Here is a 144,179-nt window from a genome sequence, read left to right as displayed (position 1 = left end):
ATAGATTGACSTGCCAGCCAAATTCTCATACAAAGAGAAATAACTTTGAATGCTTACAGAAATGAGACAACAAAAATCAAAATTAAAGCAGGAGGGGAAAAAATAGCATTCCAGTTAGATTATGAGCTTTTAAATATATAAAAAACATTATTCTAGAACACAGCAAATAGTGCTCCCAAATGACAGCATCAAAACTGCTGTTTCATGAATTTGGCTGATTTTTTTTCCATAGTCAGTATTGTGCAGCCTGGCCTCAGGGTGACTGACACTCAGGATATTTTTGGTTCAACATACCTGGGCTGCTTGAGAGAGGGAAATCTTTCCCAGTTTGCTGATTTAAGAACAACAGGACAAAGTTTAATATAAATACGTCTGCCCTGCAAGTGCATGTCACTGATAAACTTGTTAAATGATTTCCTGTTGTCATCTGGCTTAGCAGCACCCTTCTTCTAGTCTAATCCTTCCAGTTACACTGAATGGCATATATTAAAGCCACCAAAACTTTTAAAGATGTTGTTGAAAGGATGCTTTAGAAGTAGGAAGTTAACACAATTTACATGGTCACAGAATGTTTCCTTCTGAATGAAATTAGATTTTCCTCTCTTGTCCTCAAGTAGTGTCTGAACATTTCTTTGAACCTGGTAAAGAAAGGTAGGAAGGAGAAGAGGCTAAAGAAGCTAATTCAAAAATCACGCTTTCCTAACTATCCTGTACTTAAGCATAATTCTACAATTACCTGCTGAATTAGGAGAACCATGGGAGCAGGATCCTTCCCTTATCGGAGATGCGTATGAGCAAGAGGAGGGATCAGTCTTTGAGAAGTTCATCTTAAGAACTGTCAGTTATTTGACTATAGGTTTTGACTTGATGGTATTGTTTTCTCCTTTTTTCTAGCCTGGAATAGACAAACAAATTTGAGAAAGATTCATGTTGCTTGAAAGAATGAGATGTATATGGAAATTGTGCTGTTGGGCTCTTTAATAGGAATTTTAATAGAAAATGGATGACTCACTTTGCCAAATGTGTTTTTCTGATGCACTGCACCCATGGTACAGTGGCGTTTATACACTTTTCCCTGCCCTTCTTCAGAGCAGCGCTGCAAAGAAGAGGAAATACGAAAGGCCAAATATCTATCTGGTGATTGTTTTTAGGCTGTCATTATAAGCCTGCCTAAACTGGTACTGCTGCCAGAAGATCAGCTCCCGTTCTCTTCTTTCCCCTAGCCATACAGCCATACTTCCATGTCGCCTGCTTTTTTTTGTAGCTGCGGCACAGAATCTGAGTGGGAAACTGATCCACCTAAAAACTAAGTCATGAGAAATTTTTACAAGGCCAGTCAGGAACTCATCAATATATTATCYGTATCCACCAAGAAGTGAAATGAAAACAAACTTGTATGCTCTCCCCCTTCCTGCTTCTTTGTGTATATTGGCTGTTTCATGACTTTATAAGTATAATTGCTTTCGTTTTCCTTTGTTTTATTCTCATTGATCTGTAAGCAAAGGAATGCATTCTTCACTCCCACTCAGGAAAACCCTGTACCTGCTTGACAGAGTTTGTGAGAACAAGGGTGACAGTATCTGGTGTTTGATCTTGTATGCTCAAGCTTCGAGGAGGTTCTCGTCAGACTGAGGAGAATTTTAGTACTAAGACAAGTCAGTATTTCATCAGTGCTTGCCCGTTCTTATTACGGGAAACTAATACTTCTCTCCTAAATCAGTATAAATTAGGAAAATTTGAGGAAGATTTGCCTATATAATGGCTCTAGATTGTTTTGTTGAATGTTTAAAAAGCTCACCAGTATATCTAATGAGGATTATAAAATTTTATAGTGGTCATCCCTGAGGATATGTAATCCCTATTACAGGAAAATAGCAAGAGTTGATGACTATGAAAATCTAGGTTGATATTGAAATATAATATTTTATTTAAAATGATCATTATCMTTCCTCTTAGTGAAGTCTCCCTGTGGCTCTGAGAAGTTCCTTCACCAATGCAGCCCAAAGCTGTTTCCTGCTAAATTAAGAGGGAAAAAAATTTTGCAAAGGCACTTACATGACTTTATCACTTGGCAGTGAGTTCTGCTGTGGATCCATCCCRCCACCTGAATGGTCCTGCGAGGGATGACCTTGGAAATGCTGATGCAGTGGCACCAGAGCTCACAGCCCACCCTTGCCAGGGCCCGACATGTGAAAGAGAAATGGAATTGTGTCTGTTAAGCAGAGTATTTCATCAGCTGGACCTGGTAAGGCATGTAGTTGTTATAATTATTCTCATATTCACAAAACTTAACCAAACRATTGCCTCTGTTCCTTGTTCTAAACTGCCTAAACATTTAAAAAATCCGAAGGTTTATTTTCAAGCACCTAGAACTAAAAGCAAAACGTTAAGTAATTCTTCTACATTATATATCTGTTTTTAAATCCATCCTCCACACTCTATGGTTCATTATGTCGCATTAAATCTAGATTTATGCCTTTGCAAATACTTATTTTTTACTGCTTTGAGGCATGTGTATGGGTGCTTCTTCCATTTGTACAATCCTGTTTCACGTAGAAGAATTGTTGCAATGGGTAAGAAATATGATGAAATAAACTGTGGTTCTGTTATCCAAAGTCAAAAGAAGAAGAACAGATACAAACTAAATACAGAAAGATCTTACTGAAGTTAAAGAGAATGAGGATAGACAACTAGAAAATAGGGCACAGAAATCATTTTCTAACATGAATGAACTGTTTCTTTAAATGTATACCAGGTGTTTGTTCAAAGTACGGAGTTTCTGGATGAGTGTAACCTGGTGAAACTGAAGATCGTTTTTCAGTGTTTTTGTCACTGCCTATGCATATAAACATACTTTCCTTTGGAAAGCTACTCTGATTATAGTCTTAAGGGTTTGAAAAATTTGCTGACCTTCAGACAGCTGCAGAGATCAGAAGAGCAGCAGCAATGCCATTCATGATTAGATAAAAAATTTTAATCTATGGAGCTATCTGTTGTTCTAGAGGATTACAGATATCTGAGAAGTGTAATTTGTCTGCTTGTATACTGCGTTCTTCAAATTCTGTGGTTAGYTATATAAGATAAAATTCCTAATGTTGCAAAAGATAAAATTTTCATGTGAGTGATATCTCATCCTGGATTGCAGTGAATTTACTGTTCACRTTAGAAACCTTGCCAATGAAAGAACTGTAAGCAAAAATGAGATACACACAATTTACAGAAAAAAAAAGATTCAAAATTTATCAGCAGTATAGTTTTACTTAGTGATTGCTGTAACTTATTTTCTTGGGCAACATATTTCCATATTCRTATCAACTTACCATTTTGTATTTTTAGTGTGATAACAGTTGATAAGTTGATATGTGGTTTTAGGAAGAATGCTAGAATTATGTTTCAAACCCAGTGTTGTAGATTTGAACGTAAAGCTAATTTCTGGGGGGTTTTTTGCCTATGTGAAAAAAGCAGCTACAATGACCCACTCTGTTTGATTTAAGCACATTGTAAGGAAAGAGGGGCCCACCTAAACAAATCAAGAAATTAGTGCTCTCTTTTGTTATGGCTGCTTCCCCTCCTGCGGTCATTTCTTGYCAGCCCAGGAGATGTGCATAAATACAAGCATCTTGACTGTCTCTGTTTGCAAATGGATTTTGGCTATTCTTTTCAAAGCTTCCTAAGGATTTAGATACATACTCCCAGGTTCTCCCAAAGAACCCTCGTTAGTTTTAATTCACATAAATTTAGGGTAGTTTCAGTTAATGGAAAAACCCAAGCCGAACATCAGTGGAGCTTAGAATCTTAAGTATCTTAGACACCCTGGAAAATTTCAGTTTGGATGTCTATAGGGGAAGGGATGCAACACAGTTCTGTCATCAACCAGGTTGAGATCATGGCAGATGATGTTTCACCTTATGCTCTTTGATCCTTTTTTGTGCTTGGAAGATATCACTTCTCTTTTACCTGTATGAAAGTCTGTCAGAAGGGAGAACAGAGATGATAGTCTAGAGGACAGGCAAATGTGTGCCCCATATGAAGTGTCATACGATTCATCAAACAGTAGAGAAGAAAAGARCACACTGCAAAGAGTTGAAAAAAATCCTCATCTCAGAATTAAGGCTTGCTTTCTTATCATCTGTCTACATTTATCTTTCTCTTAAGTCTTTCAGTATTTCCTGGAGGGAAATTCTCCCTGGCACCACCCAATTACTGTAATTTATCTTGTGATAACAAGACTATTGAAGAGACATGCAATAAAAGAGAGTAGCTTAAGGGGCAGAGGCTTGAGCAGGAGCTCAAAGGCCACACACCACTCAGCTGTATTGCTGGGAGCATCCTCAAATCAATCACACTTCTAGCATCCAAATACCTGTGYTTTTCCCAGTATATAATCCTAGCCCCTGCCAAGCAGTACCTGCTTTCTTCTCCACCCAAAAGGYTTAATGGCACAAATGGATTCCCTGCTGCTTTGAAATACAATACGAATGCTCAGATATATGTTACTACTGGGAGGAACTTTGGACTGCCATTGCCTGTGAGGCCAGTGCAGTCTTCTAGTCTGCTTAGTGCCATCGAGGCTGTGTGAATGGTCCGTAACAGACCAAGGGATAGTTCAAAGGGCAGAGGCGGGAGGCCCAGCCCGCAGGCCTGGCCTTCTTCTTTCTTAGTCCTGGAAGCACAGGTCATTCATTCCAATTCCTCTCAGCATTTTCACAGCTCTGTCTCGATCCCAATTTCATAGCAAAACAAAGCTTTGAAGAAAGGATAGATATGAAACCAAGAACCATAAATATTCTTATTTCCCTGACTTTGTCTAAACTGTGGGTGGAGAGAAGGATGAAGTCCATGCCCCTACATATGGGAGAAGGCTACATTCTCAGTGATATCCTTATGTAATAAAAAGAAAAAAAAAGGCAATATGAACATTTCCAGAGTAGCTTTCTCAAGGTAAACAGAAGTGTTGAGTGTTTCAAGCTTTTACAATTTTATTGCCAGTTTATTTTTTATCAGGGCTATCTGAAGGCGTAATGAGGATAAGAATCTTTCTTGATATCTTTCTGATTCTCTTGTCTACTTTCAGTCTTGAAAATGTGACCTCAACAACTAAAATACAGGAGGAAAAAGAGAACTGTCCCCCTGGTCAATCTGTCTAAAGTCTCACGATTGAGACTTGGAAGTGTGCAATATTTATTTTTTAATAAAGGCAAGCTTAGACAGTAAACTTACTCGTTTGATCCTCTTATGAGCCATGGAGCTCATCTTTATTGCAGCAAATGGTTGCAAGGAAAAAGTCAGAAAAGATCAACCTCAGAGGCAGTAGTTTTCACTCAGTATGAGTGTTGCTTCAATATTTAAAAATTGGTTTTGAAATTCTGGCATATCGTGTTATCTGAGTCAGAAAAGATGCTTAACTCTCCTCATTCCACTGCCTTCTCTGGAAACTGAAGGCTCAGTGGAGGAAAGGTGATTAACTCAGTCCAGATATGCTCTCAGAACAAGCTACTTGTCTAACAAGCTTTTATTTCCACAATTTTTTAGGATGTATATCTATGAAAAATAGTGATCTGTGAAGGGAGAACATAATAGATTTTTCCCAGTTTCCTTGCCTTCTAATAGAGAATAGGAGAAACTGATAGACTGGTACTAGAGAAGCCAATGTGCCCTTTGAAGGGGAGGTCTTACTTCCCATATCCAGTAGAGGTGGAGATACAGACAAGTGGGATCTGGTCCATGTGGTATGCCTGTTTTTCCAAAAATGTGAAATGTTTCTCGTGAGTTTTAGCTCTTAATGGAATAAGATAGTTGGACCTGTCATAGCTTGATAATAAGTTCAAACAGAGGGAAATAACAGTACGAATAGATGGTAATTTTTGATGAAGATTGCCAACAAGGGGGTCTTCTCCTGGTCAACACATTCATAAACTATTTAGAAAATATGGTGCTTGTGAGATGACAACATTTGTTGAAGATACAAAATTATTCAGCATAGGTATATCAATGTCTGCCTGCAACGAGTGATAGAAAGATGTCACCATACTGCCTGTTTCATGAAAGGACAGGTGTAACTCAGTATCAGTAAGCCTAATTGTACCTGTAACCTGACTGTATACGCATAGGAGGATTTGTAAATTAGCCATTGCCACTGAAGGAGTAGGTCTCGGTGTCATTGGTTTGCTGTTTTTGGAGAACTGTGTACAATGGCAGTCAGCAAGGCCAGTAGTGTTTTAGGAATCTCAGAAAAAGAGAGAAAATATGATTATGCTAAACTTGCATCCGCTTCTTGGGAGTTGCCCACATATCCCATTTTTAAAGGCGTATAGTAAGTAGAACTAGAAAGCATACAGGGCACAGTGACAAGCATGCTCAGAGGTTTGCAACACAGTTTTGCCATGAGTAATTAAACAGACAAAGATTCATCATAGGAAAGGTGTGACTGAAAGAAAATACAATGAGATTTATAAAATCATGAATGTTATGTGAAATAAGAACAGAGAATGATTTTTCATAAGTCCTCGTACTCAGTGGGAGGTGGGTAACAAAAAATCCTGCATGTCATGCTCAAAGCAATTAATTGGGTGTACTTTTCCAACGAAGCGTGATTGAACTGTGGAATTCATTGTCACAAGATGCTGAGCAGGCCAAAAGTGTGGTGGGTTTGCAAAAGAAACATGGGTACAGTAGTGCATAAAAAGTACTGTAGGCATGTGGCTGTAATAGTACAGGCTTTCAACGTTTTTGTGGTGATCTTTAGATCAGACTAAAGAAAAGCAGCTTGTTCCTTTTGTTTAATTACACTTACATTCTAAGATTCTTCCACTCATAGTACCTTCCTCTCCAGAAATTCATAGAAATCTGTATGCTGACTTTCTAGTTAATATTAAAAATAAGTGCTCACAATGATTTTCAATAATAAACATCACAGGCTTACTGTGGCAAAAATCTTATTTTTTTCACTTTTGCACACTAAGCCAAAATGCTGATTTGCTGACTCAGAAATGTCCGTGGAATTTTTAGAGTCTCTATGATTTCAAAAGGATCCATTTCCTGTGAATCAGTCATAATACGCTATTATAAGCAAGAATAAATACAAAGCTTGGAACAAGTCTGCAATATCAAGCCAGCACTATATGTCATTTTCCCGGGGTTTTCCCATGTTGTGTGATAACATAAGAAAAGCAATCATTTCCAAAATGGGAAATAATGTGTAAAAAAAAAAAAGAAAGTAAAACAAGGATAAAGCATCGGTCACCTGATACATAGCCAGGATGTTTGTATTAGTTGACATTCACCACAAAAAGAAAAATGGGGGCCAGCAAACCACTGTTTGTATTCTCTGTGTTCTTTTAAGGAAGAGTTAAAAATATTTTCTAGGGACTTTCCAGTATTTCTTTCAATGTCTTCCTATATTTTTTCAGCATTTGCACATTAGAGAGCAATGTACTCTTGTTATTTTAAGAACAATGTAATTGAAACTCAGTGGAACAAATTACAGTTCACGGCTCGAAGAGCTCACAGTACAAGCACAGAACTGCAACAAGCAGCCCGAGGAGGGGGAGTTCGCAGATAAGGGAAATGACACGAAGTTACTGTTTTGCTGCTCTTTCGTTGTTGTTGCTGTCCTGTTGCCCCCAAACTGAACCTGTTGGCGAAAGAAGGAAGTGAGAGTGGTTTGAAAGGCAGATGAAATGAGGGACCAGGACAACAGCTGAGGACAGGAGGGCAATGCAGACCCCTGCGTTACATTTAATTACCAGGGCGGCAGTAGAGACCTGAATGGGGGGTGAATACAGGCGGCTGCTGTACCATGCAATGGCCTTCTGACAGGGTTGCAGTAGTACAATTTAGATGCAGAATGGGGGGCCAAGGGGAGAAGCAGCTTATATGCAACCAGGAAAATGAGAAGATGAACAAGAACATATAGGTATCTGTGGTGAAATCTGAGGGGTCTTTCTTTAATTATGGTGCAAATGTCCTGACTGTTCCTCAGCTTCTGGTCGGTTTTCCGATATATTTTACACACACGTGCACATATAAACACTTACTTAAATTGTCTACATGTTCTCAGAGGGAGCAGGTTTTTTCATATGGCTTCTGCATGACCTGGTATTTGGATGCTTGTGTGGCATATTGTACAGTTCAAGAGCTTAAGCGGCCAAACACCTCAAACTGAGGCAAAACTAATGTGGGTTGGGGACAGGGCTGAAATCAGTCTTACTGGATAGCRACTTTGGGAAGAAGCAAGCTGAAGACAGCTCTCGTGTTTTATGATCATGGAGTTACCTAGAAAAGATTGTTTTGCTGTTTTAAAAATATCTAGATCATAGGTAAGGTGACATAAAAGTGTGCATGTGTCAGATAAACAGGTAACGACTACTTTAAAACTGCTGGGACAGTGATGCAGCAGGCTTCCCCCCATATCTCCTGAGCCTTTGCCTTCTGCTCCACAAACAGTTTGGTCCTGCTAAGATATGCTGCTGTTTTGTCAAGCAGCTACTTATTTGTTAAGATGCCTTCAGCCAAACAGGCTGTACCATCTGATGAAATAAAATGATTTCTAACGGCTTCAGAAAGAGAGCATGTACATTGTCTGATTGGTAGGGATTCACCTCGGTTTTAACTGCTTTTATGCCTGGTACAGAGCAGGGACCTGACCTGCTTTTTCTGTATCATGTGTAAATACTTCATACTTGGGCCTATAGCATAGGCACTCTCTGCATATTCTGTTTTGCCATATGAATGTTTCATTTTTCATGAAAATGTTGATATTCGCAACAGGAGGAAGTACATGCAGAATAGCCTACTGGATCTCCCTCACATACAGATTTGAGTCCCTGTTCCAAATCAAACAGGGCAAGGCCCTGAACGGATACCTTTTAGATTTCAAATTTCCTAAACATTCAGTAATTCTCTTGCATTCCTCTTTCCTCCTAACCAGGAGGAAATCCCCCCAAATCTGAGGCCCTTTCCTCTCCCAAGAGAAGTAGTAGGTCTGTTGCTGTTACGGCATTCTGCCCTTGATTATGAAATGGGCAAACAGAGGTGGGCAGTGGCTCAGAAAAGAAGAGCATTTGCCCTGCACAGATGTTAACTCTGATGCCAACCCAACTGTGCTGCAGTGACATGAGGAGGGCTGTTTCTTCCGTAAGTTTCTGCTTCCTGCCTTTCACTCCAGCAAGTGACAATGAAGAAGAGAGAAAAACATGAACAATTTGTTTTCAAATCAACTAAACCTGATCTAATCCAAGTGCTGGATTTGCTAGAACACAGAACATACAAAATGCCCTATGGGCCGCTGCCACAGTCTGTCTGACCCGCCAATCTGTGGCCAGCAGGGCCAGTAGTCAACCACGCAACCCTGGCCTTTGTACTCCCTTATACCTACAGTACCACGGTGTGGCAGGTACTGGGGATGAGACAAGTACATCACTGGGTATTCCTTTGAGTAACTGATCCTATCTACCTCCTGCCAGCTGGTCACTGTGTACTGTGTAAAGAAGTACTTTCTCTTATCTGTTTTACACTGACCTGCATGTTTCATCAAGTGCCTCGTAGCTTTCATACCGTGAATTGATGAATCGCAGTTCTGTGTTCACTTTATCCATTGCCTTCCTGATTTTGTAAATCTTGCTCAGATTCCCTGCAGCCTTCTCCTCTGAAAAGGAGAAGGATCTTTCTCCTTCTCTCCTGTCCTTCTCCAAACTGAAATTCCTTTATAGTCTCTCCTTTAAGGCATTTGCTCCATCCCTTTCATCATTACCATTGCCCTCTCCTGTAACTTTTCTAACTCAGCTACCTGCTTCTTGAGATACAGACAKCAGGGCTGCACAGATCGCTCAAGATATGGGCACACTAAAGTTTTCTATACAGCAGCAAACCAATACCCTCTCTCTCTTATTTTCAGTTCCCTTCCTGATGCTGCTGAACGTTTTGTTGGCTTTTGTTTGGCTGTCGCTACACTTTGAGCTGACAATTTCAGAGAATTGTTAAGGATGGCTGGTTTGCGCTAGTGTCTCATGAACTGCACTAGGACTCTTTATGGGAAGGTACATTACGCCCATGGGGGCTGTAATCCCAACAGCCCCAGTGGGACAGAAGACGGGGGTGAGAACAGTTTGAAGCATCAGCAGTTTATCTGCCAGAATCCTTCCTCGGTATTGCTGTGTGAGATGAGTGCTTCTCTTCCAAAGGGGCTGAGCATCAGCCACTGTGTGCAAGAGGGAGGAATACCCTGGCCTTTTAAAAAAGGAAGCCGTACTGTACTCAGCACTCTCCATGTCAGGAAGCAGAATAGGAAGCAGTTGTTATGCAAGGGTACGTGCTTGATATTTGGGTACAGGCCACAAATTCCCATCTTGGCAGTCAGATAGTGGTCTTTTGATATAGTAAAGACTTAGAACTCTGGGGCTGGTCTGGAAACTTGCAGTGTTTAGGCATCTGAGGGTAAAACCCTCTTCTATTTAGGAAACTTAAATAAGCAGCCTTGCATGACAGCCCAACAGAGAGAAAGGCTGAGGACTGGGAATAGCCTGGAGATACGAGAGTGAGCATTTTACCCTATGCTCTGCCCAGAACTCAGAGTTCACAATTGCATTTGGTAATGTCAGGTTACCATAACAGGGTGAGTTATTAACTCCATGTACTACAAATCAGCATTTCAGCTGCAGAAATTGGGCTTAGATTGCAAAAACGAAGCAAACTGTCTCCAAATAAAGCAAATAATAAAACATAAAATAGCAACCAGATAACAGAGATTTTATGTAGAAAAGTTTATTAGTATATTGGTAGGAATAACAACATTTTCACAAGCAAATTCTGGGTGGGTACATAAGCCTCAATTTTTTCCATTAGCTGAATAACTAACTAGACATACAACTAACTCCTTATACAGAGCAATCAGACTGTGAAATATTATACATTCTTAAGAAATTAATGTTAGGAATGGAAAAAAATCCAGTAGAAATGAAATAAATTATCAGCTTTTTTCTTTCTTGTATAGAAATTATTAAATAAATGTCATGGTAGATCACAATAAATAAATACCAAAAGCACTGTCTTACAGATTCTGTAGGCTATATTTCTGAAATCATAAAGTCACAGTTAACAGCCTAACCACAGGCTGGCTGTGACTGAGGAAACTGTTGTTGACACAACATACGAGTGCACTCCGGGGAGCAGGAGGAATTTTCATTTCGCTAATGTAGTAGCAAAGTAGTTTTAGGCTTAGCATAAATAAGCTGTCCTGCAAGTGCATTGCACTTAACCAGCTGTGTTTGGCTGAAGTGGCTTCCAAAGGATCTTCATTTCCTTTAGCAAACCACTTTTCTTATCCAGTGTCTTCACTTTCAGGGAACAGCGTGTCCCACAGACAACTTTGAACGTTCTGAGAGACTTCCTTAAATAGAGGCAGTTAAATAAATAAATAAATAAATAAGTGGATCTAGTGATCTACAGTTCGCTTAGTAACAGCGAGGCAGGAGGTGGTAGGTGGTACACTGCCTGAGAGTTGATTGACGCTTTCCCCAAGATGTTTCTCTCTGCGGAGGACTGGAAGCAGTTCTGAGATTCTTCTTCTCTTAGAGTGGTGTATCAGTATTGGACTTAGCCCTGTTAAGAGTTGAGGGAAGAAGATAATTTAGAAGGTTCACAGAACAATTGTCATTGCTTAGCATTACAGGAGCAGTTAAGGACGGGTGGTCTGTTTCCAAATCTATTCGCTATTTTGAGGCATAGAGAAAATAAAGACAATGCTTCAGAAGTAATTCCTGAAATCCCAGGGTTTGTATATCTGGGTGCTGAGCTAGGAAACTTCTGTGGCCCGAGTTTCTCCATTTATTCACATCAAGAACTTCATTAACTTGGAAATATGAATTATTAACACACGGTACTGCAAGCAAGAGGAAGGTGAATTTTTTTAAAGCCTCATTTTTCGATTGGAGCCAAACGCTTCTGTGTGCCTTTGCCTCCAGATGGAGGTAGCTGGTACTCAGATCTTTACAAGTGACATATCAGCTGCAGGAACAGCTCTAGAACAAGGACTCCGCAGCAGAGGCAGAAAGGGAGCYTAGTCCTATAATTAAACAACAAGTCTCCCTGTTCTTTAAATCTGAGTAAGAGAAAATGGAAACTATGGCTAAGAAATCCTACAATTTGGCTTTCTGGGGGAGGTTTACAACTCAGCTGCCCTAACTGGGAGTGAATGGGACTTACTTGGCCAAAATTGACTTTATGATCAGCTGAACCCAGGGAGCGGTGGGCTCCAAACACACTTCTCTGCCGTCCTTCAGAGTAGCTCTGCAAAATAAAGAAAAAAGAAAAGTCAAGCACCTACTATGCAGATTTGTTTTATCCTCATAATGTAATGCTGCATTTTTAGATGTACTGACTTAGCATAAATTCACCTCACCCAGCTCTAGATTAGAACCTGGCCTAACAKTTTGTTGTATGTGTTCCATAGCTGAGAAAGTAAAATTATACAGAAGTTTTGTGAGTCTGTGTGCCTGCACTTGAATCACTGACACATTCCCAAAAATGTTTCTCCACATATATAGATACAATATCTTTTTTCTTTTGTTTTGTTTACATTTGTAAAGATCTTTTAAAGAAAGGTTGAAACCTCTGGTATAAAAAGGAGTTTTGATACCATAAATATTTTAGTCTCTATTCCATGCGCTTCAAGACCAGATTGGGCTCAGCATTTCTCTCAATCCACTCCTGAAGCATAAAAGTCCCTGCAGCAGCACAGCACAGAGTATAGTTATCTTGCAGGGATGCTTACATGACTTCCACGTTCTTGCAGTGAGGTCCGCTTTGCGTCAGCTTTACATCTTGAATGGATCTAGGGTTGATGAACTTCGAATGAGTGGCTATGCACTGGCACCGGAGCTCATTTCCCATCCTTGCCAGGGCCATACCTGTGAGCAGAAAAGGAGAATTGTAGTTTGAGAGGCATTCTTATCAGCAGTATATCTGACATAAAGCATGACTGCTCTATTTTAACATTGTTCTAGATTAAAACATTGCTGCCTAAATTCTCACAGTATTAAAATCAGTTGCTTATTTTTTAAGGGAAGCCAATGTACATTTAAAAATAAATTCACATGTCTTTAAAATGAAACCGTATATTCTATGGTTACTTCTGCTGATCACACTGTACAGTTAGTTGCATCATTCAATATCTGGATTGACAGACTGGCAACTCTAAAGAAGATCGAGTCCTTTATTGTTTTATTAATTTGAGGTGTGTCTATGCTTCTATGTTCACATTGTTTGCTCTCCCTTCCCAGCTGTATATTACTAGCTTGAGGCAATATAATCATGAATTAACAAATGTGAGATCATAAACTAGAAAATACCATCCATTGTGTAGGAAGGTGAAGAAATATTCAAACACTTTTAAGAAGCAGACGCTGCCTTTAGCCAAACATGCATAAAGTGAAATACAGTAACAATGCAGATTTGAAGTAGCATCCTTAAATTTTTTTCCACAAGATGTCAATAACTCTGCAGTACAAGGGCTACATGGTAAAGTTCTGACTAAAGAGAATTTGCTGAAAATATTTCAAAATAAAGTAACTTGCTGAAACAAGTATAAAAGTATCTCTCTGCAAGGATAAGCATCGCGGTAGATGCCTAGACAATACTACAGTCATGTGGGTCTGGGGAAGGATTTACTTACCATGAGACACAGCTGCTGAGATCAGGACAAGAGCCAGGACAGCCACAAGTCTGCCGTTCATGATTAGAAGAGAGTTTTCTCCTTGATTATTTAGCTTTGATTCTTTGGAGCAGTGAGCTCTCTTGTCTCAGAGGATTGCTGATGTCTGAACTGGGTAATCCATCTTGCTTATATACTGTTTTCAGCTTGAGACGTGTGCACTGTTAGCACTTAGATTGCGTTAGAGGAATTTCCCGCATGCAATAAAAATGAGTCACATGACTGTTGTGAAACACTTTCCTAGATGCCCAAGGAATTATGTATCCTGCAAATGAACTAATTCATTATTTTATTAAAGTATGCCACTAATATCTGTGCAGCTGAGTTTCTTTTGTAAACTTTTGTAAGTTTTGTGGGGTTTATAATGCATACTCTTATTTGGTAATAAAACTTTATGATGGTTTTGGTGACATTTATCTTATAACTTTTTGGTTTTTCTTTTCAGGGTAATACCTGGTTTTCATAGGGGTGCCAGATCTATGTTTGAGATATTTGATTTCGTTTCTCTGTATATGGTGATTGCTTCTACGTATAAGATTTTAAGCATTTAGAGTGAAAATCAGGCAGTGCTGAAGTCAGCAAAAACTTTGGCTTTTTCTTTGGGGTCAGGATTTTACCTCAGCATTATTTTGATGATACTGATTTTAATTTTTTGTTCTTTTCTTTTTTTCTGTTGAAGTAGCATCTTATGAAGTAAATTAATCTCTAAGGCGTTCTGTTCAGCAAAGAAATTGAGACTGCAGTATTCAAAGCTTCCTGGGGGATATAGATACTTAATTAAAAGCAGCTTTGGAAATTATTTCTGCATTTTTCATGTCACACATTTTGAGGAATGAAAAATAGAAGAAGCTTTGTATGCAAGCAAAATGCTATGACCTACTCAAAGCAGCTGCTTTTGTTTGCTTTATATATGTTAAATAATGTTTTTCTGTAATCTTTTTCAGTTACAGTAATCCTAGGTTTTAACAAAGGGAGATAGTATTAAATGTGGTATTTTCTGTTAAGGAGCCTGTTGCACGAATGCTGAGTGTTTATCTGCTAGTAGAAATACTATCTTTCAAGGGAAAAAATTTCAAGGGAAATCCTGGGATCAAATGCTGATCTGTTGCTTAAACAAAGATTTGTTTTGTAACCCATCTGTAGCGCATGGGATTAAGAGAAGCCATTCGGTTTCAGCGCTGTTAAATGTCTGTCCTTTTGACCATGATGACCTTTGCCGCTTGTCATCTCCAGCTTCAAAGCTTAATGTTTCTATGATCTGTGGGTTTATAGAGGTACTTCTCCCAAACTCTGAGGAGGTCGCAAAGGTGCACTCAAACCCAACTTATCTTTAGCTTGTAAAGTATGATAATGTACTCTGCACCATTTGTCATGAGTTTACCTGATAAAAGGGACTTTGTGGTGAAAATTCATGTCTCCCAGCACTGTATCAGCTGGTCCAAGAAAAGATATTATCAAGTTTGTTTCTTCTACCACTTACTCAGTGTCAAGAGTCAACAAAAGATACCAATTCTTACTCAAAATGGTGCTTCTCCTTAGGTCTATGTTATATAGAACATTACTGAAAAATACCTTTAATTCTTTGAAGGCATGAGAAAGGAGAGGATTTTACCAGATATTGAAGGTTATGATTTATTGTTTACAATTTTCTTTAAATTAACAGTGTGATTTCACTGGTGTCAAATTGTAGGTGTTGAACTTCTAATCAGCTTACTTTGAATGTGTTTGCTGGTTCTTTTATTTTAGGATCGCTCTCTCTCTCTGTGTCTATATACAGGTCTGCACACACACAGATATAGTAATTAAAATTTGATTAGAGATCCCACTTTTCTTTGCTATTATTTGCAGCTTTATTTTCTAATTTTGCTATGTGCTGAAATGTCATTAATGTCCGAAGCAAAAAAAGAAAAATCCCCCTCAAATCCCCGAGTAAAACCAATGACTCCTTAGTCTCCTTACCACTAGACTAAGCTACTTCCTGATTGTGGCAGTAACAGAAAGGCAGAAATCCCCAGGGTCAAAAGTGAAGCCAAGAGCCTGCTCCACCTACATGATTAACCCTGCCCTTGAGCTAAGAGTAAGTATCACTTTAAGAGAGCTGTGTATTTGTAATGAAATAAAAATCCAGTATGTCTTCTGAGAGCTAGAGTTTCTCCTTTATCTGCACTTTTTGTCCAATATGACACAGTTTCATTGGGACAATGTGAATGAGATATAATAGAAATGGTAGTAGCATAAAAAGGTTGAGACGTGAGCCCAAGCCCAAAGGCCAGGCACTCCGAAACTCTGTTCCGGGGAGTGAACAAGCTTCGCCCAAGTTCTCCCTGAATCCCTTCAACACGTACGCTTTGCCCAATATCTCATCCCAGCCCCTGCCTGTGGGAACTGCAAATCCATTATCTGATTTTGGCAACATGTGTTTTCCCGTTAGCCATGAAAGATGATTTATGCAGGCGGAATTGCTGCTCCTTCTGTAGGATAACGTCAGTGACTGAGCTGCTATTGTCATTAGCAGAGACCTTCCATGCTTACCCCTGTTAAAAGCATTCCTGTGTAATCAGCAAAACAAAAGTTATGCAATAACTGAAAGACTGCTGAAAAAAGGGAAGTAAATACTTCCCTTGCCTGGGTTTTGCTCTTAAGGTGTGGGATAGGATGTGTTCTCCGTGCTGCACGATGGAAGTTTTTCTTCCTTTTCATGACTCATTGCCTTGTCTAATTAGCACAAAGTCAAAGGGAATCATTTGTGATCTTGGCTGTGATCATTTAGAGTATTTTCAGGTATCAGGGACGACCAAAAACAAGTGACACAGTGAGGAGGGTCATGTGTTCTCTGGTGACCAGGACCACCGTGAGGGATGTGGGAGAGCTGGGGTCCAGTCTTTTCCTGGTTTAGGTTGCCCCTCTGCCAGATGAATGCTCTAACAACTGGGCTTATAAGGTCAGTCTATGTAATAAAACTAAGAATCCCTTTTTTTCTGACAAATTTGAACCTCTCGAATGAAAAGTTGTGCACAGAAGACCGTAAAGACCCAGGAGCCAAAGCTTTCACTGGAACATGAGTTCAGCCTACACAAGGTGAACTCTATCAATATCTCTTCTGTGCCCTTTCTACCAATTAATCATTTTTTTTCCCCCAGGGAAAAAATCCCACTCTGTCTTCTGAAGTCACTTCCTCTTCCCTGCAAAATGCTTGGCATTCTCCAGTGACTTCGCGTGACCCGCGGAGTGTGGAAGGGGCAAATACTGGCGGGTTGGGAAAGAATCTCTGCTTCTGGTCAAAAACGGGGCCTGTTGTTATGCAGGCTTTTGTGGAAGTTTCTGATGAGGCAATAGGTAGAGAGCAGAATGTCTCCTAAACGTCCGTCTTTTGACTTACTGTGTGAGGAAGTGGTAAAAAAGAAAGAACAAGCACTCAAGCCAGTCTGTTTTTTTTTTCAAACATAAGTGCCTAAATATAGATGCTTATGTACCCTTAGTCTGATTACTGCAAGTGCTGGACTTTCCTAAATCCCTCTGGAATCACAGAATAGAGCTGCTTCTTAATTTATTTGCCTTTTAATTTATATATTTATAAATACAGTATCACAAGTGTATATTTATATGACTGACTATATATTTTTCTGTGATAATTATTTCAGCTCTGCCTGAAAGCAGTCATTCTTTGTTGTGGTTTTCAGTTAAACAAAAAATTATTGTGAGCTAAATTAAATGTTTCATTTGATCTAATTTGATATGAACAGTCACTTACAATATTATTATTAAATATCTCTCAATATTAGTAAATAATATGCTAATATTAATAGACAATACTAGCAAATATTAACAGATGTTGATTTTAACAAATATGTTTGATATACCTGATATTTACAGACATTCTGAGTCCCACTAGAGATTTTGTAGGGACCAGCAAATACAGTTTTAACTGCTATATGAAAGCTGCATTCATTCCTTTAGTTGCATTTCCTCTTCTTGCATTTGGCAGGAAGCATTTTCTTCCCACCCAACAGACAGTGGGAATAACATAACGGAAATGATGGGAGGAAACACATGATAAATTTTAAGAAGTTTGGCTTGGGAGCTTCTGTTTAAATTAGAAGAACGTGGTTGTAGACCAAATATATGTCATATATTTATCTCTGGCTCTTAAAATATCACTGACTGTTACCTTACTGTTTGCTTAAACTACAACCGATGTAGCTTTGTAGAAGTTAGCCTGAATACTTCCCAGCAGTGGATGCATGGCAGGTCCCTTCAGGCTGAACCCCCCCACAAGAAACTGCCGAGGGCTGGGTGTGCTGGGCTTTGTAATGTTCTAGCTGCACTGCCCTCAGTTCTTCAGCTAGCCGTGTCTGAGAGCTGCCATCACAGCAGCAATGGTAATGTAAGGATAGCCTGAACCAGGCAGTACTCACTAGGAATTGTCTGTGGAAACACTGTCCATATTTTCATGGATATAATCTGCACACTGAAGTGACCCATGTTAAATATGTGGCAGAGACCAGAGAGTAACAGGAGCAGATGGCTTCTTTGTGCAAACAGCTCTATATATCAGGTCTGTTTTTTAAACAGGGTGTGCACAGAGATGGAGAGTTGCTCCGTAGCACTCAATAGAAAGTAGTTAGATTGCCTGCCTGGGAAAGAAATGCAAAAATGTCCTGGATAAAAATATAGAGTAGTATTATAAATGAGATCTGGTTTGCATAGAAGCTGTTATATACAAATTTACTAATGCATTGAAACTCAAGCACCTGGATGGATGAAATCTTACTGTTCAGCAAAACTTGCAGTGTGAGAGTCAGGAATAAGGAGCAACCAATGTGTCTGCATGCAAATTCAGATCTGAATCCGGATTTACTTTGGTTGGGGGTTCCAGTGGGGATCAGTCCCTACTAAAAAACAAGACAGTCGTGAGAGTTTCTTACATGTCTTTTTGCAGTCTAATGTTCTGTCTAGCCTATAGCTATCCCCCAAACCTCAAACCCAACTCTCCCATCCTGGACCTGAGAAGATCGAACTCCGCAAGGAAGTCATGATATTTTTGCCTATGGTCCTCCATTGCTCTAATCACACAGCTCAGGTCTGGTGATTGCAGGTAAAATCTTCACTTTCTGTTATCAGAAACTAGACTTAAATTGCAAGGGATAAACTAGGTGTAGCAAATAGGTAAGAGAAAACATCTTTAACACCATTTTTAATTTAGAAAAAATTTAACAGTAAGTTCTATGGAAATTAAAACATTAAACCAATGTTTAGTCTCCTAAACAGTCTCCTGGCCATATGAGCATTAGTAATGATGCATAAGTAAGCTGCCAAGCTAGCTAAATCATTTTGCAAAACTGTAAAAACTTGATCTATTATAGCATCAGGTAGAACTAACATGAAAACATTGTGTCTTCCTATCTATATATAGAAACTACAGCACAATAGGTATCACTTCAAAAATAACACATGTAATTGAGTATCACTAATTTTAGCAGCTTATTTCTGGAAGCCATTATTTTACAGTCATTCACCTGCCTGAGGCCACCAATGACTTAGGAACTGCTGATGAGACATAACAAAGCACCTCATGGGAGGCAGGTTAGTTGCCAGTTTTCTGACAGTAGTAAAGAGTCAATGCTTATTTGCTTGCAGCTGTACTGCAAGTGCATCACACTCAAATGCTGTTTAGCTGAAGTCACTTCCAAACGCTCTTCATTTCCTTCAGTCAATCACATTTTACGTAGTATTTTCCATGTCAGTGAATGGCATGTCTCATAGACATTTAAATCTCCTCTTAATAGATTGTTTTAAAGATACGCTGTCAATAATATATTTTCTTTGTGCATACAAAAAATAGATAAAGCCAACTTTGGTCTTTGTAGAATACATTACTACATCTGTCAGCAGTGGCTGTTGAAGGATCACTGCCATTTTCTGAAACATGGTTCTTTCATGGAGAAATGGGTGTGAATTCACTCTGTCATGCCCACCCACTTCCCGGCATCCCACTTCCAAACGGAAGAGTTCTGGGTGTGCCTAGCTACTTCTTGTATGGAGCCGCTCCATGCGTTGATACATCCTTGTTGCCCTTCTCTAAAACTTTCGCAACTCTACTCTGTCTTCTGCAAGATGGGAGAGCAGAGCTGCACACAGTGTTCCTAATGTGGGTGAATCACGCAGGTATACTGTGACGTAATGAGSTTCTGTGGTTTGTTCTTTATTCATGTCCTAGTAACTCTTACCATTCTAGGCTTTTTTGTTTTGGTTTTGAGCTCTGAGGGTTTTTGGACTGCTGAGTCCTGACTTGAAATTCCTACGGTACTACCTACCTTAATCCCGAGATCTCTCTTCTGTGTGCTAATAGTCAGCCTAGAATGCCTCATTTTTATACGAATCTAGGAGTATTTTTCCCTATGTGAATCCCTTCTGCAGTAAATTTCATCTGTTCTTTTACTACCCACTCTGTGAGTCTCATAAAGCCCTTCTGCAGTTTTTCATAGCTGACCCTAATCTTTACTACCCTTCGTTTAGTATCATCAGATTGCAGTTAATGTAGAACTCCATGGTTTCCCTTTACCATGAAAAATGACCTTTATTTTTCCTGCCCTCTATTTCTTATGTGTTAATCTGTTACTTATCCATTCCAAGACTTTCTTCTTAGTCCTGCTGTGTAGCTATCTCAGAAGTGTTTGGTGAGGGTTGTGAAAGGATTTCAGGAAGCCAATTCAACTATACCCATCGGATCTTCCACATCCACAAGCTTGTTGTCGCCTTCAAAGAAGTGTAACAAGTGCATGAAAGAAGACTTCCCTTTAATAAAGCTACATAGACGCTTCCTCAGTATATATTTATTTATGTTGATTGATTTTATTCTTTATATTCCTACTTTAAGTATGGCCATTTAAGTATAACTTAATTTCTTCTAATTGATTATGATCCTCATAGCTCTAATTAATACATCAGTTACATTTGAACTGCTTGATCTCTCTTGGATATGGTTTTGGAAACAGAGACAGCAAAGGAAATAGATAGAATTAGCAACAGTCTCAGAAAAAAAGCAAAGGTAGTAAAGTAGCAGGAGGGGATCTGTTGCCTGGCATTTTCCTCAGGAAGTTTTTCTTTCTTTTGATCCATGAAAAACTCCAAGGCATATTTTTCCTTGACCTTTGTTAGACTGGTGACTCAATATTGTCGCTGGCCCTGTACAGGGGGCAAGTACAAAGTGAATGGTTAAGAAACTTACTGATGGAACCSTGACCATTAGCAGGAGCTACAAGGAGATCAACAGTTAGAAATTTGTGCTCACTTGTGCAAGTCTGTTAATGACCTATTTTTACTGTATCATCCAACTGACATATGTAAAAAGCCAAAAAAATCCTGTGTTTACAGCTTTGCTCCAACAGAATGGACGTATGTGTATGTCCAACTTCAGGACAGTTGAGGTCTGACTTTCCCCATTTACACCAGTGAAAAATAATTAATTTAGAAATGCCAGCTGTAGCTCTAAATTATATGTGGAAAGAGAAAATGAGTCTTTGAGAGCTTGATTTTTAGAAGTGTCAAACACTTACAGATTCTGCTGTCTTCTTAACAGATGTGCTTGCGCATGGTACATATGGCCTTTCGGGTGGCTTAACTYACAGGGACTGTATTAGAGCCAGGAAATGATTTTAATCCCATGATTGATCCTCAGTCATTTAGCAATATTGATTAAGAGAGAGCTGTTGGAAAGAATTATGAATGCCTGCAGAGGGAGAGCATTTTTCATGTCAAGATGTTACACAGCTGGCCTTTTTAAATAGCTTTGCCTGAAGCTGGCCTAATAAAGAATACACAACTTACTTGGCCAAAATAGCCTTTACGGTCAGCCAGACCCACGAAGAGTGGGTTCCAGGCACACTTGTCTGCCATCTTTCAGAGTAGATCTGCAAAGAAAGAAACAAAAAAGGTCAAGGTAAATGGATCCCTCCCACTCTCCTAACATTTTTTATGTATCTTAGATATTTGGCAATAAAATAAATGAAGGAGCTGGTCCAAACTTTTGTTTATTTAAGATGCTTTATATTTTCTAATTAGTAGTTCTGTGAGTACTGGGGGAAAAATGGTTTCATGTGAGTCTGTCCTATAGTTTGATTATGAACGACAAACGGATTTTTTTCTGAACTTGGGCATTTATAATTTTTTTCTTCAATGTAAACTATGTAAAATAATGGAAGAGCTTATGATGCAACTTCTTCTGATGAATCTAGTGGAATTTTTATACAGTCCTCTCCTCTATCTGGCCATAGTTTAGCAAATCTTTTAGGAACTTTATTATCTTGGAGACATCTTTATTTTATCAAACCTGRCTGAAATTACTGATTACTGGTGAGACAGAAGTGGACAACATGCACGATTCTGCACGGAGGGTTTGATCCCACAAGTATTGTTTGCTTATGAAACCATAGTGAAAACAAAAAAAACCGTGAAAGCCCCCTTCCTCCATTTCTGTATGTGCATTCACTCAAGCAATTTGAATATTTCCTGCTATGATTTTATATGTATGCAAACTTACTTTGTACCCACATGGATTTTACAGTTTCAGTTTAAGTCCCACACCAACACATTTTCTCTCAAGAAAATGCTCAGTATGGAATTCTGTCATAAGGAATAACTTTCAGCATTTCAAAACTTCGTCACTTGTAGGTCAAGTTAATGGAAATTATTTGAATTCATATTAATGGGGTCAGCATTACATCTTTGATTGTTTATTGTACAGATTACTAATTATTCCCCTGATGTGTGTAGGAGGAGCTAATTCTGTCCTCTGACATTGGTCATAATTAAGATATTAGCATAGAGAGACTTTTAAAATTGCATCTGGAGGCGGCTTGTAACATTGTCAGGAAACTAGCTAGTTCCTTCAGATAAAAGGCTAATCTTATATTTAGCATGTATTGAGGCGTCACAGGGAATATGTAATTCCATCCAAACTACATAAGTGACAAAGGTATGAAATGCAAAGTCATTTTCTTCCAGTGAAAGAAAAGTGGTATTTTGCAAAAGTACTCACATGGTTTCCACCTTTTTGCAGTGAGGTCCACTTCGATTTAGTTTAGCATTCTGAATGGCCTTGGGAGGGATGAACTTGGAATGAGTGTTTATGCACAGGCATTGGAAGTCATTTTTCCCTGTCTTTGCCAAGGCCTTAGCTGTGAAAGAAAAATGCAATTATGGCTGGTTAAATGGATCAAATCAATTTTTTGAACCTATGACGCAAAGAACATTACTTTCTGTCAATCCTGTTTTTATTAATCATAGACAATATGATTTTCTTAAGACTTTTAGATTAAAAAAATTACCTGAATCTGCACAGCAACAAAAGTTTAATTTTCAGAGCTGCTGGTATGTAGATGCATTTAAAATTAAATTTACATCTCTTCTTTAAGTGAAAATGCGTACATGTTTTCATAGTGCACTTGTGCCTGGCCAGATTCTGTACCTAAATAAAATCACTTTAAAATCTAGATCATCAGCTGTGTCCACATATTCTTTACTAGTTTCTGCCATGATCATCTGTTATATTGTTTATTCTCTCCTCCAAACTGCCTAGTTCTTGCTTTTAGGATGCACGGTCCTTGGCCTGCCTACCAAGAATAAAAGCACAAATAGGAAAAAGTTGTCATTCAGAAAGGAAGAGATACATGGACACATTTAGAAAAAGGGTCCTGTCCTTGGCCAAACATTTCTTCTTAGGTCTAGGCATACATTAAATATCACTTTCCTGACAGAAGTGGATTTTCCCCCCAGAAATTGCCACGGCGTCCCAACACATGCTAATACAAACACTGCTTTTTACTTACGAATGACAAAGCTTATTGAAAATTCAGATCACTTGCAAAAAATAATAATGATCAGCCAGAGAAAAGTATTCTTGATGGAACCATTCTCCAAAACTCTTAAGAGTTAATTAAGCACAGTTATACTCAGAGCTGTCCAGGATGTAATCATGTCAAAGCTAGTTTGTACCATTTGCCCAGAGCTTTGAGCAATAAGTGTTGCAGAGTTGCTGAGACAGGAAGAGAGAGAATGTCTTTGCTGCTGAAAGAGAATTTTTCATACAGTTATGGAGCAAACCTTCAGAGTTCACTGCCCTTCAGATCTCTTTCTTTAGCCCTTTCATCTGATTTCCCATGACATTTTCTTTCACAACTCTCTATCTTTGTGATAACATGACTTCATAAATTGATTCTCCAGATTTTTGCTATATATGTTCGGTGCTATGGTTTCTTTGCAATACAGGAATTTATGCTAGAATAGGCTATCAGTAGTCTTATTACACAGACTTCTTTTGGGATGAAGGTAAAAGTTTTCTGTTTAACAAACAAGTTGCTATTTCCAAGGGATGTGAGGGAAGGATATACGAACTACACACTTATGTGTGTAAATATCCCTTCTAAGACCTAAGTTCTCACAGAGGTGATGCCACTGATCTGCCATTCCCAGAAATCTGCAAAAGCCGGAGGAGGGAAATATTTTGCATGGTGAGTTACAGCTCAAAAATATCTCACCTGATATAATGGCAGGTGATTTCAAACACTGAGATGCTACTGGTCTGTAAAATCGTCTTAATGCACAGTCATTTTTACCCTGATAATGCAGTGACAAGACAGCTATATACCATCTGTACCTTTTGAAGACCTAAACATTTAGATGCTTAGCAGAAGCCCAGCATAGGATTTGGATGGACACAAGCTGTAGCAATAAGCAGAGGAAAAAACTGAGCTGCATTTAGTGAGAAGGAAGGTGGCTGGACAGAAATACTGTGCATGCACTAGATTTTGTCGTCTAGTACAGATACAGTTCTATTTCCCTTCACCACATACTGGCTTGAATTTGGCTGCACATGTTTCATGTTATCTCTTTTATATTGCTTAGAGGAAGGAGGTAGTTAAAGCCAACTGGTTGACTTCTAAGTGTCTCAACTTAAAAATATTTTGCCCAGAGAGTTACTCATTTCATAGATTTCAAGTTCAACTTTGAAGAGAAAGAAGTGGCAAAAGAAGAGGCAACACAGAAGTTCATCCCACATTTGACAAAGGTATTCATCAAGTCAGAAAAGGTGCAGTGCTTCTCTTAGTTTGTGCTGGGTGTCTGAGAGCACTGAAACGTGTTTTTGGAAGCGTGAGGATTGTTAGTTTTTTCCTAAGAAAAGCATCCTGTGAGTGCATGTAGAATAGAAATACAGTATTTAATTATTTCTAGCCAACCTCTGAATCATTTCACTCTGGTGAGTGAAAACCTGTGGAGAAAAGAAGAGACATGATTCAGCTGCTGCGCAGGCAGATGTCCTGGCTGGGGTCCTGGGAGCACAGCCATTACAGACATTTTGGACAGAAGCATTTGTGACAAGAGCCCTTGACCCTGATTCAGCTCCCAGTAACATGACTGGGATGCTACTGGTGAAAAAGGTTATGCACTTAATGTATACATCCATATAGCACTGATATTGGTGCCAATCCTGTAAGATGATACACACAYGCTCTTATGGGTGTGTGTGTAAAGTGGGTCTGTCTGTGGTTCTTTCCCACCTCTCCCCGTTCTTGACTGGTATTTCTGACATGCTTGCCTCTGAATTAGATTTCTGAATGAAGCCAGCTTGTAAAAATCAGTCAGAAACTGGCAAGTCCTCCTATTTTAAGACAAGTCCAAACAACACATGGCCTCTCGAGATATTTTGCCCTCTACATTCTGAGGATGAGATCTAGCAGTCTGCCTAATGCAATGCTATGGGACAGGGGCAGAGGTGGGGCTGAGGGGCAAAGTGTGGTTGGCATAGTTATCATATTGCACAAAAGATTGCTCAAGCAATAGCAGAAACTCCCTCTTTATCTTCTTGCACCATGAGTAAACATACCTGCTTGTGCAGAATACGGAGTAGCTCCTTACTGGAAGAAAAACAAGTATCAGAAGATTTGCTCAACTTTCTCATTTTCTCTGGCGTTTGCTGCTTGCATTTCAACTATTTCTTTGCATCACTGTGTCACAGACACATGGCTGTACAATCTGAACCCTATTTCTTAGGATTTCCTCCTGATGTAGTCCTCCCTCCCCTCTGGAATTAGGGAGGATGGTTAATGACTTCCTTAATGTCTGTCAGGTATCCCTGAATACTTGATGTTAATAAAAAGGCTTGTTTAGTGCCAAATTCTCAGGTAATGTTCTGTCTGAGCCCCACCACTGCTATAGCCTGGGAATTTCTGTGACTAACCGTTATTTATTCATTACTTTGTGAATTTTATTGGCACTCAAGATTATTACCTGTGACAGTTCAAGAACAATCACCCAGACCACTGAAAACACTGAATCTGGCAGAAAAAGAGGAAGCAAGTCAATCACTTTCCTTTACATTACTTCCTATTGAAAATCATCTGTATTCTCTGGAGGCAAGCAGTTGCTGTGATAATGAGCTCTCCCCTCAGCTCAGCTGCCACTTGTCCTTGTAAGACCCATTCAAGAGATACAAAATGAGAAAAAATTCATCCTCTTTTTAATTCTTTATTTAAATAAGAAAATTAATAACATACAATATGGAAATAAAAACATTGCAACAAGCATTTCTTAGGCACATGAACATCAATGTTTTCCAAAAATAAATAAATAAATAAATAAATAAATCCAACTACATTCTTATGCAAAAGTATAAATTAAGTAATTAATATCAGAGAAACAATATTAAACATCTAATAGAATCCAAATAAATAAATAAAGTTGTGCTTTTTTAAAGCAAAGTATGGCATTAAAATATGTATTCAAACCTTCCCAACACTAGTTCATAATATCTTGAAAATGATGACACAAAAACTAATGCCTCATGAATTTTGGCCTTCTATTTCTGAGAACCGCTATCTTCTGGTCAGTAGCCCACCCTCCGAATGATGGTGACCTAGGCACAGTTGATGCTGCCTAGCTGTGCATACTAGGAGAGAAGTCATTCTCTCTCACCAAGTCACTGCTCTGTTGCTAATCTATTAGCAAAAAAAGGAGGGTGTCATTTAGCAAAAGCTGTGCTGAGAGTGCACTGCACTAATACAGCTATGTTTAGCAGAAATAACTTCAAAATCATCTCTCTCTCCTTTAATAAGTCATTTTTCTGTCTGTGTTTTCAAGTTTAAGTGGTTTCTCTCTCACACAATGAGAGCTCTTAAAAAAACTTGAAGTACTGCTTTCAAATAAGGATGCAAACAGGGAATGCATACTATCCAGATGCTGTTAAAAGTGTGAATGCAGGAGGTAGGAGGAGGTCAGTTGCCTGAAGCTTGATTGATATGTCTCCCATTTTGCCTTCATGGAGTAGTTAGGGCATTTTTCTTCTTTGCCTTAGGACACTGTCTCAGTGTTGCCATTTGCCCTGCAAAGAAAGAGACAGTTAAAACTTGCCGATGAAGCTGCTATCACTCACTGGAATCAGGTGAAATCAGCAGCTAAGGGTTTGTGATTCTGTGTCCAAGCCCCTTAAAAGCTTTTACTGAACCTGAGGGAAGCTGATACATACTCATCTTTCCACAAGTATTCAGTAACTCGGTGGGCTTCTGTGGTTTGATGCCTCACTTAATTACTGTTGGGCCTGATTTCTCCCTCACTCATCTAAGTGCTATTAATTTAGACTTATTCTTGTTTTAAACCACTGCAAGCAAGAGTAAAGCCAGTCAGTTAATGCCTGAATTTCCAAAGAGCTGAGCACCTGAGCTGTAGGTTTTCAATATGTTTCTGCCTTACCAGACCTGTAGCTAACATTTACAGGGAGTGTGTGGCCCAGTAAGGGATTGAACCTAATGCTATAATTAAAGCTCAAAACAATCACTATATGTGTCCCAGTTAAGAGATACAGTGAACAGAAAGGATAGCAACTGCCCTGAGGAGACATAATTTTTGAACAGTTTATGCTGTGCGTGTTTGCTACCTCTTTTATAGTATTATTTTTTTTTAGTAAGCAGTTCTCATTGAGAACAAAAGACTCACTTGTCCAGAATTGCCTTGATGATCAGCTTCACCCATGGAGCAGTGGGTTCCAGACACACTTCTCTGCCATCTTTCAGAGTAGCTCTGCACCAGAGAGAAGAAAGGAAGGCAAAAGATCAACTTGGTGAATTCCAAGGCAATTCTCCCTTTCTCTTAACGTCATCGCAGTTTTCTTAGTTTATGCCAGGATAGCAGGTGTGCCCTGACATGTTCTATTTTACTTTAAGCTGTGTCAACTGAAGCTGTAGCCTAATACGTAGTTTCTTAAATTATTTCATATCTTCTTGTGTCTGTTTGAATGTATTCAATCACTTGTAGGATTCTATATGGTTTCAAAATTGCTCGAATCTTCACATAGTTTTGTTTTTATTCATAATGGATTTTAACTGAGGGGTAAATTTTTCCGTTTTCACTCAGAAACCGTACTGGCTCTTCCATAGGAATTTTGTCACAGTAAGGCTTCAGGAATTGTGACTGGATTTTATGATTTGCAGGCTAGTGGAATTTTCTTCATTGACTTGGGTAAAAGTGTGTTCATTTTTTGGCCTAGTTCATTAAAATACATGTTTTATTCACTTCATCAGCACAGCTCAGTGTGTTTAATTCTCCTCTCTTATGCTGGTGGAATTCAGAATTTTGGAAAATTTAAGGTTTAAGTTGACATATTGCACTGAGTATTGAAAATGTAAACATGGAGATTGGCAAAAATGTCCTATAACAGGTAAAGAAACATTTGTAGGAGCAATGACTGTTACAGCTCTGGATTCTGAGTAGCYGGGCCTACTAGCTTGTAACACCTTTCGGAGAACAACCTCATCATCACTCATGTGAAAGCTGTTTCCTTCTTGTTAAGAAACAGAATGACTACCGCAGAAGTACTTACATGACTTCAACGTTCTGGCAGTGTGGTCCGCTTGGGATGAGGTTCACATTCTGAATGAACTTGGGATGGATGAATTTGGAATGGGTGCTTATGCACTGGCATCGAAGTTCAATCCCTGAACGTGCCAGGGCCTTACCTGTAAAACAGGAATAGGAAATAACAAAAAAACATGGTAGATACGTAGGCTATCTCACTATTGGCACAGGAAACACAGCATGTTCTTTTTCTTACAGTATTAGTAGTCATAATTCTCTTTCTTAGGAGTTGGAGGACTTGAAAAAATTGCCTTCACTCATTCTTTTAGGCTACCTAATAACAGTACCTATCCAAAAAATGACTGTTACAGCAGCTAGTGGTTTAGAGAAATGCAAAAACATAGCTACTGAATGCCAGCAATTGTAGAACTATGTTTTTATATGGCCAATCTCTGCTGCATCAGATTATATGTGGACTTACATCCTTTCACCTGAAAATAAGATCTGACCTCCAATTCTTTTAATATTTGAGGCACAAAATTATTTGCTGCACTTTTAAGAAAGCACAATATCTCTCCCTGTCAGCATTCACACTAGCAATTAGTCATGAAAGTTTTAGGAAGGACTTCTTTACCTTTTGTTCCAACCACGGAGATTAGGAGAAGAGTCAGAACAGCGGCAACAACCTTGCCCTTCATGATGGTGCAAGAATATTTCTCCCTTGCGTCTCCTGACTCTGGTTGTATGGAGAGGTGAACTCCTATAGCCCAGAGGGTGGCTTATGGCTGTGCTCTGGGACCTACCTTGTTTATATACCGGCTTGGCCTCCTGCCTGTACTCCAGCATTGCATGTGGGTAGTACCAGTGGAAACTCCTGAACGTGTAAGATGCTATCATAAAATGAGTCACACTCAAGTGGGTAAACCCCTCTCCCTCAATGACCATGATGACCATGCTTTTCATTAACAGAGAACTCATTATTAATTAAAGAAATATAAAAATGTAAAATACGTCTAATAGTGCCCTGCGGTTAGCTTCATGGAATGTATAGATTTTTGTAATACTCATTTTCTTGAGTATTGTGACTATTGTGATTATTTTCTTCTGTACCTTCATACTTGTTTCTATTATTATTATGTTATGTTGTATGACTTTCCAGTTCTGGTGGAAGGCATATGATCTGTGACATTCCATCTGTGTTTCGTTGTGTTTTTTTTTCTCTTTTATTTTTTAAGAACTGGTAGAACTATGAACTAATATCATTTCTAGAACTGCTAGATGTCTAGGAATGTGTAAGAAAAGGTCAAGTGTATATGATACTTATCTCTAGTATTCTCCCACTCTGAGCCTAGTTTCATTTGATACCCCCTAGTTCTTTTATGGGGAAAGAGCGAGCAATCAGTCATTATCCCTCATCTCCATCCCCTCCATAATTTTATAGACCTCTATCACATCTTCTCCGGATTACCTGTTTTTACAAAATGTTGTCCTGTTGCCTGGTAGGAGCATGGTTTGATTGTTCATTCTTATCTCTGGATTTGTTTTTCCTGCAAACTATTACCGTGAACAGCAAACATTTTACAGAAATGTAAATGAGTGTATCAATGGAAATGCATACATACAGAAAGAAAGTGGAAGTGTGAATTCCCATTGCCCCTGGAGTGTAGAACTCTCTTTTCCAAATAAACAAAAGAAACTATTCTTTCCTGTTAATTTCAGCGGTATAATGATTGCTTCTGTACTATACGTGCAATGAAGGTGATACGGTGTTCTTTGTGTAAAACTTGCTGCCTGTTGTGTTTTAAGGAAACATTATTTCTGCCTTCTTGATCCAGACAGATAAGTTTGTGGCTATTGTACCTTGTTACTACTCAAATACAAAAGAGAGGGCTTATATATCTTACTTCTGTCATGTATGATATAATGATTACGGTATAACAAATGTTGATACAGTAATATATGGAGCATATATGGAGCATATATGGAGTAGTATATGGAGTATATGGAACAACTGAGGAGAGAGAGTGCTGGAGCTGGTGTTGGAACAATCAGCTTTCAGAAAACCCACATCAGGAAATGCAAAGTTCCTTTCATGGTTACAGAGAGAAGTCAGAAAAGACGAACCATAAATGAAAAGAGCATATGTATTGTTGTTAAACTCTCGTAATTTGGGGGAAAGAAAGGAATTGTTTGGATTCATTTACAAGGACCCAGTTTTGGAAAAGTGAGGCAGGTAATACCAAGAATTAAAAGCTGCTGAATTTTTAATACATACAGTCTCTTACTGAAAGGAACAATTCATAAGCCTTAAATGTGAGTATCATAAACTGTATCTGGCAGCCTCCAGTTGAATAAGCATTTTCTTTGTCCTAAGTGTCATAAATATGGCTTTTGAAAAGCTTGAACTCTCTTGTCATAAGAGCGCGTAACCTGGAGCTTTACATGTCTGTATACTCCTGGGGCTGCTGGGGTATTTCTTTCCCCTGGAGACCCCTTTCACTGCTTTGTCCTCATCTCCCTCAGTGATTGCTCACTGATGTCTGTAGAAATTCCACCTCTCTGCCTAAGATTTTAGATCCAAACATTTAAATATCATTTAGAAATAGCTGAATAGCTGAGTCAGTGAAAATGACAATTTTTTTTTTTTTTAACATGAGGCTCAGCAAGAAAGGGTAGTCCAGCTTGAGCTTTAGGTTTTCTTCTGACAAACTCCTGCTCTTATTTTCTTACCCTTCTGTGACCCTGTATGCAAAATCTGTGCGTACTTGTGACCTGCAAAGGGGAAAATGTTTCAGATTCTTTGCTTCCTTGCCTGGCAGCCTGGACCTTTAGTTTCATCTGTATTTTCTCTTGGCTGTGAGACAGCCTCTACTGTGAGCCATACCTAAGACAACTTGACTGACTTGAGATGGCCAAATAGAGCATTCATCTGACAGTTACAAATACAAAAAGATACCCTTAATTATTTCTTAATCTAAAAGCAACAGAAAAGTCAAGATTTTAAGTTTGCAAGCTGTGACATTGAAAGATTTTTGTATGAAAGATATGGAATAAACTTCTGTAAATTAATATGCTAGATATGTGTTTGACATGTTAGATATATGTTTAGTACCTGATCTTCCTGATGTGCTTCAGTAGTGTTTGGATCGGCCCTCTACATGTGTGCCCAACTAATTTGTTTTCTTTTGTTAGCTGTTTAATTAATATGCGATTCTGAAAGCCTAACTCATTCTGATGAGCCCTTTCCAGGAAGAGCTCACTGAAATTCTTGTAGTTTCCTGTGCCCCTCTTCCTGAAGCTGTTTATATGCTTGACATTCAAAACCATTAACAGGAGTGGAAATTGCATTCATTTGTCTCTAAAAATGCTGGAAATAGAATGTAGTGTATTTCCTAGAGCCGTCTTCTATTTGGGCAGGTGTTACAAAGGTCAGTGTGGAAGTGACTTAACAAGTTGGTCATGAAGTTGCACAAAGTGTTCTGAGAACAAGGAACAGAGGCAGAACTGTGCTGTCCCACAGCAATACTTCCGCACGCTGCAGGAGGTAATGTTCCCTACTCCTGTATTTTCTGTGTGGCCCCGTGATTCTTGCTGCAGAGAAATAGACTTTCAACACCTAGGCTGGTGAGTAGTTTTTTCCACTTACACTGATGTTGAAATCTCTGCTTTGAAGGCAGGAAAAGTGCCTCTCAGTTCTCTCAAGAGAGGATGTGGAATGTGGATCTTCCCCCTGCACAAGCAAATGTTCCCGCAATAGACAATTATATAATACCTCTGAAACCAACACTATCACTTCTTGCTGTGCACTTTTTGTTAGTCAGCTGAAGTTCCCCTTGTTCATGTTGCTGGTTGTTCTGGATCTCAGTCTAATGCATTTAATACTCCCCATTCCCTGTATAGGAATTTTTTTCCACCCTTTTAGCTGGGCACCTAAAATTTATTGATGATGAGGTTGAGCATTGCTTCAGCAGTCCCTGAGCCTCAGTCGGAAGATTTATTGCTGACTCAGAACTTTATTTGCAGTTTTCAGCAGTCGAAAGGAGTCCAAAATTACACTCCTTATTGTGCCCTATGACCTATTCACAATACAATCAAATCTCATTTACAGATCAGTTTTGATGGAAAATATCTGTCTTTGTATATTCCTGGGATTTCCCTGTGTATGTAGTTACTGTGTAGGAAATGAGGTCATCTCCATAAAGGGAAGTAGTATTAAGAAAAAAACGTGGACAGGATGCTGCCTGAAGTGTGATCAAGATATTCATGCTGATCAACATGCAGCTACTTCTTCAGAGAAAAAGTGCCCACTGTGGTTTAATTGCATTAGTTGCATTATTAAGAGAAAAATTTACAGTAAGATTACTCAGGGACTTTCCAGTGTTTCAGGCAGTGTCATCATACGTTGTCTTGCAAGTTGTTTGTATTAAATAATGCTTTTTATTAATCATCTTAAGTAACAGAAAACCAATTACAATATATGGACCAAAGAGCTTCTCAAACAAATATTTTATTTAGCTTGACAAAGCAAAGACTTCCAGTAATCACAGAATCACAGAATGGCTGAGGTTGGAAGGAACCTTGAGATCATCTACTCCAAAGCCCAACTCAAGCAGGGTCAGCTAGAGCAGGTTGCCCAGGCCCAGGTCCAGACGGCTTTTGAATATATCCAAGGATGGAGACTCCACAACCTCTCTGGGCATCCAGTGCTTAGTCACCCTCACAGTAAAAAAGGTTTTCCTTAGATTCAGACAGAACTTTCTGTGTTTCAGTTTGTGCCCATTGCCTATCATCCTGTCACTGGACACCACTGACAAGAGTCTGGATCTGTCTTCTTTACACCCTCCCTTCAGATATTTATACACGCTGATCAGCTCCCAGCTGAACCTTCTCTTCTCCAGGCTGAACAATCCCAGCTCTCTCAGCCTTTCCTCATAAGTCAGACGCTTCATTCCCTTAATCATCTTAGTAGCCCTGCACTGGGCTTGCTCCAGAAGGTTCATATCTATCTTGTACTGTGAACTCAGGACTGAGCAGAAACAGTCGTTGAGTCTAAGTAAAAAGACCAGAGAACATTTAGGAGCAGACCTTGCTCCTGTCCTCACACTCAGTCACTTATTTCCTCTCCTCTCCTTTGAAAGTTTATGCCCCCTTAGTTGTGCCCAAACCAGAAATCTGTTTTCTTGGTATCCCTCATCTACTTGAGAGAGGAGGCTGAAATAATGATAGTTTTTCTCAAGCTACTGTATTTTCAAATCTACTGCTAGTGATGCTTGCAAAGCAAAGCAGAATTAACAACCCTGTGATACATGGTTATTGCAGTTCTAGTCGTCTGCCTACTGGTRTAGAAGGGAATGAATTAAAATCAATGGAGTCATACTTCTACACTGGACCTAATTATGAACAAAAAGAGGTCCTAAACTTGGATGTAGTAAGAAGATACAAGGCATAAGAGCTAGTCGGAGACAGAAGAGGGTGTGTTGACCTCAAATTGCTGTGGGTGAATCATCAAGGCATTTTTTGTTTCCAAAGTTTCAGTTGTATGGAGGAAAATCAGTTTGAACAGGAAGTAGAGGGCTTATGTATATCCTTCTTGTCTGCACCTAAGGGAACAAAGGGTGAAGACAGAAACTTGGAGAGGAAGGGAATGGTAGTCTTCACTGCATTTCATCCATGAGGGCCCTCTCTTTGCAACGTGTTGGATTCTGGCTCCTCGTGAAACTGATCTGCATTAAGCAGACTGTTTGTATGTATGTTTACATCATATGAACCCAAGACAGAGTTTTTAGCTCCTTAAACAAAGACCTCTGACCTTGGAGCTGAAGGAAAACACTCCTGTGTTCCAAGTAAGTACCAAACAAATGCTGACCAAGCATAGAAGCTTTCTGTCTTATCAAAATGCCTTCTAGGAACGAAAGTAAGAGGTGGAGAAGGCAGAGATTCCCATTCATCTCTGTTAGCATCATAGCTGCTTTCAAAACCACAATTCAGCACATGCAAAGCACAAAATGCACCTAAATCTTGTAGGCAGGTTTGGGAACGTGTGAGTACTAATATACGGGAAGTGCTTGGAGCTTTAGACCTGACCACAGAAACGTCTCTGGCAGGTGGGGCACAGGCTTTGTGTTTGCTCAGAGCACGCTGACAATGTTACTTGTGTGAGCCTGTATCCGGAGAGATTGCTACAGACCACTGGTCTGTAAACACAGAATGAAAACACAGTATAAAAGCATCAGAGAGTGTGTATGGAGTCACATGCTATTCAAGAGGACTTTCCCAAGTTATGTAGGGGACTTGGGCATTAAATCCCTGCTTTGCCAGATATGGAGGAGCAATGTGAATCAAGGTGTCCTGTAAGACTGACCATGCAGCTACTCAGCTACAGAGCCAATCTCCATCGCACGTTACCCCTGGCTAAGTCATGATTTAAATTTCACCTGGAATGTTCAAAGTGGAACATCTCCAGCAGGAGGGAAGTGCTTGCCAGAAGAGCCCGTTCGTCAGAGCTCACACTCACCTGATAGCAAATGTTTCTGCCCCAATTTGGAGCTTCACGGTTTAGATGTTAGGTTTTATAATCACTAAGCTTATCTTTCATTTTTTCCTCCCTTTTTCCCGGAACCCGCCTAGCTGATCTCTGAAACCTCTTGCTTTCTCATGACAGGTGTTAAGCACACTGCAAACACTCCGTCTCCTCTGAGATTATGAAAGAGCAAACACTGGGAGGTAAGAAGTTGAGAAGTATAGAACTGACTTCACTCAAATACACAAAAGTGTATTTAGAAGTTTTGAAAAGATGGCACTTTAAGGAAGGAATGTTTCTTCCTCAAGTCCCTACTTCCTCCCTTTGTGTTAGGGAGAACTGGAATAGGAAAAAGGAATGAAGCCAATATTTTGAAATCTGAGAATAGAACAGCTTGAAAATTCACCTACCCCTGATTTCTCATTTGCTGAACTCTGCAGAATCCAGTGAGAACAGCATATGTGTGACACCAAGGCCATGTGAATAACTCTGTTTGTATTTGTGCCAAAGTGGAACAAACATATCATAAGGAGTCTGCTCCTGTTGGAGTCCTCTTGGTAGGACGCTGCAGAAACATTGTTATTGTTATGGACACTAGACGGAAGTCAGGAAAGTCAGCTGAGATGGGAACAGAACCTAGGTCCTGTCTATTCCCACCCAGTCCCACTTGTTAAGAAGAGCAATGACAGCACCTCCAGCATATGCCTTTTCTGATTACTAACACTGTGCTAGGAAGTCACTTTTTCAGGGGAACCAAACTCATCTTTCTTGCCACTGGTTTCCCCTCTTCTTTCCTTCACTTAATGCTGTAATTTTATTCCTATAGGAAATTGAAAACCCCAGGGAATAATTCACATTTTTCTGACTTCTTGGCAGCTTCTGCTATAGAGAACTTCCTTTAACTCCAATAGATTTTGTAACACTGATAATTCAACACTGCCTTTACTGCCTATTACTTCAAAATTTATAAAGGATGAGTAACAGGTCAGTAATCTTAATGGCAGACCAAAGATGTGAAACAAGATAGAAACAATATGTTTCAGCAGTAGGTGAAACACAAATACTTTACGTATGACCTGTTTTGCCTTCTCCCACTCCTCATAGGTGTATAATAGCAAATCAGAACACTTGTGTGATGGGAGAATTTGTGAATTTGTATCTTGTTTTTTTCAGGCGTTCGCAAGTAGCTCTCTAGTTTTTTAAAGGCCCAGTGATATAAAGACAGAATTCACATTTTAAGCCTCTGTGGGCTACCTGCAGTATTCTAACATTTTTGTGCTATAAATACCATTTGTGTGCACAGTTTCTCAGATTTTGTGAGCTTGAAATTAAGAAGACTATTGTTTAACAGTGTAAATACATATCTAACCATCCTGGCTTAATAGTCCTCTGAATCATATCTTCTCGCATCCTGTGTTTCTAACGCATTTGCAATTCACAATGGTGCTGTGGGGGAAGTGATGAAGCTATTCCTTAATTCTTGAAAAGAAAGTGACTTGACAATTGAAAGTAGTTATTTCACAATCTGATCTAAACACTGAGGTAGATCTTACTTCTGCATGACTGATTTGCGTGCAGTATGACTGTGGGTCTGATGTTTTATCAAACCATCATCAACCAAGATCTGACCTAGCATAAACTGTCATGATTAGGACTGCAGATGGCTTTATGCTTTTGTCAGTTGCTAAGGTGTTTCTTGAAGTTCTGAAAGCCYTAATCTCCCTCCACCATTCCCACACTACCCTCTCTTCAGTATTATCCTTCAGCATTTGCCCTTTCCAGGCTTGGATTCTCATGTGCTCTAAGGTGCAACAGACCTGCTCTTAGAAACTGCCCACAGGACCAGAGCAATAGTTCTTCATCACTGAAATTTCAAGAACTCCCTTGAATTATGTAGTAATGCCTTTCCTTCACTAACTGTAGCAAAGCAGTCTAGCATCAATATGAGAAAACAGCCCTTTGCAAAAGATAGTGATAGCTGCTCTTGTCATCAGGATCCAGCTTCTAACCATGGCTGTTATTGAAAAAGATCTTTGAACAAAAGACATCTTCACCCATTTATTGTAAGAAAAATATTTATCATTGGGATTCAATGTAAGATATGAAAATTACTGTTTTATAGCACTCTTTCTTTTACTTCTATCTCAGAGCTAATTTACTCTCATATAAAGTAATGCGATCAGAATACAGGAATCTACTCACTTCTAATTTAGTATAAACAACTGTGTTGCCAGTAGTGGTCTGTGCCAAACCCAAACCAGGAAAAAAAAAGTGAACCTTAAATGTAAATCAAGGATATAATCTTACGCTCAGGAATTAGATTTTGGCTAGCACTTTTTTCCTGAAGGTCTTCCAATACCTGTTTGTTAAGTCCAACTTGTTGAGATATCTGATCCTAATACAGTTAACCAGGAAATCATCCATTATGGGCATAAGGTATGCACTTGGGATAGTCACTGAGCTGAATGTTTTACCACCTACACAAAACCATATCCCTCCCCATTCTTCTTGAAGTATAGTAACTGCTGGAAACTGTTAGAGTCTTTATAAGCTTTGATCCCAGCATGTCTTTTATCACTTCATTTGTAAAGTGGTGTGCTTCACTGCACACTGCCTGACAGTCTTTTGTAAGGTTCATCCTGTCAATCACACAGTTTTTCAGAAAACATTTTCCATTGCTTCTGCAAAATCTCCATGAATGCTGCAGTTTTGGAGGATAGTGACTCCTTGGGTAGAATGATGTCTTCCAGGAGAGTTTCTCGTTGATTGTCAGAGAGTAAATGAGAAAAGCAAGAGACCTAGGACCTCTTTTTCCTGGTTAGACATTATGTTTACATCTACTTTTTGGCTTTGGTGAGGTTTTAAAGGTGAGGAATTAAGTTTTTCTCCTGCAAAGATTACTCTCATGTATTCGAATTATTCCACTCTAGTTGAGGCATTTGGCCAAGTTCTGTTACACCAAATCCAATACAAATTTGCCAGTCTTATAGGACTTCAGGTACATTGAGATGTTCTGTGTTTCTCCTCTGTGTTCAGTGTCTCCTTCCTAGGAATCCTTGAGATGATCTAAAAGTACTCTGACTTTCCCACCACTCAGGAAGTCTGACGGAACAAATCTTGTAGATGGGGGATCCCTCACAATTGGTAAAAAATAAAATGCAGCAACATTATATGCTCACCACTCACCACCTCATTTGTAACATAGCCCTGAAAGACAGAACTTCCCCGCTTCACCATTTCCTGATGCCAGTACTAAATCTATCACCACAGCTAAAAATGTTTTCCCTTTCTCTGAAGCTGACATGGGAACAAAAACATGTTACTTTGATGTTCGCTGTCATCTGTCTCAAAATCTAGCTCTTAAATGCTTCATTTTATTTTGGAGAAAGATCCCTACTTTCCTTTATCCTCCAAATCCATCTTTCAGGATTATTCAGATTCAAGTATCCTGTGCCTGACTTTAGAGATTTCTCCTTAATTCAGACAGCCTCCTCAACAAATTGTCACATGCACTCTCTGGGTTGGAAATACTGCTGTCCAATGTCATGACAATTATCATCTAACCAGACATCTTCCAGAGCCAGAATACTTCTGCCTACCAGTCTGAGCATTGTTCAAATCCCAGAGTGAAGTTTTTTCACATTACAAATCCTATATATATTTATATTTATATGTTTATTTGTAATATCTTCATGTATTTATATGTATATATGAATATATACATGTAAATATGTATATAAAGATATGATTTGTTAATTGTTCCTTGCCTAATCATCTCATTGGGATTAAATATACAGTATATTTGGTCCCATTTCAGACCAGATATAGAATCACGGGATCACAGAATAGCTGGGGTTGGAAGGTACCTCTGGAAATCATTTAGCTCAACCACCCCTGCTCAAAGCAGGATCAACTAGAGCAGGTTGTTCAGGACCTTGTCCAGTTGAGTTTTTAATATCTGCAAGGACAGAGACTTCATAACCTCTCCGGGCATCTTATTCCAGTGTCCGATTACTCTTATAGTAAAATAGCCTTTTCTTATGTTTCAATGGAATTTCTGTGTTTCAATTTGTGCCCATTGTCTCTTTTCCTTTCACAGGATACCACAGAGCCTGGCTCTGTCTTCTTTACTCTCCCCATCAGGTACTTATACACACTGATAAGCTCCCTCCTGAGCCTTCTCTTCTCCAGGCTAAATAATCCCAGCTCTCTCAGCCTTTTCTCATGTGGCAGACAATCCAACCCTTTCATCATCTTCACGGCCCTTTGCTGGACTCACTCCAATAGGTTCATGTCTCTCTTGCACTGTGGAGCCCAGAACTGGACACAGCACTCCAGGTGTGGCCTCACCAGGGCTGAGTAGAAGGGAAGGATCAGTTCCCTTGACCTGTGGTGATGATCTTCCTAACACAGCCCAGGATACCCTTGGCCTCGTTTGCCACAAGGGCACATTGCTGGCTCATGGTCAGCTTGTTCATCAGCACCCCCGGGTTCTTCTCCGCAGAGCTGCTTTCCGACAGGTCAGCCCCCAGCCTGTACTGGTGCATGAGGTTATTCCTTCCCAGGTGCAGGACTTCACACTTCCTTTTCTTGAACTTCATGAGATTCCCATGGGCCCATGTCTCCAGCCTGTCAAGGTCTCTCTGAATGACAGCACAACCATCTGGTGTATCAGCTACTGCTCCCAGTTTTGTGTCATTGTAAACTTGCTGAGGGTGCTTTCTGTCCCATCGTCTGGGTCATTAATGAAGACACTAAAAGTTAATTGGTCCCAATATTGACCCCTGGAGTGCACCACTAGTGACTGGTATCCAGCTCGACATAATGTTGCTGATCACAACCTGTTGAACCCGGCAAATCAGCCAGCTTTCAGTCCACCTCACCATCTACTTATCTAGCCTTACTTCATTAGTTTGTCTGTGAGGATGTTACGGAGACATTGCAGAAAGCCTTACTAAAGGCTAAAGGCTCAAGATAAACAACATATACTGCTCTCCCCTAATCCACCAAGGCAGTCTTCGCATCATAGAAGGCTATYGGTTGGTTAAGCACGATTTTCCTGTCATAAATCCATGCTGACTGCTCCCAGTCACTTTCTTGTCTTTAACGTGTCTGGAAGTTGTTTCCAGGATTATTTTCTTCATCAGCTTCCCAGGGATTGAGGTGAGGCTGACCAGCCTTCTGTTCCCTAGATCCTCCTTCTGGCCCTTCTTGAAGATAGGAGTGACCTTTGCTTTCTTCCAGTTCTCAGTAACCTCTCCCGATCACCATGACCTTTCAAAAATAATCAAGAGTGGCCTCGCAATGACATCAGCTAGCTCCTCCAGCACTTGTGGGTGCCTCCCATGAGGTTAGATGGAGTTGCATATGTCCAATTTATTTAAATGTTCCCTGACCCAATCCTGTTCCACCACAGCTGTCTTCTTTGCTCCAGTCTTTCCCACTGGTCTAAGGCGAAAGGGATTCCTGAAGGCCAGTCTTACCAGTAAAGACTGAGGTGAAGAAGGCCTTGAGTACCTCTGCCCTTTCTGTGTTCTCTGCCACAATTCTTCTCCATTTAGCAGCAGGCCTGCATTTTCCTTAGTCTTCCTTTTACTGCTGATATACCTGTTTGAAGCCTTTCTTGTTGCCTTTCATGTCCCTTGCCAGATTGAACTCCAGGTGTGTTTTGCCCTTCCTAACCTATCCCTGCATGCTGCATGCTCAGCCAGTGTCTCTGTAGTCCTTCCAGGTCACCTGACCCTGGTGACCCCTCTTCTCTCCAGAATGATCTCCCATGAGATTCTTCCAAGCAGGAAGATTCCCATGGGATTCTGAAGATGAAGCTCACCTGAAGTCCAGGGCTGTGATCCTGCTTTTTGCCATGCTCCCTGCTCTCATGATCCTGAACTCCACCATCTCATGATTGCTGCAGTCAAGGTTGCCCCAGTATGATATATGATGATAGCATAATCTTTCTGGTGTGATAACAGGATCACCTCAGAATGACATCTCCCAGGCCAGCAAGGAGCACCATTGTAAATATTCTATTCAAGTTTTTGCCAAAACCTGGCTCCGTGACTCAGTTTCACCTGTAACAACTGGTGCTTCATTAAAGCTGGCAAAGCAATAAGTGATGACGGTTACTTCAGCAATTCACGACATTCAGAGCTTGAACCTGCTAGTATGTTATAAGATCAGGATCTTATAGCACACTTAACATGGCTGCTCTAACACTCCTCCTGTTGCACACAAGCTCTATTGTTGCTTTTATATTCAACGCAAATTCGGTATTGATCAGAGGTGGACCACGGTGAGTGTTTCAAGAGTGACATCCTTCATGAGCATTGAGCTAATATAGTTAGGGCATAAACATTTGTCAAGTAACTTCATCTAAAGAGTAAGTGCCTAGTGTTATATTCAAATCCCTTTGACTGTGCAGCCTAAATAAGCAGGTACTTATTTATAATTGTGTTAACTTGGAGCAGCCTTTGGTGAAAGCCTCAGCTTACACTTCTGGACCTGTAAAGGTACAGCAACCACACTGCATCTCTCAGAATTTTAAAATACAGGTTTTCTCTGTGAAATGAAAGTCACTTTGGAAAGTACTGTAGATAATAAAATTATCCAGTTCTGTGTACTAGGAGCAGTGACAGTAGTTCAAGTGCTTTATCTCATTCCATACAGCTACTGGATACTACTAAACCCTATGCAATTATTGGTTCAATATTAAGCATTTGTTTGCTCTTTAGTGAGGGAGATGTAATAATTTAGTTGTATTTTTGATCAGTGAATTGTTACTAAACCTGAATTTGAAAACAATTTCCTTCCAGCTAATATTGCAAAATGAGCAGGATGTGTATCTGCTGACTTGCATGTCACTCTTCACCTTTCACATCAGTTTTTGAAATACTCTGTAAAAGTGTGAGAAAGGGGGATAGCTACAGATTACACTTGGACTCATAGTCTTTGTTATTACAGTCAATAAGTAATAGGTCTTGAACTTCAAGGTATGGAATTGGACAGGAAGGGGAAAAAACTGAGTTGTAGAGTGCACTAGTGAAGCCTCATTGCAATCTTTAGTGTTTTATGCCTAGTTTCAAGATGGAGCTCAATTTATCCTTGAGCTTTGAAGCACTATTTACTGAAATATATATTCAAAATGAAAAAGCTGATGTGTTCTGTGCTCCTTTGGCATTAACACTTCTCCCATGAGAGACAGTAGTTCTTATCCCAGTAGTTCTTATTTTTTCGTGAGTTCTGTGAAACTTGTGTAAGAATTTACTAATTAACAATTGTGTGTCATGCTTAAGCTCACACAGTACGTTCTAAAAGGAATGCATGTAATGCCATATAAGCCAGTGCATGTCCTACTCTTTTCGCAGCCCAGGCTTAAAGGAAATGCCAAAGACTTTGGTAATCATTCACAAGAAGAAATTCCAGATGAAAAACATGTCTGTTGCAAAGCAAATCAAAGCACCTAAGTTTGTCTTTCATACTGATTTTTAAAGTACTCATGTGATTTGTCAACAGCGGAGATGTGAACCAGATGGCCTTCCCTTCTGAAGACAATAAAAACTACATTTCGGTGTTTAGGCTGAACATTAAGGCAAGTAGTCCTGTACCATGGTGAGTTCCTCTGAGTTCTCCTTTATTGGACTCTCCTTACTCATTCTTAGAATCAAAGATATTCCCCAATAATCAACAGTTACTATGCTATTGTACTACATTTTGGACAGATTAATCCAGAAAGGAATACTGTTTTTAAGTAACGTGCAGTCAAATCAGAGTTTCCATGAAGGGATTTGAGGACTTATTTTGAGATCTGGGAATAGGAATGGGCTGAAATTTCTGAGGTGCTCATTATTACAGACAGGTTTTTTTCCAGTGCAGTGTTTGTCATTTTATTTTTAGGGTAATCCTTTTCTATTTTTTGAAGGGGGTCCGTTTTATACTGTGGTTGCATGATAGTGGTTGTGAAATAACTGAGGAGATGGTGGAAAAACTGCAGTGTAGGGGTGGGAAAAAGTGGCCAGGGCTGAGGAAGGTGTAGGAACTTTTTAAGCTGACTTCCTCAAAGCTGTATTCCTCAAGCAACATCCTTACTTAGCCTAGAAAATTACATACTGGAATGCACTGTTTGAAGCATCAGACATGTTTTATTAGCTGATAGGTAATAGCTGATGGATTAGCCATGATTGTTCTAAGGCAGTAAAGACCTGAGGCACCATCAAATAAATTATAAGGCTTTGCTTAAAAAGATAAGCCTTAATGACATTTTTATAACAGAAGGAAAGCTGTATTGCTGAAGCTTTACTAGTACATAGGTCACTTCATTTCTTGGCAAGTTCAGTCACGTTGACTCTTCCCGCTAGCAGGAAAGGGTGTGAATTAAGGAAGCATTGGACATCTCTGACAATATGCTGAATCCCTTAACCTCAACAGAAACCAGTGAGCCTATCAGGTGCTCAGTACTGCTTAGGAAGCAGTCAGAGCAATCTGTTGTTATAACGAGTTTACATCCACTATCAACTATATTTTACAACTAGAGCTTTATGTTGCATGCAGCTGCTCTAATATAAAGAGAAAACAAGCAGGTTGGAGGCAGAAGAGCAGTTGTTGCCTGAGCTGAGCAACAGCTGCTGACAGACATGCCTGTTTCTTTTGGACTCTGAATATTTTTCCTGGTGATGCATATCTGCAAAAGGCAGAACAGTGACATTGCTTCTTTGCTGCTTTTTGGGGCCCCATTCTCAAACAGATGTGCCAACCATCACTCATTTCAAAGTGAATCATTCATTGTGGGGACATGCAAAGGCCATTTTCATGTCACCCTTTTTTTTTCAAGGCCGGAATTTTGTAATGGGTTCCAGCAAGACAATAAAATCATACTCCCATCATGTTGCAATTTCATTTTGTTACACAGGGTCAGCCTGAGAGTTTTGTGTAAGAAGTTACTCCTGCACTGATGGCACGCAAGCAAGGACACTGTCATTTTGAAACAGAGAGTGGCAGTGGTCCTTCTTTAAGGACAGTAGAGCAGCTTCCTGCCTAGAAGCCACAGTCAGCACTGTAACGTTTCCAGTGTGAGAGTGCTTCTGCTTTGAGCAGACAGCATTTCACCACCTTTCAGCTTAAGGTCCTACTGTAGCCCTACTGAGTTCAGAATAATCATCTGTCCCTATAAGAGGATCAGTAAGTGGATGTATTAGATCCTCTCTTCCAGCATAAAGTCAGCAAGTAGCAAGCACTGTAAAAGTCAGCAGTAATGGGGAGTGCATATGTACAGGGTTAGAAACCTAGCACTTGCTGGCTTACCTGACCACGTCTTAGAGCATTTGATGTGTGACTTAGCATGGCTTGTAAGACTCTGGCACATGATAGCAAGAATCTTGTTTTCCTGAACAGTGTCTGGAATAATGGGGTACTCATCTGAAGCAGAGCTTTTGCACACTGCCACAGCAAAAATGAATAACACTAGCAGTGACTCAGCCCAAAGGTGCTCTGCACACTGCACACTGCTGAGCCACAGCTCTTCGAAGTCAGATGTAGCCTTTCCACACCCTTCAGCGTTCTTGCACAACCAGCAACTACTTGCTGTTGTTCCAAGTAATAGAAAGCAGGCCTGAATCACAAAGCTGAGATCAGTCTCTCCTATTTCTGTGTGAGTATTTGAATACAGAAATTTTGCCTAAGGCTCTCTCCAAAGGCGTATAATGGCTTTACCAAAAGAATATATAGGCAAGTATATTTTCTACATAGTGTGTATCTGGTATGGGATGTAATCTCAAACACACCCTTTGGTATTTGAAGCTGTACACCTGAATCCATATGTGGATCCTTAAATGGCCTAATTTTCGGATCTGCTGTGTATTCATAACTCCTGTTGAAATTGTTGGATATTTGTGTGAGCGATAACCACGACAGTTTATTTAGGTATCTTACTTTAGAAGTGCCCACATGAAAACATGTCCCTATTAGCAATTTTCAACTTAAAGTGAGTCCCTTGTGAAGGAAAAATAAAAGAATAATCCAGGACAAAGCCAGAAAGTAAATTAGATTTATTGCATGTACAGAAAGTGGAAGATTGATGAACTCAAAGAAAAGATGATCATGCCTAAAGCATTAACCTAGAATTCAGGAGACCTCAGTCCAGTTCTTTGCTTTGCTGCAGACTTTTGTGACTCTGGGATAGTCACGCCAGGATCTGCAGAGATGATTGTCATCCTTAAAGGTGATTCCAGAGCAAATTAGGTACCTTTGAGGATTTAGGCTTTAACTCCTTTGTGTCCAACTTCTGTATTGTAAAATGGTGTAGCTGCCCAGATAGAAGCTGCCTGTCTCCTAGGAGATATATTTGAGTTACCATGCCAATAAGGAGTATCTTAGATAGATGAACCTCTTTTCTGGAGTTTTAGAAAAAGAAACACTCTGAAGTATATAGCATGGGGGAAAGTTAGGTTACAAAGCCATGAGAAATAGGCAATTAGTTGTTGGGGTTTTTTTAATGTATATGTGGTTTCTTAGAATAAAACAGGAGTAAAGGATTGCCACAGGCTATGTGATTAAATCAAGTATTGGCACAGCTTTTAGATGCAACAGGTACAGACCTCAGCCAATGTAAATGAAACTGGATTTTCTTTTTTGCAGAACTAGGATATGTGAGCTGGCAAGTAAACTTTAAAACTGTGATCCAGAACACCTCTGAAAGAAACATCACCTTCATTCTGCCTGTTCTGCTTGAAAATATGCAACTTACGGCTATGGGCTTATTATCTGCACATTTTAACATCTTAAAATGGAAAAAAAAAATCTATAATATGGAAGTACACTGACTAAATGGAAACAAAATCTATAATATAGAAATGCAAAAGCTTGCTTTCTTTGTGAAATAAATCTTCCCTATAGCCCTCTTAGAAGGAATCAAGCAATGTCTTTCACCCTCATTGCTTGTTGCAAACAATGAAACTAACACAGAAAACAATATTTATGTTAGATTATGGTTTTGCTCCATACCCTCGAGCCAGGAATTTCCACTACAGCAGTTTTTCATTTCCACCTATTTTGTTTTTACAGTAATGCTAGTTGTAGCATAGCTGAAAGCTGAATTTCCTGCCAGAAGCTGATGGAAGTCACATTTCTGATCTAGGACTTGAAGGACTTCTCTTTTGCATTACTTGATCTAATACACTGTTGGGGATTACAAGGGTCTTATTCATCCCACTGAAGTCATCGGGTGGTTTCCCTATCATACCTCTCTCTTGTGAAATCTAAGATTTTTTTCCTTGTCTCACGTGCCTTAACAAGAACTCTTAARTTAACACTACCAGGATTTTTTATGCCATGTAACACAGTGGAAATTTCAGACACCTAAGTGCCAAAGAATTATATGACTAGATTGTAGTTATGCCTAAAGTCTCACCGCTAGTGCCATTCCTACAACATCAAATTCCTTTTACATACATATGGTTCACCACTATTCCTGAGTTCAGAAGTTTAATTATCCTGTTTCAGAAGATGCAAGTCTGGTGAACTCATCTGATCCAGAAAACGTTAAAGTTCATTGGAGTCTTTTACTTCAAATGGCCTGAGATCAAGCATTATCTGAGTAGAAACTGGTAAGAAAGGGATGTTTTAGGAGGATACCAACTGAGAATTTTCTTCTGTACACTAGAAATAAATATACAGAATCAAAAATGAGTGATTCTCTAGCAGACTGCAAAGCGAAAAGACCTCCCCATTATTAGCGGAATCCCAACATTTAAACATTTTTATGTTATTTCCAATTAATATCAGCTTGATTTATTATATCTAGTGAGTTAACAGTGAAAAGGAGCTGTTAGGAATCAAAACTCGTATACATAGGAAGTGTGCAAATTAATAGCACATGGGTGTCAGGGCACGGCAAGGGCAAGCTGCTCCCTAAGGGACACAGGACCAAACACGRTAACACAGCCAGCGGGGCAGGGGCCTCTCCAGCTGGGGCCCGGTCCCACAGTACTCCAGTAAGGGAGCAGGGCAGACCCTGGCATCATGAGCCAAGAGTCCTGATCATCAGGCAAGATCGTGGTGGTGCAAGGTCAGGCAAGGAAATTAGTTTGGGGGTCTGGGTCAATAGAATCCAATGGCCAGGCATGGCTGTTGTAGAGCTGGAAATCAGCACATCTCTAGCATAGCCCAGAAAAAGGCTGAAGACCCAGGGCTGATCTTAAATGGGTTCCTGTGCCCACAGGCAAGGTGGTGTGGGTGGAGGCCCCAGCTGAAGCTGTCAGGRGCATTAAGGCCCATTAGTGCACTCCGGGCCCTGACAATGGGTAATCTCTGTTGCAGTGAGATCGCTATTTAATGTGGGAAATACTGTGTTTTGGCCTGTTTGTTCTTCCTAGAGGAGTTTGACATGGTCATTAAAGAATTCAGCTGGAAATACTAAAGGAGGAAAACTTTGTAAGACTCAACAGCCTTTCTTCCTTCACTGTCAGCTTCATGAGACCGTCTCAAAGGTCTGCCTTCTTACCCAATMTTACAAAAATCCTCTGCATAGAAATAAAATTGAATCTAAATCATTTCTAAACAGCAAAGGAAAAATACAGAAACTTTCTTCCAAATTCTGGCGCAGCAATAAAGAACAGCAATGCAGACCTTTCTGAATTTCTTGGCTTCCATCTTCAAATGGCAACCAGGCCGTAGAGAAGTACTGTTGTATTTGACCTGTATCCAAYACATACCTCTCAATGTAAACAGTCCTTTACTACTATGCTATGTGAAGTTATCTGTTCAGTGCCAGACACTGAAGGGATTTAAAGTCACATATGCTTGCCCTGGGCTTGATCCTGTGTCTCATCACCAGTGGCAAAATTTCCTAGTGACTTGAGTGATTTAGGATCAAGGTTTGTCCATTTTCTCATCTTCATTTATATGAGTAGAAATGAATCCTCTAAACGCTAGCATGAGTAATTGTTCACAGTCTTGACTGAAAAACTATGCTATTTTACTGCACCCATGTTAACTAGCATCCCCAGAGATGCCACTGAGCTCCTTTGAGTCAGGTATAGGTGTGGGCAATGAACAGTCTGCGTCACTTCAGGCAAGGCACAGAGGCCAAAGTTTTTCTTACCAGTTGCTGATTGTGAATGCCTTTGGTTTTGCTAAAAGCTTGAGAATGGTGTGATTTTCAGAGTGCAGTTTCCAATTCTTTCTCTAAGCCGGTATATTTAAATCTCAAAGCGYGTACCCTTATCCATTAATTGCACCATTCCTTGGGTTTTTAATGATAATACTTTTGTCACCAGTGCTGAGTTTTTAGAATATTTGTTCACATTCCCAAAAGAAAGGTGCTACGTAGAGGTAGCTTGTTACCATTAACAACCATTGCTCACTTTTCTGAATTGCCTTTACTGTTTTAGCAGAAAAAAAGAAAGAATGAAGAGATATGCCCCCCAGACATCATGCAYAATAAATTTAAGAAGTGTTTCCTGCCCTCCCATTTTGATTTGGTACCTATTTTTGAAGAAGATACAATAACACWTTAGCAAGGCACTTTGGTAGTGTCAGAAGTGTTGCCAATGATGTGCATGTGAGAAATGTAGAATATGACCGAGAATAAAAGGCTGGTTTCTCTGGCAGATTTTGAACTGCATGTTTAAAAGTTTTCCAATCTATTTTAAGGTCCTGCCCAAATACAATGTCCAAACATGAACATAAATTGTGTTCTTAAGTATTGCCTTGTTCAGTAAGTATTTTACTCAGTGAGTAAAATAATCATGTGATTATGTGATTTTCAGAACTGGTGACTTAGCACTGCTCATATTTTGTTTAATGAGAAGTAGCATCATTTATGATATTACATTAAAAGTAACATGTAGGAACAAGTTACTGCACACATAGACAAATCACCCAGGAAATAGCAAGTTATTTACTTGCTATTTGACCATTCTCTTTTCAATACATGTAAAGTCTGTTTTGGAATTTGTGCATGTAGTGTTTTACTGTAGCTGTTTGGGGTGCTTTTATCTGGTCTTGGATGTTATCAGATTATCCATATGGATAATGAGTGATAAGCAGCATGTATTTACTAATGAAGTGTCATRCAGCAGCAGCAGCAGTAACACTGGTGCATGATAGATAGTGGGGGTCTCAACCCAGTAAAAGTCCTCTCAATAGAATCCTTTTCTAGCACTTGTCCTAGCATCATTCCCTTATCTGTCACATAATGATTTTATTTGCTGTCCATTTGTTAATTTACTGAAGACAATGGCCAGGAGGAAAAATAAAATCTATACCTCATGCTYGTAGATGCAGGTGATCCAGTGCTGACATGCCTCCTAGGAACTGCAGTGCGCCATCATCCCAATCATTTTAGGTGCTGTTAGATCCAGCAGGTAAGAGCTCAGCCCTATATGTGTCATTATAGTGTTTGAGGGCAAGAGAGTATTTTATCTCCTCACAGTCCAGGAACTCATTCATTACAAAGTTAAAAAAGGGTATTTTTCCTATCTGCAACCATGGCAGAAGGAGCCTTTTGTGTCTATGAAAGTATGGGCTAGAATGGACATACCCATGTCTTGTTTTGTCCAGGAATCAGCATTTTGGGTCCAGGTTTAGGCTTTTTTTTTTTTTTTCTTCAATGTTTGGCTTTGCTAGGAGTTTTGGCATTTCTGTTTGTGAGTGCTTCACCAACAACTTCCAGCAAGCAGCAGACTGGTATCATTTCAGCATTAGTTACCTCCTCTGTCATTGAACCAAACTTTATGACTCAAACTGGACATCTTGTGCTCTTTCTTTGCTCTTATTATTTCCTGCCCAGGAAGATCTTCTTATATCCCTGAGGATGGCCTTATTTTCTATTTCACATCTACTCTCCCAGCSGCTAATTTAGAGCAGGCACCCCTTAGTTAGGGTAATGCTAAATATGGTTCTTCAGGTGCGGCCAGCTGTCTACCAATTTACTTTGGAGAATGTATCAAAGACATGCATCTAAGACCATCCCCACCCTCCCTACATTTTTCTTCTTCTTCCCTCCCTCTTTTCTGCCCCAGGATGCCAGAGTAAAATGCAGCATAATAGAATATAATTATAGTGCTTCATAAAATAGTCTAATTATGAAGTCAAGTTTTTTCCTCATGTGTCTTTTTTGGCCAGGAAGTATGTGGAAGACCAGTAACACAACAGTACCTATACATGAAACATCCTGCACGCAGGAACCCACTCTCTGAACTTTGTCCCCCTTCAGTTTTCTGTGAAAAATTAAAACAAGGTAAGAAATGCTCAGACCCGGTGTTAGTATATACTGATTGCAAGTATTTATAGAGGGAAAACAATGTCGGTAGCTCTCTGATTAATCCTTTTCCTTCTCTGTGGGCCCACGCAGGTCCACAGTTCCACCTTGAGGTGGATTCTGGCATAGCACCCTTTGGTCACTACAGAGTTCACATCTTGCTCTTCTCAAGGGTAAGATATAGTTCAAAACCAAGTCCAAAATCTGTTTGTCTAACTCTGAACTTTTCACTAGTTTGGAGTTCATTTCACCTAGACCATTATTTATTTGTAAGAATACTTCTCCTCTTACACTGGAACCTGCAGTTGTCCCATGACTGAAGTTTTCCCCAACACTTTCCTCCAGCTGTGATCACATATGAGTGCCCGTATCCTCAAGAGGTCACTGATGGGAGATTTGTTTGATATGTGTCGTACAGTACTTGTGTGGTATTTGCTGAGTTTTAGAGAACAAGACTTTTGCCTTTTAATATAACTCAGATTGTGGAGAGCAAAGTTTTCACCTTCCGATTGGCTACGTATCAAATAGCATAGGCCCCGATACATRTCTCTGGGGGATTTGGATCGACTCTCTCCAATATGACAAGTGACCATTTATTCCTACCTTCTGTTTTCAACCTTTTAATTATTATTCTTCTACATGAGAATCTTCTCTCCTCCCCCAGGTTTCTTGAACAGTCTTCAGTGATGGATGTTGCTCATTTCCTTCAGGGAACCCGAGTGCCTGTTCCACCTGGGTCACCAAGGTCTGCACGTTCACTGTTTCCTGCGGGGAATCAGTTGTCCTAGCTGCTATATTCCAGCCTGGTACCAAGACAAGTTTAAAAGAGATGTTTGGTGTCTGCCRTGTTGTGCCTTTACATTTAGTATGTCAGAGTTTGTATTCTTTTCTTCATTTCACCATTTGACCATTCCCTGAACCTATAAAGATACATTTTAAAATTCTAAGAGCCTCCTTTACACTGTTGTTGAATTATGTGGGCTTCTAAAACACCTCTCCAACRTAAGTTTTAACATAGTTGTGATTGCCTCTGGACTCCTGAGAGTCAGAGGACATTCTCATCAGTGCCTTGGTAACTGGTGCAAGGAGAAGCAGGCAGCTCTGTACTCACTGTCAGTGGGAATTTTATTCCAGCTTCGCAGAGTTACACGTAGCTTTGAGAAGATGAATTGTATCAGCCAAATAGCAGCATCCTTGAGGTTGCACCATCTTGTGGTAGTTGCACTTGACTGCATCTGTATTATTCTAGATCTACAGGGCAGGCACTCCTCACAGCAGAATTTGTAGGTTTTGTCCATTGTACTACTGTTGACTTAAATTAAACATTTATTAGTATTAGTGTTTATTTGTATTGCAATGGACACATTTTTCAGTTCTTTACAGACCATGTCAAAGGCWGAYGAGTAGTCAAAGCTGTTTATAATCTAAAGAGTCAAGAAAAGGTAAAGTAGTRGGAAGGAGCCCAGTGTAAGAGAACTGGTTAGCAGATCAAGTTATTCTCATTAGTGTATGATCTTTGCATAGACCATTTATAATGCAACATCATTTTCTGTAAGTTATTTAATGTACCAGGGAAGGTTGAAGCAGGATGTTTTTCTGAAAAGGGCCCTAGTGGAGAAAAGAATCAAAGAAAATCAGATGAGATCAGTATGGACAGCCTAAGTAAGAGCTGGCAGAAATTTTTTGTTTTTACATTCTCAAGGATTTTGGCAAAATCCAACAGCTGTTTTCTTCTTGTTTTGGCTGTTGAATTAAAAATAAATGTATGTATTTTTGCAAGATGAATAGCAAATTTTCAGTTTGGAAAATTTCAGTTAGAAATAAATGTTTGCACAGATATTTCATTCCATCAAAAGTCATTTCCCACCTGAAAAGACTTCCACAGCAAATGATTCAAATGATTTTACATAGAAGTGCAGAGGGTTCTAGTAGCTTGCAGAAATTAAGAATGTTGCAAAATGACATGTATAATTTGGTAGATTAGACCACATTTAAATACCTGGATACAGAAGACCTGAGGCACCTGCATTTGAACATCTTAGCTCAATACTCTTTTAATTACCTTCTCTGTTGTGTGTTTTTATTTTCTAGTGCAAAAGAAAAGCAAAAACCCACTATTAAAAATGAAGCCCTTTGAATAAACTCATCTTAGATGCAGGATGTTTGGCATTGCAGCCAGTCACTCTGGAAAAGGAAGCCRAGGGAGAGCAGCAGTCTCAAATACATCTCTGATGTGCGTTTTGCTGCAGAAGCCACGAGGGGCCACTGCAGCTCAGTGTGCCTGCCACCGAAGCCCCACTGGCTCTGGAGAACAACCTGGCCCACTGCTTCTGGCAACAGCTCAGCACACAGCTTGGTCAGGTCACCTGCAAAAACCTCGTCTGGTTTAAAAGAAGAAAAGTGAGGGGTTTTAAGTAGGGTTAGCATGCTGCACTGAAGGCTCAAAAGCTGCCAGTACAGGCACATGTGGGTTGCAGGGAGAGGCCTGCAGCAGCCAGCAGTTYGATCAGCTTAGGCTGCCATCAGACTGCAGTGCAAAAGGGCTACTGCTCATTTGCTGTGTGGTTCAAAAGCCCTGCCTCTTTCATTGTATATATTGTCTTGTTCCCACTTACCACTATTGCTTTTGTGTGAGCTGATCCTAATCAATGAATAGTGGTAGATAGGATTTCTTTGTTAGCTTTTTAAGGRTGAAGTGTAATTATTGATCCCCCAAATACCCAAAAGGAAAAGAGACTTTCCTAAGAATGAAACACCCACCCGCTCTGTCACACCACCCAGTTTTGCAGTATGCTGAATGTCCAGGCAAAACAATGACTAGCTGCTCCCTAAGGGACAGGTAACCAGAAATCAAGGGCCATACYGTGGCCAGCAAGGCAGGGGCCTCACCAGGCAGGGACCATCCTACGGTAGCTGGGCAAGGGAACAGGGCACACCCAGGGATTATGGCCAGTTTCAATCAGAGTCCAGATCATCAGGTAAGTTCATGACAATGAAGCCGATCCAAGATCAAGCCAAGGAGCCAGTCTACAGGTCAGAGACTAGACCARTAAGGTCCAGAACCAGGCACAGGGCTATCACTCCTGCAGTATAGCTCAGACAGAGACTTAATGCCCAAGGCTGAGCTTAAATGGGTTCCCGGGCCTATGGGCAGAGGGTGTGTGTGGAGGTCCCAGGTGAGGCTGGTCAGGGCCAAGACCAATGGGTGRACTCAAGCAGATGACACTGAAAGAGATCTTGCTCTTCGTTTTGCAGCATGCAGTTATGCATATGTTGTAACCATGTGAAGTCTGTTGTGCTGGGAGGAAGCATACCCTGGACTCAGCAGGACCTTGCCCACTGCTGTGGGGTGGAGGAAGCAGAAGGATCCAGCCCCAGAAGAATGTCACCTTTGCTGAAATTTCAGGTAACAAAGGCAGCTGACCATGAAAAGTAGAGACAAAAGGACTGTTAGTCTTTGAAAACATTGTTATTTAAGTGCAAATCCAAGACATGGGTGGCAAAACTCAAACTGAAGAAGGAAGTGTACAGAAGGTGGAAGCAGGGACAGACCACTTGGGAGGAATATAGGGACGCTGTCTGAGTATGCAGGGGTGGGACTAGGAAAGTCAAGGCCCATTTGGAGTTTAATCTGGCAGGGGATGTCAAGGACAGCAAGAAGGGCTTCTTCAAATACATCAGTGGCAAAAGRAAGACTAGGGAAAATGTGGGCCCWCTACTGAGTGGGGCAGAGGCCCTGGCGACAAAGGATACAGAGAAGGGAGAGATACTGAATGCCTTCTTTGCTTAGTCTTTACTGCTAAGACCAGCCCTCAGGAATCCCAGATCCTGGAGACTAGGGAGAAAGTCTGGAGAAAGGAAAACTTTCCCTTGGTCRAGGAGRATCAGGTTAGAAATCATTTAAGAAAACTTGATATCCACAAGTCCATGGGCCCCAATGGGATGCACCCATGAGTGCTGAGGGAGCTGGTGGACATCATTGCTARGCCACTCTCAATCATCTTTGAAAGGACATGGGGAACAGGAGAGGTGCCTGAGGACTGGAAGAAAGCCAATGTCACTCCAGTCTTCAAACAGGGCAAGAAGGAGGACCCAGGGAACTACAGGCCAGTCAGCCTTACCTCCATTCCTGGAAAGGTGRTGGAATGGCTCATCCTGGATGCCATCTCTAAGCATGTGAAGGATAAGAAGGTGATCAGGAGTGGTCAGCATGGATTCACCAAGGGAAAATCATGCTTAACCAATCTGATAGCCTTCTATGATGGAATGACTGGCTGAGTAGGTGAGGGGAGAGCAGTGGATGTTGTCTACCTTGACTCCAGTAAGGCCTTTGACACTGTCTCCCATAACGTCCTTGTAGGCAGGCTGATGAATTATGGGCTAGATGAGCAGACAGTGAGGTGCATTGGGCACTGACTGAATGGCAGAGCTCAGAGGGTTGTGCTCAGTGGCGCAAAGTCTAGTTGGAGGCCTGTACTAGCGGTGCTCCCCAGAGGTCAGTACTGGGTCCAGTCTTGTTCAACTTATTCGTCAATGACCTGGATGAAGGGACAGAGTGCACCCTCAGCAAGTTTCCTGATGATACAAAACTGGGAGGAGTGGCTGAGACACCAGAGGGCTGTGCTGCCATTCAGAGAGACCTGGACAGGCTGGAGAGGTGGGCGGAGAGGAACCTCATGAAGTTCAACAAAGGGAAGTGAAGGGTCCTTCACCTAGGGAGGAATAACTGTATGCATCAATATAGGCTTGGGGGTTGACCTGCTGGAAAGCAGCTCTGCAGAGAAGGATATGGGAGTCCTGGTGGACAAGCTGACCATGAGCCAGCACTGTGCCCTTGTGGCCAAGAAGGTCGATGGTATCCTGGGCTGCATTAGGAAGAGTGTTGCCGGAAGGTCAAGGGAGGTGATTCTCCCCCCTACTCAGCCCTGGTGARGTGAGGCCGCATCTGGAGGACTGTGTCCAGTTCTGGGCTCCCCAGTATAAGAGAGACATGGAGCTACCAGAGTGAGTCCAGCGGAGGGCTACTAAGATGATGAAGGGMCTGGAGCATCTCTCTTATGAGGAAAGGCTGAGAGAGCTGGGCCTGTTCAGCCTGGAGAAGAGAGGCCTGAGGGGGATCTTCTCAATGTGTATAAGTATCTGAAGGGAGGGTGTCAAGAGGATGGGGCCAGACTCTTGTCAGTGGTGCCCAGGGACGGGATGAGAGGTGAYRGGCACCAACTGAAACACAGGARGGTCYRTCTGAGCATGGGGAAAAACTTCTTTACTGAGARGGTGACTGAGCACTGGAACAGGTTGTCCAGAGAAGTTGTGGAGTCTCCTTCCTTGGAGATATTCAAAAGCCATCTGGACACAGTGCTGGGCAATGTGCTGTAGGTGATCGTGCTTGAGCAGAGGGGTTGGACTAGATGATCTGCAGAGGTCCCTTCCAACCTCAGTCATTCTGCGATTCTGTGTGACATCATATGTCAAGAGAGTGGTACCAGGATGATCATTCAGATCCATCTTGTAAAAATGGTCATTGATCTGTGAGACTTCAGTTTAAAGGTATTTCAGTAGATATTTCTTAGTTTTTACAAAGGTTTCTTTTCTGAAATTTAGTGTCAGAAATGAAAGCATATAAATTCAGTGGCAACTCTGGCAGCGCTACTTAAGTGACTGTTATGGAAGTGTGCAGGGGCCGGTGAGGAATTGTGCAGCTCTTAGGTGCTCTGGAAGAGGGCCATTTGGCTCCCCATTCACATGCCTCCAGTAACAGCAGGCCATTTATTGCTCAGATGCTGTTCCCCTTTCTGCAATATCTTTTGCACAAAATTTCAAGCCTGAAATTGCTTCCATTCCTGCACCTGTTAGAACCTGTGCTTTCCGCACAGACCTGGAGGAGCATACCATGCAACTGACGGGCCTAAAGACACTCCTGTTTCTCTACAGCTTCTCAGCTGATTGAATTTCCTCTTCCTTGAACACTGCTTTTGGTGTACAGCAGCCCACAGTTTCCCAAGGTGAGGGTTGCCTTCTGTGAGTGTGGTGGTACCTCTCCCTGCTGCCAAATGCTCTGTAGAAGCTGGGACAACACTGTCCCAGAGGCTGAATTCTCATTTCCAGTGGGCAGCTTGTTCAGATTCTTCACTTGTAGAGACATGCATGTTGGCTAGAAACAAGGTATCACCTGCAGGGCTGAGAATGACAGTTTCAGATGGATCAAATTCCAAACTTGCAGACACACCCTCTGAACAACTGTGCAGGGAAGAATCTTCCCAGAAATTCAGCATCTTCTAAACAGCTATTGGCTTGTTTATGTTGCTTTACACAGGAGCATTCTGAGTTCATAGTCTAAATCAGATAGTGATTTTATATACAACTGTGTTCCAGGTGCCTCCGTTCTTATCTGGATTTGTTTTTCCAAAGCACTTTTAGACCAGAAAGCTGTTCAGATATGTGCAATGATGAGATCAAATTTTATCCTCATTAATTCCCATGAAACCTAGCAGAAGTTGTGCATGTGTGACCAAGCACTGAGAGAGAATTTAGCCCTTCAGAGGTTAGAGAGATCATCGTTTCATCCAATGCCATTGAAATGACACCGCCTCTGCCGTGAAGCTGACATATAACTGCCATCCACAGTACACAGCACTCATTGTGCTCTAGGACTTCTGCTCGGAAGGGTTAGGGATTTGTTTGTCTGAATGAGAAGAAAAACAGTAGAATATGATCAGAAATGTGATCTATGAGAGCAAACACTCAGGATGAGAATGCTGTGAAACAGTGAGTATATAAATGTATTTACTCTTTGTAGAGGATGCTAGAGAGCTGAACTCCTCCCAAAGGGGTCGTTCAGTAGCTGAATATAAAAACAGCATTATGGAAGGACAGGAGGGATTCAGAACAAGCAGTTGCAGCGTCTGTGGGGTGAGCTTTAGCAAGAAGAGTCATTAGACCTGAGGAATGTCTGTGTCATATACATGATAGAGGCTGGACATTCACAGGGAGAACTGAGGAGTCAAGAAGCTCTTCAAACAGCCAGACACAAGGTAGAACCTCACTGAGTCAGCCCAATCGGTTTTGCTTTGCACTGTCCCCTTTGCACTGCCCTCTGTGCAATTTTCAAGAGCAGCTAAATAAATAAAAGCCACAGACACTTAAAGATCAGCTCTTTTGATGTCTGTTGAGGTATTTTATGCAGTATGAAAAGTAAAAAGTCAGTTCCCTATCTGGACAAGTTTTACAGTGTACTGCAGGGGTGGTACTTGCTTAAGCAGTCAATATTCATTATGGAAGTGTTTTCAAGTCTCCGGTTTTCCTCTTTTTATGCTAGCTTCAGGGCAGTTTGATGTACCACTCAAGTTACTTGTACACAGMAGCACACAATGAAGAACTGTACACTGTACAGAGCCGCTAGGAGACAATCTGAAGAATGTCTGCGCTGCACAGCAACTGTGGGCTAAGAAGTGTGGGCTAGTCAGACACAGAGGCAGGCTGCAATTGCCGTGCATTCCCTCCATTCCTACCAGCCTCTGATTCCTCACTTCATAATTACATAGCAAGAACTATAGAGTACTGTTTCTCATGCTATTCCTTTTCAACCTGAAAACTTGTATTCAACAGAGTGTTATATATCTAAGGCTGTCTGAAAATCATTTCAGTGTGCTTTGCTGCCRTGCCAGAATTATGGCCTTATCTGTATAGGAGACGCTCTGGTGTGTGACAGCTCTTTAACAAAGTCTGAAATTGGGTGCTTGAATAAATGAGGTGGAATAAGTGCCTTTATGCTCTTCATATTGTTTATCTGGGCACYGGATATGAGAAGACAGTACAGTAGCCGAGCTCTTTGCAGGCATGCGTAGACTTTATCTTTTCAGAAACTCCTGTGAAGGTCAGAAATGTTATTTCCATTCCACAAGTGAGGAACGAATACATGAGATAAGTTAACTGACTCGCCTAGTACTATCTGGTGACTTGTGATGGAATCTCTTAGGTCCCCTAGGTCCCCTAGTGATGTTTTGTTAACTAAAGATTTTTTTTTCCCCAGTGTTGGCCAAATTTCATCATTTTATACCATCAGGAAACTTGGCCCAAAAAATTACAGTCATGTAAAATATGGAAAAGAAGGTACCAAGTTTTGTGCCACACACTCTTCTTATTTATTAAAATGGTATTATAATCTCAATCTCAGTGTAACGTCTGCTAAACCCAGTTTCCCCATCCTCCCTCATCCTTACAGTTTTCTTGAAGTTTTTAAATTCTAGTAATGCCTGAGAGCATAGGCTCTCCTTCTGTTAGTCACATCCATTGGGTGCCCAAAAGCAGAGTATTGTGTGAAGAATTATGCTTGCCATTGGCAAGTATGAACAAAGTGATGTATAGAAATCTAGACTACTTTTTATTAACCACTCAAGTGTTTAAATAGATGATGACAAAGGATATTTTCATAAATGCTCTTTAAATCATGTCCAACCTAGGACTGAACAAATTAAACATTAGGAGGTGTTTGCTTTATAATTATGACTCAGCATCAGTGGCTATGAAGCAGGAATATTTATCTGAGCATTTACATTTTAGTTGTATGCTATGTAATAGTGACAATCGTGAAGTGCGATTATTAAAAAAACCTTTTTTTTCCAGATATACCTTGCAGTTTATTTACAAGAAATGGGCTGCTGAGCTCTACTCTGAGATTTGCCAGAGACTTGTATGTGCTGAGAGTATCTCAGGATCTGGAACTGTGTGAATTTTCAGAAGATGAAATTCTGCAGAAAAAGAGAGAATGTCTTTTAAGATCTGGCCAGTAGGGTAGTGAACACTGACAGCGTGTTGGTAAACAGCCTTTCCCAGATCTCCTTGAGTTCAGTAATAAGCAGTCATGTTCAACAAGGCTCAGGACAGTGCTGCAGACCATATATTAGAGATATTTTGTCTTTTATTAGACAGTGCTATGTACTGCAGAACAGTACTTGTCTCCTTCCTAAGTCATGAAAAAAATGTCTCATTTGCATTGTGTTCTTTATAAATTTAAATAGTACTAATTATTGATAAACATTTTTGTTAAGGTTTGTGTATTTATAATATGACTCTTGGACTGATTTTGAGCACAGCTGAGACAGTTGCGTTTCTTCACAGAGTACATGGAAAATAGATACCTATATGTGTATGTTGGTGATTCAAAATATGTTGAAATTATGGTTATTGCTGAAGTTTGCTTTATGATTTGGGATATCTTAGGATGAAGAGAACAAGGAAAACTTGAACACAATAATAGCCTTCTGTCGAATGCTCACACAAAACTTTGCAATGCAAATCCTACAATTTTTACTCAAGCCTAAAGGCAAGTGTAGAAGTAACAAAATGAATAACTAGTTATTTTGAAATGACAGTTCCAGCTGCAGCGAGGTAGATGCACCTTCACAGGAATGATAGGGATAGTTTCAAGTGGAAATTCAGATCTGAACCTGAAGCTTCCTCAAAGTTTCAGAGAGTATAGATCTAGTATGACCACTTGATTACAGAGGAGACTAGACAGGCATTTTTAAAGGGAGTAGAAAACAGCAGACAGCCCACCTTGTAATAAGACATAACTCCCTTAAGAAAGAAGTGATTAAAGAAAAGCTCCCTAGAATATTGGAAATGGGAATCAGGTGCCACAGTCATGCGACCCTCAAGTGAGCATTACAGAGGAGTGACCATGTGCATAAGAGGATCCTAAAGCAAGGGTGGGGGGAAGAATTGTTGCTGTGCTATTTAGTGGGAAACCTGCTGGCTCTCAAGCTAAGATCCAAGAAGGAAGATGGTCTAGAAGATTCCTGTCTTGAAGGCAGAAAGTGTGTAAATGTACAAGGACACACTACCAACAGATTTGAGGAAAGATGTGGATAGAGTTGGTATGGGAGAAACATGTTTTGCACAGAATGTGGCAGCTGAGGGAGGTCTGGATTTGAAGATCTTTTGAGAGTAATTGCAGACTAGAATTGCTCTGTACATTAGCTGAGTGTGGTGAGGCTGTGACCCAGCTCCTTGTTGGGCGCTCCTGGTTAGAACTAGAAGCTGCATGACTATAGTTCTCTTCTACGGGCCAGTGCTCTCTGGTTCTGCCCTTTGTTTCTTAGCTCCAGGCCATGAAAATACTTATATAGCTTTATAAATCTCTGTAATTCTGTATGGATGACTTCATGAGACATGATCAGTGCAAAATCATAATGCCTGACTAATAGAGGTTCAGTCTGTTAGGTAGTGTTTGCCCTTCCAATGATGACTCACAAGGGCAGGGCACCGATACTTACAAAGGGCTTTCTACCCAGGAAAAAGTCTGCGTCTGGGAAGTGCCATCTCCATAAAAAGTGAGGAAAACATAGCCCTCAGCACATGAATTGCCACAGACTTCAAGTCTGCTCATTTTCCACTTGTTCTGTGAATTCTGGGGGTCACAAGTTCCTAATGAGATGTGGGAGGGATAATTGTATAGCCTGCCAAAGAGAGGAAAGAGTTAGAGTGGATGAATGTGCTTTGCATATTTACTGATTCAAGCTAATGAGCTGTTTCCTTGTTTTTTTTCTGGGCCAGGCTTCTCGGCTGTGCCTACAAAAACCTATCCCTGAACACAGGTGTTTATGTTGGCACTTCAGTGGGATAACAGAAAATCATCTTGCTAAAGAGTAGTAGATCCTTTGCAAGGTAAACCCAGTTGTTCTGAATCCATTACTTTGTTGCTATTATCAAAATGAACTTCCCAGTCGTTGTTGTAGTACAAAGGAAAGAACCGGTGAAATGATCACTTGGTGTTTTACGTAAACTTCAGATCTTGTCAGCTGAGGATCTGGGTTGATCTTTGCCTTGTATCGGTCTCAGAAGGTCCAAGAAGAATTTTCTGTGTTTAGAGTCAATGGTGGTGAGGAATTGGCCAGACACAGGTGTTTGCACCCTATGCTCAGAATTTTCATTCTCATTATAAAACAGAGAAATCTGCTGTGAGCTTGTGTATACAAGGTGGTGCTTCTAAAAAATCAGTTCTACCAAGCCCAGCATGCCTGTATGATCTTTCCATGGCCAGCCTGTTTATTCTGATTGTGTACTATAAAAATAGAAGAAGAATCTCTGAGGGTTTTTTCTAATTTTTAATAGTTCTTATGGTTTTAGCGATATGTTTGCTAATGACTTGAGGCCAGATTGTGAAACAGCTGGACTCCAACTGCCAATTATTTATTAACTTGAAGTTATTTGAATATTAATCTTGCAAGGAGCCCAAAATGTAGCTTAGTCTTTAAAGACTCGGGGATTGCCATGTTCCCTGCCTGTTCTACAGAAATCATCACTGACCTTTCTTTTAAGGGCGGAAATAATATGATCAAGATATGACTTTGTTAGATTTCTAGGGCATATAAACTATGTTTATTATGAAAGACAAGAAATGATGCTTTCTCTGCACATGATGGTTTCTCTCCATATGAAAGGAAGAGGAGTGTTCTCCCATTCTTTTAATTCACAATAGACTAGCATTTCTCTGCTTTGTGGTCCTAAAGACATCTTTTCCTTATGTGCTATGTATTCCTGCTCTGCACTGAGTAATCTCCACAAAGTAACATAAGTTAATTGTGTTTGACTTTAACTCAAATGAAATCAGAACTAGACCATAGGTAGAAGTAGCTCAAGCGTGGAAATGAAAACTGGAAACAAACTCAAGCCACATTCACCAAGCCAATATAAAAATCAATCCATTTGGTTTAATTGGAAATGAGAACTATATCCTTTTATTACCTTAATTTTTTTTACTGCTTTATTAAATTAATTTCTTAGTGGGAAATTGTTGCATGAATCCAAGTTAAGTAATTGAAGCATAAGGATTTCAAACCTCTTTTGTAGACTTAGTTATCCCCAAAAACTTAAATGAGCTACTACAGTGTTGGGAATCGGGACTAAACTTACCTAAGAGTAAACCTGGTGTGAACTAGTCCTAGTATGAGGTAATGACCTGGCCTTCAGTTGGAAAACTATTCAAATATCTCCTAGTGCTTAATGTAAATATCTGCCAGAGGAGCATACTTGTCAGAAACAGATGGATTCAACTTTACCTTGGTTTACAGGTGTAAAGGTAAATGCTCAAGTGTCTGAAGTTGTGATAGTAATGACCAAACCTCTGGATTTAAACAACTCTGAAAGTTATATGGATTTGTGTTATCTGTACAGGAGAGGTGGAGCTTGGTGAGAAGCTCCAAGCTTACAAGAACATGAAGCTTCTGTGCTGTTGTGAATTGAGCCACAAACTCCTTTACTAGTTACTGTGTCTTGAAAGTTTTCTCCATGTTAAACATGCTAATGCAATCTGCTGTTAAATATTCTTCTGGTGCAGAGCTAGAAACTGCAGCATAAACTGCAATTCCAGATATGAAGTATATTGCATTGTATGTACGGCTGTGAGTCTAGCGTTTGAGAGGAATAYATCAGCGGGTAATGGTGTGAGCTGGAATCAAATAGGAATGGATCTGACCTGACTCTCATTCGTGTAAACTGATAGAAAGCAGAAGTAACTTGATATCAAGCCCGGTGCAGTGGGACTGGTATGAAGGCAAACTCCGGCTCAGTATTTTTCATGCTCTTCTCTCTGTGGCTCAATAACATTCTGTTTCAGGCTTGATCCTGTGGATAAATTGCTTGGTAAAAATGACCTAGCAATCAATAAGGTGTGTGGTTCCTGCCGCCCCCCTCCCATCCCCCAGCTTAAATATCTGCTTATACAATTAGCTGCTGAGAGTTTAACCTGGCAGTGATGCAGTCTATCTTCCAGACACAACTCTTGCCTAATGAATAATATGCATGAGGCTATTATGCAGTTAAGCAGCAAATTGAGTAATATAGCTGTATGTGATTAGGTGCTCAAGCTATGTTGTCATGAATATTGCCACAATGTTACGATTTCATAAGAGTCGTACTGCAGCCTCAACTGATTGTATATATTAGTTATCAGATTAAACACTGAAGTTATAAGTCCATTTGGAGAAGGAGAAAACACTTTATCCTATAGATTAGAAAACCAATATGAAAAGAGTTCAAAGTATAACAGTGCTTTCAGCACGACAGGTTTTAGGGTGCACCCTGTCAGCAAATAATTACTAAGAGTGAGCAAGCTGTCTCTCATTATAAAGTTAGTGATTAAAGTGTTAACTGGAGCCTCCCTGTAGGTGTAACTGTGACTAAGAGAGTGCTCCTGTCAGCTGCTTGGAGGAAGGAAAGTGGGTAGGTCAATATTCCCGACATGCACTGAGGTGTGGGGAGTGGCCTGGGTTTCCAGCACTCCCAGTTTGTTGAGCAAAGTAGTAATTAACAGCTCTGTGGGTTTTGTAAAGTAGCAAGGGTAGCTGTCAGCTAGTGCAATGCTGCCATGCCTCTGCCAGGGCTCAGTGAAAGGTGTGTGAAACGCCTCCTCTGCTTCTCCTTTTTTTGATCCCGTGTACAGGTAAGTGAAACGTAAAGCTGGAGCTGTTCTTCTGCTTTCGCTGTAACCTGCAGTCTCAGTAGAAAGCAAGGTACTTTGCAGTCATCCAGAACTTGAGTCAAATTCCTTTCAGGTAATTGGTGTGCCAGAGGGAAGGAGAAATGTTCAGTCAGTCAGAAATCATCCTAAAAGAAGTCCCTAATTCTCAAGGTGGCTTGCGTGAGTCAGGGTTTTGATAAAATAGGTAGATAACAAGCAGTGCTGCTGCTCCGTGTAAACATGGGTATAAGCCTTTGCTGCCCTTCATTCAGTTGCCAGTGTGACCGTAAAGGTTACGTCGGTGACCTTGTCTGTTCTTGTTAGCCGGTAAAGGCTATCTTTCCTCAGCTACCTGAAATGGAAAGTTATTTCTSTTCATAGTAATGCTTTACATACAGTGTTTGAAATATACTTGGTAGAGTAAGGCTGGAATCAAACCCTGCTCTGTATTTCTAGTTTATGCAAGGAGAACAACCATTGAGATCTCTTCCTTCACGCCCCTGAAAGCTAAGGGGCCATATTCACTGACAGATACCAACTTCCTTCTGGTTTCAGTAAGCAAACCCTGTTCCGAACCTGCCTGAGCTGAAGAGTTGTGTTGTGCTTGTTGTATTCAAGTAGAGCTGCTACTGCTCTGTACAGCCATGAAATACGAAGGATTATTCAAAATTACAATATGTATATATTTTCAGTTGGAAAACACTCAAGTGTTGGGAATAAGTAATTTCCTTTTGAATGTGATCTTTGCTTTGGTGGTGAGGATACCTAATTTCAAATAGATAAATAAATAATAAAGCCTTATAGAAATATAGCATGTGACTAGTTAAACACCTGATTTGGCTGAAATTGAATTTTTTATGCAGTATATACGAATTTAATCCTAAACTCATTTTTATAGAAATATGTAATGGACTAACAAATCACAAAATAACAGATCCTTGTGAGTCTTAGGAAGTGACTTGCATACTTATGTGCTGTGGTGGCTACAGTGCAGAGCTCTTTGTGCCATACAAACTGTTAGATATCTATTTTGTTGATTGCTAAGCTAATAGGCAATTGAGCTGTGTGGTTTATACATGGTAAACTGAGAACACTTGCACAGTCCTAACTTCTTGTATTTCTGGAACAGCTTCTAAAAGCACTGAGTAACAATACACAGAGATCAGTGGGGCTTTACAGGGTTTTAGTTTTTCTTAGCGCTGGTAGGAGCTCTGCAGCGCTTCGCTCACTCTGCAGTCCCAGCCTTAAAATATGGACTTGCCAAAAAGCAGTCTGGCTACTACATATAAATTAAAACGCTACCTTGCTGCTCCTGCTTGGCTTACCTTTGGCATTTCAGCAGTCCTTCTCCTACCAGCCTCCTTCTACAGTCACCTCCTTTTATTGTTCTGTAAAATCTGCCTGGCTGTTTGCTCTTATGCTTGCTTTTGTCGTTCCTCCGCAGTTCTGTCCCTGTGCTGTCCCTTAAGCAAGTATCAGTGTATTTAGTAAAATTAAAGAAGTCTTCTCATCTCCCTATCCTCTAACATTTTGAGGGTTTTTTGGAAATAAGGATTTCAGGTAAGATGTAGGTCTTATATAGATGGAAAATTCCATACCTTTGGTAGTTTTCTGTCTTGTACCCTGATGTGGCTGTTGATCTCTCAGCTTTATGTGGGTAGATGGTCTCCTCCCTTGCCCCCAAGCCTCCTTCATTTTCCTAGACTCTTCCTGCTGTTCCTGTCTTCATCTGGAGTTTTCTCATTTTGCATCTGCCCTGCTCCTTGTCTATTCCTGTCTTTTGCTTCTGCTGCTCTTCTTGCCTTCCAGATGTATCTCAGGCTGCAGTCAGCCTCCCTCCAAGCCTTAAGTTTATTCAGAGTTAATTCTCAGGCCGTGAGGTTAGCCTAACCAAGGTGCCACTTCTAAGTCAGCTAAGTGTAAAGATCACTTCTCTCAATCTGTGTAGATCAGCTTTCTCTTTCATATGAACCATGTTAAGGTCAAATTATGTCTAAAAATATGCAGCTATGAGCAGTGAAGCATTTACAGGGTTTCTGAGAGTAGCTGTTCTAGGTTTAATAATGGCCACCTGGCTATCTGCTTTTATAAAACAAGCTGTTTCCTGACGGAAGGGATGAGCTTAAGTCTAGATCCAGCTATTCTGATGCCAATGTACATAGGCTTCTCTGAATCTTTCAAAACTGTTCTGAAAATAGATTGGCATAGGCAGTTTATTCAGTTAAAGATGTTAGTAAATGACATAAAAGCAGACTTTAGAGTATGGCCAATGGTTGTTGAACTAATGTGAGATGCAAAGAAACATTACTGTATTGGAGTGCAGCCRTCTTTTCCTTATATACAAGCTTCTGTACAGAAGTCACGGGCCATATTTAATTTTCAGGGATATTTCCCCTCCTTCTGGGTGTCGCACAAAGCACAGTGATTGGATGGGATTGTTCCCACTCTTGATCACGCATTGGTAGAAACTGCTGCTTCTCACCCCAGTCTCATTTAAGTAATGAACTTCGGTTTTAGAGGTTGTAAGGTAACTTATCACAACTGTCTCCTATATTTTTCATAGGTTTAATATAATTTATTTGAATGCACAACTTCTCATTTGCCTACATGTATTTTTTAAAAATCATACATCTGTGACTATAGAAAGTTTGTGTAACTGCTCCTAAAAAGGAGGCTCAGTGAAGTAGGATAACTTCTGCAGAGGTTAGGCAGTCATTCTTTGTCTAACCGTGATCTTTCCAAGCTTTAATTTCCTTTCCTTTCTAGATTGATTTTTCTAGATTGATTTTTCTGAACACTTCTTGTCATTAGTACTGTAGGCAATAAACTAATTTTCAGACTTCTCTTTGACTAGGCTCTGTCCCATGCAATCTGAAATCAAGACTCAAGTCAGGAGAGCTACAGCTTGGCTTTCATATAGTTTTGTTCCCCCCCCCCCCGAATGATTCTGTGGACTTCAATGAAATTGTTTCAGTTTTATCCCAGCATAAGTGAAAATGGGCATCAAGTTCTGCATTAGGGAAATTTGTCTGTCATAGAGCCTGAGTAAGAGATGAATAAAGTGGAGTAATCAACTTAGAATGCAATACTTGGAGATTTTACTGCTTTCCATGTGAYAACTTTTTTCCTATCTGTGTGATGCCATTTCTTGAGTGGAGATTAAGTTTTGGCAGTGAAGTACTATTTGTCARTCTTGATTCTGTTCGGTTACTTTCATCAGTCTGCCTTTTCTTCTAACACCTTAGGGTGAATGAAAGCAGCCATGACTCCGTAATTAAGCTTATTGRAGAATGCATTGTTGGAGTCTCATTGGTCTGGCTTGTTGCCTGCACAATTTTGCTGAAATCACGAGACAGAAATCTGTAAATTATATTGCTACATCATTTTAATTATAGCCTTGTTCTCTCTTTAATATCTCTGTTTCTTTCTCTGTGTGCTGCGGGACTTTGCCAGCTATCAACATTCTCCTGGTCTAGTCTTACAAATCTGGTTAAGCGTGGTTTGCTGAGTCACTTTTTTTTTTTTGGTGACCCTGGGCAACTCTTTGTCTATAGTTAACAAGTGAATCTTCACCAGTAAATGGGTTGCAGTCTCAGTCTACTGAGAGGAGTGAAGTATAATCATAACGTTTTAGAGTAATCCCAAAACTCTTGGGAAAAGTTGTGTTGTTTGAAACTGAAGTACTTGGGATTTAAGGTACTGTGATATGCTTGGTGGGAATGGATTATGTTTTTTGTAGTAGGAGTGAGAAAGATTTGGTTATTAAGAAGGCTAAATACAATAGCCCAAAAATGGTGTAGCTGGAAGTGCTTAGCTTGCGACATGGAGCCTGCTTCACTTGGAAACTAAGATTTCGTTGTTGAGTTTACTGTTTAGTCTTTTTTAGTGGCTTGAATGAATGTAATTTTATTTTGTTTGGTTTAGTTTCATCTCTTCTGAATAAATGAAGAAAGTGACTATGAAAGCACAGCATCTACCTTCTGTTTCCATCAATGAGGAGAAGTCTATAACCAGGTAAATGATTACATAGAGATGCTTAATTACTTTGCCCAATTCCTGTTACCTCATACTTACTCATTAGATTAGCAGTGGATCCTACAGTGAGCTGAGCCTGTGGCAGCAGCAGCAACTACAGTTCACTTTCTGTAAGGTGTCTGCAAAACAAAGTGGCCCTTCATATGGTTCTCAAACAACTGAGCCTAAACCTTTTGAACAGCAGGTCTTGTTCATTAGGTAAAACAGTGCTTTCAGAGGATACTGAAATTAAACTTCAAATTAAGGAAGAAGACCTTCCTGTCCTCAAAATCTATTGTGTTTGAGCATGAATTCCAAAGTTTAACTTCAGCTGTACCTGTCTGACCTCTGGGGTCCAGTATCTAGCCCCAGGTGGCAATGTTTCTCTGCAGAAAGACCTATCAGATTGCCAGTTCCATTCTGTGGTCAATGAMAGTCATTCTTTAACCTATTTATAGCAGCTTTGGAATTGCACTTGAACTGTATTTCATGGGATGCTTTTCAACAGGGAAGTCCTGCTGTTAGGATTTGCGTAGCATTAGGAAAAATTCCTCAGCCTCCTGGTGCATAGTTCCATCACCTTTTTACAGCCCAGCTTTTTCCCTGCGTTGATCACAGCACGGGAGCTGGAAGAGAGGGCTGTTATCTCACCTTATTTCCCTCCCTCCCACTTGTCCTGTGGGAATGCAGAAGAAGCCAAATGTAAATGCACCCAAGGATGGGGCCTGTGATAGGTTTTTCCTCATACTGCCATAGGTACTTACATTTGAATCCTGATACCCTTATATGTTGTATGAGCAGTGCCATTGATTTCTCCCTTTTTAAAGGATGACATCAGAGCTTTGCCCAGAGCATGCAGGTAAGCAATAAATGCATCCCTCCCCTCCTGCTAAATAGTCATTCCCTTTAGGTTGATTTTACTTTGGGATATAGGGCTTTTGTGTCAGAGGTAACCAGTGTAAGCTTTCATATACTTAGTATACAAAAGCACTTGTCAATGCACCAGATAAACCTCTTGAGGGTTTTGTCCCTGTATTTTTGCAAGTGTAACTGCATGAAATCTGTAGCAGGGTAGAGATGCTTTTGTTTTACGTTCATGTTTCTAAGTGCTGTTCAAGTYTTCTTGCCCTGAGAAAAAGCAGGTAAGCATTTCAGTRTTTGCTAACATACTGAATGTGTGCTCAAACTTGCTTCTGATGCTATTTTCGGACTATCTTACCACTTCTATAACTCAAACCTGCTCTTATTATGTAATTCCTCTTTCAGTAGTATTATGCAAATCATGCTGATGTGGCAAGCCTGCTGTTTGGGAATTGCGCAATGGCTGGATCAAAAAGGAGAACAAAGCATGTACAATTATCCAGCTGGCCTAAATATTGTGTCTTTAAGCATAACTGATGACAATATCCATGGATAAATGCATAGTGCTCAGCTGAGAGAAACACAGGTGGATTCCCCTGGATTAGAGCTTCTGGTGAATGTATTCAGGCTTGGTTGTGTTTATCGCCAGGGTGCTTGACCTTACCGCTCTCTTGTATCCTGCCTTCATTGCTGAAGAAACTGGTGGAGTTGCAGTAAATGTTGACTTTTTCAGGTTTGTCACCAACTAGTTCTTTGAGTTATTTAGCCTTGGCTTTCTGTAATGCCTGCATTTGGCTATTGTCCCAGAGGCATGTGATGAGGAACAGTATCACAATGCAACTGGGATGCTGATTTCCTGACAGTGCAACTCTGAGRAGGTGAACGTGTGCCTCTTTGTTAGGGCAATCTATAGGCCTTTTGAGTGTGAAGATGTGTTGCAGTAAGACTCATTCTGGAACTAGTAAGCTGGTGCATGCATTACTCCTTCCTGGGGCAAAAAAAGTTAAGAAAATTATTTACTTTTCTAAGGTCTCTCTACTGCACAAGGACAAACAAGTCAGTGAGTGGCTGTTAGACTTCTCCCTCAGGGCTTTTCTAATGGCTTGCATGACTTGTCACTGTCCATTGCACTAAAGCAAGATTGAAATCTGAAGGATTTGTTCATGCAAACTTCAATGGAAGTTAATGGAAAGTTTTTCTGGGCAAGGAAAAAAAAAAATATTCAGGGCTTGCCCTGTTGAAAGAAGGTTAAATGGCATCTGTCTCGGAGATAACCTTTGCCGTGTCACTTAGTGCTTTTAGCCTGTGTGTGTTTTTTTTTATTTTAATTGGTCTTGCAGCCAAAATGGGTGAAGAGTAATAGACGGGCCTTACTTCCTAATATGTCTTCAAGCAACTGACCCTCTAACTTCCCACCTGGAAAATGCTTGCAAAATAACAGCTTTCAGTGACATGATTGCCTAAGATACTAGGTTGCCAAGTATAAGAAGACTTACGTTTTATGCATCTCACATGCTGGGGCAGAAAGTCTGTCACTACATATGTCCAACAAGAATATGGATCTCATACTTGCACATAAATCTGCAGTTTTATCTGGATTGTGCGTGTGTGTGAGGCTCAGACATGCTTAATTTGTCTYACCTGTAGCCAGTGTGATGAAAATTTTGCTTGTACCTGATTCACACCTAATCCCATGATAACTTTGCCTTTTGGTAGGATAACCTAAACACAGTCCCTTGTAGCTTCATCGCTCACTAAACWTGAAGGACCAATAACAAGCCATTCCAGCACAGTGGAAACGAAGGCTTTCACCAGCCGTAGTAATAAGACTTTAAAATGCAAGTGGCTTGAAGTAAAAGTTGAAAATGCTGCTTTGGAGCCCAACTCTGTTGATAAAGCCACTTGAAAATACATTTCAGGAGGTATAATAGGTTGTTAAAGTCAATAGTTTAAATCCAGAGTGCTTTGAAGGGAATGCAGTTAATTTTATGGAGTTCAGTGGGTAAAAGATCTTATCCTAATCCTACCAGCTGCATAAAAGCCATTGCTCTCTTCTCCCCTCTCCTTCCTTGTCACAGAGGGGTGGAAAAGAAGCACTGAGCAACATGGCACTGCTAAATTCAATCTATTAAGTGGAATAAATGAGGGATACGCTGTGCCAGGGAAAGCCTTTCATCACATTCAGCCCCCTGTTTACTGAGCCTCCTCGCTCCACCATTTCCCAGTCCAGTTCATTGATGCGGTCGAGCCTGGAAGAAGGTGAAGTTCTTGCTGACCAGTTGAAGTGTTGGGCTCTTGGGCAGCAGCTCAGCTCCAGGGTGCATCCGTTCCGCTGCCGGTGCTCTGCCTCTACGTGGTGTCAGATATCTGTGTAAGCCTCCTGTTTCCCTCCCTCCACCCCAAAAAAGGAGCAGGTACTTCAGGGCTGTATCCCATGTAGAAAAACGTACCATGATGTAGTTCTGCTTAGTGTTATCCAGAGACATTCTGTTGTCCAGATGCTTTGGGTATGTGGAAATGGATAAGAGGTGAATGAGAAACATGACAGAGTGGAAGGCACCTGCTTTGAAATGAGAGCTCAAAGAGTGTAGACAGAAGAGGCTGAAGGTGGAAGGTGACTGCATGTGTCTTAAGTCACAGAAGAGGGCGTATGCAGTAGTAGTAAGATGGTATGATGGAGTCAGGAGAGAAGATGCTTTTGTTGTCAGATTGATACGCTTAAAATCATACGTAGCAACCAATCAATTCAAGTGTTTCCATCTCCACTATCTGTGTTTTTTTTTACCTAACCCATCCCTTTCCTCTTTTCTTGCATCAATTTCATGGAATTTGTCTTAAGTGAGATCTTCTGAACATCTCTCCCTTTTTTTTTTCTTTTCTTTTTTACTTTGTACAGTTAACAATCAACAGTGTAATTGTTTAAACAGTCAGGTTAGGTCAACTGAGTCACAGTCTGATCAGGGATACGATTTAATCATGTTAATTTCATGCATGAAAATATCCTTCCTGACTGGTGTGCAATGCTTGACATGTTGACCCTGGTCCTAGGGGAGAGATGTCTGTTGGATTTGCCATCTCTGACTGTAGCTGCTGATACTGTCTTCATGTGCATTTTGGGACTTTGGTGTGTTTTGACTGTTAGAAGGAAACAACTGTTAAAGATTCTGCTGAAAGCATTCATGGCAATGTTTACTAATGACTAAGATCATTGTTATAATGACTAAGTCCCTCTCTGTGTTTCTCACAGGAGCATGTGTGTGATACTTTGCCTATTACCTTTGCCAGTATATTCCTGTATATGGAATGTTATTTTCTTTGAGGTTCTTAGTGAATTCTGTGATTGTAGCAATATTTAAAATGTACCTTCTATGGTGCATCATTCCAACATATGATTTGTCTTTTACTGACACTTCTATAAGTCTATTGTGTGTTTTTTCCATTTTAATTCAAAACTGGTGTAGGAGTTGTAACATCACCTCTGATAGTAGGCACATATTGAATAATTTCAGTAAGTTTCTATGGAACTTACTACTAGATGAATATGCAGATGCTGTTTGTTTTGCCTACAGTTAGCCTGCTGTAATATATCACACTAGACAAAAATATGGAATTAATAGACAGTATTTGGAAACAAACTTGTCATATTCTTTGCCCTTCACTGCAAGAATGGTACATCAAACCTTGCGAGCCTGAGTTGTCTCATCTAATTGCTAAAAATTTTGAGGAAAAAATCCTTACCTCTCCAGGCAGCCTTTTCCCAAGCTTTATTACCCCTGCTGTTGAAAATAGCCTTTCTGAATTGTAGTCTAGATTTTCCTTGCTATATAATTGGTGTGAGGTAGAGCATTTCCTTCTTGATGGTCCTGAAACACACACTGCTTACAATTCTTTGTTCAGTCCTCTCTAGAACAAACTGCAACTTGTTTCTTGTTTCTTTGTAGTTCACGCCACTTGACTTTTCCCTTGCTCTCCTTTGGACTAGGTTGAATTGGTGTGTAGCATTCTTGAACAGTAGCACTCAAAAGCAGAGTCCTTGCACCAAACCGCCCTTGAGGGATAATTCAAATAGACGTACTCTGAAGACTCTGTTCCTGTATATACATCTTTGTGTGGTGGTTACTTTTTAATGCAGCAGCATGGCACTGCTGATTTGTGGCCAGCTGGTGCTTAACAGTAACCAGAAGGTGCTCTTCTGCACTGCTGCTGCCTAAGCAATAGTTCCCTGTCYTGTGTTTGTGCAATTGATTATCCCATGTGTCATTTATTGCCCATATGGATCTTGTAATTGAGGAAAAAGCAATGTCAGTGGTGTGGGCTGGTTGCTGCACCAAAGCTATCCTAATGGCCCACAGGTGCCAAGTGAGTGCAGATGGGAGCAGGGTTGCACAGGCCATTGGTATAGGACTGGGGTTGCCCATGCACTGTGGCTTTAACCCACCTGGAATGTCATGGGTGTGCAGTGTGTGCCCGCTGACTGCTTGCAGTCTCTGGATATTAAGTAGTGCAGTCACAGCCATCGGTCTGAGTTGACTGCTGAAGTTTTCCAAGAGGTCCAGAAAGCCTATGCTTAAAATCAAGTAGCCAAAGTGCTTTTTTCCAGACAAAATTGCCAAAGGGCAGAGGAGGCTGTGACCCGGAAACTTGGACATACAATAGCTCTAACTTGGTTGTTTTGAAAAGTCATAAAGTTTGAAAAGTTTTCCAAAACCACCTTCTCCTTTTCTCAGACTGGTCTGCAGTGTTGTGAATGTATCATGCAAGGATAGAGATGGATGTGGTTGTCTCTGAAGTTTGTTCTCAAATATCAAACTTCATCGGGACCCGTAGCCCTCAAATTGCCTTCCTGTCTCTATGCAGTGTTTTCACAGCAGAATGTTGTGGTCTTTTTTATTTCATTTTATTGCAGAGTGGCTTTCTGTTTGAAATCTGAGATGATGGGCAGGTTTATAACCCTTGCTAAAAGTCTCTTGACAGGTGTTCTCTTCACCTCCATCCCTTCTTCTCTGARCAAAGACCAAATGCAAAGCTGTTAGGTTGCAAGCAGAAGGCAACTAAAATATTTTGCCTAGGCATAACGTAGATATTGTAGTAAAAAGAATACTTAGCCAGAAAAATGCAATGAAAACAATCAGGGTGGGGGGGGAGGGGGAAGGTGGATTTTGTAACCTAACAGAAGTCATTTACAACATTTGTGTATGGGAATGTTTCTCCTGTTTGTTTCTTCACTCATGACTGTTACAGAAGTCCAAAGTACAAGTTATTCTATGGCAGTGTTATTAACATCATGTTAGAATGTGACTAACTCATTTCCTCTCTTTATTAAGTCCTTAAAGAAGCAACTAATAAGCACCCCAGTATTCCAGACAAAACTTTACTCCTGGAGGATATTGTATTAATCACTAACAAACCCATATAAAGTTCCAGTGTGCATAACAAACAGATACCAGGTGTTCCTCTGCCTCTTCGCACCTGGATTTCACAGTGATAGAGATGGATAAAAATGATTCTTTCATTGTGATCTTTTCTTTCAGAGAGCAGCTCAGTTCTCTGCTGAAGACGTATAACTCTTATTATTCTGATCAAGAAAACCTGCAGCTGTCATATAATCAGGTAAGGAATCCATGCAAGAACAATGTGTCATACAAAAATCATAATGTTATTGTAGGAAAAGCTCTAATGGGTGCTGATGTTGAATGCAACTGGACTACAGACAGTCTAAAATACATTTGTTGCACATCAGTGTATTAGATGTCATTTTAATCAAAACATAGACCTGACAATACACCAAAGCATGTGCTAAAGCCAAGTTTTCTGACGAGAGGAGAGCGGAAACAGGTATGCTTAGACTAGCAAGGGTGTCCAATGTGTAACATGGTGATCTCCTGCCATCCTGCTCTTTACTGTATCACAGAAAATCATTCTTTGGGTCTACCTCTTGAACTTTACGTCCTGAGTTCGGAAGGAGTATAACTGCATGTCTTCCTGCAGYATGCAACTCCCCCCCTGCCCCCTCAGCTTGAACCAACAGAGTGTAATGGTAGGACCACTGCCAGTTTGTAGACTACCAGTCTCTCCTCAGATGTGGACCTCCAATAGAGTGAAAATGCTTATTACAATAGCCTCAGGTATCTCCCCTCGGCAGAGGCCAGGAGGGCCTGTGTTGTACTGTGAAGCTGAAGGACTGACGAATGCATGTATCTTGTCCCTAATATCACAGGGTCCTTGGTTTCAAGGTCCAGACTCTTTCACAGGTTAAGTTTCTGTTCTTCAGCTGTTATCAGGAACCAAAGGAGCACTCACAGCAATCCTGGAGAAAAACAGTATGAAAATGGGAAGTCCTCAGTACTCTGTCCTGACTTGCTCTGCAGTGACAGAGAGTTGTATTGCAGCAAGAATGGGTACTGATAAGGTCTTTTGGGGTGATGCAGTGCCCCGTGTAAGCAAGGACAATTTCATTAACTTCATACTCCTCTTTAACTTCTCTTTTTCCCCCTTTACCATTTTCGTAGTGCCCTAATTTTATAGTTCTAGCCAGTGACAATAGTTGTAGCCAAAAGGGGTATAGCTACAGATTGCACTTGAACTCATAGCCTTTGTTATTAAAGTCATTAAGTACTAATCATTCCTCACTTTTCTTTGCCTTTTTTTTTTTCCAGCCAGAAGGCAGCAAACCATTTATTGAAGGAATCTTGTCAATATTTTGGGGAGTCCGACATCCTATCCAATTAAAAATTCAGGATGAGAAACAGATACCTTCTTTTGTTACCCTGAAATCAACAGAGACTGTTGGTTTGTTCACCAGTAAAAGGTAATGTTTTCACTTCTGTAAGGAGCAGGCAGGCTGATATTTCAAGACAGCTCACTTGAGTGGCTGCACTGGGTATGGTGCTTGCATCCCAGATTTTCCAAAGGCTGTGGCGGGCACTTGCACAGTAGGACTTGGTGCCAAGTGTAACAGGGGTGGCTCTGGCCTTCAATGGCTTCTGCTGTGCGGAAAGGATACATCTTTGTAATAGTCTACCTTTTAGCTTAAAAACAGTTAAGAAGGTGGAGGAGGAGCCACCTCTTTTCTATATTGACTGTTTCCATGCAAGTACTGGGAAATTCAGAAGGATCCATCTTGCTGTGCTTCAAGAATGGCACTTTTGCCTCTCCCACTCCAAGAGCAGCAAATTTTTAGCCCTTCCCTCAGGAAGTCCTAGGAGAAGCGAAGCTCCCACATCTGCATCTTTCCCCAGGCTCACATGCGCTCAGCAAGCAACCTGCCACATTTTGACCTACCTGTACTAGCCCTGAGAGACCTGTGTTGGTAGACATTGTCTAGCATAAAGCAAAAAGCTGGTGATGTAGTGCTAAGTGATTCCCTATCCCAGCTTACTTTCTCAGATATTCAAAGTGTAACACCATTGCTTTGCAGGGCAAAGTTTTAAATGGGGAATGAATACTAGCTTTGTCCACACTAAATCAGATGATAAAAAGCATTATAAATGCACACAGATCAGCTGCTCCTTCAGGCTATTGCCTGTGAGACTGTATATCTAAGTGCATTGCACTGATCTGGATCCTGCTAGATTTCCAGCTATTTGAAAGTTTGTTTAGGTGCTTAGAATATTTCCTTTTCTAATGTTATTTTTCAGGCCTTGGTTGGTGAATTTTGGATTATATCTGACAAGGTGAAGCAGAGTAGTCTGTAATATGGAAACTGAGCCAATGTTTACCCTGAATGATTTCCTGATAAATAAATTACATAAAGAGCTCTTTATCTTCATTATCCATTGTCTTGGATTGCATGTGGTATATGAGTGAATTATGGATTAAATTCTATGCTTGTTGCAGCTGTGCAGCTCCAGCAATGTTAGGGACAATCTTCCTATCTCTTGCTATTGAAATTAATGGGTAACCTAACAGGAGTAACCAGCAAAGAACTTGAGTCTGAGGCAAATCTTGTTCACTTTGTTTACCCTGAATAGGCCTGCTGATACTGTGTGCATGTGGCCTGTAGGGTATGGTCCATTCTGGCAGTTAGTGTTTTGCTCTGCCTTTCATTTCTTGAAAAATATACTACTGGCAACAGATTTGAATCTTTAAGTAAATATTAATTCATGATCACAGAAGTGTGAAACTGCCTGGACATGCTTTAAGGTATGCAGAACAGCTTGACTGTTTGATCTTAAATAAATGTTTTAAATGCATGGAGAAAACTGACATAGTCATTTGGCATTTTCACTGGAGTTGTTTGAGTGTTGTTTTAAATAAACACAGAATTTAAAAAATATATTTTTCCATAAGTTGGTTTATCTACTGCTCTTGGTCCAAACATGGCCAGAGAATTTTTGCTAGAGAACTTATTCAATGAATTGTGGAAATAATGGGATAAAGTTGGATTTTAAATCCAAGGCATTTATCTCAGACCTGAGAGAGCTGGATTGAATTCCTGTTCTCCTACAGAATTGGTTTGGATAGGACTAGGGGCTAGTACAGTAATTTAATATTTCATGTATAACAGAGATGTCTCATGTGAATATTTAGACCACAAAGTTTTGGGTTTTCCTGTCTGTCTTTATGGTATCTTACCTGTGATCATTCTAGGACATGGCTATAGAACAGATAAAGAATTGCTGCAAATAATTTAAGAGGCATCTTGCTTCAACATTCAACAGGCTCTGAATAGGATTGTGTGCTGCCTTTGGGATCTCTAGTCATATCACATTTTACTTGCTGTAGTTTTATTATGACATGAACTAGAATTACTGGCTTCATATCCTGCATAGAATGACAGAATCACAGAGTGGTTGAGATTGAAAAGGAGCTCTGGAGATCATCTAGTCCAACCCTCCTGCTCAAGCAGGGTCACCTAGAGCACATTGCACAGGATTGCRTCAAGAAGTCTGTAATCAAGTTCTATAAAGTTTTGAACAGGGATAGGAATGTATTATATGAAGCCTGTCTACAGAATAAATTGAATTCACTGAGCTACTGAAGAAGAATCAACTATATGTTTGCTGTTTCAGGGGAATGACACGCTGGGGAGAATTTGATAATCTACATCATATTAGTGGGGAGACATTGAAATCCGCAGAAGAGAAGTCAAACCTGGAGAAAAGTTAGTATTGGTGCTGCTCTTACATTCACTGGAAAGCTCTTTGATCTGTGACTGTGCAAAAATCATTTGATGTAGTAAGTCTTCCCCGTAGGTAAAGGGATATCTTTCTTCTCTTGTGTTTAACATCTATTACGTGCCAGTGAAATACTGAAACAGAAATACTGACATATAACTGGTTAGTGAAAACAGTACTGTACAGGTAATTTTCCAAATGGCCCATACTAATGGGTTGTTTTAACTGAAGAAGTTATTCCCACAGTGTACAAAATAGTGAACTGTTACCTGTGGCTGCTGCAGCTCTTTGACTCTGATATGCATGTCCTTCTCCTTCCCCTTCTCTTCCCCCCCTCCCCCCCCCAAAAAAAAGAAAGCCGTTGACTGAGAACCTTCATCCTGTGGTAGTATTGGCAAGGAGGGTAGAGCAGCTGTACAATCTGCTGATGCAGTTTCATTTTTGTCCAGGTTATTCATGCTATGAAAGCAGCACTCTGAAATCCAAGAGCAAGCAGGAACATGACTCTGCTACCCTGCCCAGAGCCCTAAGCAATGCTGCAGTGGTGAGGAAGAGGACCAAGTTCCCCATGATAGCAAGAACAGAAGTGGAAACTCATAGGTTTTCTATTAATGGCCATTTCTACAACTACGAGGTGTGAAAACTTGCCTGTTTATGCTTGTGTTTCTTCACCTGAAGTTGGGTACTGGGGCAGATGGAAATCTCCAGAGAGCTTTTGGATCTCTCCTGGAGCCCTTGTAGCCAGAGAGGAGCCGTCCCTTCTGCCTGGCCTGGCCTGGCCTGGCCTGCCCTGTGTCACTGAGCCTGGGGCTCTGCCTCCAGGGTCTGGCTTGCAGCTGCTTTGGGTCCATTCAGGAAGCAGGTTGCAGGTGTGCATGGCTGCTGTGTGGTGGTGGTGTCTATGGTGGTCCTGCATCCCGCGGGAGGAGTCCGTTCCCTTCTCCTGAGCACACCACTTGCTCTACCCTTTATGGCAGCAGCTTACCTGACCTCTTTCTTTATCCCAGAGCTTTGCCATGTTTTAGATCCTTCGGGTTGCCGCCATTGAGTACAGGAGTTTTCATATTCATGCCATTTTGCTACTGGTCTTGTTTTCTAGACATCTGTTTTCACTCCAGCTTTTGGATCAGAAACCAAAATAAGAATAAACAGCCGTATGAGAACAAGAGAAGTAATAGAGCAATTGCTTCAAAAGTTTAAGGTAAGTTTCTGTGTTTGCAGAGGTGAGAGCAGCTGCATTCTAGAAAAATTAACTCTAGAGTGCAACACCAGTGCTGTCTGCTGCGAGAAAGGGTGGAAATAACTGGAAGGATAGTGCACAGAACACATCGTAGGAAGAAAAAAGACACCTGGGCCATTTCTAAGGAGGAGAATAGGTTTTATTTTACAAATGGTTCAAAGCTATTTGACTCTAGAGAGCATGTATGAAGTATATAGTTTTCAGAGAATGGATCCTCTATAATCTAATTTGCAGGAGGGGAAAACACTGCTGCGTATTTAGCCTTTCTCAGCACAGAGGATGTTTGTTTAATGCACATGGCCGTGCTTCCCTCTAGTGACAGGCTCTGGTAATAGTGTTTTGCTAAAAACMAAAGGAATTCTAATTTACTGTAGTCCAAGTAGCTAGGCTAAATAAATTAGACTAGATCCGGGCACATAAGAAGCTCCAGAAAGTTAAAGTTAAAAATAATACTCAAGATCAATGTCATAATGTCTGGAATTCCTTTTCTTCTGGAGTTTATTTGATACTGTCTTCTGTTAACATAGTTATATTTGGTCAGAAATATATTTACTCTGGTGCTTTGTTAATTTCAGATGATTTATTCTACTTAAGCTGCATAGAGAATTAGCAAAAATAATAGTAAAATAATAAGCTATTTAGAGATGTTGCTATTGCGTAATGACCTTATACAGACAATAAGAGTCTAAGGTGAAATAGTAAAAGGAGAACTTAACTTTTATGAACAGTAACAGAAGGAATGGTATTATTGAGAATGTTGTAAAAGTTGTAGAGAGTAAGTCAAAAACTAAGTATGTTCAAAATGACTGCTGTTTTCCAAACATGGTCTTGCAGACTAGTGGATGGGAAGAGAGCCCAAGTTTTTGTCTTAATGCCAATACTCTTGGTAAATCTGATTGTCACCTAAGAGAGTTGTATGAACTTATTATGGACTTTTCAGGGAAACAAGACTGCAAGGATCTGGTGTTTTCTAAGATGATCTATTGCTGTTCTGGGAAATAAAATGGTAGCTTTTGTAATCATGACATTGTTGAGCACAGGGACAATGAAAATGGCAGTATAGTTTGATACCTTATTTAAATCTAGATGGTTAACTCTTTTGTAGAGGAAGTTCCAGTCTCAGACTTTGATTTGAACTTCTGAGTTGAGAAGCGTGTTGAGTTTTTGCTGACGATGAAATGCTAGAGAAGCATATCCATCGGTCTGAATTGAATTGACTTTGTTTTTTGCGTTTAACAGATAGAGAACAGTCCACATGAATTTGCACTTTATATTATCCATGCATCAGGAGGTAAGCCAGACATTGCTGTATCATTGCTTCCCCTTTAATTATTCTCTGTGCATGTGTGGGGACTGCTCACCTAGGAGTGACAGGATCAGTTACTAGCATGTGGCCTTGCCCTGATGTCCTGGGTGCAGGGTGGGATTTCTGCCTTTGTGGAGACATTTAGAGATGTGTGCTGCTCTGATGGAGGAGAAAACTAGAATAATCCTTTCCTGGGTGCTTTGTCCTACAGAGTCCTGCAAGTATGGTTGGCTCAGCCAAATAGGCCTTAGTTTTTCCTGTAATTAAAGACTTTGAGATGCTGTTTAGCCTTATCTTTTGTTCTGTACAGCCACATGATATCTAGTGATGGCAGGCACCAAGTGGTGTTTTTATACCATGTTTTATTTAGAACAGTGGTATTAGCTTCTTAGTGCTAGGAGATACCTAGAATGGCTTTGAAATGCTAGCTTGATAAAGGGATTTCCTAAACATATTTCACTTGGACTTCTGGATTTTGGATTGTAGTCCTGGATCCCAGATGTCTAGTCAGACGTATTCAAACTTTATGGGAAAAGGTATACTTCTGCAACCTAGTCTACTCTTTATTTCATCAGGAAAAAAGAAATTTTATCTTTCTTAAAAATAACTGAAAGAATGAGAGAGAAGACTGAGGAGAAGGTACGATAAATGTCAAAATGTGAAGTTGAAAGGATACTTCTGAAAACTATGTTGTAGATTTTGTTTTAGCAAGTTATGGTCAGGCTGACTGGCCTGGAATCAGTCTCTTAAATGCATATGTGGTCACCTGAATTGTAGCTCCTGTCTGTTGTTGTGTATACCAGTTTCTTTCAAAATGTGTGGTATGCATTTAGGTGCCACATCCTCCTGCAAATATGTGTTTAAGACTTGTTATCTCTCTAATCATTGTATATTAGTCAAAGATAGGATCTTTGCCAAGAAAAAAAAAGACTACTGATTGCATGAGGTATTTGGAAGCATGGTTTTATCTCCTGTGCAACATCTCATTTGTTTTGCATCCCAGAAAAGAAACAACTGAAGAGTGGAGACATTCCCTTACTGCACAGACTCTTACAGGGGCCTTCAGAGAAGATTGCCCAATTTTTTCTCATGGACAGGGATGCAGAGGAGGTCAGCAGTGATGTACGTATATCATCATTCTAATCGTTCTCAGTATTTTGCCCAATTAGCCTATTCACTGATGTGCATTTCTTGTCTTCATGACAGGTTGCTCAATATATTCAGTTTCATCTTCCCTTTTTGGAATCAATTCTGCGTAGACTGAATGAAGAAGAAGAACAGGAGATTCAACAGACAATTGCAAAGTAAATAAGGGTAAAATTAGTGGGGTCACTGTCAGTCCAAGAGAATTACAGTTATGGGTTAGCTCAAGAGGTGAAAGCATTTATGTAGTAGGGGGCAGTTTGTGCTGTATTGTGACTAGTTACGCTAAACTTTGTGGATTTATAATCCTTTTTATATCCTGCATCCCCAGATCAGCTGTTCTTCCTAAAGATTTCTGAATAAATGCTAGACTATATCTATGACACTTGATAAAGGCTTGGCAGAAACAATCCAGTGATGAGGGAGCTTGAGGGTCAATTCTGTTTTACTTCATTTGTTTTCTGAGCTTTAGACTAATTTCTGAGCTTCTGTTTGCTGTGATCTATTTCCCTGGAGGGTATAAATGCACTAAATATTGTGGTGATATTTAGGTAGCATAGCATTTCATCTAGACAGGTACAAAATCCTTAGTGCCCCTTCAAAGCTTCCATTCTAATTAATGGCTTGGGTTCTTCTGATAGTAGCTGGAAATACACAACAGGTATGAGGGCTTCTTAGAAACACACCAGTAGTTCTAAACATATAGGACACCTGAGGTCACAAGCAGTGCCAGTCTACACCAGCTGAGGATCTGTTATCAAACAACCGTCTGATAATCATTTCAAATAGAAATGGCCAGGGAATGTCAAGAGAAAAATAATAGTTGCCATTCTCTGTCAGAAAAGCTTTCATTAAAGTATTTTTCACCCATTTAACTAGCATGTTAAAATCTGGGTAGAATTTTGGCAGGATTCTGTGTTAATAAATGCATCCCCTCTCTCTCTCTTTGTCTCAGATACCTTAAAGAGAAGAGCATGATATGCCAGCACCTTCATAGTCGAACTGCCAAAAAAACAGAGACTGCTGTTTGATATGAATGGCCTATTGTGAATACGACCCATGACCTGTGCCAAAAAACAGTCAGTATATTGTCTTGATCTTGGAAATATTATGAACGTGCCGTAACTGAAGAACACTTAAAGCACAAGAGTGTTTAAATTCCTAAAGTTTCTTTTGATTACACAACTAAGACTGAACCTACTTCATTACAGCTCTGGAATACAAGTTGGGAACCACCTTAGAAGACTCATGAAACCCTCCAAATGACAAATGCTGAGTCCAGCTCAAAACTCAGAAGGGTAAAAATCCTGTGAAAAGCACAACGCTTTGAAACCTACTTATTTCTAAGCCATTATCAGAAGTGTTGCATGAAAGAAAAATGTTCGAATAACCAGTGTGTTAAACACACCAACAAAAAGAAAAGAAAGTACACAGCTTTTCTTCTATTAGAGTAATGCTGAATTTAATTAGAAGGAAGCTTTTTAGTAGATTTAAGTGACAAAGCATATTTATGTACCTAAGATTGCAGCTGGGCTTTTCAGTTAGCATGAAAAACACCTACACAAGCAAGGTGCCTAAAATCCCACTGCTTTCAGACTGGTTGTTACCTAACTCACTTAAGCTTTGAGCTACCCCTTGAATAATAGAAATGGAAAAATTTCCACTTTATAGCTACTCAGCTCTTCAACGTAACAGTGACTTTCTCTCTCAAATGCCTCTTGAACTGCAAAGTAGCAGCTGTCATGGAATATTGTTGGATCTGCTTGATCCATTTCTGGATGACACCTCAGCAATTTTTCTTGTTGAAATGTAAGTGATTACTTGCTCCTCTGTGTATGTTATATTTGAAGATTGAAGTGAAAAGCGTTCAGTAAGAAAGGTTAAAGGATTGTAGTCTTAGTCATAGCCATGATGGGGCACGTAGGGTTGGGCTGGCATCCTTCCCCTGTGTACCTGGAGATGCAGTTTTTGGACAGTCTATGGCCCCAGCACAGTGCACAGTAGTCAATTTTTGGTCCTGTCTGGTCAAGTCATGCCAAGTAGAAAAGCTCAGGTTGCAGAGATGTAAATAAAATTTAAGTCATGCACAAACTGCCCTCCTGTACTGGTTTTGTTTTGTTATATGATACCTGTGTTCCTCCTCAGCTGTCACTTCCTTATGCAGAAGACCCAGGATAAATGCTGCGTGAAGGAGGGAATCACAGTGTGCAGAAAGTCTTGCTTAGAAATAATGTGGAATAAATGAGATAAGGGTTTTTTGTTTTTTTTCCCCCCTTATCTCCCTTTGAGATGGTGTTACTTGGATGGTAAGTCAAAAATGAAAAGCAAATATTCTATTTAAAATTATTGTGCTCAGGGCAACTGGTTTATTTTAATGTACTGTCTATTATAATCCTATCCATGAAGATGATTTATGGCAGGGAAGAACAGAGGGGAGAATTTAAAGTAATTCAGCAGTCAGGATACATGGTATTAAGTAACAGTTGCCTGAGAGGTGCAAATGTCAATTCCTTAAAAATACAAAAGCATGCATGCAAGTGTCACTGAAATTTCCCAAKGGAACTACTCAAATATTTATTTGCCAAGTTTCAGGAGATATGAAGCTCTACTTGAAACATCAGACGTTATGTTTGCAAGGTATGGTCAAATTTTAAGGAAGTCTGAAGTAGCCTGCAGTTCAGTTATTGCTCTCACCAAAACCAGGCACAAGACTGCTAAAACCGCAAATGTGTTGAGCTTTTGGTTCATCTGAAGCCAGATATGTCTTAGGCACTAGCAGGCTCTTCTCAGGCACTATGTAAGTGTGCTCAAGTCAGTATAAGAACAGGTCCCTTTACTTGGATTTCTGTCTTGAGTCTGTCTAAATCGCTATACAGAACAAATCACAACTCAGCTGGAAAGCAATATGTGGATACCTCAAGTTCATGATCAGGGAAGAAAGGTATTCTGCGCTCCTTAGAGACCTCTAGCTGCTCCTGAGCTCTGTGCCTGCGCTCATCGTTTGAACCAGAGCAAAACTGCTCTTTTCCTTCGGTGGGAGCATGTGGAGAGGCAGAATTTCACCACAAGTATATGAAGCAGTTTATGATCCCATCAAGCTAGTGAAGGACAGACAAAATATATAAAATATATAAATAAAAAATGTGAATGAGTTTTTATTCTTACTTCCTCAATAACTTTTTTCAAATGTTTTTTGAAGTATTCTTTTTTCCCATATATAATCTGTATGAAAGTATTTCAAGTCACTTATGCAGACTAGCCTGTTTCTCTGTTAATGGGTTCCACTTAGTAAATACTTAAATAGCTGTATGAAGGTATACTATGAAAATGTTGGAGTAAGAAACTTTTATAATTCAGGCCAATGAATTATGAGCGTTCAATGCGCAGAGCATGTGAAAAAGAGGGGAAAATGTTTTCAACTGAGTTCTCCAGTTCTTTATATATGTACACAGTTTCTAAACTGAGCTATTTTTGCAATCATCTGGCTTTGAATACTTGAATCCCATTAAGTTCGTTTGTCTGGCTGAATTGGGACCAAGTCCAAGATACTGGGAGAAGAACTGTGGAATCAAKCACAGATTATCTATAGGGTGTGCTGGGTTTTAAGCGCTAGTGAAATAAAGCTGCCGTATTGCTGTGGTGATAGTTTTTCATGGATATCACAATCATTTAAATGAATTATGTGATGAGTATAGACAAGGACAAGGGAAGAATTTATTCCAAGGCATTATTGGATATGGAAAGTAATACAGTAATGAAAAATGAAAGTGAATAAAAAATGGGGGTTTCTTTTGAATCCAGGGCCTAGGACCTTAACACTTTAAGGAAAGAAAACAAACACAGTACAGGATTTATCTTAATTTTCTACTATCAAGCTACACAGTGAGAAAAATCCGAAGTCATCACTGGAATTCAAAAAAAGGAAAAACTGAAACCACCTCCACAAATTCCCGAGGACTGATTTTCATCAGAACATAAAATCTTAAGAAAATGCTGTGCTAAAAGAAACCTCAGATGGTCTTTAGTCATTTTCTGTATTCAGAACGTCACTGATATTTAGGTAATGCCTGTCCAATATATATATGTGTGTCTTTCAGAGCTCCCCGGTGATGGAGGCTCCTTGCTTTTCCCAGACTGCTCATCCTTGTGCTTTGTTCCCCTGACTGTGCCCAGCGTTAGGCCCTTCTTCATCCTGGGATTGGCCTTTTGTGTATATGAAGATTTGCGTGTTCATGCAGCAACTCTTCCTTAAGCTAAATACCTCTAATCTATTCYATCTTTCCTTTTTTTTGTTTATTYGTTTTCTGAATCCTTGACTGTTACCCCTTACTCTCGTTTCAGATGAAATTTTTTCTAGAAGTGAGGTACCCAAGATTTGTCTTAATACTCCAGCAAAGTCCTTACCAGTTGTGGGGAAAATGGAGTAATGATGCTGTGTGTGCTACAGGCCATGCTCCAGCTGAGACCCCAGTATGCAAGCAAGATGTCAGTCTTTCATCACCAGCAAAACGCTGGTGACTTGGCCAACTTGTGATTTGTTGCAACTGCGTTGTTATCCAMGCAAGTCCCTAATAAGTAGTTCTCCTGTACTAAAATTCTGCAGCTGCATAATCATACCAACGTTGGAAGTTAAGTTTGTCTTAATATAATGTACGYAGGTTTTTCTAGCCTATTCCTGTAATTCACCAAGATCGTTTTGACATAAATGCTGCAAATAGTACATTTGCAACAGTCTCTCTCCAGCTTGCTGGCAGCAGCAAATTTAACGAATGTGTTTTCATTTTGTTACTTCTGTAGCTAATGAAAATACTGCCTAGCAGTAGATACAGGATAGAGTCCAGTGGGACTCCATTTGGTCGACCTCTTCAGTTTGAGTCTAAACRCTTCTCTCTGGTAGTAATACTTTGACCAGGTTTGTATCCTACAGGAGATTTGTGCRGTTTTTCCTTATCCTATGTATATTTTCAAATGGGCAGACTCCAAATAAAGGATAACTACGTCTAGGTACAGTTACTTGCAGCATCTGATACTTAGGTATCTATCTATTCCTCTGGAAACTTTTGGCTTGAAGGTATATTTCTTTTAAATATCAATTTTTGACATTTGATTTTTAACATATGCCTTCTAGTTTCTTTTAATATAAACAGAAGTAAAATTGAAATGCTGTTTGCATGTCAAATCATCTCTAGTGTAAATTTGGCAACTTTCCAGTGCTTTCTCTAAACATTTGTCAGGCGTTTGAGTGTTTCATATTCCGTCCTTCCCATGACATTTGCCTAATCTGTCGTCTTCATCATCCTGTTCAGGGTTCCCAAGATATTTTTTTATGTGCTTGAAGGCACCTTTATAATCGCCCTTATGCTGCTACAGCAGCCCATRTTAATGAATGAATGTGCTGTATTTCAAAGACACTGCTATAAAAATGCAAAAATAATCACTTGGTAATTCAAAAACAGTTTGGAAATGGTCAAAGGCAGATTTTCTTAGTGGCATTTGYATTTATGCTTGATAAGTTTAAGAATGAAACACTTTTTTTTTTTTYTCCAATCTCTGACTCTGTTTGGTACAAGAAGAAGAATAATCCATCTCATAGGCTGATGACTGTATCTAAACCCTGAATTTCCATTTATTTAATTTATTTTTTCAGTGAATTTACTTAAAATGGTACAAAATCTGCCWGGACACACTATATTGGGTTTAAGTTCCTTGTTTTGGTTTAATTTTAAGTTTCCTTGATTATTTTGAATCAAATTGATATGAGCCAGATATGAAGTTTGCACACAAGTTTCTCCCCCATCTGAATTAAATTGAGGCACACATCTTATTTTCAGTTAAGCTGAGCTTTGTAGGCAGACCAGTTTTACAGCTCCACAGCTTAGGAGTGTCTTTGTGAGAATTTGATGTTTTTTTCCTGAGGCACCTCCTTTACCTTGGTCATAGTAGAAGATCAGTGACAGAACTATAGCTGGTGTAAATTGTCATGACTTCATTAGATTTGTGTTTACACCAAGCAAAGAGCAAAAACATAGTATTCTCCACTATGGCAATTCATAGGTTTCTATTTATACTTGATGAATATTCAGAAAAGGTATTCTCACTGTTAAAATTGTGACTTTGTATCATTCAGCAAATACCTTTCAGTATGTTATGCAAGCATTTCATGCTGACAACATTTTTTCACTTCTTTTTATAAGTTCTGGACCCTGAAAAAAAGCAAAACATTTGTGAGCAATAGATTCGGGATGGTAAGGTACATGTGAACAAGTTACATGAGTATGGCAGCAGTAAGTCAATTGCTTAATATTTTAGATCCTTTGCAAGTTGTGTACAAACACTGCATATGCAGAGTGCATTTACATATGTCACTATGTTTAATATACTTCTTGTTTTTACTGTTCAGTTCAGAATGTCTTAGAAGATTTGGTAATTGTTAAGAAAAGACTGAAATCAAGTTCTATTATGAAGAGTTATTAAGATGGTTCTTTGCAGCTATGCTCTTTGGGTTGATTCAGAGGCAGAAACTTATTGGCAAAAGTGAGTATTTCTCTGTATTTTATCATTTAAAGGAAAGCACGGTAGATATTTAGGAAAAGAGGGAGCAAGACTTTTTGGAGTCAAGAGTCAGAGATAGTTAAACTTCAGTTAAGGAATATATCAAAKTTGAGAAGTAGGAAGAAGCAGATTTACTGGAGAGTAGAGAAATCAAAGTGACTCTGCAATATTAAGTTAAATGAGCTAAAATAATATAATAAAGAATAGAGGAAAAAAATGGGGCGGGGGGGAAGGGAAGAAATAGAGGAACTGCTTTGACCTAGGATTTGGGAAATCCTTTCCACCCCTATCACAGAGCAACTTTTGAAGAGAGAAATTTGGTAAAGTACTGTTAGTCAGGGAAAGAATTTAGCCTGCATCTTTCAACAGTGCAAATCCCAGTGATTCTCCAGAAGCTGTAGATGTAGCTAAGCTCTATATGTATAAATTGCTGCATATAAGCATGAGGTTCATTAGGTATGTTCTCTAGTGATCATTCCTGARTGAACTGGAACATATATCTACCTATAGAGGCAATGAGGTTTGTCTTTGGAAACCTAACTGAAGGAACACCAGTTAGCCACACTTTGCTATTGTTTACTAATGGAGAAATCTATGTTCTTGTGTTCATTGCATTTTTCCATCTTGACTCAGAATATTTAGGTGCAAACAGAAATGAGATACCTCTCTCACAAAACACGCCTCGCGGTTTTCTTCTTGGCAGCATTGCTCTCTCATGGCAGTGAAAGCTGCAGTGACGGAGGTCAGCTGCTCGGGCGTGATGTACGGCTTGTATTTGATGAGGTTGATGAGCATTCTGCAAGAAAAGCACAGCAAGCCCGGTGAAGCAGGGAGGTAAGCATGCGACGCACAGAAGCACTTCTCGAACACCAGTCCTGAAAAATCAGTCTTTTGTTACTTCCTTTCTATGGTCTTATCTTTCTTAAACACCACCCAGAGACAAGTTGACAGCAGGAAGCTAATATGCTCACCAGTGAATTAAAAAAACAAAATTCATTTTTGAAATTGCTCCACTGTGAATGGATATACAATTGGTTTAGGTGTGCCCCTCCACAGGGTTCACGGCTGTATGGCTTCGCCATAGCCCAAGTTAATAGCCAAGGAGCCTGTTTCTTGCCATGGAGGAGGAGGGAGGGTGGGTTTCCAGTGAGAAAGTTTTCTCTGACAAAGGCCYGCCAAGCACCCAGAGCTTCTCAGGGACTGAAGGAGTCACTGGGATGAGAGAAATACATGGGCTGTCCTATTCTGGCAAACCAGCATTATTCARGCCATAAAGGTAATGCAGTACTGGACGTAGTAGCTTCCTTGTTTTTCTAGAATCTGTTTTATGATGTCTTGTGCAGTTTCGGTAAGGCGTGGGGTGGGGGATGAGGATGTTTCTGATCTCCATATTTTAAGCTCTGTTGTAATAGCATTGCCCCAGCCTCCCACAGGTGGCTTGACATGAAGTCTTCAGAAAAGGTTAAAATACCACAAATCAGAGGCATMATGCAAATATCAGAGGCCCAGTTCTGCTGTTTGCTACTGTAATGTTCATATCTAAACGTGAACTCAGTTGCCCTTCTACAAATGTAAGGAATGTGTCCACGTAGGCCTCGAAAACTTCAAAATCATATACTTGCTTGATAATTGTGAAGCAGGGCTAAAGCTGAGAAAACACTGTCTTTATTCTGTGAAAAGTAAATTTCTTAATGGCCTGTTGACTCAGGCACCCAAACGTGTAGGGATCAAGTTTGAAATTTTTGACTTGATGTCAGTAGGGCGATGTATCCCACTGTTTACATTCTGGTGGTCTATGTACCTGTACAGCTGCTCTGAAAATGACTTTCTTCTAATCAAAAGCAAGTAAGTATAGGTTGAACCAGTTAGCCAAGAAACATGGTGTGAGAGAGAAGAAAGCAGCAGCTTGGAGGTGGAGGGGGGGATGGCTGTATTCACAAGGAGTGTAATAGAAGAAGGGAAAGATGAGCATCACCAGGAGRAGAATACTAAACATACGGATAACAGAATAAACAGGCATATCTTACTCCTGCTTCTTGTGCTGTAACTTTTCCTCTTCAGTTGTACACAAGTCTTCGTGGAAAGTGAACAGACCAGGAGTCAATGGTAAGGGCACATAATTCTCATCCATTTCTAGTTTCCCCATGCATGGCCGCCTAAGAGCGTAGGAGCTACTACAGCAGTGGCAAACGCTTGGGTTTATAGGATTGGCCAGGTGTCTTCTACATATTTCTCCAAGCACAAGATCCAGCTTTACCGCAAGGGGGAAGAAAAAAGCAATTTCACAATACTGTTTCATTTTTTAAAAATCCCTGAAATGCTACTTTTACCAAAGTTATAAATAATAACTGAGAATTTAAATTATATTTTGTAATAGAAATAACAGTTTATTTCTCTACTGAATGATGACTTCCATCATTGCAAAAATGGTCCCGATTTTTCAAAATGAATATGTATATGCAATTTTAGTCACTGTCCTTTGTGCACACAAATTATGCMATTTCCTCATGAAACCTGACTTGCATTTGGTTTGTTTTCATCAGCAGGGTTTCTGTGGATATGTTCTACTATTCATGTAAAGGTGATGCTGTACAAATGCATGCCTGGGGGGYGGGCTGGTACTTTTCAAGTACTTTGGCATGTGGGCCTGAAGAACTCTTATGAGAGTGCCATACAGAATTGATCCTTTTTATAGGGCAGTATGGCTTCAGGCAACTAGAAAGGATTAATTTCTCAGACAAGAGATCATTAACTTCAAAGGGAGCAGGGCCAGATCCCCAGCCCTGTGTCAGTGTTAACTGCCTAGTGCTAGCCTGAGAATTTCCTGATCCTCAGATAGAGCAATTCAAACTTTAACTTCAGTGAAGTTGAGTTATACTCACTTCAGCCATGTACGTGGAAGGATATCTTCCAGCCAACTCAATCGCTAAGTGAACATTTTGCTCATTTACCAGTATTCRGGGTTGCTGGAGCCTGATGGCAGCAGGAATAGTGCCAGAGCTTCAGGAAAAAAGTAGGACCAATCTGAGAAGAAAAAATACTCACATTTTCCTCAGCACAAGGCAAGAGCTTGTCTTGGCTTAACTGGCAGCATTTGGCGCCGATTGTAGTCATTTGCTTGGTGAATTTTATCAGCTCTGCAGACGTTAGCTGAGGCATCTTCTTGGTGAAGCTCATGAGAAGCCTGAAATGATAATTTCTTTTATAGTCGTGTTTTATTTCCATCAGGCAGTAGTGAGCAAGCCACTGCCTTCACATATGTAAAGCTTCAGCCAAACCCCAAAGAACACCATTCATTTGTACAAGGGCAGGACTAAGCCTGGTGTTTATAAACATATATAGGCAAATACAGCATGTTCTGTTTGTTTGAGAGCTCTCCTTTCTCTCCTGAGTCTCTTACCAGGTTAAACAAATAAAATTAATGATAACATTGCCAATTATATGTTACTGGGCCCTATTATGAAATGGTACGTATGTTTTCCCTGTGTTACTGATTTCTGTGGGAGTGTAGGGAGCTTGCCTAGGACCAAAATTTAATTGAAGTGACTTCTTGACAGACTGGATAAGGGCGGAAGATAAACTGAAACAAGTTCACTTTTTTTCTTTTAGAAAAATTAGGCTTATTAGCAAACATGGCCAGGAAAACTGTAACAATTGATACAATAGGCAGAAGAAGCATGCCTGCCTGTTGGAAACCTCCAGGTCCAAAGGTCTTTTAAAAACAAATGTGCTAGGAAATGCAAAAAGCCCTATATACCTCCCAAGAGGAGAGCAGAAGCCTTACTTTGAGTATGCAAGCAATGTACTGGTTTCACTGAGATTACTTACTACTTCATGTTAGGTATGTGCTCATTAACATTGCTAACTGGGGCCAAAGTTCCTCCACAGGGCTTGTGCCTGCATGTTGTTGTGGAGGAGCTACCACTCAAGCATAACATATGGCTCCTCTAGTCAGGCTTTGCTCTGTCCACAGGAGTTAGATTTTTTGCTACAGCTGTTGATATTTACATTTGCTGCAGGAAGTAGATAGAGATAAGCCTTTTGCAAACCGCACAGCAACTGCCTTTTGGCCACTTTTACAACTTTTAAGTAACAGCTTACAACTCAAAACGCAGTTATAAAGTAAGAAAATCTTAGAAAACTTGGTATTTTAGGCAGGAGATTAAACAAGTTGTCATTGCATTGCTTCCTGAGTGGGGATAAGAACAGAACTCATGAGAGGACATGACATTGTATTGGAAAAGGAAAAAAAAATCCTAAAATCTATTAATATTTTGGACCGAACATTCAGGTGATATCAGTAAGCCTAGCTTTTTTGACATCCATGGTTTTACTCCAGCCACAGTTGTGCCCAGCTGGTACAGGAATAATGTAAACGTGAAAAAGTAATACTCGTTTTGGAAATAGTAATCTCCTTTCTCCTTGTAGATGTCACAACTTGTCTTCATCACACTTTCAGTTTCATGAATGTGTTTCTTCAGTTCTTCTTCCTGAGGAAAAGAGATTAATTTGAGGAATCATTGTATCAGGAGGAATGCAGAATGCCCTTACTGCCTTATTGCYTGTCCCCCTCATATCTTACCTGACAGATACCACTCCCTTTGCATTTCCATTAGAAAGTCTTCACCTGTCTGAAACTGCTAAACTGCCTGAATGTGATTAATGTCCACCTTCAATTACCTTGAAATACTTCATTTCATATAACTGATGGAAAATTAGGTCTGAGACACAGGGTGCGTCACCGTAGTGCCAGGAACAGCCTCTTACAACACCTTTGCAGGGAGAGAGGGTCGGAGGCCTGAAGCCGCACGTTTGCACAAGGAGAGGGTTTTGCTCCTGTCCCATCCCCAGAGAGAAGGTCMCTTTTACCCTGGTGGCCTGGAGTCTTTCCCACCTACCAGCTCTCTTTCGATTTACCAACCTCCTCCTGGGAGAAAGGTAATGCCAGGGGAGGAAAGCAGAGGGCTGCCAGGGGCTGCTGCAGGGGCGTATCCTGCCCCCGCTCTCTGCAAAGCCACGTTCATTTCCCCAGCAATCCCAGATTCATTCAAGTAATTGAAGACTGTAAGGGCTCTGATTGCTTTTCCATGCAGGAATCAGTCATGCCTTTTAATATTTGTCAGTTTTGCTACAAGGAGCTGTGGGTTCCAGCTCTAGAYCTGGAGTATGGAAATTCACTAATTAGCCAGAATCAGTCCTGTGGTAATATGCTTGAAACCATCAGCGCATTGTATAAAGCATGATAGCACCCACCCCTCTCCTGCAGCAGTCGTCTGGAGAACTGGTTTTGCAGCACTTTTCCAGTAAGTCCTCATATCCTTTACCAATTCTTAAAAGCATTTGAGCAGAAAACTCAGGGTGTCTTCTGGAATATTCATAGAGAAACCTGTAATATGTGGAATATGTCAGTGTTAGGAATTAGAAACAAGCCAAAATAAGTGCCCTCAAGAGATCGGGGGTGATAAAGTCAGTAGAGGTGCTTTCAGGATGGCTTTTTCTGACCTCCTGTAGAAGTGGGCAGTTCACAGAAAYCCAGCCCAGGAGTCAAACTGAGCACAGCACTGCCAGAGCAAGTCCTGGCCCTGTGACTGTCCCAGTTTAGGGTTAGCTTGGATCAAGCATAGCTTGCAGCTATGAGTATTTTCTTTTTTTTTTAATCCTAGCTAAATGCTGATGAAATACTGTCCAATAACAGACCAATTTCTCAACAGATACAGCACARTTAGCTCTTCTGAAGCGATCACTCTACATCGCTGCAATTTGCCCAGTCTTTTAGATGCCCCTTTCATAAATGGAAATGATATATTTTGTTTCAAGTAAGTCTGTGGGACTTTTTCTATTGCAGCCTGTGGAATCTTTGCCCTGGAGGGTAGGTAAAGGTASGATCGAGCTTCACAGCACTAAGGAACTTGGCTAAAAAAGAAATGGGCCAAACCTGTTTGAATAAAGACATGAGTCTGGCTTAGACAAGTGGTTTTGAGTTCCCACTTCAAACTGAATCAAAGCTAYATTTTGAGTCTGAGATCAGAATCGATAGTACCTAAATTTCACATCCTTCTCRTCAGTTTTGTCCCTAAAATGAGTCATGCCCTGTTCTGTGTTTGTTCTCATTCCTTRCCCTCCAAGGTTGAGAGGTATTTCCTAAGATAAACTTCCATGGTATCACGTGCCTATGTGCTCACAGAGCAGGCAAGTCTGAGGCTGATGAGCCAAGCTTTAACTTCCAAACTGGAGTCTTTTGACCCAAGTCATGAAACAGCAGAATTGGAGAAGAGTAGAGGAAAACCTGTGTTACCTGGCTAAGTGGGTATCTTTTTCCTGAGCAAAGCGTTCACATACTCCTTTGTCTTCTATAAACTCTCTGATGTGGGGGGACAACTCTGCAGGTTTGTCATCATTTTCTGCATTAATTATACATTCACTTCTTTCTAACAGCGGCTTTTCACAGCAGTTTTTAATTTTGCTTGATATGCGGTCTTGGTTGGTGCAGATGTAGGTTAGAATCTCTTCCTGTAAAGTAAAGAAATGAAGAAAGGAAGTTGCGTCTGATTTTGGTTTCTTTTTCCCCCAAGTAGGAAGGTCAGTCAGTTGAAGCCTTGGCTAKACCAGTCCATCCCATTATTATAATATTTAATGTAGTGGAAGCTGGGAACACACAACTAAGTTCAGGTCTCAGTTAACACTTAGAAACCTACTAAATAACAGTTAGCAGTTAGGTTAATCTTGTACCACTTGTGCTTCTTTTTTAAAAGGGTCGTTATTGTTATCTCCATTTTACAGACAGAGGAGGGGACACCCAGAGAGAAGAGATGGTTTGCTCAAAGCAGTGCAGTAGGTGTTTGTCAGAGGAAGGAAAGAGAGCGCAGTCTTATTGCTCTGTTTGCTGCAGCCCTTTACCTGCCATTTGGTAGGTGCTAGGTACCCACCCAAATGAAGAAGTTAACTGATCAGATAGACAACACAGACAAAAAGTGAGATACATGGATTTGATATGTGAGAAGAAGCTAGACAACAACAGGACAGACAGATGCTATGTTTTGTTGAAAGTTATGCAGGAAAAATGTGGCACAACTAGTGGCTGCMACCACTGAGGCGGTGTTAGGTTATTTTAGTCACAAGGCGATCCTTCTGCCCTTTCTGATCTTATCATGACAGAAAGAGTCAAATGGGACAATCAATCAGATTTTTAGACTGAAGGATTAAGCTCCCATTTTGAAGAGCAGTTGATACAGAACAAAAGGAAAAAAAAATGCAAGAAAAMATAAATGCATTTAATTTCTGCAAATGTATAGACATTAAATGAGTTTTACCTTATCGTGCATACAATCCAGCATGTCTCCAYGACAGCAGTCCTTGTGTATGTTAACAATATCCACTACAAGCTTGCTAATGGTAACAAAATCAGCCTTAGGGAATTTTTGGCTTATCTGAGCAAGTTTCCTGGAAAGAATAAAGATAGGTATTTTTTATATTCACAATGTGAGACTGCGATAGCTACCATTTTGCTATGGAGGGTAGTATCCAAACCACTTAGGAATGGTTCCCTCCCTGCTTTCCCTGAAGTTAATAAATAAATCTCTTGAAATCAAGAGTTGATGTTTGCAGASTTATCTAAGGAACCTAGCTGAAATTCATCTACCACATTTCCTTCTTCCATCTCATGCTGAACACAAAATTACAGGACCACCCTTGTGTCAAAATTGGATAAGAGATCTGGGCTGTATTCTGCTCCAAGTCCCTTAACTTTCATCACAGAGAACTGGGTTCGGTTCAAACTTGCTTTTAAATTTTTGAAAGCTAAGGGCAGTTTTTAAGGAAATGGTGACTATAGTCATGCATATGTTTCCATTCCTAATCTGCATTCCTTGTTGGCTAATGCTATTGGTGATCTGYGTGCAAAACTGACATGAACAGTGTTCACAGCCATTGTACCATGGGCAGATGTGGACCTACTCTCAGCTGAAACGTGACACCCACACTTTATTTCACAACGCACATGCCAAAGAGTCTGCTGCAGCAGCGCGGGCGGTGTTCAAAGGAGCAACCCTAACAAGGCTTTACATCCTGGCAGTCAGTGAGGCTGTTCTGCAGCCAAAGCAAACAAAATGAAGCCTCTTCTGATAAAAAAGGGGGAAGACTCACAGAGCCTTTACAGTCCTTTCTCCAAATTTCTTTAAGATTCCACACGTGTGTTCCTGCTTCAGGCCATCTTCTTTGATTGGCTTCATCACCTTTGGTGCCTGGTATAAAGAAGATGCAAAGCATTAAAATGAAAGAAAAGAGAAAACAATGCTTCATGGTAAAATTACTATGTTGATTTTTTAATAGAGATTTTTAGTAGTGAAAGAAAATTGCTGTTCACTGTCCAGTAAAGCAGAAGAAATAACTGTTGTCCTTGCTATTCAGTCACCAGCATTTATTAAACAAGAGTTATGTGAAAAGAAACCAGCACCCTTTTGGAACAATAGTTTGCTGGTTGTAGTGTAGGGGGAGAAACCTTCACCTGGGAGCCACAAGACTGTCTTTGCATTGCTATCTGATAAGATGAAACTATATTAGTATTTTAATATATTGCAGCCTGGCCAAACCATATAAAAGGCATATTTAGCCATTCAGCAAGGAAAGGTTCCCCATGCCTGTTTTCCCCTGTTACAGGTAGGTTTCTCCAACTGTCTGGCACTGGCTACGTGTGGGGCACATCTCTGCAGTGCRGTTACTTGGCCAGGGAGGAGCTGTGTCATGGGGCTATAAAGAGGAAAAACATCCRACTTCTGCAGTCTGCACAGTACCGCTTCCTCTCTTGGCGAGTTTACAACAAACCCAGGGCAGGTAGCAAAGCCGGGTTGGGAAACGATACCCTAGCAGAAGTGTGGGCACTGTGGTTCTCAGTAAAGCTATACTTGCCCAACATCCCCAAGTAAGGCATTTTCTGTCAAGAATTTGAGCTATAATTCAAGAGAGCCTTTAGGTCTCGTTTCTGCCTGTCCTTAACAAGGTGAATTTTAGTATTAGCTTCAGATGGCTGAAAGAGAAACAGCTGCCGGTAGCTGTGCTTCTGCATTTGTTTAGCTGTACAAAAGTCACTGGTTGCACATTAGTAAACGATACACCTGCAATATATAATACCTGTCTCCGAAAGCATTCATCCAGGTTATGAGTGGGGTTGTCGGCACTTCTGCAGCAGTTTCTCATCATCTCATCATAATGGATAGCCCCAGAAAGGATCGTTGGGGCGTAGAGGAAAGGATGCCTTCGGGAAACCTCATAGATAAAACTAAAACAYGAAGAGAAACGTCTTTGCTTTCAGAGTGAGCCCCTACATGCAGAGGACAGCACGGCTATTGTAAYATCTGCCAGTATGTTTAAAATTATAGCTACTAAAAGTGACTATTTTCCTGCCATAACAACAGCCTGTATAGTGCAGTGATTATTTCAGAAAATTTCTGTTGGGGCTGATGTTTTCATGCAAATTAAAGGCTTATATCCTGCCAGCTTTGGCCTAGAGACAGCAAAACATCTGCTTGGCTTGTAGGACCTGAAGGGAGATACTTGATTGTTTCAGGTGAGGCCTTCATGTAAATTATATTGAAATCGGCCAGAATGTTTATCATTTGGAGCTATATCCAATGCAGCGGTGACAGAAAAGGATTCATGTAATGACAATTACAGCTAAATAAATTATGCTAATATCCTCATATTGGGAAGAAAAGTGAGGATGAGTTTACAGAGAAATTAATAATGACTTTTTGGATTTTTCTTGCATTTGCTCTCTCTAGGTTGCTAAGCATCATATCTGAACAACAGATCTATGATTTATTTACTTACTATCCTGTTAATGAATGTTGATGCTGTGAATAATTTTTGCAGGCRACTTCAGCATTTGGCCTTTCAAAAGGAGAAATGAATCCTCTCGTTGAGTTTTTATGGGAGAGGAAGCAGTCGTTTCTTTCAGAGCCTTTTTTAGCACAGCAGTCAGTAAACCTGGGACGATTTTCCTCCTGACATATCGTATCAAGGAAAATCCTGTCCTGTGAAAAATTAAAAAAAAAATCCTTGTGAGAATTCCACTTTACTCTTGCAAGCTCTCTGTGGAAAGTACTTTAACACAACAAGCCCTTATTTGCATAAACTGATAGGTTCTCTCTTTGTATTACCTTTTGCTCTTATTGCARTGAATATCAAACTGACCTCTAAAACGTGTAGATGATGATTTCTCAAACTCGAATGCCTTTTTATGCCAAGCTAGGCTTCGAAGTGGACTGACTGTCAAACACACTGTGTGCCTCCCGTTGCACTTACAACAATATTCAGACCCTTGATAACAATTAAGATGATTGTTGGATTTGTATACCACAGTTTCCAGGATAGCAGGATCTGTGCTTTTTCATTTAGAGTGAGGTTTGTATGGTGCAAAGTGTCTCATTTGTTGTTCAAGGAGCAATACTCAGATTCAGCTCTCAGTCATGCCTCTGCTGGGAACTGTTTTAATCCAGGGTTTGGTTCAGCATGTTTAATAAATCAGAAGTGTGTCATATGCAGATTGACATTCATGTTTGAGTATTCAATCTCCTAGCTCCAAAAGTTTAAGGATACTAGCATGTGCTATATTAGTGCAGACACCACCAAAAAACATGTGAGCTAATGGGTAGAGAAATCACCTACAAGCATCGTCTTTGCTAGAAATATCTGGTTTGGCTTCTACTGAATCTTGTTATGCCATCCATAAATGCACAACTTTCTGAACATCTTTTTGAAAGATCCAGGTGAAGAATTTCAAAAGTTACTGTAATTTCTTGGGGGCACCTTTGCTTTCTTGCACTTATTTGGAGATGCCTTATACAGGGGAGCCTCGAGAAGGAAAGAGCTGGTAAGACCAAACATGCATACCCAAGAAAGTCACATCTCTTAGTAACATATTCCTCTTTGGAAAAACACATATCAGGGCTCTGAAATTACAAGTCACTTCTGGAAATCTTTGCCTCATTAGAAGTACAAAGGTGCTTACCAAGGGCTTCAGGCAATCCTGGTTGTCTTTGCCTGCAGCAGCACACCTTTTGGCAAGGTCTGTGACATCTTCAGCCATTTTAACTGCTTTGCCAAAAGTGCCTTCTTGCACGTACTGAGCAAACATGATCATGGCACTACAACGAGAACACATACCATTAAATATGTTGCTGATTACCTAAAAACAAATCAAGTAACTTTTGCGTGCGAGTGGTCAGCCTGATTCAGACAGTAAGAGCATCCATATCACCACTGGTGGAGCTGGTGTGGGCTGGGGGGACAGGTGAGTGTGTGACTCACGGTACATGCTCATCTCTGAACGAGGCAAAACGCCACAGGAACATGCATTAGCAGCAAATTTGCAAGTAGAATCTTTATCTGGACAACTTACATGGCTTTAAAATTATTCTCCTGCAGCTGAGAAAAGCGTTGCCCAATGGTGGGGTTTGCCTCTGAAAAAAAGATAATTGGTTTTTGAATAAAAAAGTCTTTATTAAAAAAGCTTCTTTTTGGTGCTGGAGTCTCAGAGAAGGATAGTTTAGTGCCTGAGGTACYAGCATTGCGGGTTGGGAGACATGGGATCAAACTTCCTATTTGACCTACGCACAGGCAGAATGCATCATTTCTCTGTCTACCTGAAGCATGGTGGGGAGGAATACACTAAAACTTAGAAGGTGTTYGGCTACTTTGATGTTGCAAGGCACAATCATTGTATGAGCAGCTCAGATAATACCTTTTAACCTTGCCTTAGCTATTTAAAGGTTGCTTGATCACTGATTGGGTACAGATTAGGAATTCTGTTTTTGGAAAACRTGGGCTAAATTCAGGACTACACTGGTAGGCAAAGCACCAGAAAATTAATGGAAATACATCCTTCTGCACATGCTGTGAATTGGCCCAGAGGAAAACAAAAGGGTCTAATGTATCTGAATATCACATGCAAACAATTTTCCTTTGCCAACRGGCTTTTTCTAGTGGCTGAACTTACTCCCAAGAATTTTTTAAGTTCCTCRTTTGTCAGAGAATCTTCCCAATGATGGATTTTAATGTAAGGGGCCTGCTTCCAAAACAGAYTGGTATCCTGTCACACCCCCATGGGTAGGATTGAGATCACTATAAAAGGGCCAAAAAAAGAAGAAATAAACCAGCTTCTCACTATGAGTAATGTGGRGGTGTAAAATGAGACCATGCCAAGAGATAAATAACATCAACATCTGCTGTGTTTTACACTGCTGGGCCATTTAATGCATTTGGAAGTCCTAAAGATGAAAAAAACAGCTGACTTCTTTGACAAAAACACATAACATAAAAGAAGTATCTTAACCCTGCACTATGGGAGGTTTTTGACTGTTTCATTTTTGGCATTTAGCTCTGGTACCTTAGYGAGAAGTGTGGTCATCCTAGGCTTCTTCAGCAATTGGTGAAGAGAGAGTAAGACTCCTCCAAAGGATGATATGCAATAGCAAAACTTAGCTACTCTGATTAATCATCTGGATGTACCATCCCCCTCTTGCTGTTTCTTGCTTTCTGTTTCCCCCACAAACTATGGAGGGAGCCTAGAAAAACTGCAATCAATTAATTTCAGTAGCTTTTGGAGTACCTGAAACTAAGTGGCATAACTACATCCCTGTGGATGAAAATGCCCTTCAATACTTTTATCCTTTMAGTAAGCACTGACTGCAAGACTGACTGCTGGATTCTCAAAACATTAAAAAGCAACACACCTAAGGTTGATCACATAAAAAATTAATACAGGTATAATTTTGTTGTTTACCTTCAACTCATAAGAAAATAYGAGCGTACAACTGGCAGTGTTAAAATGAGATCCCAAATAACCATGTGCAACAAGTTGCAGTCATCAGTATTACATGAAAGAATAGAGTAAAATATGAGATATATTCTTACCTACATCCCGATAACTTCTGGGCAGGGCTTTAGCTACAATAAAGCTTACTAACAAAATAAAATAAATGATTGTTTTCCAATTCATAATGTCAARTTTTGGCAGGGGCCTGAGCTGGGCTTGGTTTATCTGTGAAAGGCAGAAAGACTTAAGAGGAAAGAGTTTCTTTTATACCCTCCCAAGCAGTTTTTGGTTAATCAAAACCCTTTTGCTGTCATATATAAGATCAGACCTTTTAGAATATTCCCACAATCGTTAAACATGCCATTATTTGCTCGGGATGATGAACTGACCAGCTTGTTGCAAAAAAGGACCTTGTAGATTCCTTTTTTCACAAAATCTGGACAAATAGACATTTTCAACTTATCATACTTCAAACAAGAAGTTAAACATTCTGTGTGCTCTTTATCATGCATATAGATCTCTTTTACTTACAAATTTGTTCAAAGGTGAATGCTGTATAGGAAGAGCCTTGGCAACACACTGTTGACTGAAGGATCCCAGGTTCAGATGCTAACCCGAGATTTTTGCATCCCTCCTTGCTGAACAAGCTATCTCTTGATCCTAGCTGCAGAGATGTCCTAGTAGAAAAGCTGCCTAAGTATCCTATTTGCATCATTAACAGCATCAAAATGTTTCTGCAATTTGGAAAGAAAATAAACTCAAAAACAGTAGAACGAAGAAAAAAATCAAGTTAATATTCAAGTTAATAATGCAAGTCATTTTTGTGACTTTCAAGGAAGTATGTTATGGTCAACAGCATTATAGAAATGCCAAATTTTAGACAATAGAGTGGCTTCAAAGAGCCACTGATCTTTGTAGCAAAGAGGTRGATAGGCAAGGATATGTATTTTAAATCTGATGGAAAGGACAAAGACAGAGTTTTTTGTTCCTTTAACCTGGAAGTATTCCTTGTTCCATGCTGAAGGAAAATGTTGAAGGTCATTCATTATCACATGAGATGGTATCAAAAGGAGAAAAGATTCTGAATGAAGACGAGAGAATATTTCTTAGAGCAGAGGACCTGAAATCTAAGGTGAAATCACATCTGTCTAGGAAGACACTAACAAGCTCTGTTACACTATAGGAAATAGATTTATCTGAGTGAAGGAAAGATGTCTCTGGTCTGGAGGTTATTGACCATATTTCTAAATATGTCCTCCTCATTAAGCCCACAGGAGCAGATCACACAAAACTTTTCTCATCTGGCAGATAGAGTTACCAAGAAATGGACTATCCCACGCRCTAGGGATTTTGTGCTATTTCATTTTTGCTAGCTGCAGATCCCTCCCTCCAGACGCTCAGATTTGGCCGCAGAATGTGTGCAGCTAGCCGAGGGCCAGCAGGAATTGAGGTGGCTGCAAGCGGCCGGACCAGAGCCCCCGCAGGGGCGTTAAGCAACCTGGGGGGCTCTTTGGGGCAGTGCTGTCTGTCTAGGGAGTTCCTGCATCAGTTTCCCCACGTGTAGTAAGGAAAGGTTAAGGCAGATCCTCTCATTTTCAGACCCTAACACAGTGTTGTTACTGTAAGCTACAAGAAAAAAGTGGGATCATTTATTTGAGGAAGAATTGCAGAAACAACTGAGATACTGAGGCCAGAGACTTTTTATAACAGGTTCTCCTTTGACCCAGAAAAGTGTTTTTCAGACATTATGTATGTGTAATATGTTGTCCTAAATATTTCAGAAAGCTCTRTTTGGCTGTTGTGTGTAAAATCTGTAAATTTAATTCCTCCACTCTCCTTTTCCATGCTCAACAGGATGGCTAAATCCTTTCTAGCTCATCTTCAAAATACTTGCTGCTGCTAGGATGGCAAGCTGCCTATTTGCAATGAATACTGTCATTTGCAGGAGGGAAATGCAAGTATAGTATTTATCTGGAATGAGACTGTGACAAGCACTAGAAACGAGCTCCAACAAAAAAACATAGTTCTGCATTAAGAGTTTCCGTTGTTCTTCTAAGCACAGAAACTGTACTGACCTCTTGAATTTTACACCTATTGAGGACACAGCTGTTTCCAGCTGTTTCCATCTTAGAAACTGTCTTGCAAGCTTAAAGCAGCTGATTGCGCTCAGGGTGTGGTGGATTGCTGTGAATCTCTGTCAGCTGGGGGTTGTTGTTGGGGATGTTCTGTAGGTCCGTGGGGGCAGTTCCTGCATGGGCAGCTTTTGCTCCATGTGCCATCACAGCAGAAGAGGTGGGTTAAACAGATTTTTTTTGGCAATTCTTCATTCACAGTGCTCTTCGCCCTTACTGAGAGGTCCCTGTGTCTTAAACTGGATCTTGGTTATGACACACACCAGTCAGTGAYTGTAGTTCCCAAAGTGCAACCAGGTCTGCCCAAAGCTAAGAAAATGTTTTTGTTTTTGCTGGTGAGAAGAGTTGTTGAGCCTATTTTTGTTGTGCAGCTATTTTTCGCATGGGCTGGCTTCTTTGTGCTTGTAGCTGTGCTTCTGTTCTTTATTCTTGCAAGTCAAAAATGGTGTCTTCTGGTAACTTTATTGCACTGTGAGTTTCATTCCTATTAGATCATGAACATTCACTCTGAACTTAATAATGTTCATAAGAGGTTCATACACCTGGAAGAATTCAGGTTCTCCCCAGGTAGTGACAGGGTCTCAGTTTCTCTTTACAAAATTCTGAGTGTCAYTGATAGTATTTGCGGAGTTCTTTTCCCTGTAAATAGTTTTAATTACTGTTAGGGATGTTCTGTGTAAGATGCATATTGCAGCTCTCTAAACTATCTTGGAAAGAAAACCCCAAGAACCAAACAACGAAAACCTCCGTTCACACTTGTGTTCATATTTTCAGAAGAAATATTATAAAAGGAAGCGGTCTAGGCTTTATCTGAGCATATATTTTTGAATATGTCTCATTTGGCTACTAGGGTCTTCTGCCTGTGGAAGATACAATCCGGTAACATTACAAAATATGAATTGGTGATTCCCCCCCCCCCCATCTCCCTTCTGGTGCCTGTCTCTATTACAGACCCAAATGGCCATATGCCTTATGAATTTTCTAAGGCAATAGAACTACTTTCTCGTTTCGGGGAGCCTTTTGCAGGCATCAGGACGCCTTGGGGCGGGACTGGCACTGGGTGAACCAAGCGAATAGGGCAGCATCAGTCCTCCAGCACCCGTGTCTGTCATTCAATGTCCGGAGCTGTTTGCTGATGACAAGGTCAAGTCCCTGGGGCCCCCCACCGTGCCTGGAGTAGGGAGGCGTTTCTGTGGGTTGCAGCGACATCTCTTTCGATCTGTTAGGTTGTCTTCATTTATGACCCTTGAAAACACACAGCCCTGGTTGAGGGGTTGGTTTCAATTTAGAAATGCGATCAGAATATATTCTGAAAAAATTTTATACTAATTGCAAGAAGAGTGACACTTTCAGGCTGTGTAAATTATTTYTGTGGAAGGTAATACAGCTATTGCAATTTACGTTAGTGGAGAATCTAGGCCAGATTTTTCCACTCTGCAACTATTTTGGCTGGTCAGCTGAGGAGACAGCCAGAGGAGAACTTGAAATAGCAATGTGAGACAGCATTCTCCTAATGTTTGCAAATATGTCAGCATGTAAAAGAAAAAACATGTTTTTCTTGGTAAATTAACATGGCAATTTTGGTGAATTACCAYGTTTCTGGCAAAGCAGTCCTTGGAGGTAACTGAGACATCCTTTGTAGTATTGTAAATATCTGAAGATGGAGACCTAGGATGTTTTTTGGCTAAAGAGATGAGAAATCTGGAAAAGATGTCATTAATGAAGAAAGAAGTCATTAATGTTTTTGGAACATYGGTGGATGTATTTCCCTAGGTAGCTGCACAGTTATCAAACCCTCATCATTCAGRCCATTAATCTGCACAGCCAAGAAAGACAAGGCTTAGATCATGGCCTGGACAGAGGAGTCTGTTGTAACCAAGCCATTTAATAGTCTCAGTCTATGTTTCACTCATGAACGCGCCTTATTCAGACTTACTGCTCCGTTTAGTAGGARTACAATTTTGCTGCTCATGAAAGCTGTATCCATCTTTAATTTTGTTTTTATTTGGCTTTCTTTTATAAGACGAAACTTACCACTTCCTGTGTTCAATAAAGCCTCATATCTCCTTTCTTATCCAAAATACCTATTTTGACTTTTATTTAGAAATAAAGGAAGAAAATGTAAAAGATGATCAGTAGAGAGTAGAAGCTGAGTGTTCTCTGATGCCGTTCTTTGTTCCTTCCCATAAATCATTGCCTCAAAAGACGATCTCTCTCTCTTGCATTCCAGGAAACTAAGAGACTGTCCAGCAGGTCACTTCTGGGTTTATCTTCTAGCTCTTCCTGCTTTACTGTGGATTGAATCTGGGACTTCACGGTGGACTTAAACTTCCCGCCCCTGCCCCCCCTGCCCAATTTTTTATCTCTTTATTCAGCAAGAGGCTAAAGCTAAGCTGAAGTGATCACAGAATGGCCTTAGAAACCCTGATTCATAGGGGTTTAATTTTGTAGTTTTAAAAATAAAGAATCCAGCTGGTGTGGAGTCYTGTTGATGTGTATGGAAACAGTCTGTTTCATCTGTAAAGCATCTGGCCCTGGCTGTAAATATTTTGTTTGTCCTATCTGTAATGACTTGAGCTTATATATCCACGTTGATCCAGAAATACCCCTGAYATGTAAGATGAAGCATGAGCTTGTTGATCCACTGAATATGTTCGCCATAGTGGCAGCACAGTCACTGTTAGGCTGGTAGTGTGGTAGCTGCTCTGCYGTAGCAGGAAACCTTAATAATTTTTTGGAAATTAAGATTAACTCCCTCAACTGAGGAGCAAGTACTTGTAATGGCTGGATTAAAATAAAGAAAAGAAGTAAGTTTTGTTTTTTATTGCTAAAAATGGCAACAAAGGAAATACAAAACTCTAACTCCTCTTTCTCCCCCTCCTCCAGTACCTGATTTGTAGAATTTTCAATTGAGAGGTAAAACAGTTTTGGCTTTTAATCCACGTTAGTGAATTGCAGATTCCCTCAGAAACCTGAAATACATTCTGGGAAAAGAGCCTTTTTTTTGAGGTTAAAAATCWATTTTAAAAAACCCTAAACCCCTCCGCAAGATTTAGCCATTCGCAGGGCAGTCTGTAACCTGTCTCTGTGAAAACTGAGAGATCTTTAGTCCAAACAGGTTTCCAAGAACTCCATCTTAAGCTTTCAGAAAGCAAAACAGGGCACCTCTGTCCTCTCGCTGGGGTGATGTACCTGTGTTCAGATGGCATTCAAATAAAGTGCTTTGGACTGGGACTATGCTCAGCTCTTCTTGCTGCAACACACTGATTTTACTGTGCATACCATGGCCAGATCCAGCCTAATTYGCATGAGAAAGTCTGTGGCTGGGAGTGTTACAGCCCGAGGCTTGCCAAAGCAGATCAGCATTTTGCACTTGGTTTTTAGGGTCTGCTTCAAAGCTTATTGAAGAGAGCAGAAGGTTTTCTGTTAACACTAATAGATTAAGATAAATTACAACAGTATGACRATTAACACTGATGATTAACACTGAAACCATACTTCAAAACTTGAGGCATGTTACARGACATACTATATAAAACTTCCTTACCTGTTTCTTCAACAAGTCTTTTCTGGTGGATGTAGCAAACCTGAAAAGGAAAAAAGGGAGGAAACTGAAGTTGCTTACTTCATAGCTGCAGATTATTTAACAGAGAAATTACTTGGCAACACTGCAAARTGTGATGGTAAAGAACTGCTCTTTTCAATCCATGGAAATGACTAACTATATCAAAATCATTTGTGAACTTCTGTTTGACCTGGAGATGATTTCCAGACTGGGAATATTTTGCCAAAAGTGCATGTCTTAACCTGTTTTCTTACTACATTTGTAATCCAGACCTCCTTATTTTTAAAAAGCTTTCTAAATTAATGGTTCATCCAGTATGTGGAGAAGTATAACTTGTCTCATGAGAAATAGGGAATTTTTGACATGGCATTAAAATATTGTCTCACTCCCTAGCCTTGACTCTTCTTTGCCRATATTTATTGAACAGATAGCCAYGCTGGTGTCATGTAGACAAAAATGTATTTAGCTAAGAGGAGTCTGTTCAGATTCTTTTATCTTTAGGGAATGAAAAGATTTACGTATAATATCTGGTTTCTCCTCTCTTTTTAGTCACTCTGTAGGTGCCTTGCATGGCCTCTGTGTTTGGGATGAATTGACRCTTTTCCCTTGAGTACTTGTTTCTGTGTTATGCTGTGGGTATATAAGTATGTCAGCACRGGAAACAGGATAACCTCTTGCAGTACAGGTGGGAGCATGCCCAGGCCACGCATGCCTACATGCTGCTATAAATTGGCATTGAATGCCTCTGTCCTTCAGCTCCTCTGATTTACTTGGCTGGGARTGAAAAAACTTGGTTCACCACTTTTCTGGCAGTGCTTTTCTCTTTGCCCTTTGTCTTTGGGCTTGTAAGGACACATTTGCTGTTTGTATTGTGTCAGAGAGTGACATACCACTGGAAAGTGCACTATGTGCTTTGCATGGCCCCAGTGTTTGAAATAAATTGACAGATTTCCCAGGAGCACTTGTGTCTGTGAGTGTTCGTACTGTGGGTCTATCAGCATGTCAACACAGGAGAAAGGATAACTTCTCGTCACAGTCCTGGTCTGTTTAAAAAGCTTTCCCTTTGTGAGAGGCAGCAATCGGCACTCAGAGTGACTCCAGGGAAGACTAGTGTTAGCAAACTCCTCTCTCTTTTTCTCATTTTGTAGCATAGCAGCTGTAAGACCTTCTGGCCCATTAAAGTGACTGGTGAAGCTCATCAGAACAGTGGGCTGCCAGAAGTGCTATGGTTCACTCAGTGCTATTGCACTTAAGGTCAAGCGCTAGAAATCTCACCTTGTCTTCAGTTTCTTCCATTCTGGTAAATTATCTAGAGTACTACAAAGAGAAGCAAGAAGGAACAAGGTCTTCTAAGCAGCAGACAGATTAGTACCTTCAGGAACAGGGTATTAATTTGCCTCAGACTCTATAGCCCTCTTTGCCAGATATAGCTACATAACAGCTTACAACCTTTCTTCCTTCATGACTTCTCTTTCCCTTCATCCCTTGGATTTTTGCCGTGATGCTGACATGATGCTGACAGAGGGCTGGCTGTCATCCAGGATAACTCTGCAGGCCATGTAAGATGTGGCTTACAACGTGGCTACTGTGGTGATATTGCCATCTGGTTTTCCCAAAGAGATGCAGCCAGTAATCATGTACTATGTCACCATATTGCCCAAACAGATATGATGTTATTTAGACATGGCCAAGGATTCTGAGGGACCTTCTGTTCTTGAAGAAATTACTCTTTAGCTTCTACAAAAACAGGGTTTCATCCATAWTCAGGCTTATCCTACCAGCTTCAGCTGTGTGAAGCTGTACCTTTTTCCCAGGTGTGGCAGAAGCACCAAGAGCGCAAAAGGAAAAAGCAGCCAACCATCCCACCACTGATGCCTGCTCAGCTTGCGCTCCTTGACACTCTTCCCACAGCATGGTCAGSCTTTCATTGAAGGGATCAGAGTCAACCTTTCACTTTAGACTTTCCAGATACAGGACATCAAGCTTTCATCTGAAATGGTATGTTGTCACTTCCATGACATGAGAACTGAATTGTATCCTGAGACTTTACTACTCAAGTTTCCTTTACTACTCAAGTTTCCACCTACCATACTCCTCCTCACCTGTTCCATTCCAGGACCATGTTAACAGCAAAATACTCTTTTTCTATAGAGCAGAAAAGGAGTACTCTAGTAACTCTGGAAGCTATGGCTCACCTCAGAGGAACCCTCTTTTATAGCCRTCATTTTTGGTAGATAATAGAAAATAAATAACTATCTTGGAAGTGGAGGACTGACACCTCTAGTCAGGGGTTCAAATCCCAGCCTAGTTCAAGTGGTGGTGTTGGTGCTTGTAAGGTTTTATCAAGAAAACTGATCCTCTGCTTTTGCTCTACAGGACATGTTCTTTCACACCATAATGACATAATCTCATTGGAAGTAACCTTATTTTGCCTTAGGTGAGGATCATTTCCAGGAACGGTTCTTCTATTTTCCCTCTTTGTTGCACTGAATAACTTTTTTGAGGCTCTGGGCTTGATTAGTCATCACCCCTCAAGGAAGAAAGAAGCAACCATTGATCCTGGGTGGATTGTGGGTGTCAGGAGGGATCTGTCACTCAGTATTTAGTGTGAAAGCTTTAAGGAAATGCTGTTTCTGTAGAGACTGTTGCACACCTGTTTGTCATTAAAACAAAACACTTTTTATGGGGAAGCGAAGTATATATGTTAGCTAARTGTGAGAACAGAAGACGAACCTACAACACCTGGAGGGGAGGAAGAAAGCAAATCTTCAAGTTAACATCTTTTTCTTTTTCCTTCTCTCCCTAACTTCCTAAGCAAAACACTGCTGCTTTTATCTCTGTTCCAAATCCTGAAGGGGGTGGTTGCATCTGAACTGGACCCGACAAAGTACAAAGGGTGAAATTTACARCTTGTCCTTGTCTTTATCTGGCACCTGGAGGCGTGATGGTCTGGCCAGGTGAAACACCATTGCTGTGTGTCAAAACAAGTTATCTTAATACAACACGGTCACAGTTATCTTAGTACAACACAAACTTTGGTTGCAGTGACCTGCTTACGCAGCACTTTTGGGTGAAGCGAGGAACTTACTATAGCTGCCCTCGGGTCACAAAACAAAATGCATGCGCTTTCCGGGTGGCCCCAATTAGTTCCTTTAGCTGATTGGTAAAAGACACTTCTCTGTAGACATTGAGCATTGCACAGGTCACTCTGGACCTACTGGAGTCGTAGGTTTCAGTGTGCAAATTCCCCTTTGACTCCTACTCAGTGTCTGGAGTGGGTTTTTCTGAGGTTTTCTTTCTGGCAGAGTCATTCTGCCCTCAGATTATTTTTTAATACTGGTGGGTCTCCTGAGACAACTCCCTTTGCAGCCTACTCCTCAGGTCAAAACTGKCCCGACTCTTCTAGTGGCCACACAGAGCAGAAAGTGCTGTCAAGTCCATGTCTCCTTTGGAAGCCATGCTGTCAGCTATTGCAGCTTGCCTCCTGAAAGGAATGGGGATTTGCCTTGATTGAAGCACACATAGCAGCTATTTTGCACCTGCAAATGGAAGATTTCTTTGTCTTCTTCCACTCCACCAGATTTCAGTAAGAGACTTTGTGAGACGCTTTTTCCAGCCAAGGACCCTGTCCGTCAGTGGAATTTTACCCTGTGCTCTTTTTTCAACAGGCCAACACTGTAATGAGCCAGCATCTCCTATCACTTCATCTTTTCCTTACAGCTATAAGAATATGGTTGAATAAATAGTTTTGAAGAACAGACTTGAAGCCCTGATAAATAGAGATCTTGGATTTAAAGCTTGTCCTTGACAAAACATTTGTGAGCCTACTTTTCAGTTTTCGTGTACATCTTCTTGTTTTCTGCAAGCTAACACCCCTGTGCATGCTTCTTGGGTTTATGATGGTAGAGTACATTAAAATTGTTCCCCATATTCACAGGGGTGTACAAGTACATCCACCCAGCAGAAATACATGCTAGAAAAGATAGTGGTAGGAGTCTAAAATGGCCTACTGCCTAAACATGAGTCAGTGGAACTAGTCTCCATCACTGCAATTCATTATCAAACTCCACAGATATTCTACAAGGAAGGGAAATCAAAGAATAAGGAGGCAATGGCTTTTCTACCATGTCTGACCGTATATCGAGCAGATGTTTCCAGCATTTCTTTCTACTATCAAAATGTTCATATTTCTATATAGACTTATTCCCAGTTCTCAGAAAGACAGAATATACAATTTTAGAGAGACTAATTTCCAAAATTGATTAGAGAAAAGTGTTTCCTCTGGAGCTGTCTAATGAGTTTACCACTGAAGGATGAAGTTAATAATGAAAACAGAATGTTCCCAAAATGTTTGGGAAGTCTGAAATACTGTGAAGTTCATAATTTCTCTTCAGAGAAAAATTTAGGTTTGGAAACTGATACTAACACTCTTCAGAACTGTGGTTTGAGACTTCTCAGCCATGTTTACTGTACATAGTTTGTTTTCATGTTGATGTCTCCTACTGAATTGTTTTGGCATAGCATGCAGAGAGAGTAAGAAAATATGAATGAATGCTGTCAAAACCAAATGACTGAAAAAGTAGATTGTGCGTCCTCACGTACTCAGCTTGGCTCTCCCTCTGTTTTCATTGTTCCTTGGATCCCCCCTTCTACACACACCATCTTTTCCTGCAATTGTTAACATTCTTGTGCTACAAACCTGAAGAGGATCAGTCCCATTGAAAGTATCGTATACGTGTTGTGGGTGGCAAATATATACCTTGCAGTTTAACGTAGAGATGAAATAGTCCATGTATACATAATGGTGGTTTTTATTATCCATGGGCAAATGTATTACAAAACCATCTGCACAAACAGCCACTCTAACTGGCTGAATTACTTGATTTAAAAGTGTTCACTGACATTTGCTATGTAAGCTTTTGTAGTCATGAGTGTGTGTGTGTACAGTATGTCCAGAAGGGCACACACTGTGACTGTCACCTGTGGCTCTGTTTCCATTACACTTCTACTTCTCCCACCATCATCTTCTGCCTTTCTCTTCCTTCACTGTGTAAGGAGTGGTGGAACGCTATTCTTGAGTATACTTATATATCCACAACGGTATTTTCAGTTAAGGCCTTCAATAAGATCCACTTCTGCTAGGATACAAACTGCAGTGTAGCCAGCTGAGATACTAACATTGTAAGAAGCTGTGCCCTCCCTGCATTTCTGTATTCTATGTTATGAACTGGCTTGTGCTAATAATTGTATCTTTCAACTGAGAATAGCACTGCAATAATGTCTTTATTAGCCTATGGAAGCTTTAAAGAAGTGGATGTTCCAGCTCATCCTCAAAAAGAAAAAAAACAAGCAGAACTTCATGCATCAACTGTAAAGTGAAAAAATTGTACTCATAAACTCCCTATTTTGAGTGAATTGGACCCACTGAGGATTTGTTTCAATAACCATCTGCAGAATTGCTGAAATTGGGTTGGAAGGCTTGGCTTTGCTCAGAATAATTGTAGTTAGTAAATTAGGTTGAAGACTTGGTTCTAGCACAGTTCCAGCAGGTGATCCTGAGTTTAACAAACTGCATGTTCTCTCTGCCATAATCTAAGGTGATATCTACTGAACTAACAGGCATCTTGCATCTGTTGGCCTGCATACTGTGTTTCTGCTGGAGCAGTAAACAATTTTTTGTCTGATAAATATGTTGGGTCAAAGGGTAACGGCACAAAGCTTTCTTCCACTCATCCAAGGTGGAAAAACATGGTCTCCTGTGAGCACAGGAGTCTCTGCAGCAGTGAGCGACTCCATCACTTACAGGTACAGCCTCATGATTCTTGCATATTTCATTAAGCTCTACGTCCAGCTGAACAAGAAGAGAGAAAACACCACAGCAATAGTTTTTTTGATGTTAAAAGGAAGCCAAAAAAAGCTTTTCATATCTCAATAATATAGTGAATACTACTTGGAATTGTTAGACTTTGGTAAACAGAGCTCCATTACAAGCAGAGAATGACAGATGCTGTAAATGGTCATTTTGGATTTCTCATCATCACAGACAAGAGCGTATTTCCCAAGGAGCATTCATGTATTTGGTTCAGCCCTTCAAAGTTTCTTCCTCTGATTAACTATAAAAACTTAAAGCATAATGGAAAACTTGAAAAATTATCTCCAAGCTGGCAGTGGGCATGCTGCCAAACCTAGACGCTTTGATAACCTGCTGGCTACTGTTAGCAGTGCTACTTTTAGTTAGGCAATTGTGCTGGGATCAATCAGAAGATCTAACCAAGTGCTGAAGCTAAATTAATTTTCCATTGTTTAAGGAAAACTAAAGAAAGATCCAAAATCCAAACTAAGATGTTCAGGAATGAATGTGAGATCTGCTTGGCTGTGCAACTGCACTGGAAAAGATGGAAGGCCCTCAATTCGGTTGAAGCTCCCACTGTTGAAAAGTATCTCTGATAAAGTGCATAGGATAGAAAGGCTGAGGACAAAATGGCCATTCTGTCTGTACATTCAGGAGACTGCATCATGGTGAAGGGCCTGTTCAGTGCATGGAAAATTCACTAAAAAGGCAGCAAAGAATACAAGAAGAAAAGGACTCACCTGTGCCTAAGAATAAGGTATGTGTCCCTCCTCAGGTACCTGACAGCACTTAACACTGACAGCTGTCACTTTCTTTGCAATATCAAGCAATGCATCAGTTGTTGCCTGAGACATTTTCTTGGTGAAGTGGATCAGAATTCCGAAAAATCACAATACTGAAATGACGGTTCACATTTGAAGAATGGTTTTTCAGTGAATCACTGAGCCAGACCAGGCAGTACAGTGCAAGAAGATCTGCCCAAAGCCCAGCCAACAACTGCATCTTCTTGATAGTAAGAGTAGCAGCCAGAGATCTACAGCTTAGAGTGGGATGCTTTTTCCATTCAAGCTGCTAAAATCTTATACCATGTACTGGGAAACAGATGTCTCCTGGAAACTGCTGAACATCATACTAGGCTATGCACTCAACCAACCTGTTTGCCAGGACAGTTGCACTCTTATGAACACATAGATATTCACTGTTTTATGCTTGAGGATGCTCGTCAGGAAATGCTTACACTTTGAGCAATTCAGCTTCTCCCTGCACAGCTAAGAGTTCACAGCTGATCATTAGAAGTTCTTGTATCTCTTGAATGGGATTTTGCAACTTGTTTTTCTGAAAGAAAATAAAATATCGGTTAGCAATATGTTCAGCAGAACTTTTTCTGAGGAAAAGCTGTTCACAACGAAATACTCACCCATTAAGTAGCCTCTTCCCAATCTTATTAAGGTTCAGAACATCTATGACCCCCTCATTATTACAGCTGAGAGTCCTACAAAATTTCATGTTTTTCATGATCTTGCAGGGCAGACAAGTATTATTGGTGCACTGGGTGGGGAATGGATGTGCAGAGAGGGATGCCTTCTTTCACAAATAGTCGGGATTAAACTCACCCTCGAACTCAGCCTTCTTGACTGTTTACAATAAGCAGCTTGGTTCTGCTTCTAGCAATCACTCAGCCTGAGCTTTGAAGCTGTCTTGGAGCTCAGGATCTGAGCTGGAAGTTGAATCCTACACTTGTCAGCAGCATCTCTGAGCAAAGGAACTCAGTCCCAAGAAGATGAAATCAGACTGCTTGGCAGAGTTATAGCATGATTTAAAAGTATCTCCAGTCTTGGTTTACAGGCTTTGAGTCTTGAGACATGCACAGCTCCCAATAGTTCTATTCTTAACCCTTCTGCTCCTCCTGTTTTGTGCTAAGAGCGTCACCAGCAGCATTTCTGTAACACTCAGCAGGGCTGTCAGTTTTCCAGGAGTGCTTTAGAGCCCTTTGCAACGCTCACAATCAGCTGAAAAGGAGATGGTCTTGCAACCTCTTGCATGTAATGCAAATGAAAAGAAAATTTGAAAACCATTATCAAGCTCTACAAAGTTTCTAATAAGCAGTGTTTTACTAGGAAAATAAACCAGGTCTATTTTTGGATCTGCTAATGGCCCAAATCTATTACGGAAATCATTGTGTGACTCCTTTTATTTTCACCCCAAATGGTTATCAACATTCCATGTTAAAAAATACAAAATGAAAATTTCCAAACATTTCAAGAGTTTTTTAACGGAGAAATCCTCTCAGATGTATTTACCACTTTTCCTCCTCTTTTTGCTTTCTTAAATTCAAGGATTCTTGAGAGTTCTTACATTCATTAGAAAAAGAAAAAAAATGTAGAGAAAACAAGAACTGAGACAAGGACAATACAGGCATTTTTATTAGAATATTGAAATTTAAAAATACAGAAGATGTTTCTGAAAATTTTTTTCTTTTAAATCTTTTTGAATTAAAAATTTTAATTTTTTTGAATGAAAAAAGATTGATGTCATTTGACAGAAGTGGGTAAAAGAATCAAAGGTTTGAAATGTGTGTGCAACTTTTTCTAAGCACACACTAGTTTTTCTTCAAGCTGTCCTATTCTGCCTAACTAACAGTATTTATCCAATAAAAAATCATCAATTTGCTTACTGTTCCAGCAATGACACTCTGTTATCCTGGTATTGCTTGCACAGCATGCGGGGATCTAGGCTCTGGTACGGCAGAATGAAATCTTCGTTGAGAGCTTTGAATGTTAGGAAGTACCGATTCGTTCTGGGGTCGGCTTTACCACAGCAGTCAGCCATAGCACCATGCGCTTCATGAAGTTTTTCCGTCTGACAGATTCTATCCGAGAAACAGTGAGCTGTCAGAAAAAGTATCAGCAGGGAAGAGCGTCACAATTATGGGACTGTACAGAAAGTCTAATGTACAATTGTATCAATGTAGATTTTTGGTTTTATATCTATATATTTATATAAACAAATAAAGAAAAAGTGCTAGTTGGTTTTTTTTGTTTTGTTTTGTTTTTTTAACTTTGGGGACAGATTCTCAGTGCCTGTTAGTCAGTCTGGACTGGCTAGAAAYGGAGCTATAATCCATGTTAGTTTCCTACCAGTGGTTTCAAACACTCTGCTGTCTCCACGCTGTCAAGCGCACAAGTATGCGAGATCATCGATGCTTTTCATCTGTTGAGCTACGCTTTTGTTAATGCGCTTCTGGAGATACTGAGAAGAGCGCGATCAGGGCCCTGAAACAGGACGTACATTGTTAAACAGAGGCACGTTTCTCGCTTTCGGGGACTCTGACTTCTGGTTTCTGGCAACTCTCTGYAGGGACTGAGCTGAGAGACAACGGTTAAATACAAGGTGCTTAGCAAAGCCATTGGGACTAAAATTTCCAAGGGACTTTGATGCTGTTACACACAATTTCATGAGGAAACTTCTAGCAGCGTGAATTATTCATTCAAATGATACAACATGGTGCCATAAATTTGTGTCCTTCTAGTGCATTTCTCTTTCTAGTGAGTTATCTCAGTCTTTGTTTTCCTATCCAAAACTGTGTGTTGACTATAAATACTTCAGATGAGGACTCCTTCCTGCATGCTCCCCCCGCTTGAATCTGAGAGGCTTCTAGGTACTTTACACTTATTTTCGTTGTTAATAATAACCAGAAATAATGGTCATGTGATGTATTTTTCTGGAATCTCTGTGCATTCCCTTCATTCCTCAAATCTGTCAGTTAGGATTAGCAATCTCAGAAGAGACAACATGTCCTGTCCCCGGTTGTTCTCCCCATCACAGAGGGGCTATCTGTTGCTCAGGTACCCAAGGTCCTATCATACATGCCGTAGAGGGCTGTGTTGCTGGAAGTTTAGCCAGTAATTTTGTGGATGTATAAGGTGGCAACCACTTCTGGATGCAAGCGAGCTTTAGGTATTTCTTTCTGAGTTTGATATTTTCTAAAGCACAAGCATCTATCAAAGGAAAAAATATAAATGAAATAAGAAACATTAAACTGATGATTCACTTACACTGCTTTAAAACTCTCTTCCTGTAAATTTTTGAACTGATGGACAAGCTCACTTCTGTACTCTAGGGAACAAAGTAAGGAGCAATGGGGCTTAGCTCTGCAGTTGCTGTGGAGAGATGTTGTGTGCATGTGATGCTTCTTTTCGGCATGTACTACAGGACCTGGGTTGCAATTTTCAAAAATGCCAGTATTTTGTCAGCTCTTGAAGGAAGTGTCACCTTTGCCTTCAGCTGGAAGAGACCAAGCCCATTTAAAGTATTTCATGATATGTCATCCTTTGACTGCCTAGTTCCAGGGTATTTGTGTTTGATAACTCTGTGTCCTTAAGGCTTCTTCAGGTCCCTTGAGCTCTGTGGTGTCTCAACGTGTGCACATTTGTCTGGAAAAGCTCAATCCCACCCTTACAATGTTTCTAATTCAGGTTTAGGAAGTAAATTGTCTAAGTCAGGACATACTACCTACAAGTACTGATTTTCACCGTTTTAGCCAACAGTGTAAAATAAATTAATATAGCCACTGTTTGTTTGGAAAACATTTTTCATTTTGCAGGACCTGAAAATAGAGAACAGTTAGGTGGGATTCTGATTACATTTGRGGCAAGTCACCAGTGTCAAACCTCTGTAAGACATGGGATCAGCTGGAAGCTTTTGATTTGTCCCACATACAGTGAATGAGAGTTTCAAGAAGATATTTCTTTGCGGACAGCAATGTGCATCAATATGTAAATTATAACTCATTTACCTACCATTCATGAAAAATTTTTCAGTACCTAGACTGTAGCTGTTAGAACTTGTCAGATAATGAGGAGTCCCACAAACTGAATAATGACACTTAAAATGACTGTATTCTGGGATTTTGTTGATTTCCACAGACAGTTAATTTTTTTTACTTAAAAGGGTATTTTGTGTATAAGCAGTGAATGTTCAATTGAAAATGAAAAGATTTTAAATTTTCACTCAGAAAGATTTGTTTCATGGTTTTTGTTTTGTTTTTAAAGAGAATCTTTAAAGAAGTGCAGCTTTTTCCTGTAAAGAAAATACTAAAATGAATAAATAAAAACTCAACGTTTAATTCAAAGCTTGTCATAGACAGGATTTTGCACATACTTCAGTGGGCTGCAAATTAGGGCATTTTGCTTCATGCCCATTAAAAGATTATGTGAAACAAACTCCAACAAGTCATTGACACAGCTGCAAAGCTTGTAAGGACATAACATGAAGGAAAACAATTCAGCTAGAATGTTCTTACCAGCATCTTTAGCAAATCTTCTCTGATTTCTGCATGTAGCAAAAGCTAAAAAAAAAAAAAAAAAGGAGAGAGAGAGAGAGAGAGAGAGAGAAAGAGAGGAAATTAAGCCATCCATTTCATAACTGTGTATTACTTACAGGTGTAGATTATGCAAGGGAGCTAGGAAACAAAGAAGACAGAAGGCAATGAAATTATTTATATTCTATTCCCAAGCAGCTTCTGTAAATGATTAACCATACAGATGTAAATTGCCTTAAATTTCTATCAGAATCAGGGAAGGCTCCCAAACTGGACCGACCCTTGCCAAAATGAAATGTGACAAAATTCTTTATTAGGTTTTGGATTTTGACCTGACAGTTATGAAAAGACCTTATGCATTTACATTTATGCTTTGCCCAGATAGATAAGACATTTTCTAAATTCAAATTAGGCTACAAGATCTTCCAGTAAAATGAAATTTGGTTTAATCCTCTAACTGTGCTGTCCTTTTTATTTTTTTTGGAGACAATTTGTTGAAAGTGATCTGGTTTGGTATTGGCAAGTRATGGCTCAGGCAGAGCTGAAAATGATGTTCATAATTCATTTAGGATTGTAAATCACTTCCAAAGAAAGAAATAAGAGAGTTTCATTTTTGTTCRTGAAGCAGCCCAAAACAGACAGAATGCACTTGTGAATAGGGTTCAATAGTTGCATACTGTTAGATTTGGCAGATTTAAAGGATCCACTGCTGAAGCCAAAGGAAAATTCAGGGCACTTTAATCCCAGTACCACTGACATGTAATAGCTTTACGCTAGTTAAAATGCAATTTAGTAGTGCTGATTTGCAGAAAAGTCACTCTTGGATCTTTAGGCAAAAATAATAATAAACCAAGGATCAGAAACCATCAGAAAAAAGTGCAGTCATTCGGACAGCATYGATGACTAAACTGTACCGTGCTCGTAATTAATACAAAAAGCACAATAACTTCTGGGCAGCAAGTCCAATGATACCCTTAGTAGGGGGTAAGAGAGAACAGCCTCTGGGCAGTCTAATAGCTTACAAAGATTTAGGTTAAGAAAACATACGCTCTCGGGTGGGGTGGATGGACCCTTTTGTACAGCTTATAAGGCCCCCCACACCACATGTGCCTTTGATTTGATGCAGTCGTAGCACAACAAAGGCTTCATAGCATGGATCTGAGAGCAGAAAGGGGCTAAACAGCTGGGTAACCAAGAGGAATCTTTCAGGAACCCACGAACCCACCCAAATCCACTGTCTGTTACCAAGTGCCCAGAGACACTCCACTGTATTTCTGGTAGTGCTGAGCACTGTGAGGTCTACATCATAAGGTAGTGTGGAGGACTGGAAGAACTTTATAGTTACCTGATAATTTATCTATCTATCTATCTATCTATCTGCTTCATCACAAACTGGATATAAATGTTTCCAAAGATCAGAATGTTCTCAGATTTTCCCATGAAAGCTGAAGGCTTGAAGGAATCCCTGTACATTAAGATTGTAGCTAGTGGTTTTCTTATAAGAGACACTCCAGAGCCATAATATGAACCCCCAGCTCCCGAATACCAAGACAGAGTAACTTGGGTCAAGAAGTCAAGATGTTSCATTAACCTTAGAGAAACCATAAGAAATTAGAAGTAACATGGAAAAGCTATGACCAAGAGGTGACCACACTTTCTAGGGATGCCCTTAAAAAGACTGCTACCAATACTCCCTGTTTTAAAAGATTTAATAACCACTGTTTTAAAAGAGATTGGAAACCATGCTTATAGATAACTGTCACGTTATGATTCAGGATACAGGTAGGGAGAGGAGGAGGTGGAAAAAAAAGAATTAGGTCTGAACATAATAAGCGGTTTTGGGCAGGTGAGAGGGGGAGCTGATGGGTGTAGATGATGGGTGTCAGGTGAAGGAATTAAAGACTGAGGCAGAAAGCAGAAGGAAATGGATGTAGCTCATTACCCTTTCACACAAGGAGCAGGAAAAGCTTTGTTTTCTAACCGGCTAAAAGAAAAGTAGAATTTCTAACTTCTGGATTTGGCTGTTATTCTGAAAACTTTGGTATCTGCAGGAAGAGCTTCTTTGACCAGCAATGGTAGGTTTTCCATGTGTTATGAATTAGTGATTTGTGTTTGTTTGAGATTTTTTTCTGTCATAGGGTGGGATATCTAAATATAGTAAATGGATTAATTTAGAGGAGTTAGRCCTGAAGAGGTGTGTGTTAATTAGTGGAAGTGGCTGGTGCTGTCAGTACTGTCTTTCATATAAAGGATGGGTGTGAGCTCCCATCAGGATTTTTCTAAAAATTGGACAACTCAATTCACAGGCATATGTTTTGTGATAACTGGAAGTTCACTGTTCACTGCTTTGCTAGACTTTATAGCAAGTCTATAGAAAGGAGAGATGTGTTGTATAAAAAAAGTGAAAATGGAGAAAGCAAAAATTAGTCTGCACGTGACTGCGGGGTTACAGTAGATCACGAAMAACTGTTACAAAGTATGAGTTGATGATGCTGTGCCGTAACGAGAAAGCCTCAAATGGGGCTTACAAACCGCACCAGATTGCAAAGCATGTAATCCTCTGTATTACTCAGCACGACTAAAGCTTCATTGTTTCAGGTTGTTATCTATTACCAGTTACTTTTACTTAACTGGGACTCTTCGGTTTCTTCAGGGCACATCATGTACCAGCAAAACTGCTAAGTGAATTGTCACAGTAAAACAGCACAGGAAATGCATTGTACAACACTGCTCTGGCTGGTTGAACAGGCTGTTGCAAACTCCGTTGTTTATAAGCAAGGAGCCAGGTCTTCAAAAAAACATGCCATTGACTTTAAATCGGTGTACTGTTCCTCCCTTGAAAATTCAGGAATATTTCTGTAGTCTTCTGTGAGTTTTGGGGGCTGGTATCTTTGATAGAAAGGACAAGAAAACTAAAAATCTCTTGAAAMCATCTGTCTACAGAAGCCGTTGCATGAAAACAAATTGCAGGTGTCATACCAAGATTTAGCATAACAGTTGGCCTTTCTGAAATTTGGAGTAATCATTCAGGTTTGATAGCAGAAATTTAAATATGTTCCAGAAAATAGCTGAAGGATTCCCTACCTCTTTAGGGGACACTTAYGTGGTTAAAGAATACTTTTGTACCAGTGTGGTCTTAGCCAGAGCTGCAGGTGTGCTTACTTCTCTGCCTTCTGAACTCAGACTCTACAAGGGAAAGAGGGAAGTCATCTCATTACAAAAAAAAACTGAACCAAGCAAACAAAAACATGTCAGCTGAGGAAACCCACAGCCCAAAGGGAGCCCAGGAAGACTTTTCATCATGGGAGCAAAAGTTGTTAAGGAAGCTCCCTTCAAAGCCACATCGCCACTGGGGCTTGAGATACTACTATAAATGCTGTAGCTCAGCTGCAAGGATCTGTCATTCTGTAAACTGAAAGGCACTGTCACGTGCAAGAGTGCAATACATGGATTCCTGTGACTGGTAGAAATGGCTTCTTTTTTTTCCCTTCCATTCTGTTCTGATATTTTGGTAGGTTGATATTTCACTCTACTCTGCTCCTTGACTCATTACTCTTTTCAGCATTGAAAGATACAGCCTGGAAATCATCTGTATATGAATTCTTTATCTCTTTGGAGCCAGCAAATTACAAAAGTGTTAATTATAAACACATTTTTGGTCTCTGCATCTTAACTGAATCCTTAATTTAAGGTGCTTTGTATGTGGAATTATTCAATCTGTAGTCTGAGAAAGAGYAATTGAAGAGGCATACTAGAGTTGACAGCAATCAAACTAGCACATGTAAGAATTGTAATGTGAGATGGCCTGGGTTTCAGCAAAGATTGGAAAACCAAGGAGAAACCCACACAGACATATATGCAGGTAGCATATACATCACAGATGCAGCTAGCAGCGACTTCAATGCTTCAGAACTTTTTCCCAGAGCAAGCTTGACTTGTTCTAATTAAATGCAAAGGCACTGTCCTAGAGCAGGCTAGTCTTAGCTGTAGTGAACAACTACCAGCTTTTTGGATGGTGAATTACATAATGTKAATGGCCTTTCTGATGGCTGTTTGTACTTCCATAAATTAGGGAAAAGCAACAAATATTGAGCAATAAAAGAAAAATGTGCCTGTGACCGATTAACGATTCTTGCTCAAGTTGGCAAAACATTAAATCTTTAGCAAGATGTTTGTTACTTCCTTGAAGTCATATAAATTCTTCTGCAATAATGCATAACTGTGACTTAGAGTGATCAGAAGATCAAAATTTTCAACCGTATTAAGATTCGTGATTCTTTCTTTTAAATTTTCAACCCCATTGGCCCATGTCTCTGAATGTTTCATTCTGAGCATATTTCTACAGTTTTGCAGAAGATTGATCATTTATGAACTGCAGAACTCATGAAGAGTTTCAAGGCCAAGAAAAGTACCCATATGAAATGTCTTAGTACAGAAAGGCTCTGAATAAAAATWTCAGCCCTCATTCTGGTGTAGTAGACCTGTTTTTCTGTGTTCATGGACTGAAACTAAGTATGTACTAGGAAATTATAGTGCTTTAGTGGCATGGAACCCAAAAATTTCTCTGTTAGGAAGTTCCTGCAATGAAGGGCATGATTTAGACTGTAGGCTTCTCAAGAGGCTTTCTATAAAATCAAAAGCTCTTTAAAAAGAACTGAAGACATAAACAGAAGTGGCTAAAACCAGATCTGTTTGCAACTCTTCACAAGATAAGAGATACTTGAGTCTTGGCTGATGTAAAAGATCCTTTTTTTCTTTTTAAGGGCAAGTTGCTTGTCACTTTATTCAGATGGAACAGTTCCTTTGAACATTCTTTTACTATATAAATAAAATTGTTGAAGTAAAAGAGCAAAAWGTTCCTGTAATTGAGTCAGTGTATTAAAATCAGATTAAATCATTATGTTGTCCATAAATACACTGCTATAGCAGCACCATAGGGAATACTGCAGATTTTTGCCTTATGATAGTCATCAGCAGACGAGGACAGATGCAGATTTATTAAGCTTTTATTTATTATTCATTTTTTCAAAGTAATAGAATTGAAAAGTTTCTGGAAAAGCATGTGGTTTGACAAAACACTGAAGATTTATGAAACAGTCATTCAATACCAAGGAAAAAAGGTCATGGGCAGGAGAAGTTGCACAGAAACATTTTATCTTCTTATTTTCCCCACTGGCAACCTAGAAGGGAGAAATTAAAAGGATTATTTTGCAGAACATTAGCATGCCGCTACAAGTGCAGCTTTCTGTATGCTATATCATTATATGCAGATGGTAAACCGTACAAAAGAAAAAGCAAAYATCTAGTGGTTAAAGGGAAGGTAGATGATTATTTGCTCTGAAACAACTAAATATGTGGGAAGGTGAGCAGGGAGGGATAGATAAATGTCCCAATATATACATATTTTTGCTGTTACCTACCGAGTATTAAGCTCCAATTCCTAATGTGGCTCTGCTCTGGACTATTAGGTTTGCACCCTAGAAAAAGGAATACAAGCATTTGTGAGAGAGAGAGAAAGAGAATCAAAGAGAGTAAAGTACATAGTGCTTGAGCATGGACCTTTCATAAATCTTAAATCTTGTGTCCGTGTTACAGATCAAATGATAGTTGTAACTACTTTCTAAATTTAAAAGCTGTGCACTCCTGTATGTTGGATATTCTTCRATCTTGCAAAGGTAGAAAATAAGTTTTTTAGAGTGAGTTCTAAGTAATTTGTTCCAATGTCTTCCTAATATACTTACCTATGTAATAGTTGGGTTATAAATGAAAAAGGAGTCAATGGATAAGCAGTTTACGATATCGCTAATACAGAATCTTCAATATTTCAAATGATAATGATTTGCTCTTTGGAAACTGACACTTACACTTCCTGCAAATGCTTGGAGCCTGCTCAGCAATATGGCTACAGATGAGCTGTTCCTGTGATTACTTTAGGAAACAGCAAATGTCAAAYGAATGAACATGTTTGTAGTTAACTGGTTTGAAAAAAATGGAATGACTGTTCATAGGACATAATCAGCTAGACTTGCCCTGCCAATGTATCTATATTTGCTAGAACTCTGTGATAATTCACCCAGATGCACTCTTCACTGGTAATCCTTAGTGCCCTAGAAGAATCTGTAGCCCAAAAGGAAGTTTGTGTGTGTTAGAGATTTAGTTTCAGTTCTACACATATATATTTTTCAACTATATTTTGTAGAATCTCCATCCTTGGAGATGCTCAGAACCCTACTGGACAAGGCCCTGAGCAACATCCTCTAACCTAGAACTTAGTCCTACTTTGAGCAGAGGATGGGACTAGAAGATCTCCAACATCACTTCCAAATGAAATTATTCTATGACTACAATCTGAGTGTAAATCAAGATATATGTCATGTTCTACAGGCAAATTTATTGCAAGGGCACATGGACAAGCAGCCATTGTGGTTTGCAGAACCACTTAATGCATGGTTTCCTATTGATTGTCCTGCGTGTATATATATATATATATTTTTTTTTTTAATAAGGGAGATAAGAAATACCTCTTCCCCAAAGCATGTCTCAATGTCTGATTGCTTGCAGCACTTGTCTACCATGGCAATGAAACCATCAGCAATTGTCTTTATTTGTTCTTCTGTCATCTGGGGCTTGCGTTTGATGAGGTTAACAAGCAATCTGTAAAGAAAGCCACAATATGCAATTAATGCTACCTGCTGTTGTTTGATTTCCCAATTTGTAATATCCCATTCTATGCAGAAATGGATCATTTCTGAGGCTTTCTGTCATGCCTAGAGGAGCCTATGTCTGTCTGTGACTCCAAACTCCCTGTTTTCCAGAATCACCTTTTCCTTTTATTTATTTATTTATGTATTTATTTATTTATTTATTGCTGCAGTTACAGGTGGGAAAGCCTTACCAAAATGATCTGTATGATGTCTCAATTAAGTACACCCTACGGCTTAAACTGGCAGTGGACCTACATAAACCTGATCAGCTGGGACATGGATTTCACTGGAAGAAAATGCCTTATTTTGTCTCTCCAACTATATGATGTTATGCACTGGCAAGCTCAGTACAAACATATAATTCCATCCAGTATTCTCTCTTTCCACTGAAGTCCCTGTCACACAGCAAAACAGAGTTCTGGTAGCTTACTTCCTGTTCCCCAAAGAAGTTTTAAACTGCAGGAATTCTTCTACACAAATTTTTTTTTTTGTTTTTTAGCTTACTTCATGTGGTTGTCTTCCTGTTCAGCAGGAGAAGCAGTGCACAATTTTTCATCAAAGCTGAACATGTCGGGGTTAAATGCTGGAGGCACATATTTGTCATCTGTTCCCAGGGCAGTGAAACATGGCCTCCTGTAAGCATAGGAGTCACTGCAGCAGTGCGAAACGTTGTCGTTTATAGGYGTGGTCTCCTGTCTCCTGCACATATCCTGAATCACAATGCTCAGCTGAGAAAACAAAGGAAGAAGGACAAACACTAGTTACACCTTCTACAGTAATAGGAATATGTAATGCTTGTGTCACAATAGAGTAATTGGAAGTGGGAGCTCTCAGATCTAAACGTGGTCTTACAGTGATTTACTTGATATGTATTCCTGGAGTTGGGCATTTATCCTGCAAACAATTTGACCATTAAGCTAAATTAAGTAAGTACAGTTTTCTTTTAAGAGACTGTTTAGCTTTCCCAAACGCAAGTTGCCATTGATCTAATCAAACCGACTTTTGCTTTCTGGGGGAGAACAAAGTTTAGCTAAAGTTTTCACAAGCTACAGTCAGAGAGAACTACTTGGGTTCTCATGTCCATTAAAAATGATCAGGATTCAAATTATATTACGCAGACACTTAGTTTGTGGTTCATGAAAAAAATCAGTGCATCTTTACCATTGTATCAGAATTCAACATTTTTCAGAACAGAAGAAAGGTAAAAGAGGAGTAGGGAGAATTAGTGAATACACTCACATAACCCTCAGAACAAGGTAGGCGTCTGTCTTCAGGAAGCTGGCAGCACTTAGTACCAACAGATACCATTTTCTTTCCAATTTCAAGCAAGGTATCAGTTGATACCTGAGGCATTTTCTTAGTGTAGCGGATCAGAATTCTGAAAAAACATATCAAAAAGATTGTTCACATTTAAAGAATGTTTCCTACATTGAATCACTGAGCTAGAGCAGTGAAGTGAAAATAGAAGCAAAGTCCAAATAGATCTGCCCAAAGCAGGTCAGGATCATTGCTTACACTTGAAAATGCTTATTGGAAAGTACTTACGCTTTGAGGAAGTCCGGCTCACCATGGGCAGCAAGAAGATCGCAGTTTATCTTTATAACATCCTGAGTTTCTTTAATATGTTTTTTCAATTCCTCTTCCTGCAAATGAGTATCAAATTTATTACTGACATCACAGCAGGACATCCTGGTCACAATCATAGAAATATACCTTTTGGTCTCTTCTAGGTCTCATTAGCTGTTAGATAACCATTTTACAAGTCGAATCATTCTTTTAACTGAGAATCTTAAAATGTTTTGATATACAAATCCTCCCCACATCCTGTAAATTGAGCAAGTCCTTCCAGTGTGCAGTTGAAAAGTAAGGGGGGAGGTTTGTACTGCTGATATTTAGATGAGTTAGGTGTGTAGCCTAAGATTGCTGTCTGGACTTTCTCTGTAATGAATAAAGAGATTCAGCAGCTCCATGAAGGCAATCCACTGACTCCTTAGACTGATAGTTGAGATAGTGGAAATGCATCACCTTCTTGGCATGCCATGCTCAGTCACTCTCTTCACTGACTATTTGGGGAACATTGACAGTTAACTCGGGCTGCAAATCACGTTTTTAGATGACTTCGGGTTGGTGGCTCTCTGGAGCCACAGCTGCACAAGAGTGAAACTTAATGCCTGTTCTCTTGCTTCACAGCCCTAATAACTACACAATCCTTTGATCTGTCGAAAGTTGCTCGCTATTTAGAATTACTTCATGGGAGCAGTTTCCTCAAACTATGAGGAAAAACTATGAGCTAAAGCCAGCACACCGTTGTAGTCTGATCATGCCTTGCCTCCTKGGCAAACATCTCGGACCCAGAATTCTCTGGACTGCCTAAGCTCAGCAGCTGTGCTGGAGTGCATCTGCAGCTATGAACACACACACGCGCGCGCGCATCTAGCCCTCCATGCATAAGGATAAAGAAACTCCCTCCTGAGCCAGAACAGCTGCCTGCTATTCCTTTCTTTTGCATGATCTAAGTGTGTTTTCAACATATTCTATCTTGGGTTGATAGCTTCAGAGGCGAGTTAAAAGATGCATATTCTTTTACTCTTTCTAGCATCAGTGACCTTCTAATCGCTTGACATTTTCTTTATGTGCAACTTGTAAGTGTCTTTTTTTTAACCTCTAATAGTGTTTGTTTGATTTGTCTCTATTTAGTTTGTGTTGTGCTCTGTTTAAATAATGTCATCTCTGTGGCTGTCATAACAGACTGACCATTTCTGTCTGACTTGGCTGGAGCGGGGAGCACTTGATTCTCACATGAGTCTTAAGTTCTAACATAAATTCAATAAAAAAGGCAGCAAGATTTTAAAATTTAGTTTAAATTAATTATCTATTGGACTTACAGCCTAGAGCATGTTTGTCTGATTCCTGTTCAGGATTWGTTTTCCCCTTTTCTAATCAGGCGAATATTTTTTTAATATAGGATTAACAACCATGAGGGCATGGTTGAGAGCATCTTCTTTCTATCTCTAGGCCAAAGCTGTCAGTAGATCAACTTCTGTTGTCATTTGGTGTGTGATTCAGTTCAAGGTAAGGACATCTAAATTTAGGAGTGTCCATGTGAGCTGGCCACGCAGGCTCCCATCATAATCAGTTAACAGCTACTCAGTATATGCAGTGGAGCCCACAGAATGATTCAGCTAACCAGCTATTAGTCTTCTCATTTAGAACAAGCTAAATCACTTCRGACAAACAGAGGCATCAGTCAGTTGAGTTAGACTAGTTTGAGATTTCATAAGGTGACCAATGACATTAATCCATGCTCTGAGAAGACTCTATATCCCTATCGTGGCCTCTGGATTGTTTCATCTCCCTTCAGAATCCCAGCTTCCCCTGAGATTAGTCTCTTGAAATGCTGCCTGTCTGCTCTTCCATTGGAGCTCCTCAATCCAACTGTTTCTTAATGGGTACCAACCAAGCACTCTAGTTACGTGCAAACAAAGCATTACACTTACAGCACTTCCATAACACTCAGCAGGATTGTCAGTTTTGCAGCACTTTTCCAGGAGCGCTTCATAGCCCTTAGCAACTCTCAGAAGCAGCTGAGTGGAGAACTCAGGGTGTCGTCTTGAGTATTCATAAACAAACCTGAAAGACAAAATCTGACAGCATTAGAGCTACCGAATAACATGCTATGTTCTTCATGCACAGAACAATAACTGATGATGACAGTTACTCGGATGGGATCAAGCAAGGTAGAAAATGAATCTTGAATGTTCATTTTGGTAGYATGCTTTGGTCATTCTATTGTCTGCCAACAGAGTGAAGGCAAGAGGAACAAAACACTTTTCCAGAATAGAATACTACTTAAGGGTGTGTTGCACACAGACATGCACAAAGCCCCTGAATAAAAGAAAGGCAGTGATAAACGCAGGTTCCATAGGTAGGACAGTGTTGAACAGGAACAGTCACAAAGCATGAATGAAAAACTAGAGCTGAATTTAGAACATTAGTCACACTGGACTTCCATTTGGTCGTCTCTTTTCTCCAAGTGCAATCGAAACACCCAAGAGGACAGTTTTCCTGTTGTAAAATGCCATAGTACAGAAAAGAGAGCAGATAATTTAAAAGAGCAGAAGGCCTGGACCTTATATTTTAACCATGGAAGATGAATTTATGCAGTGCTCATCACTTCTCTGTGTTTAAACCCAAGTGCACACGTTGTTGGCATTACTTACTCTGCCATGAATAAGGAGTGGTCAGCCTCAAAGTGTTTACACACTTCCTTGTCCTGTATGTATCTTTCAACTAGTGAAGGGAGATCTTCAGGTTTGTCATCAAAATCTGCTTCCTTAATACACTGGCCTCGTTCCATAATTGGTTTCTCACAGCAGTGTTTGATTTTACTTGAGAAAACGTCATGTTTAGAGCACATATAGTTTAAAAGCTCTGCCTGTAGAATTAAAACATTATTAGAGAAGTTATGAAATAAGAACTCAAAGTTAGATTAATTCAGCTCCACTCTCTTTCCCAGACTCTCCCCTTCTTGTTCAGGTCACCAATCTACTTATATTTCCTGAAGAAATGGTGTCTCCATAGAAAAAAGAAGTATGGGAGAGACTGACATTTCCCGTGCTTGCTGAGAACGATGTTTGCTGGTAGGAGTCTGAGAATGAGGCTCCCTCCCTGATCTTAGAAACAATGAGAAGACAAGTAGTCTGGAAAGGCAGTGAAAGTCATCGAGTGGTCTGTCACAAAGGACTCGATTCATCCTTTTAGTCCCATCATACGCCCCCTCTGATAAAGGATGCAACATTTAAAAAACCCAAAGTGTCATAAAGCCATCCCAGAACACCAACTGTTTACAGGTTTGAGAACTATGTTTAGGTCCCAGGGAGCCAGATGATATTTAAATGAAGTTACTGTTGCAGTTTGCAAGTCTTCCCATGTGAGCTGCCCTCTAGATTTCACTGGCACTACATGAAAGCTGGAATAATAGTAGTACACATAGCAGGACTGGAAAAAAATTCTGGCCTTTTTGCCTCCGCTTCTTTTTGCTTTGTGTTCTTGGTTGTGGACTTGAAGTGAACAAATACCATCAAACAACCTCCCTGATGAATGTTTTTATTTCAAGCAAAGAAACATACTATAGTGTAAGTAATAATTCATTGTCATCATTATGATAAAGGGCTCGATCAGAACTGGTCAAAAAAACAAACTTCAGTAACAGTCAGTTAAGCTGGCTGTGGTTTTCTAGTGGCTGAGGAACTAGCCAGCAGTATTGAATACAATCGCCCTGGACTGTGAATGAACAGCTTGTAGGAATTATTGTCTTCCTAACATTTTTCAAATATGTAAATATTTTTGAAAAACAGTTAGCTTACCTTGTCATCCATGCACTCCACCATGTCCCCATCACAGCACTCTTTGTGAATATCCTTAATCTCAGCTGTAACTTTACGAAGTTCAGAGAATGGAGCCCTGGGATATTTTTGGCTAAGAAGAGCAAGTTTACTAGAAAGAAAAAGAAAAGAAAAATACATTTGATTTAAAGCTCAATATTGAACAGAAAACTTGCAAGTCATTAACGCTTACAATACTCTAAATTAGCAATGTTTGAAGGAAATATTCATCCATTCTTCTCAACTAACTTGAGCTGGCTAGAAAGAAGATATCTACCCTTGCTCTGTCACCCAATGCTCCTTTAAAGTAGACAGAAAGAGACAAGTTTGTGACTGTGTATCTGAGATGTCTACTTTGGGGGATTCTAGGGAGTGATTCATCTCCTTCTATCTGTGAAGAATCTCTAGATTACCTAGCACAGACACCCATAGTCTGAATTAAATCTTTATGTCGAAGCTAACTATATCTCATAAGGTGATCCTAGTCAATCTCAGCATATTAGACAAACCACAGAATGAAAGCAGTTCTCTGTGTTTAGGCAGGTGATCCATTAATCATTGCAACAAGTCCTTCTTAATCTTAAAAAATCTGCCTTTTGCAAGAACTGTGATTCTGCCAAGTTTGACTTTTTTACTGCTTTCAGGTTCAAACTGGCATTTTACTTTGCTGTTTACTAATATGCCTGTCACAAAAAGCTACAGGCATGGCACGGGGCACAACTTTGGCAAAAACGTAGATTAAACACACTGGAATGTCTCATTCTGAGTGACACCCTTTCAAATATCCCATACCTTCCAAAACTATCTAGAGCTAGCCATGGGAGTTAAAAGAAATGAAACTCTTTTTTTTACTAGTATTCACTATCAACTAAGAATAGACAGGTTTTCCTTTGCTTACTGTCTTTATATAGAAACATGGTCAGAACTGAATTCTATATTTAAATAAAAAGAGCTAGGCAGAGAAACCACTACAGGCACACCCTAGGTTGAAAGGTTTACCCACTAATTTCCATTTTTTTGGAGAATGGCCCTCAGGCAAAAGTACACTAGGAAGTATCTTGAGTACAGTTTTCGAGCTCTGCAGATGGAGTTGAATTATATATATGCTGATATTTTTCTCTTGAGTAGTTTCTGGTTTAGGATAATCAGCCTACTTTTTATAAAACAGTGAGTGGAACTTACTCTGCTTGGAAAACTCTCTCTCCAAACTTCTTGAGGATTCCACAAGCATATTGGTGCTTCACGCTTATTTTCTTGACTTTTTCTTTTATGACAGCTGCCTATGGTAATAGGATGCACATTGTCACATTAAATTGATTACATTTAATGGGCCAAGAAAAAAAATAATAACTGAAAATCCCACTTCATAAACACAACAGATTCTTGTCTGGTTAACTGTGAAAAGCTAAGCAGAGAATTTCTTAGTTAGCCCTAACCAGTTCACGGTCCAGCATCTAGCTTCTAGTCTACACACTTGATGGCATGGTACAGTTCTTCCACCCATCCTCCATTGCTCACCAAATATTAATTTAATTGAAACTCTGTGGCCTCAAAGGAGCGCAAGCCGTCTTTCAAAGCATCACAGTGACCACGTGGAAGTCACTGGGACTGAGTATGAGACAAAGTAAAAATTTGGCTCCTGCCATCTTGAAGTTTAATAAGAAATCTTGGCTACAGTTCCCTGAAAAGCAAAGGTGTGTGGAAGTTACCTGATACTGAGCCATATGGCTAACACATGATTAATCCTGACCCTTCTATGCAAGTTCTTAATGCAAAGATTTGCCTGAAGAGGCAGATTTTACCCATTTCTCACTTTTTCTTCTCCATTTGCTTGGGCAAGGAATAGGGGAAGAATAGGAGGGAACTCTGGAGATTGGCATACCAGGCTGCAAAGTGAGATCTCACTACAGTCCTAGCCCCAGATGAAAAACCCTGAGTGCTACATGTTATTTGGATTCAGCACGTGTGCACAATACTCATAACTGCCTGATACTGTATTAGCAAAGGGACAAAAAGGTAAGCTTCATTACACTTTGGCTTTGATACTTTCCTTTTTCACTTAAAAAAAAAAAAAATCAAAATGTGAATTTTTTGACCGTCTTAGTTGCTGCAAAGCCATAGACAAATGGTTACTGAAAACCACCATGRGAAAGAAAGCACAATTTGTTTTGGAACTATAAACCATGATTTGACATTGGCCTTTTAAAATCACTTTTAAACTTAAACAGAATTGCTGCCAAGATCAAAAGAGATCTTTCTGTAGCAGACCAGAATGCTATGTTTTTACCCAAAGTGAAAAATCTGATCTACCTTTTCGTCCAAGCAAGTACCGACATCACTCTCTTTGCAACAGCTTTGAAGTGCATGTTCATAATCAGCAGCCAGACCAAGGATTGCAGGGGCATACAGGAAAGGGTTTCTTCTTGCAACAGAATAGACGAAACTGTAAGAAAAAGGAAGACATAAGTAGCGTATTCCAACAACAACAAATGGCATCAAATCTCTGTATGGTTTCTCCAACTTTTATTTCTAGTTTAGAAATTTAAMCTAGTTTTCCAACATACTGCCTACTAATGGTAAATGCTGTGCTAAATCTTAGTGTTTTCAAAGCAGAACTTAGTAACAGTGACAGAAGGATGAACTCCCTATATCTTCAACCACTTAGTTTGATTTCATATATGTTTTTTTAAAAGCATTGTCAAATATTTGCAAATTTTGATTTTGAGAGTGAAAAATTCATCAAAGTCCATTTTCTCAATATTTTATTGCCAAATTATATTCTCTTTATTGTCATCTTTTTTCACATCCTTTCCAATTACAATGGGGAAGGGGAGGCAGAAGCTGGAGCAAGTAAATTATTAAATCAATAGTGGAAACACTGTGGTTTTCCAGGGGTGTTTTTGGAAAAAAAAATCCCATAGTTCCAGGGAGTTTTTTTAGCMAAAAAACAACAACAGCAAAAACAAAAATAAAGATTTACCTATAAAAAATGTGATTTTTTTTTAAACTGAGCTTTGAGTGGAGAAAATTATTCTAGCACGGAATGAAAATATATGATGAGAGTTTTGGATATTTAATGATTGACTAGCTGTTTTATCCATGCAGATAAGAGATTGCATGTTTTTTCAAATGTTCTGTATGTCTGCACACTCTGTATACCTTGGGAATATTCCTCTTTTGCATAACTAAACATTTAACCAATACGACATCAGTGGTTTTCTTACTGTCCCAGAAGTGACACTCTATCGTCCTGGTATTCCTTGCATATCACATCAGAAGCTGGTCTTTGGTACGGCTGAACGAAATCTGGGTGGTGTACTTTAAACGACAAGAAACACTCGTTTCTTTCAGGATCAGCTTTGCCACAGCAGTCAGCCATTGCACCATATGAGTCACGGAGTTTTTCTACCTGGCAGATTTCATCCAGGAAAATTGTGGGCTAAAAGGGAGAAATTGATGAGGGTCAGAACTATGATTGTTTATGAAGAGTGTAATGTACATTCTCTTTATTTGTAAAAGAAAATCCAAATTAAAAAAGTAAATTTTTACTAGATAGGATTTAGACCATAAATCAGAATAATCCATTGTTTTCAAAGCAATTTCATAAAGTTTTACTTTATGTGATCCAATAACAACAGTGTTACAATGCTTTATCAAGAAAAAAAAGTTCTAATTTTTAATTATAATTTAAAAATACTCTGTACCATACAGTGGTCTCCTTTCACTTATATTCTCACTAAAGTGAATTTTCAGGTGAATTATGGAAGCAGGATTTGATATTCTAGTTGACAAACAGTTTGGGAAACCTTTATGGAGAATGACTGTAATCACGTCATTTGGCTTGAATGTTAGAGCTGGCAAGAACACAGTCACCTAACTTCCTTAGAGGCCTGGTTGAACATGCTAGACATCCAGGGATTTGGGGTACCTGTAGACATTTTTTGATACCTGATCTTAGGAGTTATCATCTAGAATGAGACCTGTATTTTGCAACTGGGGTATTCGTACTAAAAGATAACATCTACTTTTAGGCAACGCTAAACTTAATGTGCCAAAGTGTGGTTTCTAGGCTCTGCTACATGGCTCCACAGGTCATTTAGGCACTTTAGAAAGGCACAATTTCAGAACCTGACACAAAAAAGCTCTTTGTTTCAGCACTAAAATTTGGGTATCGGCAGCTGACTATCAAAACCTCCGAATCTGAAAGTATCGGTATAAATCCTCGACAGGATGACTTTGGTAGCTGCATAAAAAGAGGAGAAACACAATACCAAAGGATTCACTGCATACCAGTGGCTTTGTGCACTCAGGATCATCCTCATGGGCCACACACTTCTGCGCCAGGTCAACAACATCCTTCACCAGCTTAGACAGCCCCTCGTAAGAGCATCTCTGGAGATACTGGGCAAATGTGATCATGGTGCTGAAACACAAAGCATATTTCGGAATGTGTAGGTAAGAAAAACAACAGTCATCATTTCCAAAGATGCTTCCGAATTCAGAATTGTTTGTTCAAACGATATGCACAAATGCTTAAAAAGAGTAGCATGAAGATCATAGTACTGGGTTCTGTTTCCTTCATGTTCTCAACTCCTTTCTGAAGGATGTTTTTAACCTTTACTTCCCAAGAACGAAAGTCATAACACACTAGAAGCAACACAGAAAAGACTGTGCTTTGAGTTTTATATCCCTTCTACCTAGTTCATTCAAAAATGCCACAAACTAAGATGTTTTAGCCATTGTTACATAAAACATCAGGCTTTCTTCTTTCAGAAGTAGTTATGTTCCTGTCAGGGCCCTCTGCTATTCCCCAAACCATTTTCAAAAGCAAATAATTGAATTCTTTCAGAAAGCCTGTCATAGATTTTGTTTGGTGGTCATTCAGTTTTTTGGGTAATGCCTCAATCCTGAATAACTTCTCTTCATCCAGAGATTATCAAAACTGCATTACTCATGCCTGTTTTATTTTCACATAAGGAACACAGGTTTTCTCATAAACTTTGCAGAGGGTTGTGTTTCCAGGGACCAAGAAGGTCATCATGACTTCTGCAGGTCTTAAAGTATCTCGAGGCTTACAAAATGTACACTAATAGTAAGAAGGCTAACTTTATGCTGTGGTTCAGTGAGGCACATATTTTCCTTGCTAGCTCATATAGGGTTTTTTAGTTTTCCTTTTTTGTCCAATATCAGAAAGATGAAAAACAAGCAGAAAATACAAGTTGAGCATTCACTTACACTGCTTTAAATGTCTCTTCTTTCAAATCATTGTACCGGTGGGCAATCTCACTCTTGTGTTCTAGGAAAAAAGGAAAGAATAGTGATGCTCATTGTCACATTTGCTTGCTAGATCCCTCAAAGAATACATTCCGGGCACCTCGGGCCAGATTTTCAAAAGTGTTCAGCATTTACCCAGCTCCTGAGCTTAAGGGAGCAATAACATTATTTTGGAACAGACCGAGCTAATGCTCAGCACTTGTAAAATTCCCACCTTTGCTTGGTATATCATCCTGGAAACTGTATTGCTTTTCAGAGAACTTTAATCTAAAGCTTTCTTCAGGCCACCTTGAAATCTCTGCTGTCTCAGCTTTTCCATGTGTCTGCAGAAACCTAACTCTTGCACATGCTCATCGTTCTGAGGGAACCCAAGTGTGCAATTGGTATGATTCTAATATAGTATTTAACTCTGTAAGCATATTCATAGTTCAAATATTCAAAATGACTGCTGCAGGTTATTGTTAAGGGTTAGCAAACGTACTTTTCATAACCATCAATATGATAATGTCTACATTATAAATAAAACAACGCAGCTGCAGTTTGACTGCATATGCATTAGTAGAGTTATCATTTTTCAAACATAAAATTATTAACTTGTCAAATTCATATTCTTTTTTCACTGAATGCGTATCATATGTGTTATTCACGAGCAAGAAAGCAGAAAAAGACCCTTCACTTGGACTTGATGGTAATAAAACAGGTTGTAGTTATACCACGCTCTTGGTCAGAAGGCTCCCCCAAAGCTTTCCAAGCAGATACTGAGGCAGGTGGCCACAGTCCGGACTGAACCAGATGGGGTCACTTTGTTCTAGAAGTACCATTCAACAGCTTTTAGAAAATGTGGAGAATAATTCCTCTACCTGAACTGAGGTCAATAGACCTGCTTTGATAATAACGGATATAGTGCTGAAAATTGCAATTCAAATCTTTATTGCTGTTGTTCACTGATACTTCCAGACCAGCTCCTGAAAATTCAGTTTTGTTTAATTTGGGCATTTTCATATTTAAACAAAAATCAAAAATTTCAATGAGAAAAATTCTAGGACTTGCTGCAGAAATATTTGTTTGACTAAGATCTCAAGTTTCATAACACATGGAAAAATGACTCAATGGGAAGTTTTTGGCTAGCCATTGTTACAGCCCAGACTGGTATAGATTTTTGCATTTTTGACCTAGCTGTGACCTAGTGATGCCTTTAATTGGCAAGGAACTTACTTTTGAAATATCATTCAAAAGAGAGCACATCCAGAAGCACAGTGCATCCACTGGCTCCAAGCTGAAAGTAACAGATTCTGAATGATCAGCACCTCTTCATGCAATACTCCAGTGTTGCAAAAGGACATGTTACCAAACTTACTTGCCTAGTTAAGTAATTGTCTGGAGTGGTCTACCCATCCCTTCAAGACTTCTTTGTTCAGTTTCTTTTCCAGTCAATCAAATTTTTCTATTCTCTTTAGTTGACTTTGGATCAAGCTCTCAAAAATTGTTCATGAAATTGCATTGAAGCCATCAAATTAATATAACAAAGACTGCAAAGGCAATTAATTAGTCCTTTCTTACCTGATTCTCGAGCAACTCTTTTCAGATTCCTGGATGCAGCAAAACTAAAGAGAAAAATAAACGAAATTAATGTTACCCACTTCATGGCTGCAGATTATGTGGGCTGAATTACTGAGAAAATGCTAGGAAGATTGAAGGGAAAGCATTTGTTTATATACTCTTTACAGACACTGTCTGTAAATTATTAACCTTACAGTTGGCATTTGTAGATTTCCATTTGGTCCGAAGGAGATTACAAAACTTAGAATGTCCTTGCCAAAAATGAATTTGATATTATTTGTTTATTATGTTTTACTGTGGACCTTTTTGTCCTGAAGAGGTTGAACCTTCCAGCACCCAAACAGATAAAGTTTTGCGTAAATTTCCTTATCAAATTACAAACAAGGGGTTCAAGGCATCAGACAAAAATGTCATCAAGTCTAATCCTATAGCCATGCTTCTTTTCTGCTAGTATTTGTTCAAAAGCACAGCAGGTTGGTATGGTACAGTAACTGTTCACCCRGGTAGGACTCAGTCCACATATTCACTTCTTATTAGAGAATTTTAATTTTAAATCAAATTACAAAATATGAGATTGCAAATTTCTTAGAATATTCTAGATGCTTTAAAGTCCTCCAGTGACAGAAATAACTGAATATTTAAGAAGCTGCTTTTCATTTTGGAATGGCACAAGTGCACAATTGAATCTAGTCCTTTATTCGGTATAAAAATAAGTACATATTGGTAAAATACTGGGATGAGCACAAAGATACAGGTAAATGGCTTCTCAAATTTCAGTTGGCTTCTGAATTCATAAAGAAACAAAAGTTACAAGTGTGGAACAGGTACCAAAGAATCTGAATCTCACAATATATTCAACTCCAGAGTGGAACAATTTAATTCAGACACTGAATCTGTGTCAGTAATTTGGAATTGACACTCTTAAACTGCGTAAGACTGCACCTCACCCCATATTTCCAGCCATACGCTTAGGGTAACATCCAAGAAGAAGGCTGGCCAGACAGCAGAAGGGCTGCTTTGAGCATCTGATTTGCAAGGCCAGGTTCTGTTTTTCTGTGGGTGCTGCTATTCATCATGATCCAGCTAACTGCCAAATATATGCGTAAACATTTGCAAGACCTGTAATTTCATAATTTTTGCAATGAATTCTCATTTGTATTAACATCCTTCTAAGAGTAATCTCTTCATTATGCACTGCTCTCCTCTTTGAAAGGTTTCTATTGATTAGTCAGTAATTTAGGAGATCATACACAGGAAGAATTGAGRAAAGTTTACACACAGCCCCAGGACATGGAATAAAATTGAAATTGTTTTTCCAGAATATTTAGTTAGAGTTTTCAAAAAAGAAGAAGAAGAAAAAAAAAGTAGTAGTACTTGATRTAAGAATAATTACATATTGGTAAAACACAGTGAGGAACACAAAGATACAGGTAAATGGCTTCTCAAATTTCAACTGGCTTCTGAATTCTCGGACTCTTACTGAGCGTGAAGTGATGTAGTTTCACAACGGGAAATACTATGATTTACACCAGCTGATTTCACCATGTTTTAATAGGGAACTGATGGAGAATATGCAAGAGAGCTGAACTCCTGTGCATTGTTCACACTGTTGTTCGAGAGGCCAGAAGCACACGTTTACACAGCTGACGTCAGTCAGTCCTTCGGCCTCTTTCACAGAGAATGTAGAGAAGTACTCTTACCTATTGCAGTCAATTACTTAAGTTTTAGTTTGCAAGAACTGCAGAAATCTCTGGAGGAAATAGTCACCAGCCTGACAGAAGCTGTTAAAAGCACTGTAATGGTATAGACAGCTTGAATGCTCTCTACCACTCCTTGGTGTATGACAAGCTGATAAGGATATCTGAGGGAGGGGGATGGACTGAATAACATCTTTAACTCCCCTTAAAGTCCTTTTCCATAACTTTCAATCCTGCTTTCACCTGCCTGGGATACTTTCCTCATCCCTCCTGATCTCCAGTTTTCACTACGTAATGTCCAKCAAAATTAAAACTTTATTAGAACATCAGAATGACCTCAGTGCTATTAAYGTTAGTTCAGTAAAACCCATTTCTACTGCAACTATAGAATATACATGAATATGAATATAGACAAATATCTACATCTAATGCCAATAACGTGGTCAGGTGGAGTTAAGATGGAGACTAGTCAATGAAGTCTAGAATCTTATTACTGAAAGAGTATTACAAAAGGAATAAGGACATGTTCTGGTAATTTTAAAGTTTAATCTTTAAGGTTCTCTAAAAAGGAAGGATTACTGGAGAAAAAAAAAAAAGGAAAAAATTGCAGAACCGGAGTGGCTAACATTTTCTCTCCAAGAGACTGCAAAGCAGATGGATTTCCAGATCGCCTGTAATGGACAACGCTCCTGCTCCTGCCCTCTGCTCTAGCTGAAAACCTGCAGCAAAAGCTCCTTCTGACAGGAGGCTGCTGCTTTTGCTTAGCTCCTCCCTCTGGTGGCTGGATTTCAATCCACACACCGATTCTCAGTGCATTGCTAGATGTCGTGCTCTTCCCTTGGCACCTCATTGCCGGTGGTAGCAACTGTCTCAGTATAATTAAGAGATATTTTCTAATACTTCCTTAGTCTTAATGTAGCCTATTAACTTCACTCTTCTATTCCTCTAATTTTTATGAAGGGAGCAGTTTTACCGCTATTTTAAATTATTCTTACTGGGAACTGTGTGACTAACTCAATTTTCAGTCTGCTGGGAAAAAAATTATTTCACTTTGTTTCTGAACTTGAGTTTTTAAAAAATGTCTTAAATCAAAAGAAATGTCTAAGCCTAAAATATCTTCAAACAATTTTCATTTAGAAAAATACCAAAACTATGCATCTTGTCTTTCAGAAAGACCATTCTGTTCTTTATGAATAATTGTATAAAACTAAAATTAATTTAAAGAACATTTAGATACAATGAAATCTGTACTAGCTGTTGCTTTTGCAAAGAAGTTTTGCATTTTCCTAAGATTACTCCTGATATCTGGCAGGTAAAAATTAGTTTTCTTGTTAGTGATTTAGAGGAACAAGGCTTTATTTTAGGAATTAAAACTGATCTGGATAACTCTAATATAAAGAATAGTGGGCAAAAAGCAATTTTCAAGAAAAGCATCCTGTTTTTTTCATGATAGAAATAGGGATTATTTTCAGGCAGCTGTAGCAAAATTCCAGCCATCTGGGGAATAATGGGAATTTTGATAAATAATCTGGACCTCTCAGATCCGTGCTGCTTTACCCTAACAGGACCCCAGGGAAGAGCTGTTTAAACCCTTGAGCCTGTTATCAATTCTACCGACAACATCCCTTTCTCAAAGAACAAGCAATGGCTAAAACATCAGCCTTCTTTATTAACCTGTTGCCTTCAGACTGCCTGAAATTTACCGTGCATTTTTTGCATTGTCCCTTAAATCACTGACATTTGGATATACTAGTATTCTGAGTTTGGAGACTTATACACACATTTTGCATTGATACRTATGATTATTGATATAAATGGTGAGAGGCTGAATGATGGATAAGTAAACCATGCTTTTTCCAAGGTCTCAAATAAAAGTGATGGAAGGAGCTGACTCAGTGATCCAGTGGGTACCTTCCAATCCAATGAAAGCCACTGTAAAAATGGAAAATATTACTATCCTACAAACATAAGCCTGATTTTCCTGTATCTTGTACCTGTCTCCTTTCAAATCCTAGTAGAGCATTCAGTGAGACATAAACGTGTGTTTAGGTGTATTGTTGATAACAGTAAACTGACTATAAAATGCAACCAGACTGTAACATTGCTCAAGTCAAAGTGGTGAAAAATGTGGTAGTGACAAATCATGCCTTAAAACAGCTCTTGAAATGTGTATCTGGCTCTCTTCACAAAGCATTCTTCTGAAAATGGCACCTAAAGATCAGGAGATTCAAATCTTTTTTGCTCTCTTGAAATTTAGCACAAGAAAATGAGTCAATATTTAGTGTTGCATCTTGAAAGCTATCTGGAATTTTCCCCTGCAGCATTGTGCAGTGTTAGCAAGAATACCACTGGTCCCCTAGAGTTAATATGTAAGTTTGTAATACAGGGTCCATGTTTATTTCTAGATATCGTCTGTTGTCTGTCCTGCACTTCATGCCAACATCTCATATCACTGCTGAAAGAGAGATCTGAACTCCAGCATTGATGTTTGTTTAACAATATTAAATATTATACCGAGCTTCCTGTTACTCAATGCTTTCATGCTTTGAGTAAGCCTCCAGCAAAGTTGTCCTGGTATTACAGAAAGGAACATGCCCATTGCATTTTAAGATGAATGCATCCATACACACCATTATGTGCAAAGTTGCAGATAGAAAATAGTATGTTTTCAGATTTGGGAGATCAAAGGAAAGTAATTCCAAGTCTAATTGACTTGGGAAAAAAGTATGCATCATTTTGAAACATTTTCATCATGCCACGCTGTGCAAAGTGGAAGAGCAGATACAAAGTGGAGAACTTCCTTCTCAAACTCCTAGTGGAGAAACACGTTCAGAGATACCCATTTAACAAACTTCTGTCCTGCATATGGCCAGTCTGCAGTTTGTGCTGTGAGCTATCTTATGTAGGATACTATATAATCAGTAGGAACGAAGAGATGCCATGGTAGAACAATTGCTCTTATAGAGTTTCTGAACCATAAATTTTACAACAATACCTCCTTTATCAGAAAGAAGCACCCATTCACATCTATGTCCAGGTGATTGCACTTGAAAGAGACTGGAGGTGAGTGGAAAGAATTTAGTAGTTGAAGGGAAAGCTGTTCATATTCCAGTGGGATTAATATTCCTGCTAAAAAAAAATAAAATACATAGATTAAGAAGTACTAAAAATTATATCAGCCTTTGGAGTAACAAATTTGATCAATCATAAGGAGAACAACTGTCAGAGCATTTTTGAAAAGTTAGTCCTTTTCAAAGCGACCTCTCAGAAAATAAAGGCTATTAGTAACCTGCTAATTCTGTGGCCCTCAACTTTAATTACTGCTGTTTCTTCTTTGTGTTAAAGGCCAACAGTTTTGCTTGTGTGAATCAATAAAAATAGTAATCTCAAAAATGAAGGCAGGACAGTTTACCAAACCTTGAGATATGCCTGTGCCAGGATCACATCTACTGCAAGTAATTGCAGTTCTGTTTTGGAGGTGATTTTGATTTTTTGTTTTGCTTTTTTTTTTTTTTTAACCTATCTCATGATCACATGAAGGAAGACAGCCAAACAGCAATGTTCTTCTTCATCAGAATGGTGGCCATAGCCTATTCTGCTGAAGTGGATGAATCCAGCAAAAAGAAAGCAATTTCCCTTTTAATCTACCTGTGGGTGGAAGTGAGATCACCCTGAAATAGGTGTTGCCATCTCCTATTTTCAGTGCTGTGCTTACGTTACATGTCTGTAAGAGCCAGTATTTTTTTCCATTAGACTGTAACTCATTTTTTAATAACTTTAATTATCAGTACCTTTCTAAATAAGTGTCTGGGGTTTTGGAAACACGGTCAGCTACCGGTCTTTTTTTGCTCTGGTGGATTATGTTTGCTATTCTTATCACCAATGCTTGGCTCACGTGTAAAACAAGTCAAACAACTGAAACAGATATATGTCTTTTATTTGAATAGAGATGGACTCTCAGATATAAAATGAGCAAGAATAAGCAAAATATGCTCATCTGATATGCATATATAGACACTGAAAGGATCTGATTACTGTAGCAGAATAGGCAGAGAGATGGTAACATATATTAAACTGTATACCCAGAACAGGGTGTATCTTTTGGCACATCCTCAGAACTGTTTTTAGGGCATTCATTTTGGTGATCAGCCATTCATGTTCAGTTTTGCAGAGTGTTTTCTCTCATCCCAATATGCATTTTCATATCAAATAGAATGACTATTCACAGTCTCACAAGATATTCAAATGCACCTTAATAAGTCAACAACCTAACTCTAATAAGCTCGATTTGCGGTTTAGTGACTAGCTCTTGTAGTTTTCTTTTGGAGCAGATTCAAGAGTCCAAATCTGCATCCTCAACACCTAAATAATCTTGCAAAGCTGAACTTCAGGCCAAAGTCCAGAACACAGACCAGAGTGGCACATACGTGTAAAAGAAGTGTATGTGTAAAAGACGTGATGATTTGGACAAAATCTTTTGGATTCCACTGGAAAGAAGTCAAGCAGAACTCTGTATCCTCTGCCTCTACCCCCACACAAAACCAGAAAGGATGCAAAGACCTTGCCCCAGCTCCTTCACTCATTTTTGCTGTTCCTTTTAACACAGTTACCACTTCAAAACCAAGCAGTTCAGTGCTTATATCAAAGTGAGGGAAAAGACCTCATCCTTCCCCACACTCTCTCATTAAGCCCATCTGCAAAGCAGAGCTTTCTTAATTATGCTCGAAAGCATACAAAAAAAGGAAGGTTTCATATGTGTTCATATGAAAATAAGTTTTGTATATGTATGGGCATGCATGGTGGATGTCTGTTTTTCAAGTAGCAAAGTTAAGCTTGAATTTGATGACCTGATTACATAATTTGGCATAATACCCTCCAAAGTCCACCTGACGACACAGACAGACAGACAGACAGACAGACATTTAATGCTTCTGCTTTTTTAAGTTATTCCTTTCTTTTTGTTTAAGTAGCCCCTAAATTGCTTGTTAAAACAGCATTTACTCTGGCAGGAGTTGGGAAAAGGTTCTATCCCACCATACTAGCCTTAAAGGCCTTGGGTAGGCTTCACAAGCAGTTTGGTGGAGGACCCAGCACAAGTCTGTCTTGTTTCTATGTCCTGTTGATCAGGTCTCAGTAGGCTGCCTATTTCACTATACTACATATAGTCAATGTTACTTTTTTGCATTTGCAGGACTGTATGGATTTATAGCTTCACTAAAGTGAATTCACTGCTGCCTTCCCTGAACAAGGAGGTATCGGTTCATCAGATACTTACTTTCAAGTACACAATCTGACAATGATTCAGACATAGTCTTTGGCTTAAATTTTTCTGCTAAGCCATTAGTCTCTAGGTTATATTAGGTTTCAGATATTGTACGTTTTCCCCTTTCTCTCCTATCTTGCCCTTTACTTCACTGGCAATTGTAGACAATTAGGACTGTCAGCATAAGGCTTCTGTGGGAGTTTTTTCCTATTCTCTGTTGTATTTGCATGTATTTCTTTTCTTTTTGCTGTGCTCTTTAAGACAGCATTGGGAAGATTATCCACTAGTTCATTTTTACTATTTGACTGGCTATAATATAATGAAGATAATGAAGCTGAACTGCACTGACTTGCTCCAAAACAATTATTGTAGTTTAGTACCCATTGAAATGTTATGTTGCTTTGCTTACACTAATCACTGCAGCAGTATCTGACAGTTTATCTCACTCCCAAAAATCTGAGTAATGGTCTACAGTAATGAGATAATTTATGTGCATTCCTTATTTACCTTGTGCTCTATCAGAAATGTTGTGCATTTTCATTGTCTTGCCCCTATATTTTCTACATATGACATAGCTACTCACCAGGTCTTTATCTGTATAT

At 39.8% G+C, this 144,179-nt stretch overlaps 5 protein-coding genes across 15 annotated transcripts in view; 1 reads left to right on the top strand and 4 right to left on the bottom strand.

Moving 5' to 3' along the window:
* Nucleotides 1-10,753: 10,753 nt before the first annotated feature.
* LOC112977596 (interleukin-8-like) lies at nt 10,754-13,819 on the bottom strand. Its single transcript, XM_026090104.1, has 4 exons — nt 13,670-13,819; nt 12,770-12,905; nt 12,202-12,285; nt 10,754-11,598 (listed from the first exon to the last, which is right to left on the bottom strand). The coding sequence occupies exons 1-4, from the start codon at nt 13,728-13,730 to the stop codon at nt 11,568-11,570; spliced, it is 312 nt and encodes a 103-aa protein (XP_025945889.1). The 5' UTR covers nt 13,731-13,819; the 3' UTR covers nt 10,754-11,567.
* A 13,871-nt stretch (nt 13,820-27,690) lies between these two features.
* On the bottom strand, nt 27,691-29,250 carry LOC112977640 (interleukin-8-like). The gene is made up of 3 exons (XM_026090174.1): nt 29,187-29,250; nt 28,578-28,713; nt 27,691-27,778 (listed from the first exon to the last, which is right to left on the bottom strand). The coding sequence occupies exons 1-3, from the start codon at nt 29,248-29,250 to the stop codon at nt 27,691-27,693; spliced, it is 288 nt and encodes a 95-aa protein (XP_025945959.1).
* A 24,371-nt stretch (nt 29,251-53,621) lies between these two features.
* On the top strand, nt 53,622-83,506 carry RASSF6 (Ras association domain family member 6). The gene is made up of 12 exons (XM_026090135.1): nt 53,622-53,731; nt 67,709-67,798; nt 74,191-74,269; nt 75,316-75,467; nt 77,671-77,762; nt 78,225-78,409; nt 78,875-78,976; nt 80,255-80,306; nt 81,325-81,443; nt 81,528-81,625; nt 82,420-82,543; nt 82,676-83,506. The coding sequence occupies exons 2-11, from the start codon at nt 67,728-67,730 to the stop codon at nt 82,493-82,495; spliced, it is 1,026 nt and encodes a 341-aa protein (XP_025945920.1). The 5' UTR covers nt 53,622-53,731; nt 67,709-67,727; the 3' UTR covers nt 82,496-82,543; nt 82,676-83,506.
* A 4,116-nt stretch (nt 83,507-87,622) lies between these two features.
* On the bottom strand, nt 87,623-115,572 carry LOC112977598 (alpha-fetoprotein-like). Its single transcript, XM_026090106.1, is given in 19 exon segments — nt 87,623-87,667; nt 88,680-88,812; nt 90,044-90,267; nt 91,062-91,200; nt 92,409-92,506; nt 93,270-93,402; nt 94,312-94,526; nt 95,327-95,456; nt 96,159-96,256; nt 97,143-97,290; nt 97,842-98,044; nt 99,022-99,157; nt 99,412-99,472; nt 100,926-101,098; nt 101,355-101,413; nt 108,947-109,010; nt 113,613-113,710; nt 115,189-115,263; nt 115,513-115,572. Coding segments are annotated over 19 exon segments (2,292 nt in total).
* Nucleotides 115,573-122,685: 7,113 nt separating this feature from the next.
* LOC112977592 (serum albumin-like) overlaps nt 122,686-144,179 on the bottom strand; it is a 45,117-nt gene continuing 23,623 nt past the window's right edge. For 6 of the 11 annotated variants that reach the window (XM_026090092.1, XM_026090095.1, XM_026090093.1 and 3 more), the window contains 16 exons: nt 141,310-141,443; nt 136,618-136,661; nt 135,019-135,079; nt 134,074-134,206; nt 133,008-133,222; nt 132,094-132,226; nt 130,966-131,063; nt 129,766-129,895; nt 128,620-128,834; nt 127,897-128,029; nt 125,945-126,042; nt 125,639-125,777; nt 124,904-125,127; nt 124,217-124,349; nt 123,116-123,172; nt 122,686-122,875 (listed from right to left, as the gene is read on the bottom strand). In XM_026090092.1, coding sequence (XP_025945877.1) covers nt 123,122-123,172; nt 124,217-124,349; nt 124,904-125,127; nt 125,639-125,777; nt 125,945-126,042; nt 127,897-128,029; nt 128,620-128,834; nt 129,766-129,895; nt 130,966-131,063; nt 132,094-132,226; nt 133,008-133,222; nt 134,074-134,202 — 1,698 coding nt within the window. In that variant the 5' untranslated portion in view covers nt 134,203-134,206; nt 135,019-135,079; nt 136,618-136,661; nt 141,310-141,443 and the 3' untranslated portion in view covers nt 122,686-122,875; nt 123,116-123,121. Of the gene's footprint in view, nt 122,876-123,115; nt 123,173-124,216; nt 124,350-124,903; nt 125,128-125,638; nt 125,778-125,944; nt 126,043-127,896; nt 128,030-128,619; nt 128,835-129,765; nt 129,896-130,965; nt 131,064-132,093; nt 132,227-133,007; nt 133,223-134,073; nt 134,207-135,018; nt 135,080-136,617; nt 136,703-141,309; nt 141,444-144,179 lie in introns of those variants that run through there. The other 5 variants (XM_026090097.1, XM_026090098.1, XM_026090101.1 and 2 more) reach the window with 2 other exon arrangements.

The sequence above is a fragment of the Apteryx rowi genome, unplaced genomic scaffold, assembly GCF_003343035.1.
Source record: "Apteryx rowi isolate R43461 unplaced genomic scaffold, aptRow1 scaffold_85, whole genome shotgun sequence".
NCBI classification, from domain to species: domain Eukaryota; kingdom Metazoa; phylum Chordata; class Aves; order Apterygiformes; family Apterygidae; genus Apteryx; species Apteryx rowi.
This window is presented reverse-complemented; position numbering and strand designations above follow the sequence as displayed.

Coding starts and splice junctions, on each gene's coding strand:
- RASSF6 (XM_026090135.1), top strand. CDS start 67,728: ATGAAGAAAGTGACTATGAAAGCACAGCATCTACCTTCTGTTTCCATC. Junction 75,468..77,670: donor GGTTTGTTCACCAGTAAAAG/GTAATGTTTTCA, acceptor TTGCTGTTTCAG/GGGAATGACACGCTGGGGAG. Junction 77,763..78,224: donor GAAGTCAAACCTGGAGAAAA/GTTAGTATTGGT, acceptor ATTTTTGTCCAG/GTTATTCATGCTATGAAAGC.
- LOC112977596 (XM_026090104.1), bottom strand. CDS start 13,730: ATGAACGGCAGACTTGTGGCTGTCCTGGCTCTTGTCCTGATCTCAGCA. Junction 12,286..12,769: donor TGCAAGAACGTGGAAGTCAT/GTAAGCATCCCT, acceptor TTTATTTTGCAG/AGCTACTCTGAAGGACGGCA. Junction 11,599..12,201: donor ATAAAGTCAATTTTGGCCAA/GTAAGTCCCATT, acceptor AACTCTTAACAG/GGCTAAGTCCAATACTGATA.
- LOC112977640 (XM_026090174.1), bottom strand. CDS start 29,250: ATGAAGGGCAAGGTTGTTGCCGCTGTTCTGACTCTTCTCCTAATCTCC. Junction 28,714..29,186: donor CTCCGTGGTTGGAACAAAAG/GTAAAGAAGTCC, acceptor CCTGTTTTACAG/GTAAGGCCCTGGCACGTTCA. Junction 27,779..28,577: donor TGCCAGAACGTTGAAGTCAT/GTAAGTACTTCT, acceptor TCTCTGGTGCAG/AGCTACTCTGAAAGATGGCA.